The sequence below is a fragment of the Vicugna pacos genome, chromosome 15 (genome assembly GCF_048564905.1).
Source record: "Vicugna pacos chromosome 15, VicPac4, whole genome shotgun sequence".
Classification (NCBI taxonomy): domain Eukaryota; kingdom Metazoa; phylum Chordata; class Mammalia; order Artiodactyla; family Camelidae; genus Vicugna; species Vicugna pacos.
The window spans coordinates 29,580,616-29,693,361 of NC_133001.1; the positions used below are offsets into that span (position 1 = coordinate 29,580,616).

Below are 112,746 nucleotides of genomic sequence, written 5' to 3' on the forward strand. Positions count from 1 at the left end.
ATGACTTTCATTATTCCTTTGTTTCAGCTCATGATTATTGCTGAACAATTGTGTTGAACAGAGAAGGGGGTATTTAACAAGAGTCTGCTCTCAGTAGCCTACATAAGATACACCACCGTGGACCAAGCTCTCTCTGCCTCGGGACCTCAGCCTGGATTGCACTTTCTCTTGCCAAGTAACCTCCACTCATCCATAGGCTTTCGCTAAAATGATACCTATGGGAAACTACCTTTAAAACTTCCCCATTCAGAGCTCCTGTATGTTTCCCTCTGGACCTATATTTATTTCCTTTTTCATATAGTCAGTGCTTCTTTAACTGTTTATTACTACAGCTAGCCTGTGAGCAGCACAAGGATAGGGCTTGTATTTCTCTTGCTTGCTCAGTAAGTGTTTGGTGAGTGCCTTAAATAATGAATCCCCTCCCCAGACACCTAAGGAAACAGAGCAAATAAATAATTGGCCTGAGATACACAGCAAGTCTTTGGGTAGAATTCCTAGAGCAGGAAGTTTCTAAACAAAGTTTTCTAGGAGGAATTCCCACAGCAAACTTGTGAGAATCAAAATAACCAACTTTAATTGTACCTTCCCTCCATTCTTTCAGTCCCTGCCACTCTTTATGCTTTTAATATCACGGAAGGGTCCCAGGAAGATACAATGTAAAGATAAGGAAAGTATAAATCCAATAGAGATGTCTAAAAACAAATAGCATATCCAGAGGAATAGGGCTTGGGGGAAAAGAAAAGTCCAGGAGTGTCTTCCACCCTAGAGTAGATCTGTGAGGAGCAAGCACTACTCCCCTTAATCCCTGACCCTGACAGGTACAAGTTCTCATAATTAGGAGGAGTGAAGGGGCAATAAACTCGGGTCTCCAAAGACTGAGGCAAATCCAGAGAAACGAAAATAAGACTGACTCCTGGGGAAGGAATCAGAGAGCCTTTAGTTTTCCTGAGGGGCCACTGCTAACCCAGGTCAGCAGATAACAGGAGGCCAGGCATCTCGGGTGGTAAATGTCTTGAGTCCCCCTTGTCTTTAGCATTTTAACCTGAGGATTCAGGGTTATAAATGCTCACAAGTGACCCATGTTCCCAAGAGCCCTTGGGTCACTTGTGTTCAGGATTGACACCCAATCCATAGGACTGCTCATAGGGTACCCTGAGCAGTGCCACAGCCTTGACCATAAGAGTTGCCCTGGGAAGGAAAGATGATATGATATGAATATCCAGTGTTATATTATCCAGTGTGGGTAAATGAGTCTGCTTTCCCAGCAGAGAAACCCAGTATTTCATATACAGAACTGCTGTACTGATTTAAATGTATGTTTTGAGGCAGAAAAAGATTCCCTACATTATAGTGGGACTGAGAACTTGCATGTCAGGCTGAAGCCAATACAAATTAAACAAATGGGTAACAAACCCCTCTGGAGAGGAGCTTATAATGGAAACACTGACGGGATATAATTATGACCTGGATTTTGATCACTACATTCTATTGAAGACACCTCCAGGATACAGTAGTTATGTAAAATACCTGTACACTGTTGTCAAGTGGCATTTTAGAAAAGTATTAGGGTAAAGTTAATTTTTAAGAGCCTCAAAAGCCACAGTACTGCTTAAATGAGGAAGCCAACACTGCATTCTTTTTGCTACAAAGGAATTCAAGAGAGGCAAAGGGAGGAGGTGACTGGTGGCAATCCACTTAGGTCCTGTCTGTTGTTTCTTCACTTCTAAGAGGTTCTCAGCCTTCATAGCCTATGTTGAAGGTTTAATTGAGGGACTGGTACACAAGTGTAGCCTAATAGGATTTTCCTGAATAGTTAAAACTCAACAAATATTTATGGATTGCCTGTGGTACATACAACATAAATCACGATTATGCTCTCAAGGAATTAGAGAAATCTTCCAAATGCACAAGGTACCAATATGCAAAGCTATGCACTGTAGATACTATGGGGTCTTAAGACGCCTTATTTAGTTGAGGGATTAGGAAAAGCTTCTGAATACTAAGAGTTTAGACAATGGGCAAAATCTTCAGGGAGAGACAAAAGTAAGGAGTGCTAGGGCATGGCAGGCAGAGGGAACATGAGAACTAAAGTGCAGAGGACCATAAGTTCTGTTTGGGGCAAAGCACTAGATAAGAGAAGCAGAACCTTCCAATGGGTGACAGTCATTAGTATGAGGTCAGCCTAGAGTACAAGATGGAAAGGGAGCTCATGGCTGCCACACTAAAGATATAAAACAATAAGGCTGCTTTATACACTGAAGGTTTGTTATCAGGAAGCAGTCCCATCAGAATTGTGTTAAAGTCTCCAATAAGAGCAAAACTGATAATGCCCCTCAGTGACAGAACTGTCCCTCTTTTCAAAAAGTAGGTTTGCTTCAGATACTTTTTACAGATTTAAATCCTTTCGTACTTCTCTTTCCATTTTTTCTTTCTCTCTTAAACAAAGAATACTATTTTATCCTGGTTCCAGCCCTCTGATGTCCAACCTCAAGCTAAGCCTGATCGACAAAACTGCAGATGAGAATTAAGAAAATAGAAAAAAAACCCTCAAAATATTCTCTTACAATTCGGCCTCCCACCTTCTGCAGTTTTCTTGTCCTTTTCTCTCCTGGGCCTCAGCAGGAGGAAAGCTGGGGGCCTCAGACTAGGGAGGACTGGCTGGTCTTATGCTGCTTGTTATACTGCACAACCGAGTTCCATGTCTTGGTAATCAGGGAAAGTTGAGTTCAGAAGGGCAAGAGTGTTGCTACGTATTTTCCTCTTCCAGGGTCCTTAATCTCTGTAAAAAAGACTTAGATTTAATTTTCTGAAAGCTTTGAGTTTTCTCTGTGTGTGGATGCACATAAACACACATCTGTACATCAAGTCTCTTCAGAGAGCACACAGGAGGCCCTTCTCTCCCTGGTGGGAGTTCAAAGAAAACTTGGTAGAAAGATTAATCTTTGAAATTCACTGAAAGATTCCATCCCACTTGTTCGGTATGACAGATCTACGTCACCAAGTTTAAACTCTGCTCGGAGACGCAGCCTGCTGCCACAGCACCGCTGTCCGTGGTGCTGATGGTCACGATCTGTTAGGTAGATAGGGTTGTTTCTCTTATTCCTGAGACACATGATGGTGAATTGAAAGTCAAAGTGAATTGAAGAGCACTATGTCATAATGGCCATAGTTGTATTTTACTTTCTATCTGAAGAGCAACTTTAATTTTTACTACATTGTGGAACAAAATTAGGGTTTACATATCCCAATGTATGTAGAGGGTTCACATACAATGAAAGTTCTATGATGTTTCAGTTGATTACAAAATATCCCCTTCTGGAAGGCACCTGGGCTATCTGCTGTTCCCCATATCCCTCTATTATAACTCTCCTGACTTTGAAAGTACTCTACAATCTGATCATAATACCTGCATAGCCCTATCTCCTGCTTTCAGCACACACTCTCTGCAGCAGTGAGGGCAACTGCCTCTTCACCCACCACATGCCACTGTCATTTGTACTTCCAGCTCATTCTGGTCCCCAGACTGTAATTTCCCTCTATAACTTTCCTTTCTGCTCATTAAAAACTCCACCCAGATTTCAAAGCCCAGCCTCTACCTTGCCTCCTCCATGTAACCTTTTTTTGATAATCCAATTAATATTAGTTCTTTCTCTTCTCCAAATTCCTTCAGAATTTGTTACCGGGAAACTTTGCCATTTCACCTTGGACCATAGCACATCTGGAAGGGAATCTCAGCTTTAGTTCTAGGCCAATGTAGTACAATGAAAGTGCAAGTGTTTTAGTATCAGACAATCCTCAAGGTCAATTCTAGCTCCTCCATTCCCTAACTTGAGTAAGATACTTAACCTTCTTCTCTAACTATGAAGAATAATGTCTACCTTATGGATTATGGCATTATATACACAGTATAAGTTATTTGGCACACAGTAGGCTCTCAATTAATGAGTTCCTGCTTTCTTCTTCTTCCCCACTGCAGCCTTCATACCATCTAGCACAATGTTGCACACATGGTAAATGTGCCTTTACTGAACTGCATGCAAAATTCAGCTCATCGACTCAACCTTGCTTTGTGATTCACATTCCAGAAACTGGCCATCTTTCATCAAGCACATTTGGGGCAGGGAGAGCAAACGTAAGAGGTATCACTGGAGAAGATGTTAAAATACTTGGCTTTTGAAATGGTGATTGTTAATTTTATGTGTCAGCTTGACTGGGCTTAAAGGGATGCCCAGATAGCTGGTTAGACATTTTTTTCTGAGTGTGTCTGTGACAGTATTTCTTGATGAGATTAGCGTTTGAATCGGTATACTGAGTAAAGAAACTGACCTCGCCAATGTAGGTGGGAATGATTCGATCCACTAAGGGCCTGAATAGAACAAAAAAGTGGAGGAAGGGCAAATTTGCTCTCTACCTGAGCTGGGACATAAATCTCTTGCCCTTGGACATCAGCACTGCTGGTTCTCAGGTCTTCACACTAGGACTGAATTACCCCACCAGTTTTTCTGGGTCTCCAGTTTGTGGATGGCAGATTGGGAAACTTCTTGGCTTCCATAATTCTGTGAGCCAAAACCTATAATGTTTCTTCTTTTACTACTGGTTCTTTCTCTGGAGAGACCTAATATAGTCATGTTCTCAATAAATGTCTGATGAACGAGTGCAAAACTCACAGACATGGGCACTGTAGATGTACATGTAGATGTGAAAACCTGACTTCTGCACAGTCTGTGCCCCAAACTCTTTAAAATTCAAAGTACAGTGTTGGAGGAAATTTCCACTCTACACTTGCCAAATTTTGACTTTTCTCCCCCTGACATTTTTATTTTCTATTATCAGAAAGGGCAGAATTTCTTCTGAAAAAGAAAAGAAAAAGAAGATACATAGAATATCGGTTTTAAGTGTTATTTTTGTTCTTGAAAAGGCTCCTCATAGACTTTAAAAGAAAGCTTTTTTCCTTCAGAGATTTATTTTGATAGAATTATCTGAGCCTTGTCAGGGAGAACAAAATTTTTGTGAGTCTACCATACCAGTAAAATGCCAAATTATATGCTGTAAGTTTTCTGTTTTATTATCTCTGGGTCCAGTCAAAGAGAGAAAAAGATTTGGAATCCAGAACTATTAGCATTTGGAGACAAAAGAGAGCTTTCACTGCAGTTGATCCCCAGGGCTTGTTCCCCAGGCCTACAGGCTCCATCTCTCAGGTGGGAAGATGCTGCATTGCCCCCCTTCCTCCACACACACTACCCATCTGGTGATCCAAGGAGTTTACAAACAGGATCAATTTCCCTAGCAACCTCTTTCAAAAGCTTTTTTTTTATAATGAGCTCCAAGCGATCAGCACACATATATCCCCTCTTTTAAAAAAAAAAAGGAGTATTTTACTGAGGGAATTAAATCCACACTGGTATACCCTGGTCACAAAGCAGCATAATGTAGTGGGAAGAGTTTAGACTTTAAAACCAGACACACTGAGATGAGAATGCCAGCTCTACCACTGTCTGGCTCTGCTACTTTGGGCAAATTACCTAACCTCTCTGAGCCTCTGTTTCTTCATTTGTAAAAGAGGAGATGATATCTATGTTGAGGAGTCATGGTTAGAATTAAAAATTATATTTGTCAAATGCCTTATGCATTGGCTTGCCTGGAGTAGGAGCTCCATAAATGGTAGTTACTAAATGCTGTTACTATAAATGAAACTTGGGACTATGCCATCTGAGAGACAAACTTCAGGTGTTGAAGACGCCACAAGCAGGCTAGTGTGAGTGGGAAGAGGTACCAACAACAGGGAGCAAGTTGGTGAGGCTGCAGAAATGAGGGGGGCCACATCAGGGAGGATCTGATGCAGCCACAGCAAGGTCTTTGGATCTTTGCTCTAAGTGTGATGGAAAAGCCATACAGAGCTTTGATTAGGGGAATACAATAATTCAATTATGTTTTTAAAATAATGTCTTTGGTTGCTGTGTAGAAAAGAGACTGTAGTCGAGTGGTTAGGAAGCTATTTCAGGAGTCCAGGTAAGAGCTGGTAATGGTGGGAGGTGGTGATACAGGGGAGAAGACGTGTTGTGAAGTGTAGGATGTCTTGATGGTGGAGTTGACAGGACTTGTTGATAGACTGGATGCCTCGTGTTAAGAGAGAGGAGAGGGAAAATATGATTTTTAGGGTTTTGCACAGAGGAATCAGGAGATTGGAACAGCCACAAGACAGGGAGGACTGTGGGAGAAGCAGTTTGGATCAGAGAGAGCAGGGAATGAAGAGTTCTGCTCTGGACATGTGGGGTTTGAGGTCACTATAATAACATTCAAGTGGGAACTGAAGACTGGCCCTCAGAGAAGTGAGATAGGAATTTGGGTGTCATCATCCTAAAGATGGTATAGAGAGGCATGAGACCAGAGAAGATCCAAGGTAGAGAGAGAAGGAACTCAAGACCTGAGGCCCAGGGCACTGCAACATTTAAAAGCTGGAGAAAGGAGGAAATCCAGAAAAACAGACTTAGGAGGAGTATTCCCCGTGGACTTGGTTACAGAAAAATATCAGTAAGTGGAATGGTGGGGACAAAAGCCGGATGTGAATAAGTTCAAGAGTGAATAGAAACTGATGAAGTACAGGGGGAAAAACACTATAGATAACTCTTATTGGGGATTTTATTGTAAAGGGAAAAAGAGAGACAGTTGCTAGAGAGAGAAGTAGAGTCTTAATGGTTTTTTTTTTTTAAGACAGAAAATACATTAGAATGCATGCTGATGGATTCATTTAGCAGAGAGGGGAACTTGATGGTGCAGGAAAAAAGAGAAAACTTCAGGAGTGAAGTCCTTGAGCAGGTCAGAGGAGGTGACATCTGAACAAAAGCAGAAGGGTTGGCCTTAGACACAGTGGATTGTAAGAGGGAAGAAAGCCAAGTTTATAGGCAGAGATTCAGGAGGCTGGTAGAATAATTGTCTTGCATATTCCAGAACAGGGCCTGGGCCAGAGCACATTCTGGAGCAGATCTTATATTGGAAATGGGGGCATTCTATCAGTATGATATTTCGGAGCATAATATAAGGAAAGTTAATTTTGTTTTTCTCCTGGTTCCCTCCCATCGACCCCTCCAGCAGCTTCTGAGGCTTTTCTAACCAGACTCCAGCATGGACACTGCATGCTAATGAGATAACACTTGGTCCAATCCCAGGCACTTGTTTCTGAATAATTAATCTGGCACTTTACCAGCACCTACAGGCTTGGTTTTTCTGATGATTAAATAAAAGGCCAAGGCTCTTAACCATCAACTAGCTCTTCGGTGCAGTTTGGCTCCATGTCATGTTAACCCACTGGGAAGTCTGGAACAATATGATGAAAGCAGAACATCCTCCCCCTTTTTGGCCCTCCCCCAAATTGTCGCTCAGACAGCAGGTCAGCTTAGCCTCTCCGGGAAGATGAAGGAGGACAGGATGTCCTAACAGTTCTGACCCCTCACACCCATTCCAAGCATCACCTGGACCCTCTGGCTTTCCTGAGTCCCTTCCAACCATTCAAGGGCCTTGTTTTTGTTTGCTTTCTGGCAATTCTCATGTCTCCCTCCTCTCTGTCCTCCAGTTTTATATTTCTCCTGAATGTGATCAATGTTATCTCAAGTTCCCCAGACTGTATGACTCGAAGCCCTGAGTGCAAAAGAAAGTCTCCTTCCTAGTGAGAATCTAAAAAAATCCAAAACAGTAACAGGTTTCTCTCAGTTCAAGTTTGAAAATGCCAATCAAAAGCCCCACCTTTTAAAGAAGTTTTGAGATTTCTTTAGAGATGACAGAAAGATGGAAGAGAAAGAGGATTGGGTAGCAACTGGTTTTTGTGAAGTCCTGCTGGCACTGCAGAGCTTCCCAAATTCACAAGGGGCACCAGAGGCACTGAGATGGCAGAGATTGTTGTGGCAGAAGCAACTGGAAAATGTCCTGGGACTGAAACACAGACAGATTAACATCACCCCAGTGGACACTAATGACTTGCACTTTGAAATGCCAGAGGCTCATACTGCCAGTTAAGACACGGAAAAAACACATTTCTAGTCTCCAAAGACCTTAGATCTTTCCAAACTCTGCAGGCAAATGCAGCTGTCATGAATTTCTGCAGCTGGACAGCCCCTACGTGCCGCTAGGGGAATCATTGCCAGAGTTGCTGTGGGCAGTGTAGTCAGTAAAGCTGAATAAAACAATCACTGAAAACCTCTCAGAGGTTAAGTTAGTAATGATTCAATTTATAATTCAACGCAGTCAAGCCGACAGCATTTCCAAATGCCAAGCTTACTTTAGTGGTACTACGTAAAACATTCTCTCCTCTGAATGTTCACAAGCTCAACAAAAGCATTTCCAAACAAGTTTTATAATTTACTATCGACAGATAATTAGAATGTGTTTTCAATCACCGGCATCTGGATAAAGTAATTTTGTCTCAGCATGGGCATTTCCAGGAAGCAAACAGAAGTCAAGGAGGAAAGAGCCTGCTGGAAGCTTTTTCAAAAGGAAAATCTTTCAAGAACTGCTCTCAGCTGCAGGAAGGGAACATTCCCACATGAAATTGATTAGCAACATAAATGTGGGCTTTGAGTAATGCGGATCAACAAAAGAGTATCTGGTGTGACTGAAGGAAGGCAATCTCTGGTTAAACACATAAAACTGCAAACGGGTAGGAACTGGTAACAGGTAATGTCAATCTTAAGAAGTCAGTCCTAAATGAATCTAAAATTCGTTAAGTCACAGGTTTCTGAGGTTAATCTAGCACTTCTAAATCTGGTCAACAAACAACTTTCCAATGCTATATGCAAGGGGCAAAGTAAACTGCACCTGAGTTCTCAATTTCTCATCCAGTTGAGAAGACCAAACTGCCAGAAGGAAAGGGGAGTATAATCAAATGCCAAATTGTGAGATACTGATTTTAAGTTACAAAGTTCAGAAATGAGAGAAATCAGTGTTGGCTGGGGTGGAAGAGTTCCTGGGAGACTGAGTAGCAAAAGACTCCAAATGAACCCAAATACATCTTTTCCTGGCCTGCCCACAATTGTCGCCATTATTTCTGTGCTTTTGCATGACAGTCTTTATTTTAAAACAGTGCAGGGTGGTGGTTAGATAGACTGGCTTTGGAACCAGCCTTTCTGAGTTTCAAACCTGGCTCAACCATTTATTAGCTGTGTGATCTTGAGCAAATTAGCCTTTCTGTGCCTTAGTTTCTTCATTTATAAAATGTAGTTAATAGAATCCACCTTACAGAACTGTTAGGAACAATAAATGAATGAATTTATATAATTTGCTCAATAAATTTATAATTTGGTGTGTAACGGAATCACCTGGAGAATTTATGTAAACTATGTTACGGGGTTTGTAAAAGTTAAAGAAACTAAGCCCCCTAAAGCAGTTAATTTTATCTGGGGAGATGATAGTAGAGTGTAGTGTAGAACTTAATTGAGATGTTTTTCTTTGAAAGTCTCACTGCCAAGCCACTTGATCAGCAAACCATTTTACCTTTGCTCTAGGGTGTTTCTCCTCAACCTCTTGCACCATTTTGCTCTGGAATATTTTTGGTGTGTTACTTTCAGTTTGGAGTATATCTGATTTTTTTAAAAAATTCATTTATTCTTGACTTATTCCTTTTTGTTGAAACTTTGAAGTATAGTTTGGTTTTATTTTAACCTTTCAGAATTTTCAGTGTGGTATTTTTAAAAACTGTAATGAAGTTAATATCAACAAAATGATAAAAAAAACCAGAAATGACATAGGAAGAACACTCTTTTACATAAATCACAGCAATATTTTTCGAACCAGCTTCTAGAGTGATGGAAATAAAAGCAAAAATAAACCAATGGGACCTAATTAAACTTAAAAGCTTTTGCACGGCTAAGGGTACCATCAACAAAAAAGAAAAGAAAACCTACAGAATGGGAGAAAAATATCTGCAAATGATGCGACTAACAAGGGACTGATTTCTGAAACATACGAACAGCTCATACAGCCTAATATCAAAAAAACAAGCAACCCAATCAAAAAATGAGCAGAAGACCTAAACAGATTTCTCTCCAAAGAAGACATCCAGATGGCCAATAAGCACATGAAAAGATGCTCAACGTTGCTGATTGTTAGAGAAATGCAAATCAAAACTACAATTAGATATCACTTCACACCAGTCAGAATGGCTATCATTAAAAAGTCCACAAATGATAAATGCTGGAGAGGGTGTGGAGAAAAAGGAACCCTCCTAGACTGTTGGTGGAAATGTAAATTGGTGCAGCCACTATGGAGGACAGTATGGAGGTTCCTTAAAAAACTAAACATAAACTTACCATATTATACAGCAATCTCACTCCTGGGCATATATCTGGAGAAAAATGTACTTCAAAAAGACACATGTACCCCAATATTCATACAAGCACTATTTACAATAGCCAAGACATGGAAACAATCTAAATGTCCACTTATGATGGACAGATAAAGAAGATGTGGTATATATATATATATATATATATATATATATATATATATATATATATATACAATGGAATACTACTCAGCCATAAAAAAGAATAAAATAATGCCATTTGCAGCAACATGGATGGACCTGGAGATTGTCATTCTAAGTGAAGAAAGCCAAAAAGAGAAAGAAGAATACCATAAGATATCACTTATATGTGGAATCTTAAAAAAGGACACAAATGAACTTATCTACAAAACGGAAACAGACTCACAAACAAAGAGAACGAACTTACGGTAAAGGGAGTGGGAAGCGATAAATCAGGAGTTTGAAATTTACACCTCTTGGGGAATGATGGAAATGTTAGCTATCTTGATTGTGATGATGGTTTCATGTCTATCAAAATTCATTAAATTGTACATTTGAAAATGTAGTTTACTGTACAGGAATCATACCATGGTAAAGGTGTTTAAAAAATGAGAACACAGAGAATGAATTAAAACATTGAAAAATTTTAAAAGAATCAACCCTTATCTATGTTTAGAAGAAGCATGCTGTTAAAAATTAAACCTAAAACTATGAAGAATGATGATCCTATCCAAACTCAGTATGTATTAAGTTGGGCCTCTTTCTAGTGCAACAGCAAACACCTCTCTCAAACTAGCTGAAGTACAAAAGTGATTTACTGGCTCATGTACCTGGGAAGTCTAGGCGTGAATTGGGCTTTAAGCACAATTGGACACAGAAACTCCAATGAAGTCACCAGGCTTCTGTCCAGTCCTTGGCTCTGCTTCTCTGTATTGTTCTAATTCTTTCTTACTACATGCAGGTGTCTTCATGGGGCAGGGAGAGTGGCCACCAGTAATTACTGAGTCACATTTTCATGGCTGATAAATCTACAATGAGACGTCTTTCCCACCAACTGCAGTTAGTAAAATTCAATGAATTATGCCAATTGCCTTAGTTTGGGTCCCTCTCACTCTAGCCAAAAGGTTGGGATTCTCTCATAGGCTAAGCCTGGCTCATGTGCTGATCCCTGTGACCACAAGTGAGGGGTGATATTGGAAATCAGAGGTATGTACATAGGGGAAACACTGGAAAAATCAAAAAAAAAGGAAAAATGCTGGCATAGTCTCCTTCTTCTAATATGCAGCAATAACACATATCTTCTCATCTATAACTCAACAAAGTGCTTTAATCTAACATAATTCAACTGACCCACACTATATTGAAAACCCACAATTCATTCTCCAGGGGGAGACAACCCCAAGACACACATTGTTTCTACATCCTCTTTGCTCTACCATGTTTCCAGGTGATCTGCATTCCTCCCAATCAGGCCTGGAAAGCAAGATGGGTAGCCAAGAACAGCAGCCATATCAGTGTCTTTGCAACTTAATGCAATGGAAAAAAAATCCATATATTCTTTACTAAGTCCAAGTAAACTCTATTAGTCTCTGCCTCCAAATTAAACTGAAGTTATCAGAAGTTGCATAAAAGTGTCTAACTTGTAAAAGATAATTTTTTCCAACCCTTAGAGAGACACTAGCTAAAACAAAAATTTCACATTATTTATTGCTCTGAGAAAATTAAATACATTTTCTAGTTCCTTACAAACAAAACAAAAAACTTCAATTAATCAGCAAATTTAGGAGAGTCACATTTTAGGAATTGACAATGACTGCCAATAAAGACTTCCTAAAGTTTCTGTTCAGCTATAAGAAGGATGATAACTGTTTTCCATCTTGAAGGGACTCAAGTTGTATGGTACACTGAAATGCCAATTATGTTTGACTACTATTCTATATTGATTTATCCAGACACTATCCGCCCTGTGGGAAACACATAAACTTTCAGCCTTCACACATGATAACACTGGGAAAATACCAGCGATAACCCCTTGTTGCCCGTGCTGGATACCTTCTTACAGTAAATGACCCTGCATCTGTCTTCCTGGTTCTTGCACTTATGAAAGAATTATTGTTTGACAAGTGTTGCTGAAGGGTGTAACAATGACAAATTAGACCTTCACTTATAATGAGAATCTTGAGGCTGTGTGCAAATAAAGGTCTGAGTGGAAAAATTTTTGAATAATTAGGAATTACATGCATGAATAAATTTGGATATGAAAAATGTAGTTACAGATGGAAGAGGCCCTTGATTCATCAGACAAGTTGCCTTAAGAGAAAATAAATCATAGTTAAACACTAAATCTGCCGCTTAAACTATGTTAAGGCTTTTAAGCAAAATAGGCTTTTTAACTCAAGGCAATCACTTGGTATTTTGCTCGCACTATTTTGTATTTGTGTGAAAATTGGAGGAGACTCCAAAAAGGCCAACAAACAATTATAAATGATCAGTTCTATTTTTTGATTCTTTGTGGGTCATCATAAATTACTATGAGGCCAAAAAAAAAAGGTTAATTTGACCAAAGTAAAGGAGATTAATGTCCACAGCCTTGTTAATTTCCCCTTCAGGGCGCTGAGTACCATAATCTGAGGTGAGAATTTTGAAAGTAAATGTTTCTTTTTTTATTTTTTAACTTTGGTCTTAAAAGAAAATCTTTGTCTTAGATTGTATGGTCACAATCTCAGATAGTTCATATTTTATGTAAAATGGTTTAGCAACAACAGCAAGTTTTGATGTTTGAGAAACTATTTGCTGGAGAAGTCAATTATGTGGTTCCCGTGAACAGGTCTCTCTAGCTCTAAGAGGTACAGCCCAATACATTTGTCTGCCTGCTGTTTACCCTGCATGATATCGACATGATTGAGTACAGTGTTTTCAAACTCCAAGTCATGCTGTATTAATACGTAGTGAAATCAAAATACAACCGACATTTACAATCTTTTTCTTTTTGAACACTTAAAACCGCATACAAAGTAGAGAGAACAGTAAAATGAACTCCCATACACCCATCACTCAGACCCAACAAATACCAAGATAGTGTCACACTTGCTTCTTATATTCTTTTGCTTTTTTTTTTTTAAAGTCTATGGGGAAATGTCTTCAAGAAAATTCCAGACAGCATGTTAATTTACTTCTACATATCCCAGCATGTATCTCTAAAAATATATAAATATTTTCTTACATAACCACAGAGCCCATTATTACACTGAAATAGTTAGCAATGGTTCTCATATTGTGTACTGTACCCCATCTAAAAAAGGTCTTCTAGCTGTTTAAATTAGGATCAATCAGCATTTTAAAAAACAAAATAGAGGAAAATAGATTAGTAAATATCCAATGGCATCATATGCAGTAAGGTTCATCATTGTTTTATAAAATTTCTTTATGTATATGTGTATTTGTGTCATTTATAAAATGCATTTTCTTACTGTTGGCCATAGCCACAGAAGCATGAACGCCACTGGCTTAGTGATCCTCTCCTTTACTCAGTAGGCTCTGGGTAGACTTCTGTGTCCGAAATGAGTTTCTGCAGTTTTAAGGAGGGATGTATATACAGAGAGCAGAGATCTGCATCTTTGCTATTGCTGTTCCCTCTGCCTGGAAGCCCTCTCGCCACCATTCCTATCTACTATTTCACATCTTGCCCAGACTCGGAGGGCTGAAATGTCATTTCCACCGTGAACCCTTCTTTTGTTCTCCTGCCTGGCTATCACGTGGTTTGCCTCTTCTTCACTGCACTTATCACTTATCACTGCCTAATGTAATGGTTATCTCTATGTAATATGTGTTTTACCTGGTCCTATAAATTAGGCTCATCAAGTGCAGTATGCATAATTCCTTTGCCCTGAGATGTAACCTGCCCTGCGCTTTGCTTATGCTAAGCATTTGACAACTGAATAAACTGAGTTGGGAATTTGGGACACTGGCTAGAGATGATTAAACAGTAAAGACGTTGGTGTCAAAAACTGGACCACAAGGAGAGACTGGAGAAGAACCCAAATTCATGAGGTTTAGACTAGAGCATGAAAAGCAACAATAGTGGGAGCGACATTTTTTTTCAGTTTCCTATATGCCTGGTACTGTAAACACCTTACTTATTTTATCTAATATTCCCAAAAATTCCTGGTAGGAAAGGGTAGATATCGCCAGTTTACCAAGAAGTTACGTACTTTTGCAAAGTCTAGCTTCTAAGCTGTCCTTCCTAATAATATTCTATTCAGAGGCTACCCCATTCACTGGGATAGGGACCCCTAATTTTCTAACCAACATTTGAATCCATTTCATGGTTCAGAATAAACTAAGGGAGAAACCAAGGATGATCAGCCTGGACTTCTCTTCTGCTTTAGCACAGCTCTGAAGACTAAAGGAATCTGAGAACAACTTGGGAATTCTGAAATGAAAAACAAGCAAAACCCACTCTTTCTCCCTTACAAACATGTGTGTGTGTGCACATACCTTGTACGTGTTAACAACTATTCATCCTTCAAACCTAAGGAATCTTTCCCTGGGAATTTTTTGACTCCGAGGTGAGGCACACCCTCTCATGGAAACATGTATCTTTTCTTCAGAACCCGTTTCAGTATGTAATTCATTTAGTGCGATTAACTGATTGCCCCCTGGAATGGAAGCTCCGTAACTGTAATAACCACACCTGTTTTTGCCCAGCATGCTTTTTCTAGCACTTAACTTGCTGCTGGGAGATCTTGTGTTCAATAGTGAGTACATTCATGATTGAATAAATGAATAGCTGGACAAATTTCATCAGTATTGCTTCATACTTCAAGAGGACACCCAGGACAAGAACAGAGAGAACAATGGTTGGGGATTAAGATTTTCAGGGCTAGAAGCAAGTAGAGGACAATATCCATTCATTCTCACCACTACCTCTACCAGCCTTTTGGATTCTGTAACCACATGCCTTGTCTCTACTTCTGTGACAAAGGTGGACTGTCTGGGTTCTTACCTAAAGTCAATCCCTTCACTTTTTTACTCGATCCCATCCCCTCTTGCCTACTCAATGTACTCTTTTTCCAAAAATACCATATGAGATCGCTCATACATGGAATCTAAAAAAAAAAAAACAAACATAAATACAAAACAGAAACAGACTCATAGATACAGAATACAAACTTGTGGTTGCCGGGGGTGGGGTGGGAAGGGACAGAATGGGAGTTCGAAATTTGTAGATACTGACAGGTATATGTAGAATAGATAAACAAGATTATACTGTATAGCACAGGGAAATATATACAAGATCTTGTGGTAGCTCACAGTGGAAAAGAATGTGACAATGAATATAAGTAAGTTCATGTATAACTGAAAAATTGTGTTCTACACTGGAAATTGACCCAACAGTATAAACTGACTATAACTCAATAAAAAAAAAAGTACTCTTTTTCTGTCTCAGGCTTTATCAAGTTTTCACCCCCTACTGCAGCACTGTCCAGTAGAATTTTCTATGATGATGAAAATGTTCTGTCTGTGCTATCCAACATGGTAGCTACCAGCTACATGTTGTCTACTGAGTATTTGAATGTGCTTAATCACTAAGGAACTGAATCTTTTAAATGTTTAGTTTAAATTAAGTAAAACAGTTACATATGGATAACTCCCATTAGCATCAAATATGCCCTTAATCCTTTCATCTTAAAAAAATAATTAACCTCCCCTGAATTCACACCTTCTTCTAGATACCACTCCCTTTCTCTGCTCCCTCCTTTACAGGGTATTCTACAAAAGGTTTGTCTATACTCCCTGCCTCCACTTCCCCTTCCTTCAAGTACTCTTAAACTCCAATCTTTTGACTCAACATGTCACCAAAATGGTTCTCAGCATCACCAGGACCTTTGAGTTGACAAATTCTATGGTCAATTTTGAGTGTTCATTTCACCAGAACAGCAGCATTTTACCTGGCTGATAATCCCCTTGAAAGACTTCCTCCTTTTGGCGTGTGTGTGAACTCACCACTCTCTTGGTCCTTCTCCTACTTCTCTGGCTGTTCTGTTTACTGAGCTGCATTTTCATCTTTGCATCCTTTACATATTGAAATGTCACACACTTCAGTTCTATGACCTCATCTTTTGTCTACCTATATTTTCTTCCTAAGTGCTTTCATCCATTTCTCATCCATTTCCATGGCTTCAAATATTAGATATCAACTGTAGACACTCAAGTGTATCTCTAGCTCTAAACTCCAGACTTGTACGTCATACAGTCAACCCCCTACTCATATTTGATATCTGGATGTCTAACAGGCACCTCAAGTTTAATATCCCAGAAGACCACTTTTGATTTTGCCTTTTAAATTTGCTTTCCCCTCAGTCTTCCCCTTTTAAATCAGTGCCATCTCCACCTTTCTAATCGCTCAGGCCAAAAATTTTGGAGTCATTTTTGAATTACACCCTATAGCTTGTCCATCAGTAAATCCTCTTGGTTTCATTTATTAAATAGAGAATCTTACCCTTTCTCATGATCTCACCTGCCACCCCCCAATCCAAGCCACTACCTGGATTATTCCAAGAGCCTCTTCACTGATCTCCCTACTTTTATTTACCCACATTCTCTTACAATCAACTTTTCAAACAGCAGCCAAAGTGATCCTTTAAAAATGCAAATGAATTCATATCACAGCAACACATCAAACTTTCCAATGGTTTTCCATGTCATTCTGAATAAAAATCAAAGTCCTACAGCCCCTGATAAAACACTGCATGACCAGGCCCCCAGCTACCTCTCAGACCTCCATGCTCACTGTCCCTCTCCACCCGCATCTCCCTTTGTTCTTTCCTCTCATCCATATGGTCCTTATTGTTCTTTGAAAAGGCTAAAACATGTCACCCTCAATCCCCTTACCCTTATTTACTTTACATCATAGTTCTTGTCTGTCTTCCTAAACCAAGCTTTGGAGCGATTAATCAAAGTCCATACTTGGTCTGCTTTGTTCTCAGCCGTACCCACATCTCAAATAGTGCTTGGCACCGAATGTGTGTGAAATTAGTATTGAATAAGTGAAGAAATTATATTCCTAATGCCTAGTAGTAGAACCCTGAGTAAATCATTTACTCTTTTTTTGGTGGGGGGATCTCATTTTCCTCATCTCTCAGAGGAGAAATGAACTAGATAATCTCCAAACACATTTATTCAGTAATTATTTAATGCAACCTACTGTATGCTTGGCACACACTCCTTGAAAGGTCACACAAGAAAAGGCCACACACTCCTTAAAAGGTAAAGGAGCTCGATGTCCAGTGGGATAACAGTCAAAAGGGAAACGACCCTGGACGGCTTCTGAAGACTTCTGAGCCCTCACCTGGGATCGCTTAGAATGCAGCTAGGTGAAGAGGGCGTTGGACAGTTGGCTACATTTAAAGTTTGTTTCCACGTGTGCACAGGGTACCCTTCCAGAGCATCAGGCAGGACTCTCCTGTTTTAGCTCCAGATTTGGTTTGGGACTCTGAATCATACTGTTATCTTACCTCCGATGCCGGTGCATTTACTGAAGGAAGGGGCTGGGTGGGAGTTTGGGGAGATAATGCGTTCACTTCCAGCTTTAAAACTGTACGACCTTCGTTAAAATCCATCATTTCATAAAGTGAGCCACTGCTTATGGACTTAGGGTTGGACCTCCGTATTCCTTTATACTGTCCCCAGGCACCAGGCATATAAACCACATCGCATTTAACCTTGGAGGCTGCTAGCACAGTGCAAATGTCCTTGACGTTTTTTCCTGTCCCACACTCCTGAGAGTAGAGACGTTCCTCTCAGTTGGCGCGGAGCGGGAACCGCGGAACGCCGGCGGCGACGCCCGCACTCTGCAGAGAATTCTCCCACACTTCGGGATCTTCACAGTTGGCTCTTCTCGAAACTTCCCGGGTGTTTTTGCTAGTCGGTCCCCCGCAAGCCCTTGCGCTAACCTGGGAGGAGTCGACCTCTTCCGACTCTACCAACTGAAAAGTGTAGGGGTGGAAGGACCGAACATGCTGACGTGAAGGAAAGAAGACGGAAAGAGGCTTTCCCTGAAATGATACATCAAGCCACCTTGTCTTGTCAACATCGCATGGGGCGCACGTTGCCTGGGATGAACGTGTTTTTCTGTCTTCTATGTTATAACAACACGTGCCTCCCCCTGCGCCCGGCGCGCCCGGCCTTTGGTCTCTCCCGCGCCGGGCGACCCCGCGGTCACGTGCTCCCCCTGTCCTTCTCGCCGAACGTGCATCCAGCCGTGGGGACAGGCGAGCCATGGCAGCCTTGCTGAGACCCGCCCGCTGGCTTCTTCGTGCCGGGGCAGCGCCGCGCCTCCCCTTCTCCCTGCGCCTGGTCGCAGGCGGCCCAGGCCGGCCGCACGCCGCCCTCTGTCTGCCCGCCGCTCGCGCCGGGCGGGTCGCCGGGTGAGTGCTGCGGCCGCTTCCCCCTGCTTGCCTGCCTGCCTGCCTGCCTGCCTGCCTGCAGCGCGGCCGTTCCCCGGGGTCATGGACGCGGGTGGGGGCCGGGTGCCACTTGTGCCCTCTTCACGGTCTCTTCAGGGCCGAGCGTCCTCGAGCTTCGGACCACTCTCCCCACGAGAGGGATTTCGGGTGACAGGGTTGGTCGCCTTCAGAAGGTCACGGCCACGGGCATGGCTCGCTTCCGGCATGGATCCTGCCGTCGCCGCCTCCGACTCGGTTTTCCCGCTTTCAGGCTACCGACGGTCAATGATGCTGAGGGGGCCTTTGGAGGCTGCTGCGGAGGGGTCAGGTGTTACTCCTCTCCTTATGATTGACTGGTTTTGGTGCTATGCCACGTGCGAGCATTATTGGTGCTCAGTCACTAGCTAGAAGTTAGGTTTCGAGAGCTTTCTTTGGGGGTGGGGAGGATAGGTTGGGAATTCTGGGTGAGCCCGGGATAGCTTAGAGCTGGGCGTTAAATTATGATCAGTTTGTGCGTTTGCCTGCCTTTTCTCGAGTGGAGTTTACCTTTTAGTATTTACGAGGATGTTCTGTGGGTTGGGAATTGTCAACGTAGGGTTCCTAAGTGTCAGTGAGTGGAGACGTGAACGTATTCCAGGCACTCTGTGGGAACTGGGGGTGCAGAAGCAAGTTAAATTCTCAGTGGATGTCAAATGTGTGAATAAATGCCCTCATGGATTGAGGTTTATCAGGAGATAGGTTTGGTACAGACTTTGTCAGGGAGAGGATAAGGAAGCTTGATGAAAGCCTTGATTTGGGTAGTACTCTGACCACCTGAGAAGGGCAGATGTGCGCTGAGGTTTTAGAATTGGAGAAAAACTGATTCTGAAAGACTAGTGTTTATAAATAAAGGTACCTTGGGAGACAGCATGCTGACTAAGAGCTAAGGATTTGGCATAGGCCAGGGCTGGACTGCAGGCTCCTGTTTTTATTTACATTATGCCATGGAACAAGTTACTTAACATTTCCAGGCCTCAGTTTCCTTAGTTTTGGATAGGATGGGAATACTAATAGTGTTGATAGTATTATGTGAAATTATTCATATAAAGCTCTTAACATAGGACTTGGAACTTAGTAAATGTTTTATTAGTTACTGTAATAGTACCACTAATGATTGCATGAGTCTTTGTGGACCAGCTTGGAAACCTACTTTATGTAAAATTATATAGAGGAAATGTTTTATGATTTCTTAACAAGTTAGTTAAAGATCTTTGGAATGTAGCCTACTTGTAACTTGGAGCCTACTTAGATCCGAACAGTTAACCTTTAGAAGTCATGCCTCTGCTTTTGCAGAACTACATCTCTTCGCTTTCAAAGAGCTTCTTTGGAGAAAGTTGTGCCAGTTATTCATATTTTTCTAGTCTTTAATATCCCTGTGAGGCCAGAGGAGGGTCGATATTATAGTTCATCTGCACCGTTGCATTTGAGGAAAACAGTAGAGGGAACACAATCTAGTGGAAAGGGTCCTGGTGTGGGAGATCCTCAGACCTGGGTTCCACTTACTTGCTGCATAATCTTACCTTATCTTTTTGATCCTCAGTTCGTTATCTGTAAAGTACAGGTAACTAGGCCTTTCCCTTTTTGTGAAGCGCTTTTTTGTCATTCAGGGCTCATCTTTAATGCTGTCTCTTCAGAGAGGCCTTACCTCAACACTCAATCTAAAAACAACCCTCTTCTGGTTTTTCCTTGGCACGTTTGTCTGATACTATTATCTGCTCTCTGTTTCCTTCGTAGAAAGTGAGTTACATGAGAGCAGAACTTTGTCTGGTTCACCACTGTGTGCTCAGCTCATAGCAAGCACTAAAGAAGAGTTTGTTTTCTTCTCCTGGGCTCTGAGCATTCTTTCCTTCCAGTCTCCTGTCCCACAGCCTGTAGCATGCCCACACCTGTCCCACCTGAACCACAGATCTTTTCCTGGAATTCAGCTTAGCTCTAGATGCTTCCCAGTCTCTCCTCCCCGCCCCCCTCTCCTGTCTCCCTCATTTCGCTTCACATTGCAACAACACCACTGGGGAAAGCCACCACTGTCTTATTTATTCATTTTTTTATTGTATGTTTTTTAATTTTAGAACTTACATGCCTTGAGGAACAGTTGTAAAACACAAGAGGGAAAGCAGTAAACTAAAAATCACCCTTAATTCTATCACTTAGAGCCATTGAGACATATGTATATCCTTTCAAATAATTTATGTCTGTGTGAGATGTAAGTTTATTTCATTTAATTTTTCCAAGGGATTTCTTAATTACTAAATCCACTTGTAAGTCCTTGACCTCTGGCATGTTACTCTATCACCTGTTTCCTCCTTAATGAGATCCTTTTCTTGGCATTGATGATGACACCACTCTTTCTTGATTTTTCTCTCTCAGAATTTTTCTCACTTGCTTTGTAGCATCCCCTTTCCTCTGTTCATCTCTTAAATGCTGATGTCTTGCAGGGGGTGGTTGTCCTTAGTCCTTTTGTTTTCTCTCTCTCTCTTTTTTTTTCCCCCTTCCCTTTGGACTACGTCTTCCATTTTCAGGCCATCAGCCCATACGCACATATCTGATGATTGCAGTATTTCTTCTCCTGGACATAGATTGTCTACTAGACACCTCCACTGATTGAACTACGTTACTTCAAACCCGTCACATCTCAAACTGGATTTGTCTTTCCTCCTAAATGTGTTCTTGTATATTCTCTGTTTTATGAGTTTTGCTATTCCCATCTGCTTTCTAGAGATTTCTCATTCATATTTCCTTGACACCTTCATGTCCCCACCCAATCCCTATGTATTGATCACACAAATACTTAAATTCTGTTAGATCTGCTTCATCTGGAATGATTCCCCTCTTCCTCCAACCCCCACGGTATTCCGTAGTTTCCCTGATAATTTGATCATGTCATTTTCCTGCTTAAAATGAGACGCTTTGGTGGCTCCCATTAGTTCCAGGATAAGGTGCTTCATGATCTGGAGATGCTTCTGGAGCCTCACTTCTTATGCATTCCTTCCCATGGGATCCTCTATCCTAGCCATACCAAACTACTACTTTAGAGTCCTCTGCAGCAGGACATCTGAAACTATGAGCGGAAGAATTCCCTGGGGAGCTTATGAAACTGTGGCTTCTGATTTTGTAGGTGTAGGCAGGGGACTGAGATTTTACATGTTCAGCAGGCCCCCAGATGGTAGAGGTGCTGCTGGTCTGTGAACTAGCAAAGCTTTGATGGGCTGTGTTGTACATCTCCTTGCCTTTGAATGTGATGTTCACTCTTAGGATGTGTCTCTTCTGTTAAATCTCTCTTGACAGCTTCTCCCCATTTGACCACTGCTTTCCTGTGGTTTCTTTTCTGAGTCACTGCCTTCCCTGGTGTCTAACTTTGTGACACGTGGTACGTGTCAAATGTATGTTAAGTGAATTAATGAAAATCTTAGACATTGAGGAAGGAATATTGTGAGATGCAAACACGTTTGAAGGGGTACTTAACCCATTCATGCTATGCAGTGAATCTCCACAAATTCACCCTGATCTTGATTTCCTGGAATGTCTGAGAAGGACAGGTGAGTATTATTGAATGAAATTATTAGAATTTATTAATCAACACTTAAGTGCTTTAGAGGAAAGGTGAGCTTTGAGCTAAATCAGTTTGGAAGTGGATCTAGGTTGGTGATTGTGTTAAAGGTGACGATCATATATTGCCCTATGGCAGAATGATGTGACTTCTAAAGTTGAAAGAAAAGAAAACATTTCCTTGTTTACCTTTCATTAAAAAAAACTTTCTCAACAAATATTAAAAATCCACATGGGTCCTTTGGAGTTGGAATTCAGCCTCTGCTCCCTGTGTGTTTATCAGTCACAGAGGACTGTGATAGGCACACATACAACTATGGTATGTGCGCTCTTCGCAAGAGAGGAATATAATACCGTGGCATTTCGGAGAGAAGAGTCACGTTTGTTTTGTGGTAGGCGATTGCTCAAGTTTAAGAGGACATGTCTTAATGAGTAGTTACAATGTTCCAGGGGAAGAAAGAGCATGAAGAACTTGGAGGCTGTACTTTTATCCTATGTAGCTGTTTGGGTTGGGATATGGTGGATGTTGTTACTACAAAGGTCAGTCCATTTTCCTTGAAGCTACCAAGGTTGATTAGGAAGTTGGTCAAAAGCCATTGGAGGGTTTCAAGAGATACAGATCTCGACAAAGTTTACATAGACTCTAGGAGAGAGAGAGGCTGGAGATGGATAGACCAGTTAGGAACAACATTGATACTGCAGATTAGGGTTAATGGGGCCTCAACTAGGTGGTGCAGAACTGAAGAAAAGTTACTTCCTTTCCTGAGAGACAGAACAGGAGATTGGCAAAGATGTCAGCAGCATTAGGAAGAATAGATTTGGAAATTAGGCTAAATAATAGTATCTTTGGTGTAGATCTTCACCATTTTCAAACTGTCTTTATATGAATATATCACACACACCTTTCATTTTCTGTGGGTTGATGTTACAAATTAGGAGATTGCTTTGTGTGTCTCCTGTTGTGTTTTAGATGCTGAAGGGATTACTTAAGGACATACAAACTTTTTTTTTAAAAGCAATACATAACACATTATAAGTTTAGGAATTAAAGGCTATCACAAGTAAGTAAGCAAGTTAAGTAAGATCTCAGAATGTCAACTCTGTAGGGGATCTCTAGAATTAATCTAGTCTGTCCCACTCTCACTTTATAGATTCTGCTGAGTATCTTGCTCCACATCACATCATAGGTCCCAGCCTGGTTAACTGACTCTTCATCACTTCCTGTCATAGCTGAGACAAAGGAGACATCCCTTTGGACTGGAGGAGCCTGAGATGGAGGGGACATCTGGATAGGTGGAAAGGCATTGGTGCTTCAAGGCAGCCTAAAATTCTGTGACGTACCATAAAGCATAAAGCAGTGTTGGGGGACAGCTTAACTGGGCAAGACTTTTTGGAGAATTGAGGTCTTACAAAATTCAGGGAGAATGTTCAGGGAGAAAATAGTTCAGGGATAACGTTCATTGTGACTATGAAAGACTTTTTAAAAGATCAATCAACATATTTATTGATTACCCTCTCGAATAAGAGCTATTTACTGAGCACTCTTATGAGGAATCTTATTTTTTTATGTGATCTTTACAAGGTAGGTATTTTTCCTTAGATGAAGGAACTAATGCTTAGAAAGACCAAATACCTTTCTCAGAGTCACGTGGCTGTTAAATAGCATAGCTTGGGTTTCAGTATGCCTTGTACTTTCTGCTGACGTATTTTAAAAAGAAGAAATATGTGGTTACTATTTATTATGCTTTCTTTGCTTGATCCTTTACACTTTAGTATTACTGCCCAAACCTTGAGCATTTGTGTACTGCCTTCTGATTTTTTGCCAAATCTGAGCACTACTTAAACTCTTATTTATATTTAATATTTTACTTTTCAATGGTTTTTGGTTTGACATTTTTATGACTTAATTTTGTCTTAAGAATGCTAGTAAAATAAAGAGCTTGATATGATAGTTGTTAAATAAAACTACTGAAATGGAACATCTTTGATACATGTTATCTAAAATCATTTTCCTGGCAGAAGTACAATATTTTGGGAAGCACTGCGTTATCTCAATCTTTATGATATTCTTGTGAGGTAAATACTTTTATCTCAGAGATTTTACAGGCTTAGAGTTACTGTAACTTGCAGGGTATTTTGATGTGAATTTTTCCCTATTACATGGAAGTGAAAATGTAAAAATTGTACTGGTGAGACTTGTTGCCTGGAATTTGCAGGTAAATCAGGTGGGGGCCTTGGTGATACATATGTCTTTCCCATCTCTACTGCCCATCCTGCTCTCAGCTTCCATCAGTCTCTCATGTGGACTACCGCAGCAGCTTCCTTTGTGGTATCTCTATTATAATTCTTGCTGCCCTCTAATTTATTCTCTACCAGGCAGCTAGACTGGTCTTTTCAAAACAGAAATAGATCATGCTGCAACCTCTTATACACCTTCAATAGGGTTCTGATACAGTTCTGTACTTGGAATAAAATCTGTACCTAGAATAAAATCCAAATTCCGTAGCTTCAAAATCCTTCATGATCTAGCCCAGTCTTCCTCTCCAACTTTCGAGCATCTGTTGCTCACTTGCTTGGTCTGCTGACCGTTCTGCCTTGGAATGCTCATCCCCTGTTTTCTATATGGCTGCTGCTGTTCATCCTTGGTTAAAAATTTAACTGTCATCATCTTTGTACATTTATCCAGGGTAGAACCCTGCTGTTATTCTTTCTTTGGAGTCCCTCCTTTACAGAACTTAATACAACTTTTTAAAGTGTAACTAATTGATTATCAGATTTACTCACTAGGTAAGTAGAAAGGCTAATCCTAGCACAGTGCCTTATACATAGAAGGTACTCAGTACATTGTTTTTGAATCAGTAAATGAAAGAACTTAGGTTTACTGTGGTAAAAGTAAGCAAGTACAGGATCTTAAAGAGGTAGTGACATGGAGATGTTTTGGGGGATGATTGATCTGGTAGTTGTATGAAGAAAAGCTGAAGCCTGAGAAGCTTATTAGTGGTTTGTTGCAGAATCCATGTATTGTGTATTGAACAGGGAACTCAGAAATAAAGAGAAATATGAGGGCTCAACAGATGGAGTGTGAAATATGAGAGGGATTGAGCAATAAAATGTCTTAAGATTTTGAGCTTGAAGGAACAGTAGTATAAAGATGGTATAGTCAGTAGCAGTGGAGAAATTTGAAAGGACTACCAACCACTTTTAGGAGTCATTATCTTTTTGAATTTTTAACATGTTAAAACTTAATTGGAATCAGTGTATATATAAAATATATAAAAAGAATTATGTACTGTGACCACGTTGGGTTTATTTCAGGTGTGCAAGCCTAGCTCAACATTTGAAAAAATTAATTGATGCAATCAACTGTATCAATATGCTAAAGAAAACTCAAGGGGAATAGTTAAAATAGGGATTGGTTGAGGGGAGGGTATAGCTCAGTGGTAGAGGGTATGCTTAGTGTGCATGAGATCTTAGGTTTAATCCCAGTACCTCCATTAAAAAAATAAATACACCTAATTACCCCAATTTTTTCAGTTAAAAAAAATAAGGGATTGGTTAGAACATAAGAGATAAACCTGAGATACCTATTGCCTACAAAATGGTTCAACAAAATAAGCTGAAAGCAGCTTTATAGAGGTCAGTCTTGTATTTTATAAGCATGTTATAAAATCCAAATCCTTTAGTTATCAACCATTGTAGAGTTTCCCTTATCTAGTCTCACCTGCCCTGCCTAGGTTTAATTTTTACCACTTTCCAGTGTGAACCCCTATTGCAGCCAGATGAGTTTCCTTGATGACCTTCCACCACATTGAGCTCATTTCAGAATGAAACTGCCTGAGTACAAATCCTGGCCCTGTCATTAACTACCTTTCACTATGACTTTGGGCAAGTTGTTTCAGTTTTCTTATCTTCCTGGGTTATTATAGTTGTAATTTTCTGGTACCCAGCGTGTATTAGATGCATAATAAACACAATTATGATTATACTTATTCTATCATATATTTGTATCCTTTAAAATCTTGATAGATCCAAAGTGATGCTGAATTGGCTCATCATAGCAGTGAAAAAGGAAAAGGAGAATAGAAAAGGGAGAGTTTTAAGAATGTATGTGGTTAGTTTGGTGTATAGTCAAAGTTAAAAAGGAATGAATAACAATTCAATAAAAAGTTCCCTTGAAAAAAAACTGAGAGTATCCAAAACATACAAAGAACTCTTAAAACTCAGCAATGAGAAAACTTACGATGCAATTGAAAAATGAGCAGATCTGAACAGTTCATCAAAGAAATACAGAGTACCAAAATGCATATGAAAAGATGCTCTTACCATATGTCATTAGGGAATTGCAAATTAAAACAACAGTTAGATACCACTACACAACTGTTAGAGTGGCTAAAATCCAAAACACCTATGGCATCAAATGCTGGTAAGGATGTGGGCAGTAGGAACTCTCATTGCATGTGGGAATGCATCATATTTGCCCCAAATTGGAAGCAACCAATAGGTCTTTGAATAGGTGAACAGATAAACAAGTTGTGGTACATCCATACAGTGGAATGTTATTCAGCACTGAAAAGAGATTAACTATCAAGCCACAAAGAGGCACTGAGGAGCCTTTAATGTATATTGCTAGGTGAAAGAAGCCAATCTGAAAAAGACTACAGATTGTATGATCCATCTGTATGATGTTCTGGAAAAGACAAAACTAAACAGACAAGTAAAAAGTGGTTACTAGGGGTTCGGGGGAGGTGGGGAGGGATGAGTAGGTGGAGCTCAGGGCATATTTAGGGCAGTGAAATTATTCTCTATAGTTCTGTAATGCGTGCCATATATTTGTCAAAACACATAGGTATGTATACAGCAAACCCTATGGTAAACTGTAGACCTTAGTTAATAAAAATGTATCAATATGGTAATCATTTGTAATAAATGTATACACCAATATAAAGTGTTTTTTTTTAATTGAAGTATAGTTGATTTACAATATTGTGTTAGTTTCAGTTGTACAGCAAAGTGATTCAGTTATACATATATATCCTTTTTCAGATTCTTTTCCATTGTAGGTTATTATAAGATATTGATTATAGCTCCCTGTGCTATACAGTAGGTCCTTGTTATTTGTCTATTTTATATATAGTGTGTATTTGTTAATCCCCAACTCCTAATTTATCCTCCCTCCTCCCTTGGTAACCATAAGTTTGTTTTCTATGTCTTAATACAAAATATTAATGGGGAAACTGGGTGAAGAGGAAAGAGGGTATATGGGAACTCTGTACTTTTATGGGACAGTTTTTCTATAAACTCAAAAATGCCTTGAAAAAGTAAAGAATTAATTTTTAAAAGTTACAGGCTTAATAGAGGAGTCCCATGGAAACCTGCTTATAATACTCTGATCCTTGTACCTTGTTATTTTTTGCACTGAAGAGTCAGAAACCACCACCATTGATTACAAAACAATACAAGTTAAAAAATGAGAATAACTTTTTAAATGCCAAATTTTGCCAGAGAAAATTCATGGGCAGCCTGGATGTTAGTAGTAAGTGCTGAAATCTTAGGAGGGTACCTGAGGAGTTTAACTCAAAATATAAAGGAGCCATTTATGACACTTGGATGAGTTGATAAAATAATTTTCTCTTATGAGTTTGCATCAACTGTGGTCATCAGGATGTGCAGGCAGTGCATTCCAGCTTGTGTGAGCCTGGTGGGGGGGTGGGTTCCTCCACTGCATGGACCACCTTAACCCCTGGACTTGATCTTTCCTTTCCTTTCTATCACAATGTACCTGTTGTTTCAGGCTCTGAAATTCTTGTTTCCTGCAGGGTGTGTTCAAATGAATTTAAAAAGAAATTCTGGGCCAAATAGTAAGTGTAGAAACTGCTGCCATGTGGGGAAGCACCAAAGAATCCTTTTGAAGAGTGAAGAATACTTTGCTTTAAATATGTAACTCTTCCCCTGCCACAGTTTATTTCATGGTAGATTCCTATTTTGACTTGGCAGCATTTAAGATTTATTTTGTGAGAAAAATTAACTTTAGAATGGTCAGAATGCTGTACTGGTTTATTAGTACCTGTCTTCTTTGTGTTTGATCTTGTATTTTAAAACTGTGTTTTTGACAATGGTTTTATTTTTATGCTCCTTCACAGTTTATTAGACTTAGGTTGTGTAAAAAACATTGACAAATATACTTCACTATAATTTTGAAGTCTTTTAATATTTAGCTTTCATTGTTGAACAATATTATTGTACACTCACTTGAACCTGACACATTGTTCTGGGTGATTTGAAATAATATTTTGTGTTTGCCTGACTAACAAGGGCATAGTTTAATAACAACTGATCCAGTAGTCAGATAAACGGCCAGAGAAAAATTGAAAATAAGGGATAAATAAATGTAGGAGTGTAACTTCTTTGGTTTGTAGGTAAAAATCTAGCGTTTAATTAATTCAGCTTAATTAACAAACTTTAATCAGTTAGCCATCTATAAGTGCTTAGGTTTACAAAGGTGAGACATTGTCTTATTTAGTTAGTATCCTGATTTTTGCCATTGCTTTCCAGTCTCCTGGTTTACATTGGTAGAGCCATTGATGGCCACAGTGGTTGTGATTTGTCCTAGGTCACAGTGGTAGAATTTCTAATCTAGTATCAGTTACTGCCTCTGTGTTTTATATAACCTTGTGGTGAAATTACTGGTGTAGCTTTCTTTAATGTAACATCATGTACTTAATCATTCAAATTGTGACTGGTTTTCCAGGTTAATGACATAGGATAAAACCAATAATTTTATTTTTAAACTCACTATGTAAATATTTTGGTAGTTGACTATGGTAAAAAATGTGCACCTACTAGAAGAATGATTATCATCCTAAAGATATTCTTGAATTAATAGTGTTTTCACATTACATTTAGTTAATATATACTTAGTGTATATTATTTAGTTATAATTACTAGCTAATTTTGAAAAGTTTAAGGTGTTTTGGGGTACGTATGTAAATCTTTGTGAATTAAATAATTTTGTGTAGGTGAGATTTGAATGCAGAGAAAGTTTAAATTCATCATAGATTTATAACAGGGTTTCCTTCACACATAAGGATTATTTCTAAGTTTGAGATTAGTAAGTCACATACAGCTTCAATTTCTACAACATGGAATACTGTTGATTTCTTGTTTTAGAGCATTTGGCGTGCATGTTAGACCTTTATTATTAAAATATTGGATGGTTTAAAGGTCTTTGGCTGTTTGTAAACATAGGTACTAGTCTGACCTTACTTAATTTATAAACTTTTTTCCTTTTGACTATCCCAAATGAATGATGTTTAACCCTAGAAATCTAGTTTTATTTTTGTTGGCTGCAGTTGTTAAAATAATTAGAACTAAGTATACAGTTAGCATTTTAACAAATATGAATAGGGAGCTGAAACATTGCCACTATAAAATGTTTCAAATTTATTTAGACAGATGGGGAATTCTTTTGTCCTTAAAGACCCTTTAAAAACCTGCCTAATTTTAACTTGGAAATTGGTCTTTTAAATCCATAGTAAGCTAAACCTAGAAAGCATTCGAAGGTAGTTACCAGAATTTTAGATATATTTTAGATCTCTTATCTCATTTGTAAAGTTGAGAAGAACTTTGTACCATGATCTGCTTCATTTTCCTTCATTAACTTGGTTTTGGTTAAGGGAGATTAAAAAACTGAAAACATACCATATTATTGTCCAGTTTGAAATGATTCCATGTAGAAGGTTATCAAGACACAGCCAGTTATTCAAGGGATTACTTTGCATACAATTTATGTGCTTGTGATTTTATTTAAAGCAAACTTTCCTACCCATTTACACTTCTCTGAGCACTTTTGCTATTGTGCTGTGAATTTAGGTATTTAGTAACTAATAAAAATGCTTTGTATAAGTTTTACTCTCAAAGATGACTTTATGGATGGATAATAGTTGTCTTAGTTTATTACTAATTGTGTTTCATTTTATAGACAGCTACTGAGCCAAACCAGGCTGTATGCCATTGCTGCTGAAAAAAAGAATTATCTTCAAGAAGAATTCATTTCTTATAGAAGGAATGCCAGTCAATTTGATTGGGCTCTAATGAGGCTAGATAATTCTGTCCGAAGAACTGGCCGCATCCCTAAGACTCTTCTACAAAAAGTCTTTGATAACACCCGCCACTCAGGTACTTCAAAATTTTCTGTTCAGAAAGTTGCACTTCTTATTAAGGACTTGTTTGAGGATAAGCTCATTGTAGAGTACATTATTTGATACTTTTAATTTTGTTTGTTATTTCTTTTGATCATCATGATTTTACGGGCTGATTGTGATCTCTGTTTTCCCAACTCATGAGGGCCAAGTGTTGAGTAACTAAAATATGTTGTTTTTCATGTTTATTTCAAAATCAGCAAATAAAAATTGACTTCCCACAGTTTATAAAAGATTCACTATCAGTGGTAAATTGTCATGGACGATAACTAGTTTTTCTTATCTTCCATTGTATAGTGTTTGATTCCCCTAAGATGATCACACATGACAGTCTCAGGAAGGCTGATAATCATTATATTCCTTTCATTTTCACTTAGCTGTTAAAGTCTATTTGAATCATTTATGCAGCTTTGATCATCTGGAAACTTGTAGGCCCTCTACCCCCCACCCCCGAAAAAGCCACCACACACACACACAAGCCCACATTCAGACACACATAATTTTGTATATAATTTTGGAGCATTCACCAGCTTCTTAAAGCCTATCTGTGATTTCAGTCACATTAAGAAGTTGTAGAATCTAACGATGAGGAAGGACTATCAGAGAAGTGTCTGTTGTAATTATGTGCATTTAAAGATAAATTTTATCATTTTCTCTCTTTAAATCAAAGATTGAGTTGTACCACTATCATCACAGTCAATTTAGAATATTTTTATCACCCCAAAAAGAAACCTATACACCCCTGGACATCAGCTCCCAAACCGTCATGCCTTTAGCCCTAGGCAACCACTAATGTACTCTGTCGTGGTGGATTTTTCTGGATGCTATATGTAAATGGAATCCTGCAATAAATGGTTTATTTTTGTTTTTGTTTTATATTAAAGTCAGCTTTCAGGGACATAGCTGTAGATAAAAGGTCATGGATAAGGTGAGAAGAAAGTTTATGTTTTGTAACAGATTATAAACCTAAATTAGATATTCATGGGTTTTAACTGTACTGCTTTGAACTATTTTCATAAGATATTGAGAAGCTTAGCCTTTGAATTGCAGTGAGCACTGCTTATAAATTAGGCTCTATGTATTTTTTTATTCTGTAGTCTTGCAGATTATATAGATTTATAACTTCAGCTTCCTTAAGAAAGATCATTTTAAAAAACATAACTTTTAGTAACATTGTAAATGGTACCTGTTGATTGGGGTAGGATTCTTCTCGTTTGTAAGTACTCTTCTAATATCTTTAAGTGAGGCAGGAGATTTTTAAATATTTATGGGTTTCTATTTAAGTTTTGACATTTATCTTTAGGGCATTGGCACTGTGTTAACTATCATCCGTCAACCCATTTTCATAGGTAGCCCCGGTGGTAATCAAGCCTTGCTTCTACTGCGCAGCTGTGGTTCTCTCTTGCCTGAACTGAAGCTCTCGGAGAGAACGGAATTTGCTCACAGGATATGGGATGAACTTCAGAAATTGGGTATGATTATTTGAATAGAGAATGTGTATAATAAAAGATGTAGATATTTTTTATTTTAGTAATAAGGAGTTTCTTCACATAAATGATGTAACTTATGGAAGGGCTACTTGATTCACATTTTTTTGTGATGTGACTTATTTGGTGAGTTATAGTGACATCTAGGGGCATTGAGAATAAAATGACTATAATGAGTATTAGTTTTATGGTAACTTAAGAAAAAGAATAAAACAGAAAAGCGTTTGGTCTGTCAGAGTTATAAATGCACATGCCATTTGATCAAGCAATTCCATTTGCTTTAATTTATTTATTAATATATCAAGCATTTCAGCGTTCTAATGTGTTTACACTTAAAAAAAGTTTTTGAAGTATAGTTGATGTATAATATTATATTAGTTTCAGGTGTACAACATAGTCCATTTGTTAGAATTTAGATAGATACACTCACATGTGCAAAAGGATATTCTTTTAGCTTGCAAACACAATAGTAAGAAGTTGGAACTAACTCTCCTGTCCCTCACTAAGGGATTCATTGAATAAATTACGGAGTGTCCATAAAATGGAATATTGTGCAACTGTTAAAAAAATGAAGGAGTTCATTGCATACTAATGTGGGGTGTTCTCCAAAATATAGTTAAAAATTAAGATACAGAACAACGTGTATAGTATTCTACCATTTTGAAGAAAAACATTTATATGTGAATGTGCATATAATATTAAAATATTTCTGGAAGAATGATAAACACTAGATACAATTTTTACTCTATACCTTTTTATACTTTTTCAATTTGGGGCTGTGAACATAGTACCTATTCAAAAAGTAAAGTTGCTTGAAAGACCATTTGATAAAATTCAATGTTCATTCCTGATTTAAGAAAATATTAACAAAAAATAGAAGGATGCTTCTTTAACATGTTAAAATCTAAAGTCAACTAATATGTATAATGGCAATGGAATAAGATGTGAAATATTAGGAATTATTTTTTAGGTGATGTACTTGCTTATCTGTAAAATCCCAGAAAACCAATTTACAATAAAGTAGATGCAAACATTAAATATTCAAGAATCCATAACTTTTCATAGTGAGAAAATAAAATGGATAAAAGGATCCAAGTTTAGTCAGAAATGCGTAAAGTATCTAGGAATGTCCATCAAAAGATGTGTAGCACTTCACATCAAAAAAAAAAAAAAAACCCATAGGATAAAGACAGAATCTCACACCAGAGTTTTGAGTTTATCTAGAATTAATTTTGATGACAAGTTTATTTTGAAAAAGTTTTTAAAATAGAGCTAACTGTTGGATTTTAGGATGGAAAAGGGTTTTCTAAGCATAAAAGGAGAAAAGATAAAGAATTAACTCTATAAAAACTAGAAATGTCTATATGTCAGTAGGCCACATACTTTAAAAACACATACTGAACTGGGAGAAATATTTGCAAGAAAGGTTATAATCTAAAACAGAGCTCTTAATTCATTAGTCATAACATTAAGACCTCAATGGAAAAATAGACACTTACTAACTTTCTTTAATAATTGTTCACAAACATGTCTTAATACTACATATCCTGTTTTGTGAGAGTAGAATCCATAACATCTTTGTTTTCCTCTTTGCCAGTAGCATAATGCTTTGTACATATTACACTTGGTAAATACTTGTTGAATTAATATATCTAGAACCTGGTAGGTTGCCACTGTGACTCTTGTTCACAGATTGCTAAAGCTGTGAGAGTTATTTTAGCTTAGGTAACGTGCCCAAAGTTACAGGATGAGCTGTTGACAGATCTGAGACTAGAACTGAGGTTTCCAGAGTAAAGGGGATTTTGGAAAGAACACTGGAAATGAAAGACTCCCTTTTTAATGTTGCCATTTGCTAACTTTTTAAAAATAGGATTACTTCTGGTGTACTTCCTAGCCACATCATGATAATATAAGTCTCCTTAACTTTTTTTGTTCAAGTTGTTCATTCATGTTTTCTGAAGTATTCTTTGTTTCTTACTCTTTAAATCAATCCATTTTTCAAGCTTAGTAGCTCGGCTAATAAATTAGCAAAACTGTCAGCACAATCCTCCCTGTAAAACAACTGCAGTCACAGTCCAGCCATCTGAGGTTCTGTGTAGTATGGCAAGGGCTGCTTCATATAGAAAAACTGTTCAGTCACTTTAAATACGGGGGTCTTGTCAGTGTTTTCCAACAAGAAAGGAGTACTATGCTTCAAAAGTAAGAGACCTCTTAATAACTTGAGTAGGCAGTTACTTGTAACTGTCCATTAATTCAGTAATTACTATCTTACATGTACTTAGGTTGCTCTGTTCTGACAGGATTTCTATATAGATGGGTCTAAAAATGGAGAAAAATGGTAAAGTGATAATTTCACCCTTTTTGTTTGTACATTTAAGTGCACATATTTTAATTGTGATGAAGGATGTGATTTTAAGTGCTATTCTAAAAACTTGATTTAAATTTCATTTATAGGTACTGTGTATGATGTAAGTCACTATAATGCTTTACTTAAAGTCTACCTTCAAAATGAGTATAAATTTTCACCAACTGACTTTTTGGCAAAAATGGAGAAAGCGAACATTCAACCAAATCGAGTAGGTAGTTGCTATTGTAAATGTTTATTGGTCATATCCACTTTTATTTTTACCCAGAAAAAATATTTATTAAAAAGTATTAACTGGCCCATTTCATTGACAGGTGACATACCAAAGGTTGATTGCTGCTTATTGTAATGTGGGAGATATTGAAGGTGCCAGGTATGTAATTTCATAAATGTATGCTTAAGCAAATAAATTTGTAAGTTTTGTAAATCTAGAATATATTTAATCTTCTTTTTTTTTAAATTCTCCTCTTCGTAAGAAAATTATTTCAGAAGTATTTTAATCCAGCAAATTTGGTCATATGACTTAGATAAAATAAAATTGTGTGAGAAGGGAAAGATAATTGAAAATTGTTATTTTAATTAAATACGTGATTTACTAGAGCATAAGTTTAAAATTGTTGAGGTATAAAGCTGAGTTTACTTTTTTTTTAAATTGCTGTTTCCAAAAGGAAATGTTCTTAGCCATTTAAACTATTTGTTTATAAAACTGATAATACTGTATTTTAGTGGTTCATATAAAATCAATTGTGATATTTCTCTGCTCATGTAAAATTTATTAGTAGTTTTGGATGGATGGTTTAGAAAATAAGGAATAAATTGAAATGTACAATCTCATTTTTAACAAATGAATTTTATTAAACTTTATGCTTTTTAAAGGTATTAATTAGTATAGAAGAAACAATCAGATTTTTAAAAATTATCTACTATTTTTAACAAGACTACTTCAAGACTATTGATATAGCTTAAGAGAGTGGAATTTTGTGTACACATATTGTAAAAAGTGTTCTAAATGTGTATTTCCGAAGAGTATTTTTATTTCTCTTTTATTGCAGCAAGATTCTTGGATTTATGAAAACTAAGGATCTTCCAGTCACAGAAGCAGTATTCAGTGCCCTTGTTACAGGGCATGCAAGAGCCGGGTAATGTTCAACATAAGGTTTTGTTCTCAAGTGAGATTTAAATTATAGGAAACTATTGTAAAAAACTCTTTAACTATGTTTATCTACCCTCTCAAAAAAAAAAAAACAAAAACCCTGATGTATGTGAGGTAGAACATGCGTATCTTAAAATACCTTATTCTTAAATCTATCTGTTTTATAAAACTTTTATTTGAAGATTTTCAGTTTTAAAAATTGGGCCTGATACAAAGTAACTGTAAAGTTTGTTAACTGCTCTGCTAGTGCCTTGGAAAATATTTTTATTTTTGAAGAATCATTTACTAAATGTTATTCTTTCCTCAAAAAGGTAAACTTGAGTCACAACATACTTAGTGAAAGAGGGCACATTATTTAATATCTGTGTAATTATTATATAATTTGATTTCTGTTTTGGAAAAATTACCTGTAAAAATTTGAGATGTTTTGATATTTCTTGTTTCAGAAACCTGTAACCAGTTTAATAAGTATTTGTCCTTTTCCAGTGTTATCATACTCTAAATGGTTATAATCTAACTTAAGAATTTTCCATTTTAATAAGCGTAGGTAATAACATTCCAGATTGAATAATATTACATCTGGCAGTATTATAGTAATCTGTTTAATTTTATTTGAATTAATTTACAGAGATATGGAGAATGCAGAAAATATTCTCACAGTGATGAAAGAGGCAGGAATTGAGCCTGGTCCAGACACGTACTTAGCATTATTGAATGCATATGCCGAGAAGGGTGACATTGACCGTGTTAAGCAGGTATGACTTATATAAGTAAAGATACTTTAAAATCACTTGTTAAACTTGTGTTACATTTTGCATGAAGCAGAGAAGTGTAGGTTATATCTGTTTTTAAAGATATCTCTTGTAGGTGGTATTGAAGGAAAATTTTTACAGTAGTTCAGTACTTTGGTGTTGATGTAATAGTTATTGTTGAAATAGAACTGTGGAAGAAGTGCTTAACCTTTAGCTGGTATATGTTCCTAGTTTTTAAAAATCTTGTTATTTTAATTGACTTAGCTTTATTTTTAAAAAAATATGACTGGTTTCTAACTTGTTCTTCTAATTTTTGGAACTGTCTATAGACCCTGGAGAAGGTGGAGAAGTCTGATCTTTACCTTATGGACCGTGATTTATTGCAAATTATTCTTAGCTTCAGTAAAGCTGGTTATCCTCAATATATCTCAGAAATTTTGGAAAAAATTACATATGAGAGAAGATATATTCCAGGTAGTGTAAAATTTTTATTTTCATGATTTTTCCAAAAATCTTAATTACTATTTTTACATGATAGAAAGGGTATTCTCTAGCAATAGAGTATTGTGGTAGATGAACATATGATTCTTTTAAAGTCAGCTTCATAAACTGAAAGACTTGAGTTAATGAATACATGGGAATGTTTTGGTTTGGAAGTGTTTCACTGTTGTTTAGGCAGATAGATCCTTTTGGTTGTCTTTCATATTGGTAGCAGTGTAGAAAAATTGTTGAAGTCAGTAACAAAAGTTGTCTTTGTTTTCTTTTCAGATATGATGAACCTCATCTTGCTTTTAGTCACTGAAAAATTGGAAGATACAGCATTGCAGATTTTATTAGCATGTCCTGTATCAAGGGAAGACAGTCCGAGTGACTTTGGCAGTTTCTTTTTACGACATTGTGTGACTATGAACACGGTATTCAGTTCATTTTTACTTTGTAGACAGTGTAATAGGCAGTGAAATAAGATTTTTTTTAAATATAAGAACATATTATGAGATTAGATTAGAACATATTACAGATTTGACTGACTATAAGTATTATGAAAACTTTGTTTTTGTGTTGTAAGATTATTACGTAGAAAGATGATGATAGGTTCAAATTTTTTATCCCAAAAGTGGTAGAATATTTTTAGAAGGTCACGTGGTAGGCATTTTGCAGATTTAGCTGATGTGGTGCCTTTCTTTCCTAGCCTGCAGAGAAGATTAAAGACTACTGTCAGAAGTTAAAGGAAGCCCCGCTGCATGCATCTCCATTCCAATTCACACTCCAGTGTGCTTTACTGGCCAATAACCTCGGTACTGTATTCTCATAATTAAAACTCATGTAAATAAGTTTTGCTGAGGTAGCTTTGTAATGTTTTATGGTATCTCTTTCAGATTTGGCAAAAACTCTAATGAAGGCTCTGAAGGAAGAAGGTTTTCCTATCAGAACTCATTATTTCTGGCCATTGCTAGTTGGACATCAGAAGAAGAAAAATGTTCAAGGTTAGGTTTTGCCTTTTACAGATTTGTAATGGTGTTTAGCTAGCCAGTGTGACAGTTTCTACACACATTGAATTGCATTCTTTGGGAAGACATACTTATTCCTGAGTATTAGCTCTTATGAGAAAATGGAATTGATTTAAATCATAGTAAACTGTTAGGTAAGCGTTTTAAAAAACAAACATAATGAATTTCTTTCATCTTGATTTCATTAATTTAATTTCTTAATTCATCTCTGATCTTGATATTCAAGCTTGTGAATATGGCTTTAAATAGTTCATTATTTTTAAGTTTTTCAAAAATCTCTTTAGTTCTTGATTTTACATACATACAGCATTTGAAATTAGTTTATCTAGCCCTATTAAAGATAAAGTTATATATAATCAGGCCATTTTCTTTGTGGGCCAGTCTATTTCTTCTTAACTGAGCTGAGTTACAATAATAGGAAAGGCAGGAAAAGTTTTATTGCAAAATGAGTGCTCATGACCTGACAGCCTGCTGATTGAAGGACAGAAATGTTCAATCTTTCAGGTTCTTAAGTACATTTCAGCATTTAACATACTTTTCCCTGTACACATGGGATGTCTATAGGATATGAATAAGAATTGAACAAATATTAAATTTTAGAGTATAGTATCTAATTCTTTGGTTTGCATTATTGGTAATTCAGAAAGAGTAGACTCATAAAAAGATGCTTTTAACAGAAGTACTTCCCCCTTGGGGAAACAAAAAATGGTCTTTTTCATTTTATCTCGCCGTATAATGTGCTTTAGAATGAGATGCAGAGTTGTTAGTGTGACATTGGGTGACAAACAAAATGCACAAACAACAAAAAAAGTGCTTTTAGCAGACTTTCATATTGCAATTTTATTTTAAGTATATAGTCGTCTTCTGGTTTAGAGGAAATAGTGAAACAAGTATTCCCTAATTGTTTCTGGCTATAAAAGTCTCTAAATCCTTTTTAGAAAAATCTTTGTGGAAACGGTATGCCAGTTGATTAACTCTTTGCGTATCCTCCAGTTCTGTAAACTTCAGGAGGTAACCTTTAACCCAGTATTTTTGAACCACGGAAAGTTGACATCATTCCACGAAAATCTTTGGGCATATTAGCATTGTTCACCTTTATGCAGATAGGAAAACACTTTTTGTACTCCTGTTGAAATGTTTGTTCATCAGGTAGATTTGCTTTTCTCAACCTATCATGGTATCTAGACTTGAATTGGTTACTACATATTTACTACTTAGTAAACAGAATTCAGATAATTTCTTTCTATAGTTGTAGCTCAAACTAGTAGAAAAGTGGACTTCATCTTGAATCTATCTTTTCTTAGAAACTTTATTTATTTATTTGCAGGGGGAAGAAGATAATTAGGTTTACTTATTTATTTAGTTTGATGGAATTACTGGGGATTGAACCCAGGGCCTCATGCATGCTAGGCAAGTGCTCTACCACTGAGCTATATCCTCCCCCTAATCTTTTCTTGGATTCTTAGTTGGTCAAAAGTGCCTTGTTTGAAGCTCACATTATATTAATAAGGGAACTGAGTCCAGAGAGACTCAGTGGTTCGTCTAAGGTTCCACATCTGGCTGTCACTGGTGCTGGTGTTAGAACTAGGATTTCTGTCCTCCTATTTTAATAATCTTTTTTTAATACCATAACACCTCCCTATTAGACGTTTGTAAATATTATGCTGTATTTGTTTTATAAAAATTCTCAGCTACTGGTTAAAAACTATGTACTGATTTTTGCATTGAGGACATTTGAAAAAGTGGTACCAAGTTTTTTTATCAGTGAAGGTTTTATCTGGAAAAATAGGAAAGCTGGGAAAGGTAATGAGAATATGAGAGATTGTCAGCTGTTTTATAGTTTTTAGAAACTAGTTTCTCCTTTGCAGGAGATCTTGAAATAGAGTAAAGTATATATTTCTACAGTCTTTTCTTTATGTAACAGGATAATGGCTATATGTCTTCTGTATGCTTTCTTTGGTGTAGGGTAAGAAAGTAACATGCTTATCAGTGCAGTGAATTTTTTTTTGTCTGGGGAGTTATATATGGTAGAAATAAATAACAGAAGAAAGTAAAGGCTGCAGAAATGGAGGATGTAGAGAAGTGTTTCACAAGGAATAAAAATATCCTTTAGGAAATTCAGGAAAGGTATTTAGAGGTCAGATCAAACCGAACCAAGTTTTTAACAATAGGATAATCAAATTTCTATTGAACTCTAGAATTTTTCTGCTTCAGATTTGGCTATCAGCAGCCCGTAAGAGAGACTGTTACAGTGACTTCCTCATGGTTTATCTTGCTAGTATTTTTCTCTGTGGTGCAAACGGAAAAGTCTTCTCTTAGAATTTTAGCAAATTGGTCCGAGTGAGAGGAAATAATGCAGAATGATTGAGGATCTACATCCTTTGGTATATTTAGGACACATAAAAAGAAGAATATGAAAGGGGAAAGATATAAAAGGAAGGACTGATATGAAAGCCTAAAATGCCAGTTGCTTGAAGTGATTGAATAGAGGGTACTTTTTAAAAAGTCGGAAATTGCCTCCTCCTAAAGTGAATGCCCTGGGTAATCTAAAATCATGTGGAGATGGGGAGGGTATAGCTCAGTGGTAGAGCGCATGCTTAGCATGCATAAAGTTCTCGGTTCACCCAGTACCTCCATTAAAAAAATAATAACAAAAATAAACCTTAAAAAATATTAAAAAATATATAAAATGTGAAGTGAACAGCCCTAGCTGGCGAATGTTATTCAGGAAAACCATATGTCTTTCCCAATAGTTTGAACTATTTTAATAAAACTTTCTGAACGGAGACTTTCCTTTAGAGTCATAAACTTTCTTGTGCCTACATTTGAAACATTTTTACTAGATTGTTTATTTAGTCTTAGTTTAGATTCTCTAAATTCACAGATGTTTTTGGATACATGTTTATCTAAGTTAATATATGATTATTTTAATCTTATTTTCAAAAGAAATATGAATTGTATCCTTTGGGAGGATGTATGCATGTATGTCAGATCAACCACCTTTTTTCTCCTTATTGATGAGTGTTTCCCTCTTCCCATCTGGCTATAGTTATTGAGCTGAATACCCTTGCATGTTTCCTCAGAGTCCTCAAGGGAGTGACTACTTATCTGAGCAGTGGTGTGAACACATGTTTCTTAAAACCTGCTTTAGTTTCAGTTAGAAAGATATCGTAAGTTAAAAATACTACCAACACAGATCATCTGATTGAGCAGAATGCACTCCTCTCCCTGAAAAACATTATTGGGAAAATGAAGAATGAAAGAATAAAATGTATTTAAGGCATAGATGATGGGGAAAGTGTTTGTATAGGAATAAAAATCTTCTATCTGCAAGCAGTGTGTTGGCCTGTTTTCCAATGATAGAAAATCAAATATATGGTTCCCTTATGCTACATTTACTCTATGTAACATCTAAGGAAATTTTTTAAATCATTATCTTATTTCCCAGACAAAATGCTGAGCAATTTTCCCACAGTATAATTCAGAAAGTAAATGAACTGAACTTTTTGATATTTTGGTAATGTATACCAAGTCCCTCATCTTTGTGCTTCTAAATTTGATTTTACAGGTGTAGTTGAAGTCCTCAAAGGAATGCATGAAGTAGGAGTAACTCCTGATCAGGAGACGTACATAAATTACGTGTTTCCATGTTTTGATAACATCAAGTCAGTCCGTGCTGTTTTGCAGGTAAGTGCAAGTGTGGTTTTAATTCATAATTGAAGAGAACATCTTTCTTCCCTAGTGTTTTGTGGTAACCATAAAAAACAAAAGTCACTGAACTGAGGGCTAAAATGGTTATGTCTATATACAGTTTTCTAAAGCTTTGTAAAAATACTGGTTAGTGTAACATCTATAGTTGTTAAACTTAAAAAGATTAAAAAAAGTAAAGTAGTATTTTTCTTGTTGAAAAGACAATGCCAGTACAAAATTTAGATAAAACAATATTCACTCTTTAATCCTACTTTACAGTGCAACTGCAGTTTTCATGTTTTGAATATTACTTTTCACTTCTATATGAATTTTTATAATATACTCCTAGTATACTTACTATTCCTTTTTTTTTTTAAATAATCTTTTATTTGACCCCAAAGCATTATTTTCCTGCCAGATGCTTCCTGTCCCCACCAGAATAGGCAAGGCATTTATGAAGGGGCATATGAAGAAACCGACTTGGACGGTGCATTGAGTCAGCAATGGCTGCACTTTCAATTTTGAAATTAAGTGCTGTACACTTAGGAACAACATGGCAGAGCACCAGATACCTTAATGAGAAGTGTTTTGTTCAGAAGACCTGTTTCCTAGGTGGTTATTCACATAATGCCTTGATTTTTCTCATATTGTTAGAGTGTTCTCTTTTTTCATTGAAAAAATTACATAATTACAGTCCTCTTAAAGGTAGAGTTTATGTCTTCACTGTTTTTTTTTTAAGCTTTTTTTTTTAATTGGGTTATAGTCAGTTTACAATGTTGTGTCAGTTTCTGGTGTACAGCACAATTCTTCAGTCATACCTGAATATATATATATTCATTTTCATATTCTTTTTCACTGTGAGCTACTACAAAATATTGAATATATTTCCCTATGCTATACAGTACGAACTCGTTTATCTATTTTATATGTACCCATCAGTATCTGCAAATCTCGAACTCCCAGTTTATCCCCTCCCACCTGTCTTCAGTGTCTTTACCTGAGTACTTAGCAGTGTATTTTGAGACTGTGCTATACATATTTTACATATTTACATATTTAAAAATATATTTTAAAAAGTAATTTGCCCCCATATTTTTATTTCCCAAAAACCTCCTTTTTTCACTTGGCACCTTTACATTATAGTATGTAGTTATGCAATTATTTTTTATGTTTGCATGCTGTTTTATTGTATGGATATACCATAATTTATCTTTATGCATTATTAGTTGCTTTTTAATACACTGTTAATGAAAAGTGGTTCAATAAATGGCTAAATTTTGGCTTATATACTTAAATTATTAAAGGATGATGTTGAGATAAGTAAGTAGTCATTTGGAGTTAAATAAAAATAAATTTGATCTTTACCTTATATGCCCCCAAATATCATGTTAAATCAATGTATTAAATTTTTATTTTGCTTCAAATGAGAGAATTGTTCCAGTGTCTTCAGTAGTAAACTCTTCCTAGAAGAAAGGCACTCTGAGGGTAACAGATTATATGAATTTGAAAATAAGCATATAATTTGAAATGTTGGTACACCATATCATAGCTTTTGCTAAAGTTCAGTTATTCAGTTTATATGTGTTATTCTAGAAAATGATCTTTTTAAATGAAGAATTTTCAGAATATGGTGACACAAAGAAATGGGAAAACAGGAAGTTTGAATGGCATATCAAAATATTTTTAACTGAAGTGTAGTATTGAAATATGCTTTATCCCTAGGAACACGGATGTCTACATGAAAATGATATATTTTCTCAAGCTGAATTGAGAAGTGAAGCAGTAAATGGAAACTTAGACTATGTTTTATCATTTTGTAAGTATGCAGCATTAGCAGTAACTTGGCAAACGTTGATTTCAGTTACTATTGAGGGCATACAGGGTAGTTCATGCCCTCAGTGCCTACACCATGTAGTTCAAAGTAAATTCTTTGAAAGTCAGGAAATTTTTATATGTTTTGTTTAGGTCAGACTGCTAAGACAGTTTATCAGTTGAACTTGTGCATAATTTGGAAGTAACTTGAAAGTTAAAAGGTCCTTGGAAAACACATGGTATTAGGTTGGACTGGAGACCCAAAAGACTTGGATTATATTTATAACTAGGCTGCTGATTATGGGACCTGAAACAAGTCTGTATACCACTCTTTGCTTCAGTTTCATGAAATGGAATAGTATAACCTATTTATCTTACCATGTGGAAGTCTTGAAAATCATGAGATTTTGTTTCTGGCAGTGTATTCTAAACTAATGCCTATTATAGCCCTAAGTTGCATGAAGCCATCTACCAGTCCTCATTAACAAAAACACAACAGATGTTTTACTAAACATTTATAAATGCTAGGGTGCTTTATAATGTTCATCACATGTTAATAAAATTCCTCCATTGATAGATGAAGGAAATTATAGAGAGGTTTAAATGATTTGCCCAAAGTTATTGATTGAGCCAGAAACAAGATCATCTAACCTTAACCTTATTTTTTCCCTGTATTTTAATTTTAATAAATTCTACATTAAAACAACATTTTTAAACATGTCTATGACGTTAACTTGACAGTGTTTCAGATCTTGTGAAAAAAAATCATTAAAAATACCAATAGACATCAATTTCTAATCCCTGAAAATGTTAAAAGTTAAGCTTTGATTAATGTATATTCAAATGGTATACATGGAAGCTTTGTAAAAACCAAGTTACTAATATATATTACCTGTATCTGTGTTACTGAAAGTAATTTACTGTATTATTGTAAGGGAAAGGCAAAATATTCAGTATGAAAAGTGGTGACTGTTAGAGGTGTAGTTATTTGAGTGCAAGGTTGGAAATTAATGCTGGCTGCTATCTGAGTGTATTGATTTTGCCTTCCACTCTGTATAATATATAGATTTTCCATACTGACAAGATGAAAACAGAAGCATTAGCAGAGGAATCTGGGCACATAAGGTGGATACATGAGAGCTGCCTTTCCCTTTATCATACCATCCATTCTACTTTACTGTCAACCTCTTGATTTTCTTTTAGACTTGTTTGTTGCTAGGGAAACTAGGTGCTTTTTGTCAGCAGCCTTCCAGCTTGCTGAGATATTTCTGGTCACCTTTTTAATGAATAAAAACTTGATGATATTCTGTAAAATACTAATTTGAATAGTTTAGAAATAAGTTTCCAAGAGGCTATTTATTAACTGTGTGAAAAAAAAAAAGATGCCATGAACTTAAAGACTAAAGAAGATTTCAGCTCACACTCCCATCAGTGCCCTCCCTCCACCTTTGATTTACAGGTCTTTGAAGAGCAGTTAGTTCTATAATTGCTGGTTTCACTGTAGGCTGCTATTAGATAAGCCCTTTTGGTTACTACAAGGAATGGCAGGTAGTAGAGAAGAGTAAATGACTTGGGCTTTTAATTTTTAATTGAGGTATAATTGACATATAACATTATATTAGTTTTAAATATATAACAATGATTTGATATTTGTGTGTATTGCAAAATGATCACTATAATAAGTCTGGTTAACGTCTGTCCTCATACATGGTTACAAACATTGTTTTTTCTTGTGATGAAGACTTCTAAGATCTACTGTCTTGGCAGCTTTTACATACGAAGCATAGTGTTAACTGTAGTCACCATACTTACTGTACATTACATCTTTATGACTTATTAAATGGCTTATCTTGATCAAGTTTGTACAGTAGGAAGAAACATTTTTTCCACTTGTGTTTGTAGGCATAGAAATTAATTTGATCAAGCAAAATTGAAGGTTACTGAAAAGCATGTGGTGTGTCTACTTTAAAATTCCTGGAGTGACTAAATGCAGTTCATTTCAGAAATGATTTTTAGATTTTCAAATGCTGCATGCAACCACTGCAGAACTTATGCTTCCTGTTCAGGGGATCTAACAGTCGATCTAAAGTTATTCTCCTTATGTATGTAGCTTAAATTTTTACTCATATTTTGAGAGATAAGCAAGTCTTAAAACCTACTGTGGCTTTTCCCATAATTTTTTTTTAAATTAACCAGGTATCTTAATCTTTACCTAATATTTATTAATTTTCTCTTCAGAATTTGCTCCCACTATGAGTTCCTTCCTGATTTTCATCCCTCTTGGATCATTCAGTAGCCACTTTACATGTATACTGAAAAGATAACAACAATTATTTATAACATGACACCATTTTAATATAGTGACAGGGAAAAAGAAATTCAGGCGATGCCTACCATGATTCCATTCTGTGGATTATGGCAAGGATTATGTGGAATATCAGGTCTTATGCCTTAAGGCCTGATTCTTACACTAAGGCAAATCAGGCTCATGGTGTCGGCATTGAAACATATGAGGTTGTAGACTTAAATGCCAAAATTAATAGTAGAGCAAACAAATCATCAGAAAAGTGAACAATCAGTATGAGTCAAATACATAACAGAGATAATAAAGAGGTTATTATGACTTTAGGTTGTCACTCTTGCATGAATGCAAGCCATAGATCATAGTGGAAAATGGAATGAGAAAGTGTGAATGGTTCAGCAAAATCCAACACCACTCTTAGAAAAGAACTTCTTCCCTCATCTTCTGTTTTAAAGGGTAGTTACAATCTCTCCCTTCGTAGTGCCGTGTTGTCCAGTAACATACAACCTTGGTATGTGTACCAGGCTGACTTTGAATATGCTGGTAGATTAGTTATTGCCATTTATAGAAGAGAATATAAATTCATAGTTGTGTGTATTTATGTAAATGAAGTAAAATATTTTAAAAGGATAGATTATATTGCCAATATATATTACTGCATTGTCTAATTTTGTATGAAAACGTTTCCATTTTTAAGATACTGTTTGCAAAATGAAAATTGAGAAGTATTGGTATAAATGTGTTTCCAAATAAGTTGATAATTTAAGTTTTTGTTCTTACTCTGGGGTTTTATGATGTTCATTTTCTTTTGCAGTGGAATCAAATACATTGCCTCTCTCACTTACTTCGTTCAGAGGCAGCTTAATTCTAGGCTTTAGGAGGTAAGATGATATATATAATGTTGTTTGCCTGAATATTGACTGACTGCTCCTTTTGACCTCCTTTGTGAGGAAAGAAATAGATATTCTTATCTTCCAATATACTAGTTACCTGAAATAACCTTACTTGTTTTAATTGTTTCTACTAAGTAGTTGAGTTTAGGTCACCGTTTATATCATCTCTTCTCAGAAATAACACTGATTTGATAAGTCTTATTTCAAAAAAGAATGCACTGCTTGTGGTGAGTTGGCGTTATAGACAAATTTACATGTATATTTGATTTATACTTTGAGCATTTAATTACAAGATGACTTTTATTCAGTATAAAACTACTCTCTGCTTTGGTGTGCTCAGGGAATGTTAATGACCTTTTCTGCCAGTTTTATTTTGAGATAGTCCAGCATAAAGACAGGTTGAAAGAACAGGAAAGGAAATACCCACATACCCTTTATGCAGATTCACCAGTTGTTGATACTTTGCCACATTGACTTGCCTCCTCGCTCATATACTTTTGCTCTAATATACGCACACACAGACATGTACATATATACACTTTTTTTTCCCTTTTTGCTGAACTACTTGAATTTTAGACAACATGATGCTGAATTCTTCAACATCTCTCTTTCAAGAATAAGGTCATCATCTATATAATCAAAATACCAGTATCACTCCTGAAAAATTAACAATATTATAACATCATCCAATATATATAGTCTATGTTGATTGTCCCAGCTGTTAAAAGTTTTTCTTTTATGGCTGTTTTACTTTTTGAGGATTCAGTTAAGTTTATGCATGGTATTTGATTGGTATCTCCTTATTCTCATAATCAAGAACAGTTCCCTACTTTTTAGGGGGTGGGATGGGCAGAAGAGTCCAGGCTACTTTCTCTGTAGAATGTTGCTTTCACATTTGTGTCTAATTTCTTCCTCATGATCAGACTTAGGTTGAACATTTTAAGCAAGTATACTTCATAGGTGATTGGCTTAAAGGGGTATAATGTCAGGTGTCCAGTATTAGTGCCATCAGCGAGGGTTGATCATTTGTTTACGTTGGTGGCCCCTGCGTCTCCCTTGCAAAAGAACCTCATCTCCTTTGTGATCATTAAGGTGTCTGTGGGGTGATACTTTGAGACAGTGTGTCTTCCCTGATTGCTAGCTACTTTCAGTGGTTATAGCAGCCGTTGGTAATTCGTCAGATCAGTTGTTAACTGTGGTAGTTGCAAAAGGATGAGTTTCTAATTTTATCATTCTTTCTGTGTTTATAATCTTAATGACTTCTGATAATAATCCTAGTAATTTTTAGATTGTTTGTTGATGGGAACACTAGTTCTATAGACAACTCCGGAAGCTCCAGTGCAGACAAGAAGAGAGAGAACAAGCAGGTAGGATTCTTCAGCTGGTGTAGCTCCACTCCTTTCATACATCTGCATACATTTAAAAATGTGATTAGCTGCTTTATATGAAGTTTAAAAAAAACAAAAAGCAAAAAGGTCTGTGCCTTTAAAAATAAAGTTGGAAAAACACATGTATATAATCAAGTAGATAAAAATGCTCATAGAGCTAGATTTTTAAAAAAGAACCCATAATGCATCATGAAGTGAAATACAGTGACATTTTCATACATTTATTTGTCCTTAAGACTTGAAAACAAGTTTTTAATATAAACTTCCAGGTTGTGGGTATTTCCTTCTTTAGCTTTACTAACATCTTTTTTAGTCAGTTTGAATGGCAGTTGTTATATTTCACAAATTGTGGACTTCTCAAAGTACTTGGACTATTAAATTGATCCAATATGATGAAGAAAGCCGAACTGTATATTCTGATATATACCAAGGTCCGTCACTGAGCTTTTTTAGTGGCTTAATGATTAAAATGCAGAGTTGCTTACTCCTCCAGTAAATGTGTCTGGTTGCTGTGCTTTTTGCTTCACTTTAATTTTGTGTCATCTTTGCTGTAAGATTTTTTTTTTCAATCTTCCTCTTGACAACTTTCAGTGTAGTTACCTTAAGTAGCCTACATAGGTGGGAAGGGTATAGCTCAAGTGGTAGAGTGCATGCTTAGCATGTATGAGGTCCTGGGTTCAATTCCCAGTACCTCCTCTAAGAATAAATAAATAAATAAACCTAATTACCTCCCCCCTTAAAAAGGACAAAAAAAAAATACAATGAAAAAAAAAGTAACCTACATATGCTTAAATAATTTTCTGGTTTTGGTTCATTGTGGGCTGGGAAGTTAAATAAACCTAAGTCATTGCAATTTGGAAAAATGAAAGGTTCTAAATAAGGGCATGCATTTTTTTTTTTGCTCTTATTTTGTGACAAAGATTTTGAGGCAGATGTTTTGATTATTAGAACATAAGGTCCATGTTTAGTTTATTGCACTATTTTTAGCTCGTAGATATTAATACCTGGCACATGATTAGCACTGTTGAATTAATTACTGAGGCCTTTTTGTTCTGTATTTCTGCCTGTTTTTGAGCATTCCCTTTAATTCAACAAGTATTCTTGAGATTAGAAGTATTGGTTAGGATCAGATTGTAAAATATTTTAAGTAACATAGAGGAACTTGTCCTTTATTGTGACAAAAGTAGACTAACTTGTGCGGTGCAGAGGCTTGGCTGAGGCAGAGATACATCCAGAATGTATTTTAACCTCAGACATTGTATTTATCATTTCTAGAAATTGAATATTTTTTTTTTAACCTCCCACATCTCCTTAACATGCTCATGCTTCTTTTTTCCTTCTTGACTCTGGAGGTGTTAATGATAGATGTCTTGATGTCCTTGTCTACTAATTCTCTTAATTAATTACTTTTCTCATTATGCACCATACATTTCTGCTTGTTTGTAATTTCTGACTGGATACCAGATGTGGATTTTATGCTGGTGGATGTGGGGGTTTTGGTTGTTGTTTGGTTGGGGGTTTTTTTGTTTTTTCAATTTCTCTGAATATTTTTGAGCTTTGTTCTGAGATGGTCTTAAGTTACTTAGAACAATTTTTTTTTTTAAAGAAGCAACCAGTTTATTATTTTTTTACAATGTTGTGTTAGTTTCTGGTGTATAGCACAGTGATTCAGTTATACATACATGCATACATACGCTTTTGTCATATTCTTTTTCATCATAGGTCATTACAAAATACTGAATGTAGTTCTCTGTACTGTACGTTAGGGTAGGACAGTTTTCTTAGTGCTTGCTTTGTTGGGTAGGACTAGAGCAGCTTTTGGTCTAGGATTATTCCCGCTGACTTAGTTGAGCCCAGCTATTAAGGCAGTATCCTCCTGAGTACTCTATCTGCTAGGCCATGTATTTTGAGATTATTGGGAGTGTGAACTATTCCAATCCCTGTGTGAGTTCTGGGAATTGTCTCTTTTGGAGCTTCTGAAAAGTTCTCGGGTAGTTCCCTGGGCTTCAGATTGTTTTCTCACTGGCACGTGCTTATCAGTACTCAGCTGAAGACTGAGGACAGCTCCCTGCAGATCTCCAGGGCTCTCTTTGTCCAGGTCTCTCTGCTCTGATAGTCCGCCCTATAAAAACAATTTTCAGTTAGTCCCTTTTGGGGAAGTATTTTAAATCTGTAGGTTCTAAAACTATATTATGTTGATGAATTTTATCATACATACAGAAAAGTTTCAGGTTGTGGTAATTTGGCATTAATTGTAAGAATGTGTGTAATTTGAAGCGTTTGGGACTAGAAGTGATTTCTTTCTTTTCCTCCCACCCCCAAAACTATTAATAATTCAAAACATAGTTGTTATAGTCCATTATCTTGGCATCAGTGTAGCCTTCTGTTCTTTCATTCAACGCTGAATCGAATAGTATGTATATTTTTAAGTCTCTTTGTCAGTACAGTCAGCACCACTACTGAAACAGTCGCCTGTCACGTGCTTCTCTAGTAACTTTAGGATTGGCCCATTGACTAGAAGAAAACTGAGATCTGGTTGGTGTGGTCAGTAGAGTTCTGCAGCTCCTATAAGGATTAGCACATAACAAATTCACTTAAAGTTACTCCTTACCAAATATAATTATTCAGTGTTATCAGAAATGTAAGAAGTTATGGAATATTAAAGGAGATATGACAGACACTTTAGCTAATCCTAAGGGAAACTTGGATGTGCATTTCAATGTTGGAATGCAATTTTTGAAATAGTTATCTACCTTTAGTATAACCTCCCTAATAGGGGTAGGTCCAGGGTCCACGAGGCAGTAGTTCCTGTCATGTGTTGTGTAACCTATTTGAGCCCAGATTAATTTTTTTATGCTATTCCACAATATTTTTTTTAAAAACCAACACTTTTTCTCATATATTTTGAGTGATGTTTAAGTGGCAAGCTAATCTTTCTGTAAATTGTTAAACTCAAGGAATGATCATTGAATATCTATCAAGTGTAATGACTTCCCAAAGTTTTCCAATTTCTAAATTAAATTGTCTGTTAACATATCTAGGCAAAGTCACCTGTAAAAAACTTTTTAAATTCTGTACTACTTAGTTAAGGTTAGATTATTCAAGATTATTAGGAAATTTTTACTTTAAACTTTTCAGAAAGAAATAAAGCTATTTCCAAAGTATTTTAAAGGGCATTTACCTCTGACTGATAAAGTTAGTAAATTGTCAAATCTAGGGCAAGTAGATGTTTAGTATGAATAAGACTTTCTTCCCTTTTAACAATAGCACTAGCTGAACGAAGTTCAAATTGGAAAGAAGGTCGTGTACATTTTATATGTTACTGAAAACACCACCACCAGAAACACTGCCTCACTTCTAAGAGACAAAATGGCACTGAAGATAGTTCAAAATTTGCTTGGCGATACAACATATCAAAAAGAGAAATGTTTCAGAATTGGTATGGAGGCATTTAAGTTTTGTAGTCCATAGAGAGAGAGTTCTGTGATATAAGGAAGGACTTTTTGACCCAGTGGTGAAAGTTTGAGCTGCCTTTCATATGTTGAAGAAAATCAAGTTTCTGATACTAGCTGTATCAAAGACTCCAAGTGCCTCATGTTAAGTCCTCTTTTCAGTCACCCAGTGAGACTTCCACACATGACATTTTTACAAGAGGAGGGGAAATACTTCATGAACTACAATTTGTGAGTGCTTAGAAAAGAAAATAGTAGCTCGTATTAATGTGTACTGAGGGCCGGGACTGCAAGATAATAGGTAATTCAAGGATGAATAGAAATCGTCTTGCCCCCAAGTTGTTCATTAGTTGGAGACCAGAAGGTAAGACTGCAACTACAAACTAGTCTTGATAATTGTGCATGTATAGAGAAGACACTATCTCTTTCTGCCAAGGTTAGAGGAAGGAAGGGTCAGGGCAAGATATGTAGAGAAGGTGCTGAGCATTAAAGTATGAGTAAGAATTTGTTCAGAGGGAAGAAGGGCATTCTAGGCAAAGACTTTGGGGCTGAGAGAATAGTGCATTTCAGGACCTGATGACGGATTGACATAATGGTAGCCCAGTACCATGAAGTAATGGCAAGGAATAAAGCAAAATGGTAGCCTGGGGCTCTTCATGAATGAGCTCATTCTGAGTTACGAGGTTTAGACCTTGAGTCATGGCTTTGAGCCACTGAAGATTGACATCATGAAGATAAGACTGACTGGATTTTCAAAGAGGGTAGAAAAGGGAGCAGATACGAGTAGATGGGGGACTGGGACAACAGGAAGAGATGATCAGCAGTTTGGGGCATCCTTCGAGGAGCCTGTGGAACTTCAGGTGAAGATACTTCACTTAGCCTTTAAGTCTGTTTCCTCTGTTGTGAAACAAGGAATTTAAATATCTACATGAAGGATTATCTTAAAAATAAAAACATATAATGTACTTGGAATCTAGTACAGAGGAATTTCTTTTAAGAAGCAGCTGGGGAAGGAGAATTTCTAAGAGATTGAGTAGCATCACTAGGAGACTGGGAGGGAACGATCAACAGCACATCTCAAAACTTGGTCAAAGGGGACCAAAAAGTGATGGTTGAATTTTGAGTTGAAATTGCTGATAATAGTGAGAGTACTTTCTGTGGAAGTTTGGGACCAGAAGTCATATTGCAGGGATGAATATGTAATGAGTAAGTGTTGACTATTGTTTACACAAGCTTGGTTTGAAAAGATTCTGCATAGGGTTGGTTTGTTTTTTTCTGGACCTGTGCCATCCATCATGAAATTTCATGTTCAAGACAGTGCTTTAGTCATTTTCAGTTGTTTTAGCTATATGTACAATTTTGAAAGTTTACCTCTATGCCTTCCCTAGGTACTTCAGGCCAAGTTTGAGGGCAATTTACTATCTTAGGAATATTTTTTATCCTACATTAAGTTGATATTTGATGAAAAACATGATTAAAGTAGCTTTTCTTTAAAAGAAAGTTCAGTTTTATTTATGTTGAAAGTTTGAGTAGAGATGTAAAATCTAATTAAACCAAAGATGGTATGTGCATATGTGTTTTGTTTTTTTTTTAATGGAGCTTTCAATCTTTCACAAAAGTAGAACTCCCAAGTACCCACCACCCAGCTTCAACAGTTAAGGTTTTGGCAATCTTGTTTCATCTGTTTCTTCTCCACCCCCAATTACCCCCTTTTCCCCCTGGACTGTTTAAAATTACAGACCTCTTGTCATTCTATCTATAAATACTTTAGTACACGTCTCAGAACTTATTTTAAATAAGACAACATAACCACTGTAATATTATCGCATCTGACAAAATTAACAATAATTGAGGAGAGGAATTCACCAAATTCCCAAAGGGGCCCATGGTGCAGAAAAGCTAATCTTGCCATTTAACATTGTGCACTTTTGGGCATTGGCTTCTCACTTGCAAACTCTGATTTCCTTACTCCCCTCGGCCCCCTCCCCCAGTCCTTAGATGTGGTAGGCATCTAGCTACAGGTTTAGATTCCTTGGAATTAAAGCTGTTACTGGCCTAACCAAAAAGATGTCTGACTTTTTATCACTATAGATTTTTACTCATTCTTCACTGAGGAGCATTTTATCCTCATTTTGAGGGCTCACTCCACATTCACTTCCTATTTGGCAAAAAAAAAAAGAACTTTTTGCATATGGAAATACCAAGTAGTCAGAGGAGGCTACTCTGTAATCTGTGGATGGATGAGATGAAAATTTCCTGTAATAGGTGAGAGATTGTTTTCTGATGCAGCCTAGAGGTGCAATTTTTAAGTCAGTTTATCATTTCTTCTGCTAACTGCTCAAAGAATTTTTCCCAAATCAAAATAAGCGCTATGCTAAACACAGGGCTTTATAAACATTTTCCCACTTAACAGATAAGATTTCATCGTTTTCAAAACTTTTTCTTAACATGCTTTAGTAGGAGGGATGCTTTTATCATAAGGCAGAAGATTACAGAGGGGCATGGAGCATGCTTTTATTTTTTGTTTTAAAATAATTAGAGCGTTCCAGGAAGTTACAAAGATAGGACAAAAAGGGCCTATATACTCTTCACCCATTTCCTGCCAGTGGTTACATCTTATGTAACTATAGTGCGTCATCAAAGCCAGGAATTTTACATTGGTACAACATGTGTGTATAGATCTGACATTTTATCACATGTATAGGTTTGTGTAACTATCACTACAATGAAGATACAGAACTATTCCATCATCACAAGTTACCCACCACTGCCTCTTTATCTCCCCTCTGTCTTCCCTCCACTGTCCCTAATCCGTGGCAACCACTAATTTGTTCTCAATTTTTATGATTTTAGATGTAGAGTTTGTATAAATGGACTCAGAGTATATCGTATTTTGAGATTGGCCTTTTTTCACTCAGTGTAGTGCCCCTGAAATCCATCCAACTTGTCTTGTGTGTCAGTAGTTCATTCTGAATATGTTTTTAAAGTAAAAATAAGTGCCTTGTTAACTCACTGTACCGAAGCAATCCACCCAAACTCAAGTTTAAAGAAGTCTGAATTTTTGTGGGTATAGGTTTAAAAAAGCCTGTAAGTTTTGTACACACTTTACAATGTAAATATAATATACACAACTACAATAAATGTCTTATATAAATTATACTTGCATTGTAAGATTATCATTAAAACACATAACCAGTCATCTTAAAGTAGCTTCTGTGTTTGAATTAAATATACACAGCTTATAGACATATGTTTACAAAGCTTAGAAATAGTATAAGACCAGTGTTCATTGGCTACTCAGTTTTGTAAATGGTTTTTCATTTAAACAGGCAAATCTGAATGAGCTGTTCTTTTTGCTTTCTTTGAAGTATTTTCAAATTTCCAGAAAATTATGAGTAGTAGAGAGAACTCTTATATACCCCATTTATTAACTTTTTGTATTTTGCCACCTTATCGTTATACATTGTCTCCATCTATTTAAACACGCATGTATACATATATATATAAATTTTAATTGTTCGGAACTATTTGGGCTGAGGTTGCATATGTCATGACCTTTGTCTGTGTGTAGTTCCACAGAACAAGGATATTCCCTTATACAACCACAGCACAGCTGACAAATTGAAGAAATTTAACACTGGGAATATTTTAATCTAATGTTGTTCATGTACCAGTTTTATCAATTATTTTCTCTCTCTCCTTTTTTTTTTTTGTATTTTCTCCCTCCTGTACAGAATCCATTTCAGGAATGGATGTTAGTTGTCTTTTCTCTTTAATTTTCTCTAATCTGGAATAGTTTTTCAGCCTTCGTCTGATAACATTGATAGTCTTGGAGAATATGGGCCAGTTATTTTACAGAATGTTCCTCTTGGTGGTTCCCCATACTTACTTAGCTTCATGTTACACCCCTGGCTGGAATACCACAGGAGTGATGTTCTGTCATTCTTAGGGAATCAAATCTAAAAACAGTGTCCATCAGCATCTCATTAGTGATAAAAGTTTTGATCACTCAAGTGGAGACATTGGTTCCATTTCCCCATTATGTGGTTACTGTCTTTACTATTGCAAGTAGTAAGCAGTCTTGGGCAGACACTTTGAGACCATGCAAACACCCTGCTCCATCAAACTGGGACCCCAGGATTTAGGGATGTTTCTTAATGATTCTTGCCCAAATTGATCTTTATTTTGAGGGTTCAAAGTAACCGAGAGTCAATGCTTCTGAGTTACCTTGCCCTGAAAATTCACCTTGATTTTGGAAACATTTATGTACTTATTTTTTAAAGCTTCGATCTGTATGCGTTGTATATAGTAATTGCTAGTGCGTTTTAACTTAGAAGTGTTTTTTGCAAACCTCTGGGTTTATTTTTAATCCTTTGCTGCCCCCTGCAGGTGTACGAGTATAAGTCTTTGGAGCAAGGTGAGTACTCTCAATATTGAAAATCATAAGGTGATATATAGAAAAAGCAAAAGTTGTAATAGCTTCATACATTAATGATGTGTCATTATAAGTTAATGAATATAGAATCTTGAAGTTGGTAGTTTTGAAAATGCCTTCCTGGGGCATGAAATTTATTATTGCAGTGAACCTTGACTTAGTCCTAAATTGTTCGTAAGATTTCCTACTTTTCCAAAAAACAGCTGTTAACATTATTGCAGTGGCATTTGACCATACAGATTTAATAGTTATTTTAAAAAATATATGCATGTACATATATGTTTGTGTAAGTGTATCTATATATGAATGATAGATCACTTTTAAATGGCTGTCTTTTTTAAGAAGTTAACTGCTTTCATGCAGGAAGTACAATTATCCTTATGCTGAATTACAAGAATATTTGTAGCTTAATAAAATCAGAATGTGTATTATTGATTAGAATTACCAAGTTAAGTATTTTTTTAAATCTTATTTTCATTCAGTTCTGTTTTTAGTATTATATTGCCTTTCAAACTAAATAGTCAGTTGTAATATATGGTTGAGACATTTATATTTAGAAATAATTTTTTGAGTAGAAAGATTTTCATTGGTTTTTTAAATGTGTTTTTGTACAAAATTTGGTATTAAATGTGGCTGTCCTATGTCTAATGTATGGCTACAGCTTCTGGTAGAATTTATTGTCTGTCTTATATACATGTCTGTGTTGGTTAAAAAACAATTTGTAGGTGAAGATTGTATTGTTTTGTTTTTCTTTACTTTTGAACAGTTTCTGTCTTAACTATCCTTTGAGTTGCTATTAACCGCAGCATTAATTCATGGTGGAGTGAAGTGGGATATGGTCACTTTTGCCTAATTTTCCATATTAGAAAATAAATAGTTGAAGAAGTAACTGTCGTTTGAGTTGCTAACAGTTATAATATGTGGCAGGCACTATTTAAAGAACAAATAAGTTCAGTTGTAGAATATACATAAAAGTAATTCAGAATTCCTAACTCGTATCACTTCAGATAACTGTTTCTTACTATCTTCAGCCTGTGGATATATAGTCAAATACTGTTTTCAAGTTACATGTCAGTACTGTAGGTTTTGTAATCATTTTCGTCATAAAATAACATATTTGGATTTTTTAATTGAAATTTTGTGGGCAGAATTAATGTCGAAGAGTAAGTCTTTTAGGGTTTGTGTATTCAATTGATAAGAATCCATGAGAACAAACATGTTAGAAGTTTTGACCCCCGTTTTGTTTTAGTGCCTTTAAGATGACTGGAAAACTGTTGAAAAACTGTCAACAATGACAACAAACTTATATTTTGCTTTATTATTTCTGTAAAACTGCATTTAAAAGGAAGAAACTGGCCCAGTTTCAAACAGACCAAAAACAATACAATGACAAATAACTTTGGTTGATAATTCCTGTAAGCTATTTCCTATTATAACAATTTATTTAGAACAATATATTAACAAGTCAGTCTGGAGGCTTTCTTAGTGACATTTCATGAAACATTGCAGTTTTCCTTCAACATAGGTTTGTTTTATTTTTGTTTTTAAAAGACAAACCTATTATTTAAAAACGAAACAATCTCCTTGGCAGGTGGGGGTGGTGTTGAATTACTGTGATATAGAGTAATACCTTACTGGGCAGAGGCTTTATTATTTCAAGAATTCAATTTCAGATTGTATTTGTTCTTGTTTGCTTCTCTTACTGCAATGTGCGCATTTTCTGTCTTACCAGATAACAGAACTGTTGTACAAGGATGGACGTTATTGCCAGGAGCCTCCAGGACCAACGGGTAGCGTTTCAATTTCGATGATTGTAACTTATCCACAAATCCATTCTTCTGTGTAATGATGGGCTAGAAGGATTACAGCAGTAAATGCTTTCTTTTTGAAAGTGAAATTTGAAAACATTTGATTATAAATCTTTATATTGCTAACCACAGCATCTTGAGATATACGAGTTGTTTGGTTTTATCATAATTATTTTTTTTAAAGACAGAGTTGGGGGCAGTTTCTTTTTAGATATTGAAGAAATGCTTCTTATAGCACCTATCAAAATAAGCTTAACAGTCAGTAATCCTTAGTGTTTGTGTGATTTTAGTGTTTTTGCAGGTGTAATTTAAACATACAAAGCAATAAAGAGGTCTTTCCACTTAAATATAATCTATTACCCAAAGTACATTATTTTGACATTTAGTAATTTTTGTTTTCATATAATAAAGCCTAGACTATAGGGTTTTCTGTAAGAAGGTACCCGGTACCCTTCTTAAAAGTTCAAATTTTTCTGTCCTAGATTAACACATGGCCCTATATATTTTATGCTTGAATGCATAGGAAAATTACTGTTGTTACAAAGCATCTTTGTTAATCTTGGTTGTTCATTGGCTAATAGGCAGCTCTCCACAGGATTACTGTATCTGCTTATTAAAATTATTTAACTTTCTATACTCAACATTTAACAATACTCTAATTTTATGTGTTTCCCTAAATATTGCCCACCAAAAAATTAGTGTAGAAATGTACACAAGGCATTTATTCTCACTCTTTGTGATTTGGACAGGAAAGGGGTAAGGCCTTGGGCAGGACCACTTCTGTCACAGAGTGGTGGAAAAAAATAGATTGAAGTAAGATTCTGTACTGAAAAGCTGTCACTCGGTCTGAAAATAATTAATATTCCTTTCACTCACCAGTTAGATATGTGCTCCCAAACCACATAATCTCTATGCCTCAGTGATCATTGTTGCCATTTCAGAGCCTCTCATCAGGGTGACATCTCACACCAAAATGATTTCTTATAAATTAATCTTGATAACATGACAGTCTCAGTAATTTTAGTGGAATGCTTTCTCTTGTTTTTTTCCACAGAAGCTGTTGGCTATTTTCTTTATAACTTGATTGACAGCATGAGTGACTCAGAGGTACAGGCCAAGGAGGAGCGTTTGAGACAATACTTCCATCAGCTGAAGGAGATGGTACCATTTCATTTTTTGCTATATAATGCCTGTCCTGCCTGACATGTATCTATTAGATTTGAAATTGCTGCTTTTAAGTACAACCAGACCACTTCTCAATGACATACACGAGTTGGAGTCTTAAATTATGTCTGAGATAATTTCTGTTAGACAAATTTCAGTTTGGTTGTCTACTACTCAGGGTTGTTTGTTTTGTTTTGTTTTTTTTCTCCCTTCACTTTGCACAGAACGTAAAAATTCCTGAGAATATCTACAGAGGCATCCGTAATCTGCTGGATAGCTACCATGTTCCTGAATTGATTAAGGTGTGTGTGAAATTGTAATCAACTTTTTAAAATGCTTAATTTTAAAATTTTATTTAAACATGATGCTTTTGGCCAAAAGTTTATTTAAATGACAACCTGTAAAAACAAGGCTTTTCATTGATTGTTGGTAAATGCTGTTTATATATTGAAGGATATGTTTTAAATATTTATTACAGTGGTTAATAAAGTATAAACAGCATTTCTGGAAAATTTTGGAAAGGTGGGAAAATAGCAGTAAAAATGAGATGAGACTTTCAAAATTTGCTTTGTACATTTGCTAATATATTTTCCACGTGTTTTCTAATTCGGATTTAAATCCTAATTTTAGGATGTTAATATGTTGGTTGAAAGAGAGAAGACAGACTCTCAAAAAGTAAGTAGGCTTTTTGAGTAGATTTTACATGCTATAATAAGTGCATTTAATGTGAATTCTTATAGACTTATGTTCTTATGAAACCTAGCATTTTTGTCATCAGTATACCTCCAAGAAGTTGGTGAAAGCCATTTCCCACCTCAGAAAAATCAACATATCTAAGAAATTTGCATTTAATCTAGGAGCTTTATAAACCCCTGGAGTCCATCCACAGATACGAAGATTAATATCTTTGATAGCATTTATGACATTTACGAAAGGTCAGTTTAAAGACAAGAGAGACAAAGAGTGCATTAGATTTGTAGTAAATTTCTTTCCTTCTTTTTTCTTCCCATTTCTGTAGACTACACAGTTTACATCATCTCATTTGGAGTCTAAACTTGAACAACTAAAAGCCAAAAATCAACCTATAGGAGATGTCCTAAAGCAACTCATATTAATGCTTTGTTCAGAAGAGGTAACCTTTGTTTAAATATTTCAAATATGCTATTAAGGTAAAAAATTCTTTATAGGTAAAAGTAAGCAAAGTTAAATATAATATTTATGATTTTTACAGTTGATTATTGTACATCATGTCTGTGAAGAATGCAATTAAATGAAAGGTTAACTAATTTTAGCTACACCTTGAATGGCATGTTTTCGGGTTGCTGTAGTTTGTTTATGATAATCTGCAAAGTGAATGATAGTAACAGCCATGATAGGTTTATCATACATGCCAAATGTCCTTTCAAGCCATGGCTCCGGTCTCTTATATCTAGATTGTCAAGCAACTGATACATGCAGTAGTCATTTGCAAGTCAAATATTACTAGGTTGTTAATGCAGGGATTGAAATTCCATTTTCCTGCTGGAAAAAAGCTCTTTCTGAGATAAAGGGTCTCTTGCCTTTTTTCAGCAGGCGTCCAGCTGTACTTTGTGTTCATTTTAGTGTGTGTCTGCAATTTGTGGTGTAGCACCAGTTTCTAGTTCAGTATCATTTGGTTGTATGCCTGTGTTTTTAGGGGGGAAAAAATACAACTGATTTTAAGGTTATAATATGGTACTGTTAAATTCTAAAATATTTCTTCACATTACTTGAATATTAAATTAGACTGTGAGGAACTTTGCAATGATATATTTTTCTGAGCATGAAAACTGGAATGTGAGTGAGGGCTGACTTGGTACATATTTAATCTGGAAGTCTTTTTTATAATATGGTACCCAAATCTAAAACATCAAATTTGGCATAGTGGCGTGTTTTGCCTTACAGATAACAGATCTTTTAAACCCTACATATATGGCTTTCCTGCTTTTTAAAAGGCAAATAAAAATACCAGAAAGCAAGGTGGAGTTAATAACATGAATCCATTTATTTTAAAAGTACTATTAACTTTTTTTTACACCCCAAACATTGAAACTAGACATTTTACATTTTTACTTTTATATTCATATCTTACTATTCACCTCTATCCTTTATTTTAGAACATGCAAAAAGCTCTTGAATTGAAAGCAAAATATGAATCGGACATGGTTGTCGGTGGCTATGCATCTTTAATAAATTTGTGCTGTCGACATGATAATGCAGAAGATGCACTGAACCTGAAACGAGAATTGTGAGTACCGGCTCTGAAACAAATCATCAGCATTTATGCTGGTACACAGTCCTTGATGGATCATGTAGATTGAATCCTACTTCCATATAACGTAGCTTTTAAAAATTCTTTTTTTGTCAGCATTTTTGAAATTTCATACGGTAAGACTGATTAATTATGGCTTGTTTTCAGCAAGGAGTCTTTGTTTAAGAATGATAGGGCATTCTGTTCCTTAAAGCCAAGATTTTTTCCCAACAGTTACACAACTCCATATTAGAACAGTGGTGATGGTAACTGTTTTATAAGGCTTGTTAAACAGTCCCCTGTCTATATGTGGTGTAAGCAAAATTCTGTCCATTTCTCAAGTATCTTTGGTTTCCTATCCTGATAGATTTACCAAATAAAAATATGTCTTTTTGGGTATTTTGGTATTCATTACAAAGTTCGAATCACCTTAAATGCGATGAAGCAAGAGAGTTCCTTCATAAGTATCACTTACAGATCGAAAGATGCAATATATATGTGATGTTACACTTTTACTTCTTTTGTCGCTTTGAATATAATTACATATGAATTTGTATATGGCTTCAAAAATAAACCTCAACTGAAATGTAGAGGCCAATGATAATAGCAACCCAGGTTGTCTGTTGAGTTTTTGAAAAGTGATCAAGTGGATATTGCAGTCCTTTTCACAGTTAACCAATTTCTAACGTAATACAAATGTGGCTTTAATTTTTAGTGACCGTTTAGATTCGTCTGCCGTCCTTGACACCGGCAAGTATGTAGCACTTGTAAGAGTATTGGGAAAACATGGCAAGCTCCAAGGTAAGCATCAGCACATAGAGGAAATAGGTGATGCAAGTATCTTGCCACTGCAATAACATGTGAATTGATATTAATGGTATATCATGTCCTTCAAAGTGCTTGAACACTTTGCATACAAATTTGCATGTGAATCCAACCAGAGCTGCATGGACAGTGTAGGCCATTAGTTTTAATGGATTGGCAAGCTTGTCATTTACATTTGCACAGCTCAGTGCTTTTTGCATTTCTGCAGCTAGTTTTTATTAGCACTGCTGTTTGGACTGAGTTTGAAGATCATGACTTATGGCACAATTTGCTTATATGCCTGCACTAATGGCTTTGTTTTTGCTTAAGAATGTCAGAAGGCTGAACATAAAACCTATAAACATAACCTTTATTTCAGAATATGAATTTTGCAGGAGTCTTTGTCTTAACTTTTAATAACATTAGCAAAATGTATACTCTAATAAGTTTTTACTTAGAAAAGTTTGCAGGGAGAGCCTAGCTGACGTATAGTTGATATGCATACTCCAGTTTTCTCATTGTTGAGATAATGCTAAGCCTAACATAATTAATTACACTTGGTAATATATTCTTACTATTTGATCATTTCTTCAGTTTCTCATTGAGCTTTATATTTGAAACTGTTTTTCTTTAGCTTTCCTCTCTTTGTGCCTAGAGAAGATTAAAAAAATTTATAGTGAAAAGTATATGGAGAAAATACTTGATTTGAACATTGAATTTTTTCCTCGGAAGCCTTGCTAACACAGAAAACTCTTTATAAAGATTAGCCTGCTTTTTAAAAATCACTTTCTGTAAAGCGGTCAAAACATTTTGTCTGTGCAATAATTAAGAACAACATTATAAAAATGCACTTATTCCATACCCTAAAATGTTTGTTTCTGCCTTCCTAATGAAGCTTAATGAATCTAATGTATTAACATGCAGTCTTTTGGAAAGCTTTCATTGGCTCTGCTTGGCTAATTAGTATCGACATAGCAAACAGGCCCTATCGGTATCAGACCATTAGTCTGGCTGTATATACAGTGTAAACACATCTTTATTATCTGGCCTCCTGACAAGCCATCTGCTGAAGAAACAATGGTGTGATTTAGCAGATGTTAGCTCTGAACGATAAAAGCATCCATTTAGGAGGATCTTGCAGCTATAGGGCAGACCGTACAGGGTTATGCGGTGCAGAGTGGGCACACAGTCCCTATCTATAATTTGTAGTCAAAGTTGCAGGGAAATGATAAAACCATGCTATTGTGGATTTATAATTGTAGTCTCGTTTAGAAATGCAAGTAGTAATTAACTTGAAATCGGCATTATACACTAGAATTTACATTCCTGCTGGGCTTGAAATGCTGTTTTAATAGCAGTTTGTTTTCCCTACATGAAATTACCTAAGGGTCTTTTGTGCTACTTCATTGTAGATGCTATTAACATTCTAAAGGAGATGAAAGAGAAGGATGTTCTTATCAAAGATGCAACAGTCTTGTCCTTTTTCCACATCCTAAATGGCGCAGCTTTAAGAGGTGAAACTGAAACAGTAAAACAGTTGCATGAAGCCATCGTGACTCTAGGGTTAGCGAAACCGACCACCACCTTAACTTCCCCATTGGTCACCCTGTATCTGGAAAAGTAAGTTAATTGAATTTTGAATTTTAAATGTTGGCATTAAAAGAATGAATCTAATCACTTGGGGATTATGCTTTGTAAATACTCAGTGCTGCGGAAGCCTTGGAGGTTATTTGCCACAGAATAAGAGGACTTACATGGAGTAGGTGACCTTTAAAATCACCAGTGCCCTGTGGTCCTGTGGACTTCTCAATGGAGTGGTCTGTGGTGATTTTTTGTGTGTGTGTGAGGATGTGATGCTATTACTTGAAATCAAATCTAGTTTTTCCCAGTTTTGAGCCTAATAAGTGCTAATTATTAATAAATGTAAGAAAGAAGGATTCTCTGTGGCTTTTGATTATGCTTCATGACTGTTATTCAGGTAATGATGTAGCAGTGTTTCTTCAGTGCTCCTTTTCTCTGTATAGTATTTTAGTTGCAATGTACCAATAGAGTAGTTATTTAGCTTTGATAAACACTGTAGAAGCTGTCTCTGTCCTGTGGGAAGAGGATGAATTTTGTTGATAGGGTAACACTTACTGAGTTTGAACATTTTTACACATGGAATGTTCATGTCGGTGCCCAATTTAAGGTATTTTTCCATGCAGATCAGGAAATCAACCTACTGTCTTATAATGAGTGAAACACTTTAGTAAGATAATGAAGCACCCTTTATTATCTTCTTTTCCTCTTGCATTTGTTTTTCTTTTCTGTTTTTTTAAAATTTCTTAGCCCTTACCTCTTTGTCATTTTTTTCTATGGCTTAATGCAGTTTTAATCTGCTTATTTCATGATTGGGATTTTCTGATTTTTGTATGGATGTTGTCCTATCAATTCCAGAAGAAAAGTAGAAGATCTGTCTTAACAGTTAAAATGTTTCCCCCAAATTTCTAGTGGTTTTTCTTTATTACGGGGTATAATCAATTGAATATAATGAATGATTTAGTATTTAAAATGTGGAATAAAAACCATCTCTTTTAACTAACTCTGTGTTAGGAAATATGTGTATACATACATATATTTATATCCACACACACATGTTTTATGAAGTAACTTTTTTGCCATCCAATCAAGAAACAGTTTATCAAGTTAGACGATTGGCCAAATTTTAACCTCCACAGTCTCAGCATTATATCCTTTTAAAGAAATAGTGATTCAAACAATTACTGTGTTATTGAGTTCTCATGTTCACAGCCAACTTTATATAGAAATCCTATAATTAATATGCTTCCTCCTAGAATTTTTTTGATTGTTTAAAAGACCCATCTCTGCAAATTGCATGTAGAGCTCTGCATGCGGATTTGAAAGAAATGGGCCCAGTGCCCAGAAGAATTAGGCCCTCCTCCACCACTGAGCAAAAATAAAATAATTAACAATGAAAATGAGGCCATGGTAGAAAAGTACCTTACAAATAGAAATACTTTGAAGACAGAGGAAGTACAGAAGTTTTCTGAAAGAGGTCTGCAGATGGGGCTCATGAACCAAGGAGAGCTTCTCCAAGGGAAAATGGAAATAGCATGGGATTCAGATGTTAACCTGGAGCATGCTCTGTGCTTCTGATTTTATAGTATAGTCAGATTTGTGTCTCAGTAAAATTTGACTGTCCCTGTTAATTGGGCTAGAAAAATCTAAATTCATATCTTTTATGATTTTTTTTAAACTACTTTCAGATACAAAGAGAAATCATTTACCTTCTATTTTTATCTGCCTGGGTTGGGTTTGGTTTTTTGTTTTTTACTCTCTTTGCTTTGGCAGAGGCAGTCTCCATGACAAGATCTTTTTTTTTCATCTATCATAATAAAAAGGTTTGGTTGACTCTTTCAGAGTTGGGAGAATAATAAAAAGCAGATAAAGGAGACTTCATGTTTTGTGGAAAATGGTGGTAGTACTCCTAGTTGGGGCTAAGTTGGAGGAAAACACTGACTTTGAAACTTTTTTTCAGTTGTGTTTTCCCCAACTGATGGAAGATAGCTAATTAATATAGAATCATGACAAGTGCAGTACTAGGATTAGCTACACTAGCCTGCCAAAAAGCCCACATGTGTTTGATTTGATTAGATATGTTTAATCTTCAATAATATCACGTAATTGGCCTCAGCAGGTTTGAGCTCATCTGGGGAATGAAGTAAAATTACGAGAAACATTTCAGAACATTGCACAAAATCTTCATAGTTTCAAAGGCAAGCATCCTTTTGGAAAGTCATTGCAAGACTCTGAAGAGGCTATCACTTACATATTGTAATTCTGGAACAGATCTATGAGGTTGAATTCCTTACAAAGAGGATCTTTTTAAGATTCAATAGATCTTAATTTTGGACTGACTTTTCCAGCATTAGATAAAACAGAGAAGAAATTTCATACGTGTCAGTTTGTTACTTGTATAAAAAGCTTTATAGGTATGAAAATAATACACATTTTGTTTTTATTCATTTGCCAAGGGAAACCCAAAATAATAACAGATTTGCAAGATTATGGAGAAGTTACTAAAGTGAAAAGTGACCTGCTTCTATATGATCAAAATAGTAACTTGCATTGAGCAGAGAGAAATACGCCAAATTGAACAACATTTCCTTGTGTTCTGTTGACACTGAGACTGTTCTATAAGCCACATGTCTACATGTTGTCCACATCAATGTTAAACATTTTCTTTTGTAACTACTAAAAAAAAATTTTTTTTTAATTGTAATCATGCCTGATCCTGAAAGATGACCTGGATCTTCCATGTTAAGGAAGAAAGAAACACTTTAACATAGGTTAAAAGAGCTTTTGATTAGTCTTTATGCTATGGTAGAGGAAATGAAATTAATGAAATCTGGGCCATTAGTTTTAAAGGCATAGAAATTTGTATAATGCAGTTTCAGATTCACTTGTTTTATAACTGATCCATTTTGGTTTCATTGCCTGTGAAAAATATCTGAAGCTGTTTTAACTGGATTATTTAGTGCAAATGATCAAAGAAGCTTTAATTTCTGCTTTCCATTAAGGATTTTTCTGTGCTGATTTGTGCTATAATCTGTGTATGCCCACATGCATTTCATTTAAGTGAATCATGGACTTTGTATATATAATCCTCCCCGAACTCTTGCTAAGTTAATCTTGAGTTCTTCATAAAGGTCACAATTTCTGTAAGATGAACCTATAACAATATGTTTTAAAAACTCTCTGTGACACTTTAATGTGTTACAGAAGTGGGAAATATACTTTTTAAAATGTTGGTTATTCTGTCATATATACACCCGTTCAATTTTGGCATCTTCATTTGTACTAGATACTTTTATTACTTATGGGAATGCTACTTCTAGAGTAAAACTCTTCGTGTGCTGAAAGGAAATTAAGGAGGTTTGGCTCTTTTACTCCATTATTGCAATTAAGAACTTAGCATCATCAGTGCCAAAGGACAAAAAGTGGTTCATTTGCCCTAGGGGGACAGGACAGTGATAAGATGATTTTTCTTCAAGGATCATTGGGTCGTAATTAAGTTACATTCATGGCTATTGCTTTTTGAAGGATGATTGGTAAATGACAGGCTTCATGTGCTTAGTACGGACAGTGTTCAGTAGGGTTTTTTCTCCCTCTGTCAGAAAATCCTGTTGAGCCTGATAATGTAAATGTGGCATTTTATTCTGAACAAAAGAGCAGGGAAATGAGCTATCTTGTCTAATCATTCAGTTGTTTAACACCGACTTCCAGTTTAGACTCAATTGGCTGGAAAGCACTTGACATGTGAAGTTAGTGCTGTTCGGAACGCATGTTTGAGTAAATTTTAAAGTAAGTGACAGCTAAATTGTACCTAGGGAAATTACAAAGCCTTCAACACAGTTAATTTTTTGGGGAGGATTAGTTGTAATTGCAACACCAGTCTCCTTGAAGATTCCTCATTTATAGATGATGAACAGAAAAAAAAAATTTAGCTCTTTCAAAGGGCTGGTTCTCTTAACAGAATAATTTTTCTGAAGTCTATGGTTCCTCCTGAATTGATTTCTTTCCACACTGAACATCTGCCTAAGATTTATAGAATAGTCAGTTTTTAGACCTTTGAGGGTTTTTTTCCCCCTCCTTCCCTTGTTTTAAACTTTTTTCTCCCTCAAAGCTCCTCTTTTCTCTAGTGATTTCAGATTTTAAGGGTTTTTCAGTCAGTAAGCCCTGTAAGTAAATTGCCACTTCACTAACACTTTATGCATAATGTTGAAGCACTTTATACCAATTAAAAATCAATATTTGTCACTTAAAATTTTTGATTAAATTAAGCGTGCGCGCTGCATTGGAAAGTTTTTTTTACTGTAAGTAAGGAGACTAAGTTTAAAGCTACTGGTAGGTAAACAAATGGTTGTCACTAGTTGTTGTTCTTCTAACAGTTCTAGATTGTATGACACACATTGGTGATTTTTACGGTTGTGTATAAAGGAATTTGAGTTAGGAGGGCTTTGTGTCCTGATACCTTTAAGTAGGTATTTTTATGATCAGTGGGAGCCTCAAAATAAATGTTATGTCCATTGTTTATTTTTCTGTCAATGACATTGTAAAGCATAGTTTCATTTCATAATAAGGACTAAAACAGGAGAGAACATGAGATTTACCATATGAGCTTCGAGCTTACCTTTCTGCATGTTCCTCCTGATGATGATACAGAGTTACAGTTTGTAGTAATTTTATAAATGGTTGTGTTCCCTTAAAAAATAAAGTAGAAATTCTAGAATGAATTTTAATATGAGCCAAGTGACTCTATTAAGGTTAATGAATAAAAGTCTTTTAAGTGTTTAAAGTACTTACTGGACTCAGCCTATTATATATATAATATATACATATATATATATATATATGCTCTTAAGATTTAGAGTAGTCTTCCTTTCCTCTGTTGTTTTTATTTCGTCGGCTCACAGAATATTGATAAAGTTTATGTTGAGTTAATTAGCATTAATCAAAAATAGTTTTTAAATAATTATTTACTTTTTATTAGCATGCATAGTTTTATTCATGAAAATTACTTTCTGTATTTCATTGAAATATTTTTGGGGGGTCTAGTCATTGAAAATATCACAATGGATTTTTCTTAGAGGTAATAATATGTTATAGAGTTGATTTTCATTTAGTATTATTTGAGGTTTGTGAAAGCAGTGGCTAAATTTTTATTAGGAGTAGACTTTTGAACATTTGTGACCCATTTGTATATAAAGCTTTAGGAATTATGTATGTATACTGAAATGAGCATGGAATCAGTTTTGAATCCAGAATTAATGTTATCAATAAGATTTCTTGAAAGGATTATTGTTATTTTAAGGTGGGGTTTTAAATCTGTTTTAGTGTTTTAAAGTGTACATAGGAAATCACAGAATCATTTTAGGTGGGGGCAGAAGCTAGAATTACACTGATTGATAAAGTCTTGTCTCGCATTTTGGGTAGAAAGCAATTTCTACCTTTTTCCCTTTGATATTTTGCTGTACTTACTGATTTCATCCTGCCCAGTAAAAGTGATATTTTCATGTGATGATTTTCTCTTCTGGTGTGAAGCATTTGAGTTGACGAACTTAATAAGCCAAAGTTCATAGAACCTCACATTACAGTATTAAAGCTGGGAGGGAACCCAGAGGTTCGTGAGTTAACTGTTGTGATCATCTGCTTTTCATCGCCACTTCTCAAAATGTATCACATTACTGTAGCCTAGCTGCGAATAATACCTATCAGTTGGGATTGAAATTCAAAAGTCCTGTACATATGCAACTATTTTCATAGCAATGTGAATTTTAGTTACTTTCTAGTATTTTTCATTTCCATTACCCAGAGTTTTTAAGCTTTAACAGAAAGATTAATGATGACATCAAATTATATGAGGAATGGACATTTTTATCTCTTTTTAGAGTAACATGATCCAACCAGCCACAGATCAGAATGTAGATAATAGGGATTGAAAAGAAATGATTAGTTATTAGTTCATTTCTATCATTTCTACACTTTATATGAAATGTTTCATTATAGATTTCTAATTCATTTTGTTGGCAACTTGGGAGCAGTAACGTTGTTACTTAAAATTACTAACAAATATATGAATTGTTTCCATTTTGCTATTCGTGTCTTTTCTGTTGTTCTGAGCATGTATAATCTTCAGAAGCATATATTTGGAGACCAGAGACGATTAACATGTCTCTTTGATTGACAGAACAATTATTCATTCATTTATTGATAGCTTTGACCTAATGTAGGGGAAATACAATTCTAGTTTGGGAATTGATCTGAAAAAGTAGATCGTATTGCTTTTTAAAAGTCAGTATGTGTTAGTTTTTCTTTTAAAAATATTTTGGTAGTTTTCCATTAAATGGAATTGTGGAAAGGTAATAACTGAACTTGGGTCTGAAGCAAGGGAAAATACTGATTATATAAAGTTTTATATCCTATGTGGTAGCTACTGTAGTGTTTCTCTTGTATGACAGTAATCTAGCCTGCAACATCTACTTGCAGTTTTGAAATTAACCTGTAATTTAGTCTTCACCCCAAATGACAAAAATTCAAATGACTCTGTGGGGTGCCAGAAGATGCACTGTAAACAGGACTTAGTAAGGGGATAAGGTAGAGTTCCATCAGGATAGGCTCATTTTCACTATGTCAGTATTATTGCCATGAAATTAATGCTTCTTCATGGTATTTTACTTTTTAGTACAGTTTAAAATCTTAATCTAGATAAAATAGTAATTCAATCTAGGGCAACATAACATTTGTATAATGAACCAAAATGTTAGGGCTTCAATGGAAAATTTTAAAAGGCTTTCTTCCTTTTGAAAACTATTGCATGTGTGAGAAAAATTTGTTTTCTCCCCAAAGATTATCACCACTGTCACTAGTTGTATGCTGGTCCATGCCTCTAACCATGCTTCTTTTTTAAAAAATATATTTCATACTGTCTTCTCAAAACCTTTAATTTTTTATTCCATATTGTGCCACCTTATTGGGTTAAATAAGCAACAATGCTTTTAAGAGAGCATTAAGTATAATTAGATGGACTCAACTGAAAGTGAGAAGTCCAGGGTCCTGATGGCAGAGCCTTCCCTAGTAGTCTTGGCTAATCAGTCAAGTCTCTAGATGCCTTAATTGCCTCATTATTTAAAAATAAAGGAAGGTGGCACGTAGAATTGGATCACATCATCTCTACAGCTTTTCCAAGGTCTCATACAGTCATTTTCCATTTAAAATGAAAAAGTAGTTTTTGAGGACCCACAGGAATGTATTTTCCACACTCTGTTTAAGAAACTTACTTAATGAAAATATCTTTTTATTTTAATTAATGAACCACATAAGAGAAACTTTGACTTTATAATTGGAAATTTTTAAAAGCTTACCCTCTAATGAAAAACTTTAAGAGTTCTCTTAGAATTCACCGAATGTAAGAATATCTTAGTTTTAGCTATAGTAAGTTTCTGTGTATGTGAATCCTGAAGTTATTTCCTCCTTAGCTGGAGAAGCAGCACTATGGAAAATATGATGAGGAAGGTGAAATGCTTGAACATTCTGTAATGGTTATTGATGGGCATTTAATAAAGTTTCCCAAATCTGGAATTATTGAGAACCATAAACACATAGAAGTGGTTGGAAAAATATTTGACAGTAGTCCTTGTTTTTAGAAATAATGCATTCTTACAGCAACTTATGTGTCATCTTAGAGAATGCCTTCACTTTTTGAACTTTTTAAAAGGTGCCATTTAGCAAGTAAAATAATAAAAGATGAAGCAGGAAAAACAGAACCACTAATGATGTCTGAACTCTGAGCATGGATTTTTATATAAGATTGTTCCACCCCCCATCCCCCACCCCCCACATTTTGGCTATGTGATTTTCTACCTTAAATAAAGCTCAGCTTACGTTTTGACAGGTCATTGTGTATCTCTCTAAACTAAATTACATATATTTTATTCATTGTTAATATTTTGATGTTTCTAAGAGATGACTTACCTACTGCTCTCGAAGTCACCCTTGACTGCTATGAAAAGTATAAAGTACTACCAAGGATTCATGATGTCTTATGTAAACTGATAGAGAAAGGCGAGACTGATCTAATTCAGAAAGGTGAGTCACCTTCTAATATTTTAATGTTGTTGGTTTTCTCTTTTCCCCTTATTTAATCTTAATGCTGTGAAGAGAAAATTTAACAGGAAGGCAAGCACATCCAGAGAAACTTTGTTATATTTCTAAGTTGAAAAGAAAAATATCCAGTAACCACTTTTTTAATACTATAAATGTCCTTGAGTTTAATAACTGTTCATTTTGAAAAGTTGCCCCTCTCTTATTTTTGGCTCCATTTGGTGATTTGTCTTTATGAAGATTTTTACCCTTCTCACCAGTTCTCTTTGAAGCTAGTCAGAGGTACTTAATGTCATGAGTGTATGCTGTTAGGTAAGCAGTGTGGCAGAAAATTGGTTGATAGAGCTGTAACCCTTAGGTTATTCTCAGTATTTGTTTTAAAGTTTTCTTGTGTTTATCTAGAACTCTTCTAGTGCTATTGTGTTTCTCTACATTTTTCTTCTAATAAACGTTCTTTCTTCTCTAGCAATGGACTTCGTGAGCCAAGAACAAGGTGAAATGACAATGCTCTATGATCTCTTCTTTGCCTTCCTACAAACAGGAAATTACAAGGAGGCCAAGAAGATCATTGAGGTATGGTTTTAACTACAGAATTCTAATTGTACAGCTATTTAGACTCTTAATGAGAATATATTTTTAAAATTTAACCTTTAATTACACTTGTTCTGATTCATGTTAATATAATTCAGTCCCAATAATGGGGGCCGGTGGGAGGAGATTCGGCCAGCTTCTTTATTGTATATAATTACAGTTCAGAAAAGGCCGCCTGGTTGTATATTGAATTTGTTTCTTCACTTTGTTAAATTCACTGTTATATATCAAAATGATATTTGCATATTAAATCTTGGGTTGTGGAACAATTAAATTAAACTGGCATTCCTGGGTGTAAAGTTGCTAATCCTCTTTGCCAAGGAATTCTTTGTTCTTAAAAGCAGTGGAATTTAATTTGCTGCAGACCATGCTCAGATTTATTTGTAATGCTTGTCTACAAGTTAATCAGCCAAACAAGTGCTGTCTGCAACTGTTTGGCATTTAATTTAAAATTTCTTCTTTTTTTTCACTATGGTAAGCAGCTTATGGGAAATGGTAGGTGACAAACCTGGGCTATTTAGGATTAGTATATTTTATCTAGACTTGATTGAAATTTTGCTTACTGAAATTGGTAAGTCAAAGGGCAACTATAAAGTCTGTCCAAACTGTGATTAATTTCACTATTAAACAACTCTGTGTTCACTAAAAAAAGAAATTTCACAGAAGAACCCATCGCTTTAAGCAATATTACTTAATGTGATTAAAATAAATTTGTAAATATATCAGTAATCACATTTCTCCCAGATATACTTTGCTGTTACTCCATATCTTTTTCCAAAAGTGCCAGTGGTGGACAAGACACAAAGGTAGTATTTGTCCTTCTTGTTTTTGTGTTGATGACTGCTTATCATGAAATGGAAAATATAGCTACACAATCCAGAAAATTATTAGTTTCTTTGGAAGTTTTATGAAAAAGGAGGACTGTGAGATTAATTCAGAGCATTCTTCTCTTTCTGTCTTACAACTCAGTCTATCCTCCTGTCAGAGGGAAGTGGGGCATGCTGTCTGTCTTGGACAGATGCTTCTGTAACTCAAGTAGTTCATTTGTATTTTCTAGAAAATGGCATAAATTCTCTCACTGAACGTGCACAGTGTGTGTGCCTGAAAATGAGTTGCTGTCTGCCTGTTGAGTCCTGTTGCTCTGTCTGCATGGTCTCAGTATTAGTAGGCACTGATCAGAGCAGAAATCAAGCTTAAATATTCAGATGATAGTGATTAGAGGTTCTCCAATAGGAAATCATGCTCCTCTCTTTGTGTAGTAAGCAACACTTAGTAGGAAGAACCAAAGGCATAAGAGTGAATTCTCCTTTTGTCATCTACTTGCTAGTGTGATGGTGGACAAGTTGCTAAACCTTTCTGAGCTTCCTCATGTATAAAAGGGAATGTAGTATCTGTCTTTAAGATTCAATCACATAATGCATGTAAAGCAGCTTGCATGTTTCCTGGATTATGGTGGTAATAATATTAATTCTCTTTGCCTTTTACAGGTAGGGATTGTGTTGTCTTTTTTACCCCACGTAATTCACAATATGACACTTATCATAAAGTACATGCTTGTCACACGAATAGGCAAGAGAAGACTGCTTTTTAATTACTTTAAGGCTCTGCCTATGTACAGCATCATTGAGTGTAATCATTTAGAAATGGCTTTAACGTCTGCTGATGACAGAATTTTTATAGTGGTTGTGTACAGAATTGCTTAAAGGTTAAAGAATAGCTTTACAGAATCCCTGCAGTACCACAGGGTTGGGCAGCTAGGTGTGCAATATGTGGGAATATTCTGAAGCACGTTTTCAGTTGCCTTTTTTTATGGTTAATTGGAGTTAAATTAAACTGGGAACTTGGCTTTTTTGACTATTAAAATTCAAGACTGGGAGTTCTCTCTTGTGGTTTTCTAGGGATTATTTAAAATATTAAAAGTAATGAAAATTAATAAACCAAGACTATGTCAGCATGTGAAAGAATATTATAAATAGTGAGCAGCATTTTTATCATTCCCAATATGCAATTGTGTCTTATCAGTGGGTAGATTCACTAGGGTTGAATTTCCAAAGCAAAATGTACAGTAAAGTTTCTTTGTATTTGAAGCTCTGTGAGAGATAAGATAAACCAGTCATAAAAATGCCTCTCATTAAATGAAGAAAGAGACAAGATTCAGTGTATAGTATGACCTGTGTTATTTTTAAATGAGTTGGTGTACATGTATCATGTATTATGTATAATACATTTTAACATAGTTTTATGTTTGATTTCTGCACATAGACTATTGTAGGAGGGTAGGTTTATAGCCGGTATTTTGCTTTATTCTTTTCTGTATTTTCTGAGTTTTCAATAATAAACATATATTCTTATTCTAGATATACTCAGAAAAAGTGTTACTTTCTTCCAAAAGAAAGAGAGTGAGAGACAAAAGTGAATCAGACTGAGATCAACCCTCAAGGAGATACTGTGAAGCTCCTTGAACATGAGATTAATATGTGAAGATAACGTCTGTATAAGACTGAGAAGTGTTAACTGCTGTAAGAAAAGCATAAATAGTTTTGAGAGTTTAAGAGTGGAACTTACACCAGTGGAGGAAATTAGGCAGGACTGTATGGAGAAAATGGGGTATGGGGTGTAGATTGATGGATGTGGTTGTACTCTTCACACTTGGGAGTTTGATAGGTCTGGAAAATATATTAAAGGTATTAGAGGTAGAGCAGAGAAATAGGAAAGCAAAATCTAAGTAATCGTTTTTTCTCCTGCTTTATTGAGATATAATTGACTTTTAACATTGTGTAAGTTTTAGGTATACAGCAATTGATTTGATATGCTTGTATGTTGCAAAATGATTACCACAGTAGCTAGTTAACACCCCCATTACCTCACGTAAGTTCCATTTCTTTTTTGTGGTGAGAACATTCAAGTCTACTCTCTCAGCAACTTGCAAATATACAATACTGTGTCAAGTATTGAATCACCATGCTATACATTAGATCCCCAGATCCTGTTCATCTTAGAGCTGGAAGTTTGTACCTTTTGACCAACATCTCCCCACTTCCCCCACCCCCAAGACCCTGGCAGCCACCATTCTATGCTGTCTTTTTAGGAGTTTGGCTGTTTTAGACTTCATATATAAATGATATCATGTAGTATTTCCCTTTCTCTGTCTGACTTATTTCCTTTAGCCTGATGCCCTCATGGTCCATCCATGTTGTTGCAAATGGCAAGATTTCTTTTTCTTGTGGCTTAGTAATATTCTTCTGTGTGTGAATGTGTGTGTGTGTGTGTGTATGTGAGTGACCTGAAAAAATTTACTGTATTTTGTAGGTTGCCTATAAGTTTTGTTGTTTCTTTTCCTGTACAAAACCTTTTTAGTTTGTAGTCCCACTTGCTTATTTTTGCTTTTGTTGCTTGTGCCTTTGTGTCTTATCCAAAAAATTGTTGTCAAGACCAATATCGAGGAGCTTTTTCTCTGTTTTCTTCTAAGAGTTTTACAGTTTCAGGTTTTATGTTAAAGTCTCTAATCCATTGTGAGTTAATTTTTGTAGATAAGGGTTTGATTTCATTCTTCTCCATGTGATTATCCAGTTTACCCTACAGCATTTATTAATGAGACTATCCTTTCCCTGTTGAGTAATCTTGGCTCTCTTGTCAGATGTTAGTTGACCATATATATGAGAGTATATGGCCTCTTGATTCTGTTCCTTTGGCGTTGGCTTCTATTTTTATGCCAGTGCTATTATGTTTTGATGGCTGTAGCTTTGTAGCATATTTTGAGCTGAGGATGTGTGGTCCTTCCAGCTTTGTTCTTTTTCAGGGCTGCTTTGGCTATTCATGGTCTTTTGTGGTTCCATACGAATTTGAAGATTGTTTTTTCTATTTCTGTGAAAAATGCCTTTTGGAATTTTGATAGGGATTTCATTGAATCTGTGGATGACTTTGGATAGTATGGACATTTTAACAATATTAATTCTTCCAATCCATGAACATGGGATATCTTTCCATTTCTTTATGTCTTCAATTTCTTTCATTAAAGTCTTAAAGTTTTCAGTGTACAGATCTTTCACAACCTTCGTTAAATTTATTCCTAAGTCTTTTATAATTTTTGGAAATCTAGTGAATTGGATTATTTTCTTTCTTTTTTTTTTTGAATGACTAAATATCTGTATTTAAAAATAATAAATGCACATATTAGCCTTGTACATCCTAACATTTAAATTGAAAATAAAGAAAAATTAAGCACCTTTCCCTGTTAATCTATTCAGGCTGCTAGAACAAAAATACCATAAATTGGGTAATTTAACAGCAAAAATTTATTTCTCACAGTTTTGGAAGCTAGGAAGTCCAAGATCAAGGCGCCAGCATGGTCACGTTCTGTGGAAGGCCCTCTTCCTGATTCATAGCCAGTGACTCCCCACTGTGTCTTAACATGGCAAAGGGAATGAGGGAGCGCTCTGGGGTCTCTTTTATAAGGCACTAATCCCATTCACAAGGGCTTCATCCTCATGACATAAGCACATCCCAAAGGCCCCACCTCCTAATACCATCACATTGGAGGTTAGGATGTCAACATATAAATTTTTGGGAGACACACACATTCAGTCCTGAAGATCTGTGCATGCAAACATACCTATCTAATACAGCGTCATCATTACAGACTGTGTAAAGGGCTCTCTTCTGCCATGATGAGTTCCTTTCCACCCCCATTCCTGCCACACCTCTCTTTTCCCATCATGCTGGCTCCTCTTTGGGCTGCCGGGCTGACAAGGTTGTGGATTATTATAAACCTTCGCTCACATTTACTTTCCTTACATGCCAGATTATTTAAACTTAGGCTAAACCTCTAAGCCTGCCAACACCAAGTGAACTCCCATAAGTCACTCCAACTGTCAGATAATATTTTAGGTGAAAAAATATTCTCTATTCTTGTCTCTACTATTTTTATTCTCCTTTGGTTTACTTTTACAACCTAAATCTTTTTTTTTTTAATATTTTTTATTGAGTTACTGTCATTTTGCAATGTGTCAAATTCCAGTGTAGAGCACAGTTTTTCAGTTACACATGAACATACATACATTCGTTGTCACATTTTTTTTTCGCTGTGAGCTACTACAAGATCTTGTATATTTTCTCTTGTGCTATACACTATAATCTTGTTTATCTATTCTGCATATGCCTGTCAATATCTGCAAATTTTGAAATCCCAGTCTGTCCCTTCCCACCCCCCTGCCCCCTTGGCAACCACAAGTTTGTATTCTATGTCTGTGAGTCTGTTTCTGTTTTGTATTTATGTTCTGTTTTGTTGTTGTTGTTCTTTTTTTTTTTTTTAGATTCCACACATGAGTGATCTCATATGGTATTTTTCTTTCTCTTTTTGGCTTACTTCACTTAGAATGACATTCTCCAGGAACACCCATGTTGCTGCAAATGGCGTTATGTTGTCATTTTTATGGCTCAATAGTATTCCATTCTTTATCCAGTCATCTGTTGATGGACATTTAGGTTGTTTCCATATCTTGGCTATTGTAAATAGTGCTGCTATGAACATTGGGGTGCAGCTGTCTTTTTGAAGTAGGGTTCCTTCTGGATATATGCCCAGGAGCGGGATTCCTGGGTCCTATGTTAAGTCTACTCCTAGTCTTTTGAGGAATCTCCATACTGTTTTCCACAGTGGCTGCACCAAACTGCATTCCCACCAGCAGTGTAGAAGGGTTCCCTTTTCTCCGCAGCCTCTCCAGCATTTGTCATTTGTGGACTTTTGAATGATGGCCATTCTGACTGGTGTGAGATGATACCTCATTGTAGTTTTGATTTGCATTTCTCTGATAATTAGTGATATTGAGCATTTTTTCATGTGCCTATTGATCATTTGTATTTCTTCCTTGGAGAATTGCTTGTTTAGGTCTTTTGCCCATTTTTGGATTGGGTTGTTTGGTTTTTCTTATTAAGTTGTATGAGCTGCTTATATATTCTAGAGCTCAAGCCTTTGTCAGTTTCATCATTTGCAAAAATTTTCTCCTATTCCATAGGTTGTCATTTTGTTTTACTTCTGGTTTCCTTTGCTGTGCAGAAGCTTGTAATTTTCATTAGGTCCCATTTGTTTATTCTTGCTTTTATTTCTATTGCTTGGGTAGAGTGTTCTAGGAGAACATTTTTGAGATGTATGTCAGATAATGTTTTGCCTGTATTTTCTTCTAGGAGGTTTATTGTGTCTTGTCTTATGTTTAAGTCTTTGATCCATTTTGAGTTTATTTTTGTGTATGGTGTAAGGGAGTGTTCTAGCTTCATTGATTTACTTGCTGCTGTCCAGTTTTCCCAACACCATTTGCTGAAGAGACTGTCTTTATTCCATTGTATATTTTTGCCTCCTTTGTCAAAGATTAGTTAACCAAAATTTTGGGGGTTCATTTCTCGGCTCTCTATTCTGTTCCATTGATCTATATGTCTTTTTTTTTGTGCCAGTATCATACTGTTTTGATTACTGTAGCTTTGTAGTATATCTGAAATCAGGGAGCCTGATTTGTCCAGGACCATTCTTCTTTCTCAAGATTTTTTTTGGCTATTCGAGGTCTTTTGTGTTTCTATACAGATTTTTAAATCTTTTTCCAATTCTGTGAAAAATGCCATTGGTAATTTGATGGGGATTGCATTGAATCTGCAGATTGCCGTAGGTAGTATGGCCATTTTAACAGTATTGATTCTTCCCATCCAAAAATACAGTGTATCTTTCCATCTGTGTCATCTTCAGTTTCTTTCATCAGCATCTTACAGTTTTCAGAGTACAGATCTTTTGCCTCTTTAGGTAGGTTTATTCCTAGGGATTTTATTCTTTTTGACGTGATGGGAAATGGGATTGTTTCCTTAATTTCTTTTTCTATATTTTGTTGTTAGTGTATTGAAATGCAACTGATTTCTGTATATTAATTTTGTATTCTGCAGCTTTACCTAATTCATTGATGAGCTCTAGTAGTTTTCTGGTAGCCTCTTTAGGATTTTCCTGTGAATGGTATCATGTCACCTGCAAACAGTGACAGTTTTACTTCTTCTTTTCCAGTTTGGATTCCTTTTATTTCTTCTCTGATTGCTGTGACTAGGACTTCCAAAACTATGTTCATACAGCTTATTTAATACATTCTTAACTCTACATTACTGTCTCTACATTTCCCTACATGTCAGTAAGAACTCTTCTAAGCATTTTTAATGGTCACATTATTCCATTGTGTAAGTGAACTAAAGTTTATTTGCCCATTCCTCCTTTGACAAAAATTGTCACTGTTACAAGTAATTGTCATAATTCATATCTTTAGCTACTGGCATATTTGATTTTCAGATTGTTTACTTCGGATTGTTTCTCAGAAGTGGGTCAGATGTTATTCCAATTTTTAAGGGCTCTGATACATAAAGACAGAAATTTTGTTGTGTGTTTAAAGATGATACCTCTTTTATGGTTCATTGTAGTGCAGATATGGCCTGAAACCCAAGCCTCCCGAGTTCTAGTCCTTATACTTCTTTTGCTCAAAGTTATGATAAAATAGGGTGGTATTTCTTTGTTTAAAAAGAAAGGAAGGAAGAAAAAAACTTCATTCTTTCAGTCAAATGTCTTTTAAGGTACTTCAGTCACCTCCCAGGAAGGAAGTGTTGCAGCTTATTTAAATAAATTAACACTGTTTGGATAATTCGTTTTGTATTTTAACATTGGACATTAAGTCCAGGGAGAGATGATGCATACAAGTATGAAAAATAATGATATGAAATGTTAAATAACCATATTAAGGGTTTCTGTAAAATATATTATTTAATTTTATTCTCGACCCTTTGAGCAGTTCAGTAATCACTTACTGAGTGCCTGCCATGTGCCAGGCACTGCTAAGTTCTCAGGATACAAACACAAAGGCAAATTAGAGTCTGCTTTAAAATTATTTAGCGTTTCTTTTTCTAACTTCTTCTGTTGAGGTTCAAACCTAGATTTCAAGCTAAATGGTATAACCGATATTGATAACATCTTTATATTTTTTTCAAATGATTTTCATGTACTTCTTTATGTGAGCCTCTCACAGAAACCCTGAGAGGTAACAAAACTCCAGTTCAGGGTGTGAGTGTGGAGCTTATTGGTTAGTAGTGGTCATGGAATTTGGAATCTTTTCTGTTGGTTCCCCTACACCATTCCTAGCTCCATGATCTCTCTTTTTTTCAAAGTGAGATATGGTATAGCATTTCATCAATTTAAGGTGTTGGAAGTGTTGGTTTAATACATTTATATATTGCAGTATGACCTCCATGATCCCTTAACCTCAGTATCTGGACCACGTAAACAACTTACCCTTTCTCCGAAATTCCTCTTCCCTGACTTTCCCCTCTCTTCTTGACTACCACTATTCTTCCATCACACTTCAGCCAGAGTAAATTTGCTGTCTTCTAAGGGGGCAAGACCCTTCTCTTTATTTATGACTTGGCCTGTAAGACTGGGTTTGGATTACAGTGATCTCCCAACCTTTGTTATTCTTCCCTTTGTTCTTTACTAGATCAAATTTAGGATTTTATCCTAATTTGCCTCCCTTAATAAGCCAGGATGGATCTTATATGTACAGAAGGGATTTTAGAGCTAATTTTTTCCCCCTGACCTCCCAGATTTCAAGAGATGTCAATTCTCACACCAATTCATACCCCCTCTCCCATGAATGAGTTTACTTAGTATCTTCTGTAGCACCTAGTTGAGTGGTTCATACTTCGTTTATGATAATTAGGCTGTTAGTTTGACTTGTTCAGCCATATTTTCCTCCATACTAGATATGGTCCTTAAGTCTATCTCTGAAGATTTTAGGGAAGAGGACAAATACTGGAAGGTTTTATAATTCAGGACACCCTTTTTCTTCCCTTGCTATTTAGCCACGGGATGATAGTTGGTTTCTTTGTGGTTTTGTTTGTCCTGTCCTCATGCACTTGACTTTCCTCCTCCTCCTCCAACTGGAGGACATGAAGCCAGAGTAGTTGTTTCTTTGTTTTCCATTTTCCATTTCTGGCAGTAATGGCAAGAAATTTCTATTTTGAAGTTAAAGTAATTTTCCCTGAGATAAAGTTTGAAGTAGAAGACTCTTCATTTCTTTTCACTTTAAAGGTAATAATTACTTGATATATATTTACTGGTATACACAGAAGCCTATTATAATAACAGCAACTTTACGTCAGAGAAATAATAAAATTTAATAAAAGAAATTTTTTGAATTGGAACTACACAAGGTGTTTTGAAGCACAGTAACACATGTAGAATCAATCATGCCTTTTTAAAAAAATTATTACAATTACTTTACCCTCACTGTCTATTGAGTAGGTTATATGTAGCAAAAACAAGAAAAATTAGAGGTGAGTTCATTGTTTTAATCAAGCATTAACTGGTTTTGGATAAGTTACATTCAACACCCCGGTTAGGATTCTGTTCTTCTCTATGGTTTTATTACATTTTTTATTTTTGCTTTCAACTTGCAGTGTTTAAAATTCAATAAGATGTTCAGAGATAAGCCAGAAATGTAGACTGTTACAGAAGCCTAGGAGATTTAGTTAATCTGACCTAGATGTTCTTTTGATGATTGAGATTTATTTGTGAAAACAATTCTCAATTTCAAAATGAAACATAGGAATATCAGCCATATAAGTCAGCTGTCCTGCCAGTGACAGGCAGATTATCAGCCACAAAAAGGAAGAGTTTGCCATAAAAGTTGTGCTATTTAGATCATTGACATTTAGATCAGCAATAATACGAAAGTTGTACGTGAATGTAGTCCTTGCATTTTGCTATGTTTTAAAGAGGATTATCTAGTATTTTTTCAAGGGCTTTTTGTATGCATTTGATGTTGGATTCATTTTCAGTGTAATGCGTGTGAAACAAGCAGGTAGTATGAGAAACTCCTGGAGTAGAAATTGGGTGAAAATGTAAATATTAATGATATTTGAGAATACATGTGAACAATTTATACAGCATTTGTTTCTTGTATCCCAAAACATGGGTACTTGCACAGTTAGAATGAGAACACTTATACAACTTTTTCTGTACCATTTTTTTTCTGTCACTCTAGCTCTGAGATACTGGTTCCTGCATCAGTTTTTAATTTAACATTGTACAGTATTAGTTTTAAGAAATAAAAAATAATGAGATCTTAGAAATGAGAGATCAGATCTGGCATAGTCCACAAAGCTGAGTGGAGAAAGCAGTAAAGGTAGATCCTCTGGACTGAAGCAGCCAGAGTAATGAGTGTCATTTTCTTATAATGCTGTGATTGAAATGTAGTATTTAATAGTGAAGCACTCTTACAGGTGATGAAACCACTATAGGTAGAGCCACAGATCCTAGGAATTATGTGTAAAACGGTTTGTCTTTTATCCTAGTACTCAAAATTGTAAAACCATTGCTTTGAAGCCAGAGTTAGTGACTAAACCTTAGTAATTCCTAATTGAGGATATAACATACATCTCAATTACTGAAATAAACCAGGACTATGAACTAACTTTAAGTACTTGGCTTTTTTTTTTTTTTTAGTACTTAGCTCTTTTAACATTTAGTTTTAGATACTAGGCAAGCATGTGGTATCAGAATACTTTTATCACTAAATTTTACAAAGTGTGTTTCTTTAAAAATAAAAGCCATTGGTTTATCACTGTGACAATTGCTAATAAGCCTATGTAACAGATTAATTATTTTTCTTCTTGAATGTGTCGGGATTTCTAAAATCTATGCGTATGTGTGTGTAATTTGACATATTTTGGGATTGATTTAGTTCATCATTTCAAGCTTTGCTTTTGAATTACAGAAAGCTTAGCTATTTTAATAATTAAAAATTTATGGAATGAAAATTGACCTACAAAATAACATTTTGAAATAACATGAATCCTCTAGACACAGTTGTTAAGTGTAAGTTGTTCTAATCCTAAAGGTCTTTGATAACTGTGGGATTAAATTATAGGTTTCTTTTGGGAAACCTATATGTTTGGGAAGGTGGCAGTAGATTCAAGAGGAGGAAAACTACTTGTCTTTGAGGGAAAGTTAACATTTGGCTAAAGCCCTTACCTTGTGTGCTATTTGATTATTCTATTTTACAGACTCCAGGCATTAGAGCTCGATCTGCAAGACTTCAGTGGTTTTGTGACAGATGTATTGCAAGTAATCAGGTTTGTGTTTAATTTCTGGTCTCAAACACCTAAAACTGTGAGTAGAAAGCATGTCATATGAGCATTTGGGGATTTCAGGAGATGCAGCATTGGTTATCTTTGTTGTTTTCAAACCAAGCAGTAGCTTACTTCTGATTCCTGAGGTCCCATGAAATCTCTAAACGTTTTAACATGGGCCCTGAAGATTTTAGCTTGCTTTATTCACTTGTTGGCATGAGCAGGCTCATGCTGTTTCCTTGGCAATTTAAATCTGCTTCAGTCCTTAGTGACCAGAGGAGTCCCTTGATAGGAGCGCAGTGGAGTTTCTGCTTTATTTCTCCTCCAGCGCAGGTATCTGTTCACTTCCTGCCAAGAAAAAGCCACAGGGAAGGGGAAGTGTAATGTTTGAGTGGAGGAATATTCTTATTAACAAATAAAGACGTACTCACTGAGTCCTCCACCCTAAGTATCTTTGAATTTTCCAAAATGCCTCTTCGTGGAGGTTCCCTCAACTAGAAAGTTACTTTATATGTGTTCTTGACTCCAAAGAGTCCTTCAGCTGCTTAACTTAAAAAATTTTTTTTAATTGTGATAAAATACATAATAGATAAAATTTATCATTTTAACTGTTTTTAAGTGTATAGTTCAGTCGCATTAAGTACATTCAAAATGTACTCAGTCCTTTAATTTTGGAAGTGAAGTTAATCTGACCTTTGGATAAAGCTAATTTGAAGCATTATTCAACTGTGATTTGTCAACTATAAAATGTATCCTTTACACAATCTAGATCTACCTGTTAATTTTATTTTTAAGGTTGAAACTCTAGAAAAATTAGTGGAGCTGACACAGAAGCTATTTGAATGTGATAGAGACCAGCTATACTACAGTCTACTAAAACTATATAGTAAGTGATCGGACTATTCCTCATGTTTTCATTTTGAGACATTTATTTTGTAGAAGGCAGTGGCCAGAAAGGAGTTATCAGGTTTTGAGAAAGTTCCAGGAATTGTCAAATGTGTCTTCAACAGAGGCTCAATAGAGGCCAGATTGAGTTTTATCACAGAATGTTATATTGTATCACTAGAAACCCTTCATCATTTCTAACATTCTTACTGCAGTAATGAGGTGAGAAAAATCTTCATCAGAGCCACAGAATTTAATGGGACTTTTTCAGGCGAGACTATTCTTTTCCTTCTTTTAATTTAAATTCTTTAGTAGATTTATTTGTCACTTCTGTAAATAGGTAATCATTGACTGTTCATTTGTATAGATCATTTCCTCCCCAAAAATGCATATTGATGTACAAACTTATTGCTAGACAATTACTTTTGAAAATGTGATCATATTATAATGCAGTTTTGTCTCAATTCTGTATTATAAACATTTTTCTACATTTTGTCACCTGCAAATGGCTATACTGGACAGATACACTAAAATTTACTCAACCAGTCTCCTATCACTAGACATGTCAATAGATTTCAATTTTCCATATTGTAAAAAACACTGCATTAGTCATCTTTGTACCTTAATCTTTGTTCACGCCCTTAATTGTTTCCTTAGGCTGAATTTGTATTTGTATTAAAAGTGAATCCTTCCTCCCTCCCTTTCTTCCTTCTTTCCTGATCTAGATTATTCTCTTTTTCTCACGGAAAATTTTCCTTCACTAAACATAGACAGCAGTGAATAAGTTGATTCATTTGTCTTTTTGGAACTTGTATTTATTCTCATTGGAAGCTTTATCTTACATCTTGACGGTGTATGTAAAGTAAGATTTGTTGTAAAATTTACATTTCACTTGGTGGTTGCATTGACACACACTTCACGATGTAATTCTGTAAACTTTCGCTTGAATGATGATCACATCCTGGCAACAATAATGAGGTTGTTATTGAATGTTACAGAATTTTAAAACTTGGGTTTTAGGCATTTAGTCCTTAATTAGTTGATTATAACCAGTGTTGGAGTGCTAATTCTCCCTCTTTCTTACTTTTGAAGAACTGTTTCATGCTTGAATTCTAATTTTATTCAAACTAAAAAAGAAAAAAACCTGAGTTTATGTATCTAAATGAGTTTCAGCATTTAAAGTCATCCCCAGGGAAGACTATATAAACTTTGATTCAGAAATACTGGTGAAGCCCTTATTACGCCAGCCATTGGGGTGGGCGGTGGGCACTACAGATAGGAAGAGAGTGCGCTGCAGGAAGAGTTCAGAGCTGTACGAGAGGCGGCAGTGCGGGGTGAGACAGCAGCTGGAGGGGGGCCTGGGCTACCGCGGTCCTCCGGGGAGGGATGAGATGCAGGCAGCCCTACAGACTGCCTTTTCCTCTGCAGGGGACCTTTCGCTTTTGTTTTTTTTTTAAAGAAAGAGAAGGAAAACCAGCTTTCCTTTCAGGTTAAGCAGGAACTCTTAAAGATAACCTCTGAGGTTTCTTACCCTTTCCTTTACTCCCCTCCGCCTGTTCTGATGGATACCTCCGTCCAGTTTCTTGCCCTGTGTTTGAACCAGTAGTCTGAGGAGCTGTCATCCCCTCAGCTGAGGAGCCTCGGAGGCTGAGGTAGCATGAGGGTGGCCTCCTGTGGGTCTGGAAGCCAGAGGAATCATTATAGGGAAGTATACTTTTTTTGCCCAATTTGTTTACTTCCCACCTTCTGTAGTGCTATAAATCAATAATGTCCCTTTCTGAAGACGTAAGCTGTCCCCCACTGTGTCCGCCTCTGCCCATTTTGCCCTCTGACTTAAACTACTACTTGTGTGTGAAAGAATTTATAAAGCACTGTAGACTCAATCTGTTTGAAAAGGAACATATGGTATGGAATGATACATGAAACGTGGCCCTATAACACTGGAAAAATCCGTATTTTGGATTGTGGCTTTCTGAGAAGACCTTTTTTTGACCTACTGGAATTTTTCATGAGCTCATTCTTTTTCATGATGTAATTTTAGCCCTTAAAAGGGGTTCATTTAGTTATTTAGGGGTTTGTTGAAGAGCAGTTTTGCTTTGTTCATTTTAAAACAGTACCTCTCACAAATGCAGATACGCATTTAATTTTGCTGTGAATTACAACATCCTACAGAAACATGCCCAAAGATACGTTGCTTGATGGTTTCTGACAGCCAGCATCCGTGTAACTATAATCTATCTAGATTAAGGAATAGAAAATATAACTCTTCATACCTTTAAATAATAGCTGTATTAAGCTTGCTCTCATTTTCTACTTATTCTATATAATTTGATGTTCATAGGTGATCTGTAACAAGAATCTACCATAATTCAAACTTGAGTTCTATGCTTTCTAATGTATTTTTACCTTTCATTGTGGTAGTCTTTTAAATTAGCTCCTGAGACCTACAACAAACATTACATGAGTGAAACAACTCCCTCACCTTCATAAAGAATATACTGTTATTTCTAAATGACAATATTTTCACTTTCTTACCACTTTCTTATATTCGAAACATTTCACTTTCTTTACATATACAAAGTAAAGATAGTTTATTCTTTGTATATATAAAGTACTCTATCCAAAAAGAAAGCTGCCTTACATTCATAATTTTGCATTAAAATTTTTTTGAATCTATCTGTAAAACCCCAACGTTTAAAACCTGAGCATGTATCCTCAGAAGTTGCTTATTTGCTGTTTTCTTCGGGTACTTGAAGCCATTGACATTTCTTTTCATGTCGTGTGGTCTTTCCCCCTCTAGTATTGCACAAATAAAACATGAACATATTCTAAATCACTGAAGCTTCAAGCAGTACACTAGTATACAGAGCAAAATGTGGAAACGTCATTGTGTTCACACCTCACAGTCTTTTTGGTTGGCCATCCTTCCCATTCACTCTCTACGTTTGTATCCATTTTTTTTTTTTTACATATGCACCTGTTATTTTGATTGTTTTATGCTCTATGTGTTTCATACTCTATGTTCTGTGTTTTTTTTTAATTAATAGGAAATAAATTCACAGCAAAAGATATGATTGCTTTTTCTCCCTTTAACTACCAGTTTTAAGTGCAGGTATCCTTAGAACCTCCTACGTTTATCGTTTTTTTTTTTTTTTTAAGTCATGAGTTCATGAATTTTTTGTATATTTGTGTTTCAGTTTGTTACAGTCATTTTTCTTTTTGGTGCTCAAACTTCCCATCTTTGGCCACTGGGAACCCCTTTACATCGGCTTCTTGTCATTTGACACACCCCGTTAGTCTTTGATAGGTCCTTGTTTTCAGGGAAAACAGGGCCATCCAGGCTTATGTGGCATAATTCCTGTCCCAAACCTAGAGCCTTATTTGAGGGGAGTGATATTTACAGACCATGATCAGGTGACTGACACATGGGGAATTTGGAAATTTCCCCAGCCTATCAGTAATATGTAAAAACTCAACAGCTTTATCATTAAAATCCTGAAATCTAGAAATCTTCATCTCTTGGTTTAATACCATAGAAGCTGCATGTGAAGTACCAGTTGTTGTTACACACTGATCAGATGGTCAAAAGTGTAGCCCCACAACTGTGTTCTTGTAAAATTCACTAATAGTGTCAGAAACCTTTGGTTTTGTAGCTTAAGAGTTCTCAGAGATCATTTAGCAGCCAGTGCTCTTGTTCTTTGAAGAGAGAGCTGGGAGTTCCTGGAAAGTGATGGAATTATTAAGGCAACGTCCATTCCCTGGTGGCTGTTTCATTCTTCAGATAACAAGTATGATTGTTGTTGTCTTGGTTGAAGGAATTTTAAGCCCCAGAGGCGTATTATGAAAGAAAGGCATGGCCTTTCTGTATCTTTGTGAGATTTTTTTACACATAGCTGTAGATTTTGGCACTGACTAGTTTGATTGCCCTAGATTTTGGGTATATATTCTGTGATTCAGGGACATTTCCAAGAAATTTTTTCTCAAAAAAAAAAGTGTATATGTATATCTCAGTTGTTTCATGTTATATACACTGTCCAGTTCTCTCACCTGTATTTTGACATATTTTCTTGTTATAAGCTTCTAGTTCACTTGAATAAGGTGCATCTGTGTAATACTTTCCCAGATAAGAAGCTTATTAGAAGCTTTTCGTATAGTTTGTACTTTTTTAAAAAGAATTATCTTCCCAGAGTTCTTTCAGTCTGAAGGCAGAATTGTACCTCATCCACGTCTTCGCTGTTCAAAATAGTTATGCTAGCTTAAAAGTTAATCTTTTAAAAAAGTACCTTAGCAGTGCTATTCCCGGCTCTTGGCAGCCCTCCCCGTGTCTTCCACAGTCCATAGTGCCCTTTTGCAGGGAACAGGAGTGGTCCGCCTTTCCCTTCTATGGAATTAAAGATTCTGGTGCGTGGATTTTTGTTTTTAATTTATTTAATTAAATAAATTAAAGTTTATTTGATAAACTTTATGTATAAAGTCTTAATCATTACCATGCTTGAAAAAATTACTCTTGAATTTTACATTACATGAGAACATTTTGATGAGGGAAAAGCATAATTAGCTTATGAGAGTCTTGTTTTAAAAATGGATTGTAAATTTAATAAGGGTTTTATGTTAGGCTGATTTTATTATCAAAGTATGTATAGAATCACTTTGAACTTTAGGTTAATTTCTGCTGTTTGGGCCACCTTTTAGTATTTTCTGTGTGGAAGTCTGGTCTGCAATCTTTGTATGACCCCTGGGACATTTTCTATTTCCTACATTTTTGTTTATTGCTGATTTCTGATGGAATGTAAATGTGTTTTGTTTTTGTTCTTTGAGTTTTTTATCTCCAGGGGTCATTAGTTATCAAAGAGCTTGTTAATAAGCTCTTCAATTTAGAGTGGGAAGGAAATGTAGAAAAATCCCATTCGTTTTAGTATTTTGGCATTTTTAAGAACTAATTAACTCATGGTTTCTGGACCATTTGTGCCTTGAACAAGCCCCCTTCCCAGAGCTGACCATACACCACTGAGATAGTCCTTATTCATATTTGCAATTTTTTTTAAAGGCCACGTTTAAAACAGTATTTCTTTGTGTGTGATAGGTGTATTGAACTTAATGTCTTAAGATATTTTTCATGTTTTGCTCTATTTTTCACAAGCAGAAACTTGCTAAATTAAATGACTTGACCTTTTCTTTTTCAAAATCCATCAGAATGTTTAAAAATAAAGTATTGATTCTTACCTTTTTGCTATTTGTGCAGACTCAGTTACCACGTAGAAGGAACTAGATAATTCAATATGAAGGAATCCGTTTGTTTCTGATAAACGTCCTTGTCCCCCTGTAATACTTAACTTAGTCTGATGGCATTATCTATTGAGATAGGAAATCTATCACACACTGTCAGAAATTCTTCAAGTCAACAGAAGAACAGAATTCTCCCTACCTAATTAAATGAAAAAGGTTTGTTGATCTGTCACTTTTGACAAAAATCATACATCTGCACGCTTCCAATCATTTTAGACCCTTGGCTGTGTACCTAACTGTACATATGTATCCCATCATTTTTCCAAAGTCTAATAGGCATAGTTGAGTTGTTAGCTGTTTCTGATTTTGATGTCAGCAGTGAGCAATTTCTCAGTTGCTTTAAAAAGACAAACTTTTTATCAACATGATTTTGAAAGTTTTTAATAAATAAAGTAGGGTGGGTTTTTCCCGTGCTGTTTTTTAATAGGTAAGGCATCTCTATGGTTTAAAATTCAAAAGATACAAAAAAGTATACAGGAAGAAGTCTTCTCATCTTTGATCCACAATCACCCTGTTCCTTTCCATGGAGACAATATTTGTAATGCTTTCTTCAGCATCAAATTTTTAAAAGTTTTAAATATGCTCATGAATTCTATTTAGTACGTTCATTAATTTCTGCTTATTTTTACAGAAGCAAGTGGTGACTGGCAAAGAGCTGATGCTGTCTGGAATAAAATGCAAGAAGAAAATATTATTCCTCGTGGGAAGACACTAAGATTATTAGCAGAAATCCTTAGAAACAGTAATCAAGAAGTTCCATTTGATGTACCTGAGGTAATTTGTTTTTAACTGTAAGCATAACAGATTTTTTTGCCAGTATAACTTTAGGTTATAGATTAGTCCAGCTTTACACTGAAAAGTTCACTGTATTTACCAGTTTTTCTTTAATTGAATGATTTTGTTTTTAAGTTGTGGTATGAGGATGAAAACCTTTCTGTGACTTCATCACCCACACCTGTAGACGATAGTCTCCAGAAAGATCTATTGATTGCCTGCCAAAGGAAGAGAAACAAAGGTAAACGTGTACATTGGGGTCTTTCTAATAGCAACATGGGGTCTAAGCCCAACAAATTAGACGTGATCTAGGATAGAGATGGAACTTAAATTATATATGTTCATTATTTTCTGTCATTCTTTAAATTAACAAAGACATTTTGGGGCAATTAGGAAGATTGAAATATTGACTGAGTAGTAGGTAATTAAGGAGTTGCTCTCGTTTTATTAAATATGATAATGGTATTATGATTTATAGAAAAATGTCCTTAAGTTCTGGTATCTATAATGAAATATTGAGAAATGAAAAAAAAAATCAAGATTTCTGTAATTTATTTTAAAATACTTCAGCTATAAAGAACAAATTCTAGCAAAATGTTAATTATCAGATGTAGGTGAGGTATATGGAGGGGTTCATTATACTATTCTTTATTTTTCTGTACATTTGAAACTTTTCATACTAAAGGCTAAAGTGGATCTATGCATTGTATCAAAATTATACTTTGAAAATAGCATGATCATAAATGGTTTTTGGCAAATATATTTCTTGCATATTTCAATTTCATTTGAAAGAAGAAAATGATTAGGGCATTAATCATCGTACTAGTGTGTGTTAAAGTGGTCAAGCAGTATTTCAGGGTTGAAGACAGGACGTGAGCCCTGTGTCTTGCTCTTGTTCTCTTTCTCTAGTGGTAAACCTTCCTGAAGGCTTGCCTACCTCTGTTATGACTACGTTAAAATTCCTGTGACCATCTTGAACGCTCTGATACAAGCTTGCCTATTCTGGATATTTTCATTTAGGCTTTGTTGTACTCTCCCAAAATTATATATTAATTTTGTTTCTTTTTCTATTTTTAATGTTTATGTTGTATGTTTATGTATTTTATATTTCCTTTCTAATATTTTTCCATAGGATGCACCTGTTTAATTTTTCCAGTTTTTGTGTAGCTTTTCAAATATGCTTTATAATAATTTAACCATAATGCAGCAGCTTTTTTTTTTCACTTTTGTATTGCCAGTTTTGAGCTCTTTTCAGTTGAAAGCCATCAATTTGGAGATTTATAGACTCTCTTGATTTCTTGCCTTAACTAGAAATTTTGTGACACTGACATAAAGTATCTGAAGTAAGAATTAAGCTTTCCGCTTTCTCAATTCTGCAGAGTAACTTTTTGAGTCTTTTTCCTTTGCTTCATGTTCAGTCTATACATCCTTGACTCTTTCACCATGTATCTGTTAAGCCTACATATAAATTTCATTGTTATCAATACTGTTTAAATATTCTAATGGAATTTTGATTTGACTGAAATGAATATAAGGTATAGCTCCTGTTTTAAGATTCTAAAATGCTTTACATTACCTTTTTAAACTGTTTCTTTTTAAGTTTAAGTAAAAACATTTAACCAGTTAACTAAATACTAACTAAACATAATGCAATGTGTATTATAAATGCAAAGAAAGATATACCCCTATTCTAATTTTAATGTACAATTTACATTTACCTAGTTGGTTTCATTCTGTTAATTCTTCAAAGGTTTTAGTTACTTTTGTGTATATCTCAGGATTTGAATGTTTGGCAAAATATGAATACTTTGAAAATTGAATGTTTGCATTAACACTATTGAATTTCTGATAGTTCAGTATATTAAAGGGATATTGTGCCTTTCACAACAGAAACTTGTGATGAATGAGTTTGGTGCATTACAATAATAGCCTTTTTAAAAAATTAATGGAAAATAATAAACACAGCCATAACAATTTCATGTACAGACTACAATTTTAGAAGAAAAAAAAAACTAGCAAAATTTTCTGGATTATTTTGCTGATCTTAAATATTCAAATTGTACCTTGTATATTTTCATTCATCAGGCTGGTGAACTATATATATACTTGTTGAGGTGTAGCCAATAATTGCAATACATCTTAACCTCTAAGCTCCCTTAAAAGGAAAATATTTGTATTATATACTAAAGAAGAGATTCTACCTGTTCTTAGTTGAGATGCAAATCATACCTTTTTTCTCACTTGATGTTTTTGATATTGTCGCTTCAGTTTAATTGAAAAGCTAATTCAAACACCCCTAACTTATAAATACAAGCATAATGTCTGCTTGTTCAGAAACCGCTAACGTAGCTCAGACTATTCTTCTGAGCATTAACATCATGTTCATTCCTAGTTGTGTGTATCCATAAAGGGTCTTACGTGATAGTTCAGTTATGCCCTGTCTTTATTGTGATTTGTTTATATACACCAGAGTGTGGATTGCAGTTTCAGTTGGATGTTTATAGCCAGGCAATTTTATTTCAGAAAAGTAAGTGACTGAAAAGTGTAGTTACTTCTCTTTGGGTAACATCTTTTCATTCACTGACAGTTATTGTGAACAAGTGAAATAAAACTGTTAATCAGTCAAACAAATGTTGCTTAGTTTACTTGTTAGATATCTGTATATTTGAAAATTGTATGTTTTTGTATAAGTCCTGTCGTAGCCAAATAATTTGATCTCCTAATTTTAGAATTATAGGCTATATTCACTTTAATGCTATTGTGTTGAAATGTTAACCATAGTAACCACCCACTTATAGATTAAAGATTGCTTTAAAATGAATCTTTTGCTCCCCTCAATCTAAATTATACCCCTGGTTTATTTGGACTTTAACACACATTTTGCAATTTATTTTGAAACTGGGTTCATCTTTTGACAAACAAATTCAGAAGAGCTGTTTTTCGTTTTTATTGGCATGAAAATAGAGAGCTAGTATGAAAAATAATTTTAAAAGGAAGCCCTTTCAGGTACCATCCATTTGGAGTAAGTATTAGTTTCCAAAACTGTCACTTCGTTTTTTAAAGATTGGAAGAGTGATAAAACATCTGCTTGCTCGATCATTGTGTGTCTGTAGAGTGGTACAGTGAGTGAGTAGAAAAAGAAAGGGAAATATGTGGGTTTAGGGCTTTGTTTTAGAGCTCCCCCCCCCTTTTGCCATTTCAGAATAATGTCATCTCATTTGTTGTTTTTTCCTTCATAGATGCATTTAATATTTTCTTGAAAGCAGAAAAGCAAAATATTGTGTTTAACAATGAAACTTATAACAATCTTATAAACTTACTATTGATGAAGGATAATCCTGCACAAGCATTACAAGTGAAAGATTTGTAAGTATTAATCCATTCATTAAACCTCTCACTTTAAAAAAATATCAGCTGTCATTAGGATTTTTCTAATGATGTATTGTAGTAGCAGTTGCTTAATAATTAGCTTCAACTACCCACAAAAATTGTACGTGAAATGGTTTTCTAATTCTGTGGGGGTATGTAACCTATAAAAAATACAACCTTTACTGTCCCTGCACAGTACAGTATATTTTAGTTACCTTAGATAACCTTACAACTTATGTATGCTATTCATACACAGTAATTTTTTTTTTAATCATATTCTGGTTCTTATTCATCAGCTAGATGTGTGTACCTTTTATGGTGGAAACAGCCTAATACATGAAGACACCATGGACTGTGAACTGAGGCAAGGGTTTGAATCTTACTTGAAAGGTCTTGGGAAATTCCCTCCTGTCTCTGAGCTGCGTCTTCTGTATGATGAGTAGATGATAAATGATCTTACATTAATGATTTCGACTGGGTATTGAAGGAGATAAAGTGAAGTAGAAAAATATGTGCTGCTCAACACATTTTAAATACCTTTTCTCTTTCCACTTGTTTTGTAATCTGTTTAGGGTGGTGGTAGTGGTTTTGTCTCTCTGGCTGGTTCCCTAGAGTAAAAAAATTTTGTTAATCAGAGCAAGAATATTGTTTTCTTTGGAGGGGCGGGGTATAGCTTAAGTGTTACAGCATTTGCTTGGCACGCACAAGGTCCTGGGTTCAATCCCCAGTACCTCCTTTAAAAATAAAACTAAATAAATAAACCTAATACCTCCCCCTTCAAAAATAAATAAAAGGATGCTTCCTTATTTAAACAAAAAAAGAAGAAGAAGAAAGATAAAGTTTTCTTCCCTGGTGTTGTGTCAGTTAACTGACTCTGTTGTCTTAGCAACCCAAGGAGTTACCTTCAAAATTTAAGTAATTAATCAGAAAGGGCCTGCAAAGGAGTAGATCAAGGTCATCTGAACATAGACCTGTCCTATTGATGAGTCATTAGCTTTATTTTCAAGGGCAAAGGTCAGCCTTTTCCTAGTATATTGTAAGTTTTGAAATCATCTCTCTGGCTAATTTTTGGCCTTAAATTTTTAAGTCATAGCACTTTTGGAATATTAGAATCTTGAAAAGAAAATGAATGTTTGCCATTCTTGGAATTTGCTGGAAAACCTGGTGTTAAAGTTAATTCACCTTAGGGCCGTATTTACTGTTTGTTTCAGTACATTTTCAAAAATATGTTATATATAACTATACTTGTCTGTGGAAATATATATACTACACGTACAATGTGTGTGTGTGTGTATATATATATATATATATATATATATATATACACATACATATACACCATATATATCTGTGCTCTTGAATCGTTGTTTATATGTCTGGATAGAAGACAGTCACACTGAGACTTTTAAGTTCAAGTTTTTAACATTCTGTGTCTCATTTGTGTGTTTACTCAGTTGCTAATTAAATTATCTATCTCTAAAATACTCAGTACATCCTCAGTTAGTGACCTGGAAAAGTTTGGCATTGAACAGTGTCCTGTCATCTGTAACCTTTGAAGTCATCTAGGAGGTGCAGTTTTTTCCCTAAAGTAACTTCTCTCAGAAAATTATTATATTAACTCCTTACCCCAACACCATCTCCATAACAATCAAAGGTGTTTTGAAGCAACAGTGATTTGGGAGGAAGGAGAGTCAGAAAAAAGAGTAACTATGTTACTGGAGGAATGTCACATAACTTCTCTGGATTCACATCCTGGTTCATTGCCTGCATCAGACAAGATCATCTCCCATTCCAGCTCTGTATCAATGATAAGAGTGAAGAAGAATTGTTGCCCTTTTTTGGTAGGCTTCTTTATTGTAATATGGTGTGACCAAATGAGCACGGTAGCAAGTGGCAGTACTCCCAGTGTTATCTGGCACTGTCACTCAGTCTATACATAGCAGTCTGTTACACCTTCCTACACGATGCCACTTGTCTAGTCTGAAGAGCAGTAGTTTTCCCTAAGATCTAATGTGATCTTCATTTTTTCTGTAGCTTTGCTATCTCTATTTTGTTGCAGATTCACTTGACTACTAATGAGACTTCTTAAGTCTTATTAAGATCATTTAAGTTTCCCGACAAGTAATGGAACTTCAGAAGTAACAGTAATAGATGGCTTTTAAAAATTTTTAAAGAAAGTTAATTTCTTTCATTTTTAATTAGAATTACATTTCCTCATGTTTCAGGATAAAACTTTATGTATAGTGAATTCTTCCAAGGGAGAGGAACTGTTTATTCAAAGAGCAGCAAGGAATACAAACTGTTATTTCAAATCTCTCATAACACTAAACTGTATTCTTAGGAAATTTGAGAATCGTGTGGCAATAACTCTGCTTTTATCTTTTGCAAATAGCACTTCATTTTCTCTTGTTCCTACTAGCTTCTTACTTCATTCGATCTAAAAATAACGCTAAATCAATCACTGATGGTTTTTACTGGATTGGCCAGCTTTTATTATCCAAAGTAAGATAAATTGTAATCACTGACTAATGTCCTATGTGCATGTTACGTAAGTACAATCCACAGACCAGTCATTGCTCTGAAATCTCTAATATGAAACTTTCCCTATAATACTGTCTTCTTTGGTTAAGACAGTAATTTTTGCAGTTGATCATGAATTAAAAGATTAATACCTCTCTGTCTCTCTCTGTAATTTTTTCCCTTTGTTTTGGCAGTTCTAAAAATGAAAAGAAAATGTCTAGAATTCTGTATTGTCCAGTCCCATAGCCACAAGCCATAAGTGCCTTCTTAAATTATTAAAATTAAATATAATTAAAGTTTCCATTCCTCCATCACAGTAGCCATATAGCCACATGTGGCTAGTGGCTACCCTGTTGGACAACATGGATAAAGAATATTCCTGTCATCATAGGAAGTTTGATTTGACATCTTTGCAGTAGTTTTTTTCCCCTAGTTGTTGTTTTTTTTTTTTCCTGGAAGCTCATAATTATGATTCAGAAGTAAACTTATTGTATGAATGAGTCCAGTGCAAAGATCAGCAGTGCCCTTTGTAGTTCTTCTCCCTTTGCCAGTTTGGAATATATTTGGGTTGTGATTAGTCAGTTTTTACATGTATAAAACATATATATATGTTCAGTATAAAATACAGCTGGGGAGAATTTTTTTGCTTCCTATTTAACTTCACTTTCAAATTTGTACTGCTCAGTAGGCACCTTCTTGAGATAAGAAGAGATTATTGAAAAAGAATATTCTGTGTTTGGAGGTTTTCAAGAGACTTGACATCAACTGTGATGTCAGTTAGAGAAGTTTTGTCACCTCAGTGGTTTAAGTGAATTTTAGGTAGTATTTTCAAGTAAACGTGGTAGAACACATGTTATAATATTGGCGTAGGAAGTGAGCTTTTATTCTAATGTTTAGTATTTACTATTTTAATAGAGTCTCCTGTTGATTTAATCGTGCTAAAGATTGAGAAAGCAAATCCCTTATTTTCTGCAGTTTATAGTCTCATGCACGAGTTGTTGACTTAAGAGCTTTGACAGATGGGACAAAGGGAAAAAGTCAAAGTGAGCAATGGGTGCTCTGGTGGGATTAAGAGGATCGGTTGGGGGATAAGAAAATCCTGTGCCCGGAGGCTGCAGGGGGGAGCCTCAGAGGCTGAAAGTGACTGAGAGGATGGGCACATCACAGTGTCTTTGGAGGATTTTCTTGGGATTGACGAGAATAATTTAGCTGTGACCCTGCTTTTCTCGCAATCTGCTCAGCTCAGACGTTCCTGTCGGCAGGCCGAGGTTGTTGGCAGCAGGATCATCACTGAGCTTGATAAGGCGAATGGCAGCAATTGCTTGTGCTCCTTTTGACCTGTGGAGATTTCCTAATCTGGAGATGAACCCAGAGGCATTAAGGATGCTAAAGTTTCATCACAGGAGATGTGCAAACAATGTAGCAAACAGAAGTCTCTGGCTCGGGGGTTTTTTTTTGTTGTTTGTTTTTAATAAATCATGTAGGTTTTAGTCATAAATAAAGCGAATTTTTGCTCTTGAGTTTTAAAAAGTTGGGGAGGGAGGATCTCAAATTTAATGCCGGGATAAGATTGTGTGAAATTTTAAATTTTAATGGAACAATGGTTTTAGTTCTGCAGTATGTTCCTCTTTAAAAACTGTATGTATCTGGATGACAGAAATTTGAAAATTAATCAACCAAATGATACGGTGTTAGTAATATGCTTTAGTTTATATTTAAAATATAACGTGCTGAAAATAAATGCTCATTTTTGTTGCCGAAAGAATAGTTTTACATTTTATAATTATGGTGAATGTAGAAAAAAGAGGAAAAAGTATCCAGCTTCGGATACAGCAGAACAATGCAGGGCATGCAGTTATTTTAGTCATCTAATATGTCAGCATTCAAGAATCTGAACCGATTGTTTAAAAAAAATCTTGTACTTTGTTTCTTTTGTTGCTCATTTCCAACTTTGTCATCTGTCAGAATGCAAAAAAAAATTATCCTTCTATAACCATTGACAGGATAACACAAAAGCTGTCTCCAGGTCGATATTTTGCAGCAATATTTTTAACATACGAACAGTAGTTTTTATAATTTCACCTTGGTGCTCAACCATTTATTATCGTATCAGAAGCATGTCAGTAATTCCTTTCTAAATGTCTGCTTCTTTTAGCGCTGAGACCCACATCAAGGGCTTCACACTGAACGATGCTGCCAACAGCCTCCTCATCATAACGCAAGTTAGGCGGGATTATTTGAAAGGTATGTCACAATGCTTGACCTTTACGTCACATTAATGCCTCTGCAGATTTTTCTTGTAACGCCCTTCGAATACTTGGATAAAGGAGTCCATTTAGCAAATTACCTGCTTATCAAGAGCCTTTTGTGGTAGCTGAGAGACGTAAATTACTGTACATGCATTTATAATACAGCTTGAATATGAATGTACTTGTCATTTGACCACTTAGTCCAGTTTCCATTCCATTTAACACAAGATGGGTTTTCTTAAGATGAATCACAGCTCTTCAGACATGCAAAATTTGTGTTCCAGAGCGAGAGAAAGTACAGGCTTTCAAGTGCGTTAAAATTCACAGCACAAGTCATTTTGCTTTGGAAATTAACATACTTTAGAGCATCTGAAACAATTCCCAGCAGTTGTTTCTTGCATATTGTGTTGGTTGTGTGTGAGATAGCAAATAAGTTAAATTGAGTGTTAAATGTGTGGGATTGTGCACCAAATGATTATAATATTGATTTTTAAAACTTAATCTAATACTTTTTTAATAGTTCATAATACCAACAGCAGTAAAATGCAGTGTTTGTTTGGCGTTTGGAGTTTTTAAATTAATAGTAAGAGGGTAACACCAGAAAAATGCGGCGATGACTTTGGGGCGGATTGAGATGGGGGCCGTTTGTTTGATAGAGGCTGTTTAATGGGATTGCAGGCAGAGAGGGGTGGATTTGGATCTGGAGGTCTTATGAATGAGCTCCCATGGGGGAAAATGATGAATCTCTTAAATTTAGGTAGGCATCTTTTCACATTCAGTTTTGCATTTGAATTTTTGTTAATACAGTACCACCACAGTTTTGCTCACACAACAGAACCCACTTAGGAACTCTTTAAGGAGGGCTGAACAAAGCTCATTAACTGTTAAATATGTTACCTGGTTTCTTCCTCAGTATGTAATAATGGGGTTACTCTTCACTTGCATGTTTATAAAATAGTTTCCTATCTGTGAAAGTTGCTGTCTAATTGTGCAGCTTTAGTATTCCCGTAATACCTAGAGGTGTCGGTCTTTAGATGTCTTCCTAATTGATTAGGACTGAGCATGTATGTGATGGTTTCTCCCTTTGCAGAATTTCTACTTCAGTATTCCACAGGGAGGGCGGGCCACATCTATACAGCCTTAAGTCATAATTGAGTGTTGTAGGACTTGTTATAAAAACTTTAAAAGCTTTCATTTTATTTTCAATAAAAAAGGCTTTTTGACAAATTGATATTTAATATAGAGATGATAAACAATTTTAAAACATTGGAAAGTTAAACTTGCTCTCCATATAAATAAGCTCATTTTTGTAAATAGCTAAAGTTTCTGTAGACATAAAGATCAGAAAAAAACACCTTTTAATTTCAAGGGATTAATTTTTGAGCTGAATCTGAACAATGTTTTAACTTGACTGCTACCCTTTGCTTGTCTGTTAGGTACCTGTGATCACGACAAGAAACTTTATGATACAATTTCACATTTATTCTCAGCTATTTAGTTCAACTGGAGGTTGGCTGAGAGCAGAAGCCCACTGTTCCCCACTACCAACCACCTCCACCTCCCATGCCTCGCCACAGACTAACCTACTGTTAAAGTGGTTATTGGCAAGGTGCGAATGGTGTTGGCGCTCTCCACACACCTCTCTTTATTTTGCTTCATGGCCAACTAGAGCTCCCAATTTTAAAACTACCCTTCTCTTTTTCAGGTTTCTTTTTCTCTTTTTATTTATTTATTTTTTAACATTTTTTATTGATTTATAATCATTTTACAGGTTTCTTTTTCTCAATCCCATCTAAAGCCAGAAGAAAAATAAAGCCAGTTCAGTCTTAATCTAATTTTATAAGCTAATGCTGTTCTGGAATATTGACAACTGATACATGACACTTCTGCAGTGTCATCAATATTACTAGTAAATTAGGTGACAGCATGTAAAGGACTCAGAGGGAGGGATGTAGGACGGAAATCGTTATTGGTGTCCCTTAAGTCATAAACTGTTCAGAAGGCAAGTCCCGTATGGGGATATGACTTCACTTCAAAGGTCATGTGCTCCCTTTGGATAGTCATGAAACGATCTATTCTCAAACCTCCACGCTGTTACGAACACGTGCGCCCGAAGATGCAGACTCTAGGCTGCTTAGATTCTTGGGTTGGTCTCTAACAGTTTGACCTTGGGCAAAGTACATAAATTATCTGTGCCTCAGCTTCTCACCTGTAAAATTGGTGCTTCCCTCAGAAGGGTAGTTGTGAGTGTAGCTGCTTGATACTGTGCCTGGCGTGGAGTAAATGCGCAACAAATGTGGTAAAATGCTGGCTGCTGTCATCATCATCGTGATCTTACTTTTGTTGATATTATTTTGATCCACTCGCAGGAAGATCCTCCTTGGCTGACAGTATTCTCGGCTAATAAGAATATTCTGAAGTTGTTTATCTCTGTATGCCTGCCAGTTAAGAAGACTTTCTCAGGCTTATTTTCTATAGATAATATTAAAGTAGTATAAATAGCATTTTTTGTTTCCTGTGTGTTTGTGTGTATTTATAACATTTTATTGTATATGCCTTCTAAAGCTACCTCTTTTCCCTTTTCCCCACTTGAGAATCACTGGTTTAGAATGTAACATTGGAGTAATTATAAATTATTTATTCAGTAATAAATACTGAATTCATTATGTCTTTTACTATATCACTTTTAATAGAGTTTTTAATTATTGCCTTCTCCCCATTCTTCTGTAAAAGAGAGGCCGTTCTTCCTTGGAAATCTGCTTTGAGAGTCTCAGTTTTACACAGGTTACACCACTTTAATTGCTACAGAGCCATGAAGTTTCCTTTGGTAGTGAGAGCGGTGATTGTTATGCTAAGTGTTACATTCTCCCAGTCTGCCACTTTATTTAATACTGATTTTGCTACACTGGCACAGGAGTTAGTAAATCAGAAGGATATTCCATATTTATCCATAATTAAGTACTTACAGTGAGCATGATGCTTTAAAAAACAAATACTTCTGTGGAGAGAGCTCCTGGGAATCGGATGAGCTTTATTTTCTCTGAAAAAATGATTGCAAGAAAATATTGACTAGGGATTTAAATCATGTAAAATAAATTTGTTAAGTGTGTAACTCGAATGTTCCGGTTTGGCTGGCCTTGTATGATCAGCCCTTTTTGGACTAGAAAGAGACATCATTTTTCAAGGACGAATCTTTGGGATATTAGAAGATTTTGATAATCATGAATCTTTTGAGTGTAATAAAATCTGGGAAAGTATGAAAGTGGGTAGAAGTTACATATTTTTGGAAAGTTTTTAATTTTTAAAACTCATTCTTATTTGTACTTCTCTGAACTTGTCAGCTTCCTTGAAATTAGTCACTAAATGTTATCCCTGAGTGGAGCTCATGTTTTGTCAGTAACATTTGCGTTTTTCTCTGTGACTTAAAGAAGAAATTTCTCTGATCTCTGATATTTTGTAGTCAAATAAATCATTATTTTTTTAGGTTTCTCATAAAGTATTAATATTTTCTGTAATACAGAATAAATTATTCATAGCTTTTTGTTTGTAGCCACTTGGTGCACATATTTAAAAGCTGGTCTTCAAGATGCATTAAAGTTAATACAGTTCATATAAGAAAAACCGTCGCCTGTTCTTCTTTTGTAGATGCTCTGACAACGCTAAAAACAACCTTAGATCTGGAGCAGGTACCTTCTAGGGTAGCAGTGACCCGCCTTATTCAGGCATGCGCCTTGAAGGGTGATACAGAAAGTGTACAGGCAATTCAGAAGTTGGTAAATGGACTCGAAGATTCAATTGGACTTTCCCGAATGGTTTTCATCAATAACATTGCTTTAGCACAAATAAAGAGGTGAGTATTGTTGAACTTTCTTTCCCTCTGCTGGAAACTGGAAGAAGCATTACCTCAAATACCACCTTTTAAAAACTAGGCGATAAGAAACCATATCAACTACAGGGGAAATATTGGTGGCAGTTGCTGGTTATTCTTTAACTATCAGGGAATAATTATACATTACAAAATATGTTTTAGCTTTAAGTTAAATTGTAGAATAAACAACATTTATCAAATTTTTCAAATTCATTAAACTTGCTCCATGGTTGGTAACTTTTCTCGTTTAACTTTTCTTGCTGTCAGAGCAGTTGGTTGCAGAAGTGAAAAATGAGTTCATTTGATTGTCAGCAACACTTGAGGGTGACGCTCTACCAGCACATTGTGAAACAGGGCCCAGCAAGCTTGTTAAAAATTACATGCATTTCCACTTTCCCTACCCTCCTGCTCGTCTACCCCTGTTAGCACACAGCCACACAAAGGGAGTTTTTTAGAGCTGATTCTCTTACCACCACCTCTGGATTCCTTGTTGAGAATCACTACTGTAGAAGTAAATAAGAACTTGATTTTTACTAACTTCACTAGCAAAGTTAAAGATTCACAGGGTGACTGTGATTATGGAAGTAACATTCTTAATGGTTTTCCAAAAAAAACTGTTCCTTAGTAGTTAATCTTACGTGCATTCCATGGGTTTTGATAATAAAATGTCATACTGGTTTTTACAGGGTATTTTGTTTGTTCATGTTTATTTGGGCAGAGAAGAGGTTTTCTTTTAGTTTTCCTCCTTTTAAAACTATTTTACCAGGTAGAACTTTAAACTTTCCCTTTAATTAGAAAATGTGATTATTTTGAGTTAGACGATCCAGAAAATTATCCAAGAAAGATCTGAATGAATTTTAAAACGTTACCGTATAAACACAGTTTTATATGATGTGGAGAATATGGTTTTAGTCACTATTAAATAATTCTGTAAAACCTGTAAGAGAAATTTATTGTAATGGAGTGTTCATTTTTAGAGAATTCTTATTTTAGGTAATAATTCCAACATTAATTATTTGGATTTGAAGTGTCATATCATAATTGTGCAGTATCAATTAAAAGAGAACCTTACCCGAAAAGATAGTCATAAAGATAATTTTTTTATCATAACTAGTTGAAAAAAAGCCATGTAATTGATTTTTTTTTACTGTAAAATGTGAAGGTCCTTTTTTCTGAGAATTTTAGTATAAACTGAGTATTTTTCAAATGTTGTATATTACCTGACAAAAACAAATTGTTGTGACTATGGGTTGAGCGATGTGAAACATCGTCAGCATTTTTAAGAATCCCGAGATGTTACACATTATCTTTACTTCCTGCAGTAGTGACCAGTTGTAGCTGTAGCATTTAAGCAAGTTTTCATTTAAATCCAAACAGCTACAAAAATCAAATTAAATCTTTGAGATATAATTTTTTTAAGTTATCATCATTCTTCTGTATATAATTGCTTGATATTTTCTCTAGAGCAGTGTTTTAAAATAAGCAGCTACTTCAGTTACTGTAGCGTGAAACATCTAGTGGTTGCTTTTGCCACCTAGATGTGATTGGGTTCAACTTGCATGGTGTTTTTTATCCAGTTAATTATAAATGTATTTCCTTTTTTTTTCCTAAAGTGAAATTTGTGAAGCCCAGAGCACTCATGCTGAAACTGCCTGCAGCATTAATACAAAAGCAAATCTTTTTTTATAATTTATTTTACTTTCTTTTACAGCAATAACACAGATGCTGCCATAGAAAACATTGAAAATATGCTAACCTCAGGGACTCAGGCCATGGAACTTCAGTACTTCGGCTTGGCATACTTATTCCGAAAAGTCATAGAGGAGCAGTTGGAACCAGCGCTTGAAAAGTGTAAGTGTGCTGTTCTAGCCAGAGAACAGAGAAGCACTTTTTCTCTCGAGTGAGTCTGGGCTGACTGACTTTGGTGGATGACTTAGTTACACCACAGTTTAAACGAAAGATTTTTTCTTACCTGTCATTTTTTCAGTAAGCATCATGGCAGAGAGACTGGCCAATCAGTTTGCAGTTTACAAACCTGTCACCGATCTCTTCCTTCAGCTTGTGGATTCAGGCAAGGTGGAGGATGCCAGAGCTCTCCTACAGGTAATGACCACACCGCACATGGAGCAGTGGGGCTTGTGGCTTGTGAGAAGTCAGCTGAGAAATTACTAGAGTCGGATGTGTGGTAGAGTACTGGAAATGAGGTGCAGTGCTGCTAGTACATTTAAAGTCAGTGTGAATCAAGGTTACATGACAAGGAGGACTGGATTGTACGTTACAGGTTGCTGGTTTAAAAGATGCCGGATCGGACTAGAACTGTCTTTAGATTTAAGTGGGGGTGGGAGAAGACATGTTTTGCTGAAGTGATTCAAAGACAAATGTTTCTGTGCAGATAGGTAATGCAAAACACTTCCTTTGATTTCCTTCTTTAATTTCTCTTATGCTTTAAATACTGTGCATCACCATGGCAACAGTTTGCAAACAAAAAGTAGGAAATGTTAGCTTTTCAAGTACAGCTTCTCACTTGCATACTCAAACATTCTCAGTGCCTTATTCAAGGTTTATTAAGAGTTGAATTTGCTTTCTATTCACTTCTGTGTCACAGACACATTAAATGACAAATGCAGGTCTCTGTGGCCCACACTCTCAGTTAAATTAGCGATCTTCAGGGAAGGAGACAACTGCATTCATGCCATTTTAACAGCACTAAGTATAAAGCCACGCCAAGTGCCGACAGAACGGCGGGGGATCGGAGCTGCCACTGGCAATGTACACAAACAGGCCCCGCTCGGGAGCCCCTTCCCAGCAGGTGGCAGTCAAACAGTCACTGCGATCCCGCCAGCGGCTGTGTTTGTGTAGACTCCCTGTGTCAAATTGAGGCCTGGGACCAATTTCGATAGTAAATAGTATTATGTTCACTTACGTCTTTCCGAGCTGTGACACATCTTGAGTAGTAGATAGGGAAGGTAAAACTGTACCCATTGGCTGGAGCTCTACTTTCGATCCTTCCAAGTTCATCAATTTTGACAGTGGAATCCAAGCCATTTTTAAAAGGAATTCCTGAGACATTTCCCTGTTAATAGTTTTGTACAAAGTATAAATTGGCACTTCCTCTAAAGGTTTTTTACTTTTGATCCTAAAGGGAGAGAAGTTCCAGGGAACAGAATTTTCTTGTTTGGTTTGATTTGTTTACATTTTCTCTCCTTTATAAATTTTTTTTAAACAGAAAAGGCAATTTGTGATAAGGATTTCAGGAATCTTTTCATTGCTTTATCTTGTCTTTAGAGTTAAAAGTTCTACCGTGAAAGCAAATCTAATGCTTTATCTCTGTGTGTACATACCTGAATGTACCTACTCAGGGTTTATACACGTCTAACTTTACGTGTGATAGTATCCGTTCAGTTTTAACACAGTGTTGATAGCTCTTTAGAAAGTGACCCTTGGTATTTCAGCTATCAGCTTATTCTGAGAGCCATCTTCAGGGCTCTTAGAAGCAGGACTGACCACAGCCCAGGGTGGGAGATAGCAGGGACGTCGCAGCTGCCCTTGGAGCTGCGTTTACCCGCAACGGCCTGTCTAGGGCTCTTCATGACAGCCGAGTGTTGCTGCAACAGCACAGTCTTCTCATTTTTATTCCTTCAATAGACTGAGGTTTTAGATGATAAACCCTTTACCCATTCTTTGCTTGCTTGTCAAACAGTGAAAGATTGTTCTTACTGTAGTGAAGAATACTTTATTCACAGATGTCGAAAGCATCCGTTTATAGTATAAATGTTCTGTGTGTCCCCCAAAGTTCTTTTTATACTAGTCGTTTTAGTATTGACAATGTTTTAAAGCTTTGAAAGAGCAATGTGCTTTTAGAAACTTAAGAGAATGACATTTGTGATGAGTGTAAACTAAAATACTGTCTTGCCATATTTGATTTTACTATAGCATCTAAGATGGGATAGACACTTGATTTATCTGGTCTGTCATATAAACTTTTTTTTTTTTTTGAGTTTAACTTTTGTCTCTTTCTCAAGCACTGGCTGTCTGTTGCCATGAAAGCCTTTTATAAAATAGAGAGATTGAAATCAGTCCTTTTGTATGCATAAGTGTAGGTAATTATACTTTAAAGAGAACTTGCTTTGTACATTTTAATTTTTATAAAGAAACGAGCAGTTATCTCCCTGACACCTTATTAAATGTATAATTAACCTTATGATCCCTAGCTCACTTGTGAATGCTTGGCAGTATAATTGGAGAGGAATAGTGTTTCTTTTTTTCATCTTCCTTTGCAGTCCTAAACCTTATTCTGTGGTTGTTGAAGCATTAGTTTAATTTTTCCCTTTTCTTTTTAAACAAACTTTATAGTTGCAATGCCAAGGGCAGCATTCACAAAAGCTTGGCATAGTTTGCATTTGTTTTCTTTCTTCTTGCCTTAAAAAATTTGGTTGACTATTAGGCCTTCCTATTGGTAATGATACATTACTGTATTATTATGTGAACTTTCTAATTGGAAATATTCACCTTGGTCTGTTTGTTTGTCAGAAACCTTCACTTACCTGACCACTGTTTCAATTTTCAGAGATGTGGAGCAATTGCTGAACAAATTCCAATTATCTTGGTGTTCTGTATTAGGACTTCTCGGAAATTGGGAAAGGTATGGTGCTTTACTTGCTGATAAATCATTAACGCTATAAGCCAGTCTTGTTCAAAGGTATCGAGTATCACAGAAGAGCTTATTAGCACAGGACCTTTTCGAAAAATACAGCAGATATTGAACACTTGCTGGTCTGTACTTGTTTACTGTTTTAGATGTGGATATAGAGTCAGCTCTGGCTCATTGGTTGTACTGGAAATGCAAAACAAGTTTATGCAGTGAATTCTTCATTCATGTAGTTGTGCACTGATCTGATCCCCAAGAAAGGGCCCTTAGAAATGTAAGGTAAAAATCCTGTTGCTTGGGTCACTTGGTACATTTAATAGTACAGAGCACTGCTGATGGAGACTTCCACCGCGGGGCATCTCCTGTCAGGTGGAAATCGTCGGGTAGATGAACCACTTAGCGTTCAGACGGATATGTGCCACAAATTAATGTTCTCAGCTTGCGCAGTTACCTATTTACACTAAAAAGTACATGTGAAAGAGACAGGTCCTATTTTTGATGTTTTTTTGAAAAAAGAATAAAAGCATATTTCAAAAAGATTTCTATGTGAAACAGGTTGTTTCCAGCTCTTAGAGGTCTAGTTTTCCTTAATTTTCATATACTGCCCCCCAAAAAAACACTTAAAATTTTTTTTTTACCTAATTGCACTTTTTAATCTCTGACTCCTGTATTTATTTACAACAAATAACATTTAGAAAATATTTAGTGGTCCTTTGTTTTTCCTTTCAAAGAGACTGTCTTTTTAAATTTGTAATTTAAAAGTGTAAGAAATCTTTAAAAGCACTTGTCACTCCACCAGTGGGGCTTTGCCAAGTACCTACTGCCTTATTAAGAAGATGGGACAGGAAATGTACCGTAATATATCTGTGTAGAAGATTCTTCCCAGGACACTTTAAATTGCTAGAAGTCCTGGAAAGATGTGGGTCCAAGTATGTATGGACTGAATAAACATGCTAAAAAGTAAATCAGGATTTTTGAAAATTCCCAGTTACAATGTCTAGCTCTCTGACAGTGGAATAATTAAGCCAGATTTAGCGTTCCTTGGTGTTACGGAAACAGGACATAAATGTGTATAAAATCCTCAATTTTATAATGTATCCTAAATCTTTGACTTACCCAGCAGCATTGGGGTATGTTTGGAAATATTCAGTGGTTATTCATTAGGATGTGGTAGTTCTGTATGAACTACAGGAAGTAAAATTATAACTATGTCTGGATACTCCTGAAAGTGATCAAGTAAAAGTTTAAGTGATACCTTGGAAATACTCTGCGTATATACCAAGTAGGGAAAACTTCAGAATGTTTGATTCAGTTCTTTACATTTCATCTAAAAATTTTGGCACCTAAAAAACACGGTTATTCTGTCTTCTACCCTTTGGGATCACATAACTTCCTGGGATGGTTACCAGTTGACAAAAGAAGCAATCTTTATACTTTAGAAAAATATTCATAGAAATACAAATGGAATTGCATTAACTTTTGAAAAATGTTGGTTTGTTTTGGCTGTAAATTATTAAATCAACATCAGATGTAGTCATCCCTTGGTGTCTGCAGGTTATTGGTTCCAGGACACCTGAGGATACCAAACTTTGCAAATGTTCAAGTCCGTGATATAAAATGGTGTAGTATTTGCATATGATGTACCACACATCTCTCATATACTTTAGATCATCTCTAGATTACTTATAATACCTAACATAATGTGAATGCTATGTGAATATTTGCTGACATGATGCAAATTCAACTTTTGCCATTTTGAACTTCCTGGGGTCTTTTTTTTCTGAATATTTTCCATCTGTGTTTGGTTGAATCCGCAGATTCAGAACCCGCTGGATACAGAGGGCTGACTGCTCTAAAATATACAGAGGGAGAAATAGTCCATTAAATTGAATAGACAGTTGTATTGTCATTGCTGTCAAGATTTTTTTTGTATTATGTCCATATACCAGTGTTCTATTTCACCGTTCTTTTGAGTTGTAGTAATGTTACCTGTATTTAATTTCCTAGGCACCAGCTATGAAATCTTTGTTAGAATTGATTCCTGAATTAATTGAAAAGGAAGAAGCATATACTTCCATCATGAAAAGCTATGGTAATAAGTTCACTCTAACTGCATTATTTAAGTGATTTAAATATCTGTAGTATAGTCAGCTAAGTCTTCAGCTCAAAGGCAGTAATCCTATCAGATATTACTTACGATATAAATTATTTAGCTTCAGAATGTTTTTAAGATATATTAAGGAAAATGGGAAATTACTCATAAAATTTTTACATAAAGTATCACTGAGCATCTTCAGAGGGGCCTACATTTATTGAGTATGCTCTTAGGCTCCTGGAAAGACTTGGAAGCCCACTTGGGTGTACATATTGGGAGCCAGTTCAGTCTCTCCAAGGGCCTGCCACCTGAAATGTAACATGAAATAGGTACATATCTGAGATTATCACTTGATTTGCCTTCTTGCTCTGTCAGTGCCCTCCTCTCCTGCCTACCTGCTCCTTTGAAATAGCGGACCCCTTAATTAAAAAGTGGGTCCCAAGGTTTTACCTTAAGTCACAGGTAAAATTCCAGTCTTTTAAACAGTTTGCTCCCTGATTGCCAGCCAATCACATATGAAAAGGAGCCAGTCTACAGTTTCCTCAGTAATCCAGATAAATGTTAGCATTTCTAAGTTATGATCACCTGTCCATCTGACACCCACTGATTTGCTCACTTGAGGCAAGGGGTAAATACTTGTTTTGTTGACTTTACTGCTGGCAGGACATCAGACTCAGCAATCAGAATTAATAAACTGGCTCTCCATTTTTTCACCCTTATGAGCGGAACATGATATTTCATAACAGTGCTCTATAATCACAAGCTTTCTTAAAGTTTTATATGGGGAATTGGCAAATATTAACTAATAACGAAAGAAGATGAAATAGTGTAAAACTACTACTATACTGTGTAATTGCACTTGGGAACCAGGAGGGAGAAGAGCAGGGGGGCCAGGAAGTAGTGCAAGGGAAGATAGGAGGGTTTTCCCAGCAGCTTCCTAGAAGGTAGAACCTGAGCTGAGCCCTTGACTCAGGGGAAGGATTTGGTCCCTTGGGGAGGGGGACAAGGGATTTACATAGAGGGAACTACTTCACCCAAACTGTGAAGATCTGTTCAAGTCCAGGGAGAGCTGAAGAGTCACCCACCCTCTTTCCCTTCTGGGAGATTCTTGGATCAATCCCTGACCTTCCCACATCCATCCTGGAGGCTCACCTTGGTGCTCCTAGAGTTGGGATAGGTTATTCAGCATCAGTGTAGGGCAGGGGGTTATTAATTGCTTAGATACTAAAAATCTAACGCAAAATTTAAGAGTTGAATCACCAACAGTAATTGTTAGCAGAGCCTTTTTAATCTTACCAGTGAACTTAAAAACAAAATTTTTGCAAATCAGCCACAAGTAGAGAGCCAGCTAAACTTAGCCCCTAGGCTACTTCATCCAATTAAGTGAAATATTAGTGTAACTTATTAATGTTTTATGGGTGTGTATAGATTTTTTATGTATATTGATAATGTATATACATTTCTTTTGGTCATCGTAGCCAACCATATTCCTCATATGCTTATTTGACAATGGGAGAAGGTATTGAAAGTCTTTTGGTGTTGTTTAGCTGATGATCTTGATATTGGTATAGATACAGACTTCCACATCACTTACTTTACAGGCCCCTCACTGCAACAGTCCCCAAATTAGCTTGATTTCAAGTGGAGTTTTAAGCAAAAGAAGGTTGAATGCTGTATACTTACTCTATGTTTGAAGACTTCAGTTTGTGGTCACTTTAAGTAGCATGCGTCTTTTACAATAGCCATATTTGTCATTCTCCTTATCTTTCATAGGGAATAATGCTGAATGAGGGGTAGGGAATGAAGGCGGGGAGGTTATAGATTCTGAATGTGGCTTTCTGCTGAAGGTGATGAAGTATTTGTTTCCTTTGGGATAAAAAGAGATCCAGGAGTCCCTGAAAGGCTAAGTGTTTTGGGGAAAGGAGAAGATGGGTTGCTTTTATCTATGATTAATATCTTCTTCTTCAGTCTTGGACAATGATGTTGCATCTGCTAAAGCACTATATGAAAATTTGACTGCGAAGGATGTAAAATTGAATGATATGTTTCTGAAGCGTTACGCAGTTTTGCTGAAGAATGCTGGAGAGTCTGTCCCTTTCACCGAACCCCCTGTGAGTATTTCTTAATTAAGAGGGGAAAAATACCTCTACAGATTTGTGTGTGCTTCATAATAATGTGTAAAAAAATAAGTTGAATACTTAATTACATGAGGATTAGATCTCTGTGAAGGACCCTCGAGGGAGGGCTTCAGGAACTGAACAGCCGTGCCGTGGGTTTGGCTGTGGGAGAGCATAGCCCTCTGGGGCTGAGGTCTAAAATACGAGGTCAATCTCAGACCTTCAGCTCTAAGCATGAATTTATCAAATGTCCTTGGGGCAGTTCTCTCTTCATTTCAACTTGAAATAGGATTTAATGGCCAGTATTTCAATAGCCAAGCATATTATGTCACTATTAATTACTTGTTCGCTTCCATTTTAAATAGGTTGGTTTTTATTTCATCTAGGAATTTTTTTAATTGAGGTATAATTGACATTATATTAGTTTCAGGTGTACAACATAATAATTCGATATTTGTGTATATTGCAAAACAATCGTCACAATAAGTCCGGTTAACATTTGTCACCATACAGAATCACAAAAAGGTTTTTTTGTGATGAGAGCTTTCAAGATCTACTCTCCTAGCTGCTTGCAAATACGCAGTACAGTATTATTAACTAGACTCACTGTGCTATACGTTATGTTCCCATGACTTAACTCATTTTGTAGCTGGAAATTTGAACTCCTTGGCCTATCTTCCTCCTCCCTCAACACCCTCGACTGACCTCAGGCAGCTACCAGTCTGTTCTCCCATATCCATTAGCTTGGTTTTATTTATTCATGTTTTTCAGATTCCAAATGTAAGTGAGATCACACAGTGTTTATCTTTTTCTGCCTGACTTATTTTACTTAGCATAATACCCTCAGGGTCCACCCATGTTGCTGCAAATGGCAAGATTTCATTCTTTTTATAGCTGAATAATATTCGTGTGTGACATTTTCTGTATCTATTCATCCATCAGTGGACATTTAGGTTGTGTCCATGTCCTGGCTATTGTAAATGCTGTAATGAACATGGGTGGGGGGCAGAACTTTATGATTTTTGAGTGTTGTACCATCACTTCTTACTGGTAACTTTTATGTGTAATTTCCCTCCTTTTTTCCCTCTACAGGAAAGCTTTGAATTTTATGCAAAGCAGCTAAAGGAATTGAAGGAAAACCCTTTGTGAAACAACTGGGCACTACTTTGTTTTGTGTGTATTTGTGATTCTGTGTCTAAAATGTTATTTTTTAAATGTATATGAGAGGACAAAATAAACAAATGAAAAGTTACCTTGTTTATGTACTTTTATTTATTCATAGTATAGGATATGTTCAACATCTTATTGACAACAACTGTGTGTACTGAGTCACTTGAATTTTGGGAAGTTTGCCTATAATGTAAATGTATGGCATTTTCTTTGAGGTGTCTGGTGTATGAAGCCATTGTTTTTCAGGGTTCTTCTCCCAGTTGACTCTTTAGATCCCATGCTTATTTTATTTCATTTATTATTTTCATAAAAAGGTTGTTCCTTTGGTTAAGACTTGCTTGTCAGTAATGTTTGTCTGGAAACTTTTGGAGCTGGACAAAATGATGCTCATTGAGCTTTCTAATGCTTAATATTCTGTGAAATAACAATTCTTTACTTATTTAAAGCCCTGTACACTTTTCCGATCTTGTAAAATGTTGGCACCAGAAGGCATCTCATGAGTCATCAGATCCAGCGCTCGTCATTTCCCAGTGAGAAGCTGAGACTCACAGAGGCTTGCACTTGGT

At 35.8% G+C, this 112,746-nt stretch overlaps 1 protein-coding gene across 1 annotated transcript; it reads left to right on the forward strand.

The window, feature by feature from the left end:
- Window positions 1-18,531: 18,531 nt before the first annotated feature.
- LRPPRC (leucine rich pentatricopeptide repeat containing) lies at window positions 18,532-112,262 on the forward strand. The gene is made up of 38 exons (XM_072937787.1): window positions 18,532-18,723; window positions 30,305-30,501; window positions 31,874-31,996; window positions 34,466-34,587; window positions 34,691-34,749; window positions 35,429-35,515; window positions 36,158-36,284; window positions 36,611-36,755; window positions 37,050-37,195; window positions 37,471-37,576; window positions 37,658-37,765; window positions 41,358-41,476; window positions 43,202-43,295; window positions 46,408-46,474; window positions 55,716-55,743; window positions 57,494-57,551; window positions 58,624-58,730; window positions 58,958-59,035; window positions 59,364-59,408; window positions 59,752-59,865; window positions 60,869-60,999; window positions 61,718-61,803; window positions 63,219-63,426; window positions 71,330-71,454; window positions 71,936-72,042; window positions 83,134-83,202; window positions 83,995-84,085; window positions 90,002-90,144; window positions 90,280-90,385; window positions 93,384-93,510; window positions 98,189-98,277; window positions 101,928-102,132; window positions 103,862-104,001; window positions 104,138-104,253; window positions 106,718-106,792; window positions 108,806-108,890; window positions 110,862-111,004; window positions 112,103-112,262. The coding sequence occupies exons 1-38, from the start codon at window positions 18,575-18,577 to the stop codon at window positions 112,157-112,159; spliced, it is 4,182 nt and encodes a 1,393-aa protein (XP_072793888.1). The 5' UTR covers window positions 18,532-18,574; the 3' UTR covers window positions 112,160-112,262.
- Window positions 112,263-112,746: the final 484 nt, after the last annotated feature.

Coding starts and splice junctions, on each gene's coding strand:
- LRPPRC (XM_072937787.1), top strand. CDS start 18,575: ATGGCAGCCTTGCTGAGACCCGCCCGCTGGCTTCTTCGTGCCGGGGCA. Junction 30,502..31,873: donor TGATAACACCCGCCACTCAG/GTACTTCAAAAT, acceptor CCATTTTCATAG/GTAGCCCCGGTGGTAATCAA. Junction 43,296..46,407: donor AGACTATGTTTTATCATTTT/GTAAGTATGCAG, acceptor TTTCTTTTGCAG/TGGAATCAAATACATTGCCT.